We start from the raw sequence: 144179 nt of genomic DNA, 5'->3' as shown, positions 1-144179 counted from the left end.
TTGATACTCCGTGTAGTTGGATACATACACACCTCATTGCAAATCACATATGTGGGCTGGTGTGCGGAACAGTGTGCCATGCCCATCGACACACAGACACATGTTGGCAGCAGCAACTGCTGACGCATTGAACCACACACCTACAGCAAAATCATGGAAAGACATGCCACACACATGACATGGTTGCAGCGTGCAACGCAGCCATACACGTGTCATGTGTAATATTCCGTGTACCTGGCATCAGGGGACAGGTGCGGGTGTCCGTGACTGGGACATGCAAGTGACTCATGGCTCCACTAGTGTGTACGACATGCACACATGTCAAAGGAGTGCAGGGGATGTGTGGTACAATGCGCACCATCACACACGACATGTGTACACAGCTCATCGTACATGTGCTTTGCCCACACCTCAGGGGTAAAGTGCCACATCACATCCTGACACACCTGTGTCACACACAGGTGGTATTGCACAGACAATGCATTGGTGTCCACCCTTGGCAATACCTGTCCGCTCCATTCCTGTCTGTGTGCCGCCTGTCACCACTGACAGTTGTTATACGCACCGTACATACGCTCGGAGCGCGTGTATAGGGTCCCTGGGCCAATATTGCCGCTGGCGTATGCGTACGCCACAGTAGTACGGACTGTACACGCGCTTGTGCGGTCCGGATCACAATAAGGGCGCTGGCGTATGCGTACGCCACAGTAGTACGGACTGTACACGCGCTTGTACGGTCCGTACTACTGTGGCGTACGCATACGCCAGCGCCCATATTGTGATCCGGACCGCACAAGCGCGTGTACAGTCCGTACTACTGTGGCGTACGCATACGCCAGCGCCCTTATTGTGATCCGGACCGCACAAGCGCGTGTACAGTCCGTACTACTGTGGCGTACGCATACGCCAGCGCCCTTATTGTGATCCGGACCGCACAAGCGCGTGTACAGTCCGTACTACTGTGGCGTACGCATACGCCAGCGCCCATATTGTGATCCGGACCGTACAAGCGCATGTACGGTCGGTATCACTGCTTGTGGGGTGCCCTAGGGCGTGGAACGCACCGTACCTGTGTGTAAATGTATGAAAACACATAGGGGACACATGAGGGACAAGTATAAGGGCCTAAATGCCTGATGGTTGCCATGGAGACTGAGTTAAATTTTTGAATTTGAGCACCAGGTGCACAGCAGAAGTCAGTTTGAAAGAATCTACATTGTTGCAATGTGGATGTTGACTTGACATCATTATCAAAACTGAAACCATGCAAAGCCACACACTGGGGTAGGTTTGAAGGGATTGGATGAAACGTAGGATGCTAATGTGACTGACCAATCAATCTGTACTCCTATACATGAACAGGCCAGCCAGGCATATATAAGGCAGCCAGGTCCCATGAGAGAGCACTTGCCTGCACATCCATTCATCCATGACCACTGCTGCTGATAGTGATTCCTCTGGCACCATGTCCAGGACTGTGGAGAGGTCACAGCCATTCACCCAGGAGGAGAACCTTGCCCTGATAGATGTGATCCTCCCACAGTTCCAGAGCCTGTATGGTCGACCAGGGGTTCAGGTGAGTGCAGACTCCACTAGCTTAGACTGTGCCCCTTTTGTGTGACAGTGACTTCTGGCATTGTGTCCATGTGTGACAGACATGCACTGTTGTTTGGAGTGGGTCCCAGGGTGTGGAAGGCCTCATGTCACCCATGCAGAGCATGCTGTGTTTCCTGTGTGCACTCCTCACTTGCATAGTGCCTACTGTGACAATGAATGCAAGGTGCATGCCACATTCTGCCTGCATACTCCTCCTGGGGATGTTGTTTCCACAGTCCTGATGTGATCCTGTGTTCCCCCCAGTGTGACAGGTGTCAGTACCCATGGATGTGTGTTTGTTCAGTGTACCTGTGCTGTGAGTGTCCAAAGTGTCCAAAGGCCGTGTTCGTCCCCTGCACATTGGTGTGTGTGTTAGTCCCCTGTCATGTGGGTGAGTGCATATGGGGAGTGTTGCACACAAGCAGCATGAGGGATGGATATGGCCTGGCCATCGGATGTGAGCAGGGAGCAGTGCTGTGTGCATGCCGTGCTGAGCCAGCCCCACACCTGTGACACCCACGTCTACTGGCACATGGGCAGAGTGAGGTGTGTACCCGCAGTTGGCAATGCCATGTGATTGTCCTGTACCTGTGTGTGTCTGTGTACTCTGCTGAGGTAGCATCAGTGTGCTGGGGCAGGTGACTGCTGTGAGGTGCTGTACATAATCCTGGTGTAGCCTGTGAGGCACAGTGTGATCCCTGGTCAGTGAGTGTGTGGTACCCCTCATGCCACCCGTGTGCTTCCACTGGCACGTAGTGCATTTGGCCTTCCACAGTGGATAATGTCCCTATGACAAAGGTGCAATTAGTTGCATGCATACCATGGCCTGTTCATAATGAGGATTGTTCTATATGTGTGTCTCTGTGTCTTTGCTCATGTGGATTAATGTATTCTCTCTTTTGCATCCTCACAGGTAGGCGCCATTGCCAAGGGGGAGATCTGGAGGGAAGCCGTCAGTGCCGTGAGGGGTACAGAGGGTCGGAGGCGGAGCCTGTCTCAGGTGAGGAAACGCTGGCAGGACATCCGGTGCTGGACAAGGAGGATTGCACGGCTCCTGCTGGGGGACTCACCTGAGAGCCGTAAGAACCGTGGCCGCCGTCGTCTGACCCACATCCAGAAGCGTGTGCTGGCGGTGGTCTTCCCCGATATGGACAGGCGCCTACAGGAGAGGCAGCAGCAGGAAGGGGGTAGGTACATGTGTGTCAGTTGTGTGTCCCCAGCCAATGTAAGTGTGCAGTTGCATGGATACACTGCCAGGGTTTGATTGTGCAGTGCGTCAACTTCTCCACAAAGTAGCACAGTGCTGTTCTCACTCCCTCCCTTCCCCTCCTTGCAATGTGTTCCCTGGTCTGTCGCCACTCTTGCACAAGGTTATTTAGGCAGGCAGTTCATGCAGGTGCCCTATGCTATCAGCATCATGTGTGGGGGTGATGTGCCACAGGTATGGGGACCTTGCGTGTGCCATGGCCAATTTCAGTCATTGTGGTGTCCATGTCACTTGGCACTGATTGTGAATCACGACATAGGGGTGTGTCTCCAAAATGTACAGCCTTCCAGCATGCATGTCCAATTGTGTGCCCTCTGACATGATGTGCCTGAGTGGGAGGCCTGCTAAGTGCAGGGACGGTTGCTTAATTTGCAGTCATGTCCATCCTGGACCATGGAGGAGTGTGGGCACTACTGTGCCCTGGGGCACCTCTTCCTAGGTATCATGTGCGTCATCCAACAATATGGCCATTCACTGTGTCTTTGCCATGGGTTGCGTAGGGTGGCATTGTTAGGACCTACAGGTTGCTACATGTGTCCACTGTACAGGGGGACCCATTTTGCTTGTGCATACTCACAGTGGGCATTACCTGTGTGTGTTGTTGAGACAATCTGATGATGTTTGCCTGTCAATGATGTGTGGACATGGCCACCAGGGGCTGTGTGTGTACAGTCATGAATTAGTGGAGGCCATGTGTTTCCATCCCAGAGTAAGAGGTGTACATACTTTCTCCGTCTCAATGAGATTGTCTCAGGTGTGGGTGGTTTGTGCGTACAAGGCCTACATGTCAGAAGCTTCATCCTCCTTGCTGGGTTTAGCCTGTGTGTGATGTTTGACTGGACATACGCTCAAGGTGCAGTGACCCTGTCATGTGTGGCCTGGTTTCATGTATTGCCTTTGCAGCATGCGGCAAGAGTAAATGGATATGATTCATGCTCATCCCTTTTTGACGACGCAGTGTGGTGCAGGTGCTGTGCACATTTGTCCCCAGAGGCTGACTCCTCTCTAAAATTTCAGGTGCAGTGATTTGCTGTTGTGTCATGATCTCCATTGTGTCTCAGTGGCATGGTGGGTAGAAAAACTGTGTGTTCCATGGCCTACATGTGTACATTGTTTTGTAGGTGTTACTCCTGTTGCTTTTCAGGCTATGCAATGTGACCTATGTATATTTGACTCATGTGACATAAGTGTACAGGTGTCTGATTTTCTCCTGTCTCTTCACCTTGCCCACAGCATCGCCGGGGGACACGGAAGGAGACACTAGCACGGACCGGGAGGAGAGATTGAGCACCAGTGCCAGCAGTGCTGTCCTGTCTGGCACATGGAGTGGCACGGAGGCCGAAGGGAGTGAGGCGGAGGACCTGTTGACTGCCAACACAGACTATGACGCAGACGGGTCCGAGGCTGAGCTCCCAGAGGTGGCGGAGTCTGCCCCCCCAGCTGATGGCAGCCCTCCACATCCCCCCGCCACCTCAGGTTCCATCACCGGCCTCCCACATGCTCGTGGCCCTTCCCTCCGTGCTCGGTCCCCACATGTCTCCTTCCTGCCAGGCACCGCACCCCCTGCCCCTGTCACCACTGCTGCGGTGAGTGCGGAGTCTGTGGACATCCTGAGGCAGTTGCAGGTTGGTCAGACTGCGATGCTAAATGTCCTCCATGCCCACACCCAGGTGCTGACCCAGATGGAGGCATACATGGAGGGCATGTCGGCTGCGCAGTCTGACCAACGGCAGTTGCTGAGGTCCATAGACTCCACACTGACTGCAGCACTGGATCTCCTGCAGCGCTGCGTAACACCCCCTACCCCTGCCCCATCCACAATTCCCACTCCCGTGCCTGTCCCACGCACATCCAGACGTCAGCGTGCACGCACCCCAACAGACACAGGCACCACACCACCAGGGAAGTCGAAGCGCACACCTCCTGTCACGCACACACAGGGTGAGGAAGGCACACCCACTGGGTCGGGGGGGAAACGTAGAACACGCAGCCACAGTGGGAGTCCGCATTCCACACAACCCACTCCCTCCAAATCCACTCCCCTTAGCTCTCCTGGCCAACAGTCAGTGACAGCATCATCCACTGCGAGTGTGCCCCCCAGCCCCAGGATGACACCACCCCGCAAGCGGTGGAGGCGGGACCCGGCCAGGGGAGTTGAGTCCCCCACCCTGTCCACACCCTCCCCCAGTGGCGCTGCGACCCATCCCTTTGCCCCCCCCCCCTCCTTGGGGCCTGTGGTTGGATTGGGTGCGGGGGAGTCGCTGGGGGAACTTGCCGACGTGTGCAGCGCCATTCTGTCCTCCACCTTTGGCGCTGGCACCCCCCCTGTGGCAGATTCATCCCTCCCTGCACCCACAACACCTACCCTTTCCCCTCCTGTCCCTGCGGTGCCTGTTTCCACCCTCCCCCCTGATGCCCCCTCTTCTGTGGATGAAATGGACTTGTGAACTGTGCAGGCAAGCTAGGGGACACACGTCCCGATGTGTACCCCCCCCCCGGACATTGCTGCTGGGCTGGCCCATGGCCCTTGTACATAGTGGACATTTTCTCTGATATATTTTCCTGCTGAATAAAGCCTTTTCTTTTTGTTTTGCACACTGATGCTTTCCTGGACTTGCTGTTGGTGCTGGTGCTCCCTGCGTTGGGGTGGTGATAATGTGTTAAGGGTCTGTGAAATGTTGGATTGTGCTGCTCATGGGGTGTACCCTGCCATCTGCGTGCCATCACAAAGGTCTCTGCAAATGGTATTTGGTCATGTTTGCTCTCACTGTATGGTGACATTGTCCCAAGGTGTGTTCCATCCTCTGTGGCCCAGGCCATTTTTCCTGCAGGGTGTCTCCCAAATGCTGTGCTGTGCTGTGTCTACATTTCCTGGATGTGTGAGGGTTGCCGTTCAATATAGCCATGCTGGCTCAGCGATGGCTCCGCCTGCATCTGGGGTATCACCCTTGTAGGTCACTGAACTTGTTGATGGGGTATATTGTCCGATGTCTGGGCACTGCTGGGAGTGATAGGTACACACCCCTCCTGTGTCTGGGCACTGCTGGGAGTGATAGGCACACACCCCTCCTGTGTCTGGGCACTGCTGGGAGGACCCTGCACCCACCCCTCCTGTGTCTGGGCACTGCTGGGGGTGTTTTGCACACCCCATTCTTATAGCAGGTTCGGTGCGTACATGCACGGGTGGGGGTTGGGTGCATACATACACGGGTGGGGGTTCGGTCCGTACATACACGGGTGGGGGTTCGGGGCGTACATACTCTGCTGGGGTGGGGGTTCGGTGCGTACATACACGGGTGGTGGTTCGGTGCGTACATACACGGCTGGGGTGGGGGTTTGGTGCGTACATACACGGCTGGTGTGGTGGTTTGGTGCGTACATACATGGCTGGGGTGGGGGTTTGGTGCGTACATACACGGCTGGTGTGGTGGTTTGGTGCGTACATACACGGGTGGGGGTTTGGTGCGTACATACACGGCTGGTGGTTCGGTGCGTACATACACGGCTGGGGGGGTTCGGGGGCGTACATACACGGGTGGGTGTTTGGTGCGTACATACACGGCTGGTGGTTCGGTGCGTACATACACGGCTGGGGGGGGGTTCGGGGGCGTACATACACGGGTGGGTGTTTGGTGCGTACATACACGGGTGGTGGTTCGGGGCGTACATACTCTGCTGGGGTGGGTGTTAGGTGCGTACATACACGGGTGGTGGTTCGGTGCGTACATACACGGCTGGGGTGGGGGTTGGGTGCGTACATACACGGGTGGGGGTTCGGTCCGTACATACACGGGTGGGGGTTCGGGGCGTACATACTCTGCTGGGGTGGGGGTTCGGTCCGTACATACACGGGTGGGGGTTCGGGGCGTACATACTCTGCTGGGGTGGGGGTTCGGTGCGTACATACACGGGTGGTGGTTCGGTGCGTACATACACGGCTGGGGTGGGGGTTTGGTGCGTACATACACGGCTGGTGTGGTGGTTTGGTGCGTACATACACGGGTGGGGGTTTGGTGCGTACATACACGGCTGGTGGTTCGGTGCGTACATACACGGCTGGGGGGGGTTCGGGGGCGTACATACACGGGTGGGTGTTTGGTGCGTACATACACGGCTGGTGGTTCGGGGCGTACATACACGGCTGGGGGGGGTTCGGGGGCGTACATACACGGGTGGGTGTTTGGTGCGTACATACACGGGTGGTGGTTCGGGGCGTACATACTCTGCTGGGGTGGGTGTTAAGTGCGTACATACACGGGTGGTGGTTTGGTGCGTACATACACGGCTGGGGTGGGGGTTCGGTCCGTACATACACGGGTGGGGGTTCGGGGCGTACATACTCTGCTGGGGTGGGGGTTCGGTGCGTACATACACGGGTGGTGGTTCGGTGCGTACATACACGGCTGGGGTGGGGGTTTGGTGCGTACATACACGGCTGGTGTGGTGGTTTGGTGCGTACATACACGGGTGGGGGTTTGGTGCGTACATACACGGCTGGGGGTTCGGGGCGTACATACCAGGGTGGGGTGGGGGTTCGGGGCGTACATGCACGGGTGGCGCTTGGGTGCGTACATACACGGGTGGTGGTTCGGTGCGTACATACACGGCTGGGGTGGGGGTTGGGTGCGTACATACACGGGTGGGGGTTCGGTCCGTACATACACGGGTGGGGGTTCGGTGCGTACATACACGGCTGGGGTGGGGGTTTGGTGCGTACATACACGGCTGGTGTGGTGGTTTGGTGCGTACATACACGGGTGGGGGTTTGGTGCGTACATACACGGCTGGGGGTTCGGGGCGTACATACCAGGGTGGGGTGGGGGTTCGGGGCGTACATGCACGGGTGGCGCTTGGGTGCGTACATACACGGGTGGGGGTTCGGGGCGTACATACCAGGGTGGGGTGGGGGTTCGGGGCGTACATACACGGGTGGCGCTTGGGTGCGTACATACACGGGTGGGGGTTCGGGGCGTACATACACGGGTGGGGGTTCGGGGCGTACATACACGAGTGGGGGTTCGGGGCGTACATGCACGGGTGGGGGTACGGGCCGTACTTCCACGGGTGGGGGTACGGTCCGTACATACCCCTGCCCACGCTCTGCGTGCCTGGGTACGGGCCGTACCCATGCCTTTGGTGGGTGGGTACGGTGCGTCCCACCATTGTTGCGGGGCCGTGGGGTCCGCACCGTACACAGGCCTTGGGGGCGTGGCTACGGGTCGTATCACGCGTACCCCTACATGACCCCAGCAATGCTGGTACGAGCTGTACCAAGGCCTTTATGACGTGGGTACGGGCCGTACCGCTATTGTTGGAGTGACGTAGGGGGACGCGTGGTACGTTCCGTACCCACGCTCTTGCGGCCTGGGTAGGGTACGTACCGGTTCGCGTGACCATCCACTTCCGTTGTGGCGGACGCTTGCGTTGCTGGCCTCGCCCCCACCCCCTGGAAGTGACCAGGCCCTGATGGTCAGGTATGTCCAGGCCATGTGTGATTTGGTACCATGTGTTGGTGTTGTGTGTCCTGCCCCTGCCCCCCCCTTTGCCCCTGGTTGTTGTGCTGACCTTCTGCGGCGTCTGCGTCGGTTCCTGTACGCCAGGTGGACTGCTAGGAGGGCAGGGATGGCACGTAGGTTCGGGTCCATGTCTGTTCGTCGCGCCCAGCTGCTCCTTGCGTGTGTCGTCCTGATTTCCCGGCAGTTTTTGGCAGCCGGTAAATATTTTCCGTGCGGGATGACGTCGGTTCGAATCGTACTTCCTGGTTCGTGAAACGTAGGCTGGATGCGTACCGACGTCACGTCGGCTCCTTTCAGGATCAGAATTGTGTTTAGTTTCTGTTCGGTGTTTTGTTCGATTCGTACGGAAATGGTGTTTCCGTATGAATCGTACTTGCATTTTCGGATGGATTTCGCACCGGGTACGAGTCGGACGGAGAAAAGGCTCCGTCCGACGGTTCGTACCCGGTTTTTACCGCATCGGAATTGGCACCTATATCTTCATTTTCCATTTTTTTGGGTAATTCGTAGTGTATGGACTATTTTTTCATCCAATGCATTTCGGGTTTTTCAAATACCCTTCGTCAGGGATCAGTCCTAGGACAGATGTCATATAATATCATGAGGAATATTCTTGCGTTTGATTGGGTGTGTTAAACATGCTTGACAAGTTGTTGATGGTCGAGATTAATGTGGAATTTATACGTGCATACATGGGCTTGGTAGTACGAACAATTGTGCCTTGTGTTTGTTTGGCATGTGTGGTTTTAAATAAAGTGTTAAGCGTGTGATGTGTATTGTATCATTAGATTACATGCGGATGCAGATATGGATGAACATGTGGGTCAGCAAATAATTACGTGAGGAATCCTAAAGTGGTGTTGTTGAATGGTTCCAAAATAAAATATATGAGAATACACCAACTCTTACTTCCGTGATTTACGGGGAAGTTAAGATGAAGAAGTCAAACGAAATGGTTGTGCTCACGTTTTAGGTAGCGGTGAAAGTGGGAAGCAATTGTTACAAGCAAAGTCAAACGAAATGGTTGTGCTCGTGTTTTAGGTAGCGGTGAAAGTGGGAAACAATTGTTACAAACAAAGTACTTTTGATAACATAATTCTTGTACCTCACTAGGTAACGGTCATCTTGTGTGCTGCTTCGCCGATCTGTATTAGCTGTGCAGCGTTTCCGATGTGGTTAGGATCTATATGCTAATGGTGGTGATAGAAATAGGACTGAGGTTGTGTGGGAAAATAAAGAAGGGACAGTGGGTGAAAAGTGAAGGTAGCCATCTTGTGGTGTGTTCGAAAAAACGATAATGGGCTAGAAAAACTATAAACATGCTGAAACATTTCACTTGAAGTTGCACAACAGTAAAGCAAATATATATTATAAATAACATGTTAATTCGATGCGTTCATTCATCCCAAACGGATGTATGCTTTCGAGTCTTTTTATCCAATAATTCTAACAATGAAGTAGATGTTTTTTGTTGCCTCGGTCTTCTTGTTTTGATACCACTTCTAGGATTAAGAACTTAAGTTGGCTTATATGATGGTTGTTTAGTGAAAAATGGTTGGCCACTGTGGACTTAGGGTTCTTTGTACGAATGTTCGATTTATGCTCATTGATTCTCGTTTTTATTTTTCTCTCAGTTTTTCCCACATACACAATGCCACATGGGCATTTTAACATGTAAACCACGTTCATGGTATCACATGTGGCTGTGACTCTGAGTTTGATGTTGTGACCTTTTCAGGGGTGTGTTATGCTGGCTCCATTGATGATATTATTGCAGTTATTGCAATTATGGCACGCAATGGTTCCTTTAAATCTTTGTGTGTCTTTCATCGTTTTTTGTTTTAACATTTCCCCCAGTTTTTTGTTCCTGATGTACGCAAAAGTTGGTAAATTTTTAAATAGGTTTTTGAAGTCTGGTTCTAAGGTTAGTATCAGCCAGTGGCGATTGATGATCCGTTTTACAATAGGGGTGGGCGTGGAAAATTTCGACACCATTGTAATGTGATTTTCTTTAGTGACTGTTGATCTTTGTAATAAATCTTGTCTAGTATTTTGTTGACATCTTTTTTCAGCGTCTTCTGGTACTTTTTTTGGCTAACCCCTTTGTTCAATCGTTCCTTTATTTTGTTCAGTCTGATGGTGGTTGTTTGTGGATTAGACACAATTTGTTTAGCTCGTAGCATCTGTGAATAGTGTAAATGTTGTTTTAATGATTCTTGATGGAAACTTGCGTAATGTAGTGTATTGTTTTGGTCCGTAGGTTTCCTATAGATGTCAGTTGCAAGGGTATTGTTGGTCAAGGTTATTTGTACATCCAAAAATGTTTAATTTGTCTCTTTTGTACGTCATACATGAATTGTATTCTATCGTTAATGAGGTTCAGGTGGTTTAACGCATCAGTTAGTGTGGTCTCCGGACCATTCCATATGACAAATATGTCGTCGATGTACCTCAAAAATAGTTTACTGTATTTATTCCATGGACTCTTGATTAAGATGTGTTCTAAGATGTGTTCTTGCTCAAATTTATCCATGAACAAATTCGGGTACGCCGGTGCGGCGCAATTGCCCATGGAAGTGCCTGTTGTTTGTAAAAACCATTGGTTTTTTTTCCAGGTGAAATAGCTTTGGAACAGGGTGAAGTGTAGCAGTTCCATTAAAAAGACTTGCATTTCTAGATTTATTTCCGAGTGTAATAGTGCCTTTTCAACAGCTTCTATCCCCAATTTGTGCGGCATCGAGGTGTTCAACGACTTCACGTCTATGGTACACAGGAGTATCACTTTGTCTTCATCAATGTTGATGTTGTGGAGTTTGTTTAGGAAATCCGTTGTATCTTTCACAAATGTTTGCATTTTGAACACCAAAGGTTGTAAATATCGGTCTATAAATTGTCTGACTGGTTTGTGCTGAAAAAAGATGCCAACAAAAAACTAGACAAGATTTATTAAAAAGATCAACAGTCACTAAAGAAAATCGATGGTGTCTAAATTTTCCACGGCCAGCCCTATTGTAAAACGGATCATCAAACGCCACTGGCCGATACTAATCTTACAACCGGACTTCAAAAACGTATTTATAAAATGTACCAACTTTTGCGTACACCAGGAACAAAAATCTGGGGGAAATGATAAAACAAAAACGATAAAAGACACACAAAGATTAAAGGAACTATTGCGTGCCATAATTGCAATAACTGCAATATTATCATCACTGGAGCCAGCATAACACACCCCAGAAAAGGTCACAACATCAAACTCAGAGTCACAGCCACATGTGACACCATGAACGTGGTTTACCTGTTAAAATGCCCTTGTGGCATTGTGTACGTGGAAAAAACTGAGAGAAAAATAAAAACGAGAATCAATGAGCATAAATCGAACATTCGAACAAAGAACCTTAAGTCCACAGTGGCCAACCATTTTTCACTAAACAACCATCATATAAGCCAACTTAAGTTCTTAATCCTAGAAGGCTGAGACAACAAAAAACATCTACTTCAACGTCAGAATTATTGGCTAAAAATCCTCGAAAGCATACATCCGCTTGGGATGAATGAACGCATCGAATTAACATGTTATTTATAATATATATTTGCTTTACTGTTATGCAATTGCAAGTGAAATGTGTCAGCATGTTTATCGTTTTTCTAGCCCATTATCATTTTTTCGAACACACCACAAGATGGCCACCTTCACTTTTCCCCCACTGTCCTTTCTTTATTTTCCCACACAACCTCAGTCCTATTTCTATCACCACCATTAGCATGTAGATCCTAACCACATTGGAAATGCTGCACAACTAATGCAGATTAGCGAAGCAGCATGCAAGATGACCGTAACCAATTGTTTCCCACTTTCACCGCTACCTAAAACACGAGCACAACCATTTCGTTTGACTTCGTTTGTAACAATTGCTTCCCACTTTCACCGCTACCTAAAATGTGAGCACAACCATTTCGTTTAACTTCTTCGTCTTAACTTCCCCATAAATCACGCAAGTAAGAGTCAGTGTATTCTCGTATATTTTATTTTGGAACCGTTCACCAACATCCGTACTAACCACTTTAGGATTCCTCACGTAATTATTTACTGACCCGCATGTTTATCAATATCTGCATCCGCATGTAATCTAATGATACAATACACCTCACACGCTTAAAACTTTATTTAAAACCACACATGCCAAACAAACACAAGACACAATCGTTCGTACTACCAAGCCCACGTATGCATGTATAAATTCCACATTAATCTCGACCATCAACAACTTTTCAAGCATATTTAGCACGCTCAATCAAACGCAAGAATATTCCTCATGATATTATTTGACATCTGTCCTAGGACTGATCCCTGACGAAGGGTATTTGAAAAACCCGAAATGCATTGGATGAAAAAATAGTCCATACACTACGAATTACCCAAAAAAATAGAAAATGAAGATATAATGTATGAAGATTAAAATACGTGAATAGATATTCATTCAGTCAAATTCGTTTTTTCCTTCATTATAAACCAAGAGCCTATACTCCATAGGATCATAGCAGTGCCCAAGGGGAAACACAACCCATCTAGGAAGTGCTTATCAAAACTTGTCTCACTGACGTCAGAATGAGACGCCACCCCTGGTGCACACATAAGGACTTACAACCCAAGAAGGACTCTTTACAAACCAGCGTTGTAGCGCGTATTTTAACCTCATTATTAAACATTCATATCTTACCATTATGTGCTTTCTATATTTCATCTGGAAGAACTTTCTGGGTGGATGTAAAACTTAAAGATCAATTTTATCCCCACCTAATTCTTAAAAAGTATTAAAGACCTTCAGAGAGTTATCAAAATCTTGGGTTGCAAAAATATCACATCACATAAAGCTTGTTGGGTTAAAAAAAAGTAGAAAAAAAAGTAGATAGGGACATTCCTGTGATATTCTGAATTACTTTAGCCTGGGTGCCCTTATACACAGTACTAAGCACCCTCATGTGCCAGGATGGAAAGCCAAATGCTTCTAAATCGCTTTTTTTGCTCGCAAGGTCAAATTTATTTTCCATGATGAGTAGCTTTGAAACTGTTTGGATTCTTTATGAGCAGAAATATCTAAATATTCAACTTAATAAACAGCATTGGAGTACAACCTATTACATGCAATAAAACCACGTTGATCAAATAGTCTGCTACTTTACAAATGTTTTCAGTTAATAATTTGGATATAATTTTGTATTTGGCTTTCAGTACTCGATCAATATGAATTAGGATTCTCAGTGTAACCTAGTTTTTAAAAAACTGACAACTCTGCCTGTGTCAAGAGAGTGAGACTTGCTTTAATGTGCTTTGCCTGCTTGGTCAAATGATTATTTAGAATCAACATGAAAGTCTTATAAAATTCAATGAGGCATCTCTCAATACCATTCACTTTTTAGTTTTATCATACCCTGAATTACCATCCAACATGTCATGTTTAAATGGAGTACTAAATTACGATTCTACCTGAGGATGGCATCTTGGAATAGATAATGATTTGTGAGAAGAGACTCTGGTAGGTCCAAATCATCAACCTGGTGGGTATTAGGATTTTGTTTTGTAGAAAGGTTGGAAATTGGATTATTAGCAGTGATAAATAGTGACCTACCCCTAGTAAAAAGGCCACCAACACAACACAAGAGCCAGTCAAGGTCTCAGTAATTCCGCAGTATTCCCTTACTCAACCCCTGATAGCTGGCAATGAGCAAACAGGTGTGATTTAGGAGTCAGGTGTATAAATCATTTAAAAACACCCCTATATTAAATAGGTAAGACACAACACAAATTAGAAATCCAACTCCAGTTATACAAATTGCTAATTTTTATATGAATATATAGGCACCAAAATGACAAACATCCAAAGTAGGGAAATGGAGATATGGATTTATAAAGAATAATCACTTTCTAGTGCCTAAAAACATAAAGAGCCATTTTTGGACATGTGGTCACGCTTGACCGGGGCAAAGTCAAAGTTTGAGGCCAATCGGGATGGAACCCTCAATAGATACACTAAATGGGAGGCCTCAGTAAAATTTTACCTTCGCTCTTAGTCGTTTTACTAGATCTTTTTCTCTCGACATCGAGCAAGGCTCCTCTTCAGGACGGATTTGCATCAATGTTGTTAGCTTGGTTTTCTGCTAGAGCTGAATCAAATACTGGAAGTCTGGAGCTACAGAGCTTTCAGTGGAACAAACCTGAAAACCAGGAGGGCATCGCTGTTGAAGATAGCCGGCTTGACTCTCAATATGTTTCGATCACCTTATGGAGCTTTTTCCAAAAAGTTTAATAAACGCCTCCAAACTTCTGGATATTCTTAGGCGTAATCGCCTGAGGCTTGAGCCGGGAGACAGTCGCTGTAGCGTTTAGCGTGTTACGTGAGGGGCTGGAGCAAAACCAGTACTGTTTTAAGGTAGCTTTTCAATCCTGAAGTTTATTTTACTCCTTGACGATCTTGATGATTTTAAATAAGTATTTTTAAACATTGGCATTTTTAACCGGTACTCACCTTTTGTGGCACTTCAATACCTCGCTTCCCAGGTACATTGAATACTCCATTTCACGCCCGGCCGCTATCTTGGAAGTAGCGCGGGGAGCAGTCTAGCGTCTGCTCCCCACACGCTACAAAGAGGGGCATGGTGCAAGCGTGCAGTGGCGTAATCTCCTGAGGCTTGAGCCGGGAGACAGTCGCTGTAGCGTTTTGTGTTTTGCGTGTTGCGTGAGGGGCTGGAGCGATACCAGTACTGTTTTTAAGGTAGCTTTTAAATCCTGAAGTTTATATTACTCTTTGACGATCTTGATGATTTTAAATAAGTATTTTTAAACATTGTCATTTTTAACCGGTTCGCACCTTTTGTGGCACTTCAATACCTCGCTTCCCAGGTACATTGAATACTCCATTTCACGCCCTGCTGCCATCTTGGAAGTAGCACGGGGAGCAGTCTAGCATCTGCTCCCCACACGCTACAAAGAGGGGCATGGTGCAAGCGCGCAGCGGGCGCGCCGGTGGCGTGCCGGCGGCGCGCCAAAGGCAAGTCCGTCTGTGCCCGTCCGCGGCCGACCGGGGCACGGGGCCAGGATCCCTGCTCCGCTGTCCCCCAATATACGGAGGTACAGTTCCCAGGCCCTCTTTCTACTTAGAGGGAAGGTCTCTCCTCTGTGTGTCCCTTCCTGCAATCCTATAGATCAAGGAGTAACCTGTTCACACTGCGGCTTTCAACTCCTTAGTGATCCTACGGTTAAAACTACTTTAGTTCGTATGTACTTATTGAACTGTAGGTCACTCCCTAAACACTGCACTGAAATCTCATTGTTCCTAGAGGAAAACAAACCAGATGCCGTATTTTTAACGGAAACCTGGCTCCACTCTGAGTCGGTCCCTGATATTATCAATGCACTGCCCAAGGGTTATTTGATCTTATGGGTAGATCGCCCCACCAGAAGAGGAGGCGGACTGGCCATTATTTATAAGGACTGTTATAATTGTCGGAGCCTGCCCAACTCTCTTGCTGATTGCGATAGTTTAACCTTCGCTCTTGATCTCTCTGCCACTAACACCTTCTTAGGGACACTCATATACCGCCCACCGGGACCTATAGGGCAATTTCTCCACGCCCTCTCCCCTTCATTAGCCGATTCGGTATGTAGCTCGGCAAATTGCACTCTGTTAGGAGATTTCAACATTCATTTTGATAACTCTAATGATCATAATGCCCTAGATCTGTCCGAGAACCTTGCCGCATTACAACTTCTACAGCTAGCAACGAAACCCACTCACTGCAAGGGTCATTTGTTGGATCCTATCTTCAGTAATTGCTCTGATCTTCTGGTGGAAAACCCTGTCCCACTACCCTGGACAGATCACCTTCTGATTCCTTTTAAGTTATCTATTGTGGGAAAGGAAGTTGGCGGAAATGTTTCTGCCCTTGAGAGCACCTCCGCCCACTCCCGGCTGATGGCCGCCACCCAACGGCTCCCGCTCACCTCCGCTGCTAACCGAAGAGATCACAGAGAGGAATGCCACGGAAGAATAGGGAGAGTCATTTTGGAAAAGAATCGCAAATGAACAGACTTTCTGCCTCACTGATGCAGTTCCTTGGATATCCCAGCCGCTAACCGCCGCCGATGTGCCGGGTAAATGAGATCAGCTGCGCGGTGTTTGGGATCCGCGCAGCAAACTGGTTCGCATTTGGGACGCCGCGAGAGGCTCTCCTGATATTTTCTCCCCGACGACCCTTCGTTTTGTTGGACGGAGGTGCGTGTGGCCGTGAGGAGATTTCTGGCTTTTACAGGGGCTCGCCTGGCAGTTTGGGAGCTGGGTGCGGGCAGTGGTCAGCAGTGGCGCCCCCAGGAGCGACCCGCCGAGGACGGGCGGGGCTCTCAGCGAAGACATTAACGGCTCAACCCAGCCCGGCAGGAGGAGCAGGAGTAGCAGAGGCGGTCAGGTCAGTTCATTCAAGTCCTGGGGGAGCATTAGAAGCGACTTGCAACATCAATGGGGTACAAGGGGACACTGCATCTCTTAACCCCCAGTTGGGGAAGCCTATGCTAAAGCTGCTTCGATCTGGCAAGGTATCCGCGCTGCTGCGCTCCTGTGGGTCGGATTCGATCGCTTCTACTAATCAAATGGCTGACGTACTTAATGCTGCAGTAAATGAGGGCTGGGGTGAAGTGGAGGAGTTAGCTGAAACATTTATTCCTTCTGAGGGGAACGTCAATGGATGTAGTAACCACCCCGCTCTCTGTAAGGAAACCTCTTCTCTGGCTGTCACGGTCCTTCAGATTCAATCAAGGGAGCCACTTAATGAAGTTCAAGATATCAGTCGAGAATATATAGTATCATCCCCTTCTAACGTAATTTGTGGAGGCTCGTCTATCTCTTCTTCACCGGAACAGTCTAGTGCCGCTCTCGCCCAGCTTGGCTCTGACCCCGTCCCTAGTTTTGTGAGCCCGGGGCCTCCACTTGATGAGGACTTAACTGAGATCAGTGGCAGACCCACTATTGGAAAGGAGAAGGTTAATGAATGCTCCACAAGGCAGCCGACGACGCCCCCTAGCCCTAATCTATGTATGGATACTGAAGAGCCAGGCCGTGGTATTACTAACTGTACTACTGAGAGTTGGAGGATTCAGAAAGGGAAACCCCACAAACAACGCAGGATGGGAAAAGGCAGCAGAGGACGGGAGGGTGGGAGTGGGGCTAACACCAAGGTCCATCTATCAGAGACACTCGAGCGGTTGAAAGGGACAGGTAGCAATACAAAATCAAGTCTGGAGCTGAGCCCTCTTCGGAAATGGGTATCTACAAAGGGGGAAGTCAGATCAATCGTCTCAAGGCTATCTAACTCAGGAATTCCTGTCCCTCTCCCTGCCATAACCAAAACCACTCCGACTCTAAAAGATCAAACGGACCACGCCTCAGTTGGCCTTTTCTCTGTTACACCAAAGAGTTTGTCTGCAACGGAGCCAGCTGGTCCACTCTCTGATAGTTTGGCAATAGTGGACAGTCTTCAGGACGGATCTCAGATCCCGTACCGAGACCTGGGAGCTGAAGCTGAAACTGCAACAGAGAAACTTCTTTCAGAATGCCCTCAGGATAGAACTTCTGATGAGGAACCATCTCTATCTAGGATTATACTAGCACTCAAGACCCAAAAATTTGAAGCCCAGCAATACTACCAATAAGTCAGGGCTGATAACTCTGAAATCAAAAAGTCACTGGCCGAGGTTATTAGTAAAGTATCTCACTTAACTGTAGAGGTTTCTGATCTTCAAGATAGGGTGACTGCTGTGGAGGAGGAAAATTCTCTTACTATGAAACAGTTTGGCATACATGAGTCGCAGCTGACTAGTGTTCAATTAAAGCTGGAAGACCTTGAGAACCGCCAGAGGCGCATGAACTTGAGAATTTTTGGAATTCCGGAAGGCAGCGAAGGGACTTACCCACGAGCATTTATTGTCGGTCTTTTCCAAAAAGCATTTCCAGACTTAGAGGATTGGGACATGGATACTCAAATCCAAAGAGCACAGAGGTTACCACTTTTTCTTTCACGAGATACTCAATCCAAAAGAAATTTTGCTAGGCCTATCCTAGTTTTTTTGGGTAATTTTTTGTTACGGCCGGCCACATTTTTTAAGGCTCGTCCAACAGTGCCTGTCAAAGTGGGTTCTTTTTCAATATTTGTACGCTCTGATCTTTCAAAACCTACTATGGATAGGTGGTGGCTTTTACGCCAACTTATGACCCCCTTAAAGCTATTTGTTCTCAGGTCATACTACAGGAACCTGCTCGCCTGAAAGTTATTAAAGACCGCCCTACTCATTTTTTCTTTACGGAGCAGGAGGCAAAAAAAGCTCTCCATACATGGCAAACTGTAGTAACGGCCTGAGATATGTTCTTTGGTTTTCTCACTTTCCCTGGACAATGTCTGTTTGGTTGTATTTTATCTCACTTATATCCGCTAAGGTTTAAGAGATATCTTTCTTCTATGGATAAAAAGGGGGGGGGGGAAGGGAAACATTTTTCTTTTTTTGTTGTTGTTGTTTTTGGTCTGGCTAGGGGGTTGGCGGGAGTGGGGGGGTCTCGGTTGGGAGGTGGGCGCTTGGTGTTCTCTTCTTGCTGTCAATTAGGACAGCTTAGTTTAAGGGTCGATTCCTTTCTATGGATATGGGGTGGAAGCTGCATTTGGGTGGGGTGGGCAGGGAGAAGGGGGGGTTAAATAGTCACAGTACACTAAGTAAAATAATTAAAGTTTGGTTGCAAATTCATTATGCTAGTTTGTTTACAGATGGATTTAGTAATTGTGGAATCAAGATGAATTTATTTTATGTCAAGTAGTAAATTTAAAATTATGAGTTGGAATGTATGTGGACTGAACCAAGCTAATAAAAGAAGACTGGTTGCGGAAGAGTTGAAGGTTTTCAAACCAGACATAATTGGCCTTGTGGAAACACATGTGGCTTATAAAGACAAAAACTATTTTAAACAACTTGGTTATGAATTAATCATCTGCACATCACAGGCAGTGTCTATTCGTGGGGTAGCATTAATGAAAGCCAAGCATTCTTCGTTCAAAATTTTACGGACCTTGGCTGATCCTAATGGGAGATGGGTGATAGCTCAGATATCTGTTTCTAACCGTAAAATGACAATTTGTACAATATACGGCCCGAATAATGATTCTCCTGATATTTTTACTCTTCTTAGCTCGGAATTATTAGACTGGTCTGGGGACCTGGTGGTGATGGGCGATTTAAACTGTATAATGGATAAGAAAGTCGACACTACAAACACTAAAATTAGGAGTAGAATGAGTCGAGTGAGGTCAGCAATTCAAGACTTGCTTTACTTACACCAACTAGAGGATGCTTGGAGAGTGCTATATTCTATACAGCCAGGCTTTACCTATTTTTCATATCCGCATAAACATTACTCACGGATAGATATGATATTTGTTAAATACAAGCTGTTGGAGAATGCTAGTATGGTTGTATGTCCTAAGATCACCTCGGATCATAACCCTATAATGCTTATATTAGCTTTGGGCAAGGTCGAGGGTGCTAAGATTAGAGACTTCTCATTTCCAAAGCATCTGCTTAACAACTCTGACTATATAATATTTATGCAAAATGCTCTTAAGGAATACCTTGCTAACAACTTACACTCCACATCTCTGGCAGTTGTTTGGGACTGTCTGAAGGCATATGTAAGGGGTCCACACTACAATATATAGTTAAACAAAATCGATCTCATTTTAATCTAATGGATAGTGATTACAGGAAATATACGGAGCTAGAACAGCAGCACGCCCAATCTATTATTCTAAAAAAAGTTGAGGAACATCAAATATATTTACAGGTTATGGACTTGAGAACAAAGCTTGGTAGAAGGCTTAAAGATAAAGTGGGTACTGACTTTATTAAGTTTAAAACACGGCAGTACGAGTACGGCTACGGGTGGGACGGGTACTGGCAAACCAGTTAGCAGACCAAAAAGCTAAGGTCTATATAAATAAAGTTATGGGGCTTAATGGCAACATTTTCTCAAAACCGCAGGAGATTGTGGAACAATTTTGCTTATTCTATACTGAATTGTATAGAGAGGAAACAAGTCCTAATACACAGTTAGCTATTACTTACATACAGGAGAGTGATTTGCCTTTATTGGACTCATCTCAGATTTTAAGTCTAGAGAGAAACGCTGATCTTGCAGAGCTCAATCTTGCAATTGGGGCGTTGCCCGCAGGTAAAGCAGTTGGGGAAGATACTTTACCACTCGAATTTTATAAAGTATTCAGGGATCTTTTAGCTCCAATTCTGCTAACTTTGATTAATGGGATACTTATGGGTGGGGACTCCCCCCCTTCCTGGAATAAGACTAATATTGTTGTATTTCTTAAAAAAGACAAGCCGCCCGATAACCTTGGTTCATATAGACCTATTTCTTTAATTAATTCAGACGCTAAAATATTCTCTGAACTTTTAGCATCTCGCCTTGCCCCTTTGATGCATAATTTAGTGTCTGAGGAACAACACGGCTTTATTCCTGGTAGGGACACTACTGCGCACATTAACACGGCTATAGTCGCATTTGACGTTGCAAATCAGCTGGATCAACAGATTGGGATGATCATGTTGGATGCCGAGAAGGCCTTCGACCGGGTGGCCTGGGGCCCCTTGTGGAGCACGATGGGCTCTTTCGACCTCGGTCGGAGGTTTATCTCGGCTATTCAGAAACTTTATTTTAAACCTACTGCCACGATCAAGAATAGCGGTCTTGCTTCGTCTGTGTTTAGTATCTCCTGTGGCACACGGCAAGGGTGTCTGCTTTCACCTTTATTATTTGCACTATAAATTGAGCCTTTTATTAAACACTTACTCCACAATACGTTTATAACACCAGTTGCTCTCAATGGTACTTTTCTGAAAGTTACCGCATACGCTGACGATATTGCTGTTTTCACCACAAACCCAGTAGAAACTATCTCTGAACTAACACAAGAAGCACAGCGATTTGGGTCCTTTTCTGGATACAAACTGAACTTGAACAAGACACAGTCTATCCTAAATTTTACGTTGCCATATGCCCCATCTACATTAGGTATTACAACTTCGGCCAAATATCTGGGGGTATGCCTTAGTGCCTGTACTGATGATATCTTGACTTAAACTATACACCGCTCCTGAAATAGGTCAATTATGATTTACGTAGGTGGCAAAAGCTCCCGCTGACTATTGTTGGGAGGTGTAATATAATAAAGATGAATATACTGCCTAAATTTCTTTAACTCTTTCGCGCCATTCCTTTAAGTATTCCGGTCTCTTTTTTTAAGCGTTTAGATAGTGCCGTCGGTAGTTTTATTTGGAACTATCGGAGAGCAAGACGGGCGCTCAGATATATCAAGCTCTCCTTTAAGCAGGGAGGTTTTAAACTTCCAGACTTTAGAACTTATTTCTGGGCTGCCTTCATTAGTCGAATTCAATCTTTAATTAAGGGACCGGATGTGAGGAAACCTTGGTTGCCCTATCAGTTGGCAACTGGCTCAAATACGGGCTTCTTGCTTCAGTTTATGTCTGATCCCAACTATTATAAAAGAGTCCGATTTAAGACTATCCGACATACCTTTCATATTTGGCAAGACATTTGTAAAAAGTTTAATCTCCCAGATTTGCATGAATTTACTTATCTCTGGGATAATCCTAAACTTCCCGATATTTTCTCGGACTCAGTTACGCAAGTCTGGCAACAACAGGGAATTACAATGATGGGGCAGCTTTATGATGAAAAAGGTTTCAAGTCATTTCAGTCATTACTAATGGAATATGGGCTTACGTATAATTCTTTTTTTAAATATCTACAAATTAGGAACTTCTTTATGCAAGGTAAAGGATTGCTGGCTCTTCCTCCTATAACAGAAGTTCTTCATGTAATTTTCAAGAATGGTAATCGTGGTCTTATAGGGAGAGCTTACGGCTGTTTTATTGATGAATTTGAAGATGATTTGCCTCAGGTTACAACTAAATTAAATACCTTGTTTGGTATAGAGGTGACTTCTGATGAGGTCTCAGATTCACTTGTTAGAATTAACTCTTCTGTCACTTCAATCAATTTAAAACTACAACAGCACCGCATTTTATTTATGCTGTATTATACCCCAAAAGTGATTTCTAAATGGTCTACCTCAAGCAATTCTATTAAATCTTATTGCCCTAAGTGTAACGAATTTGCTGCAGACTTACGGCATATGTTCGTTTCATGTCCCAAGCTTGCTGATTTTTGATGTAGGATTGCCCAGGAACTGAGTAAGCTAACTGGTAAAACAACGGTATTATCAGAGAAGGAAATCTTACTGGGGTTATTATTGGATACAGGCAATGTCTCAAATTTTTTTGTGGCAATTTTTATGGCTTGTGCTCGGCTGACTATTGCTAGAGTATGGATAGAAAAATTTAGCCCCACTATTAACGAATTTTGGTTGCTATTGAGGGGGTCTACGAAATGGAAATGGCATTGTCAAAAGCAAGGGGCCCGAGATCTTTGGTCAAATTTGGACGGCTATGGTCCAGTCTACAGTGGGATTAAAAAGTATTTTTCTCTTTCTTTTGTAATTATTGTTGAAACCTGATTTGGTCATGATCTGATATGTTAATTCTTTTGCATATATCCATCTGTACTTACTTATTCATTGTAATTGTATTTAATGTAATTTAAAAATGCCTTTTCTTCTCGCTTGTAGAAGATAAAATGGTATTTTCTTTTTTCTTATGTGACTGTGACTAATAAAGTTAAATATGAATAAAAAAAAATAAGTTATCTATTGTGCACAGTCCTCCTCCCCCACCTACAGCTACTCGGAAAGAACGGAATTGGTCTAAACTTTCTCGAGCGGACTGGGCTCTGGCTCTCGAGTCATCAAGACCGTCTTTTACTTCTGACCCCACCCTGGCCAATCTTAATTTTAACAACTGGATCCTGAATTCTTTAGATGCTACACTCCCTTTAGAAGGAAGCAAACCTAAACGTGGCACTAAAACTGCCCCTTGGTACTCCCAAGATCTGCGAGAAAGTAAGCGCTATTGTAAAAAATTAGAGAGGAAATGGCGTCTAGATTTCTCATCCTCCCGGAAAATGGCTTATAGAGCTGCCATAAAATCCTACAAGAAAAAAATTATAACAGCACAAGCTGCTTTTTTCGAAAATAAAATTAATGCAGCTGCCTCCAAGCCCAAAGAAATTTACAACATTGCAAAAACTCTTCTTAAACTCCCAGAAAAAATTCCCTACTCTGCTGATGCTCAACTTCGTTGCAACGATCTGGCAGAGTTCTTCCATGGAAAAATCCAAGCTATTTACACTACCGTCCCTACTGCCCAGACTCTCACAATGCCTGCTGAAGATGCTGGGACAGAGGTGTCGCCTCGTGCAACACTGGAAAAACTCCCTCCTCTAAGTCAGCCCATCTTACAGTCCTTGATGCTCCAGATCAAGTCTGGCTCCCCCAATGACCCCGCACCCCCGCGATCTCTGATTTCGGTCAGCCCACTTATCCTGCCGACTATCATGGATTTGCTTAATGCTTCCCTAACCAACGGCATAGTCCCGCTCCCTTGGAAACAGGCTATGGTAAAAGCCCTGCTAAAAAAACACTAACTTAGATAGTAACAATCCAGCAAACTATCGACCAATCTCTCTCTTACCTTGGCTCAGTAAGATTTTAGAGAAACATATCAATAAGTCACTGACGGAGTTTCTCGAGACCCATCATCTGTTAGATCCTTCCCAGACTGGGTTTCGGCCTCTGCATGGGACTGAGACTGCTCTGGTTGCAGTGACGGAAGAGGCTAGGAGGATTATTGATCAAGGATGTACCGTCGCTATCCTTCTCCTTGATCTTAGCGCTGCTTTTGACACTGTGAACCACAGCATCCTTCTCCAGAGACTCTCCAATCTGGGAGTCTCCACTCATGTTCTCAACTGGTTTAATTCTTTCCTGTCCAATCGCTCCTTCCAGGTTTTCAAAAGTAATGCCATCTCCTCTCGTAAACACTTAGGGTGTGGAGTACCGCAGGGCTCTTCATTAGTTCCAACACTTTTCAATATTTATATGACCCCGCTGGCTGCGATCGTCTGCCCTTTCGGAATAAAAATTATAACCTACGCGGACAATACGCAGTTAGTAGTCGCTCTAAATCAAACTCGGACACAGACTAACTATAACCTGAGGGACTGCCTAGAAGCAGTTGCTTCTTGGATGACCTCCTCCTGTCTTAAATTAAATGGAGATAAGACAGAGATGATGCTCTTGGGCAACTCATCGAACACCATCAATAACTTGCTCTGGCCATCCTGCCTTGGTCCTACTACTATTCCCAAGGACTCAATTAAGAGTTTGGGTGTCTGGCTGGACAAGTCTCTTAACTTCTCTCACAAGGCAGCTAAGCTTTCAGCCACTTGTGTCGGTATGCTCAGGGTCATCAGAAAAATCCTTTCCCGACTCCCCTTTAAAGCCAGACAAATTATGACCCAAGGCTTGATACTCTCTCGTTTGGACTACGGAAACGCCCTCTATCTGGGGGCCCCCCAGTCCACCATCAATAAGCTTCAGGTCATTCAGAACTGTGCAGCACGAATACTCCTGCAAGCTCCCCGCTACGTTTCAATAAAATCTGGTCTAAAGAAACTGCATTGGCTCCCAATCAGGGAAAGAATCTCCTTTAAAAGTTTATGCATTGCCCTTTGCGCTTTATGGAAAACTGGCGCCACCATAAACCACTCCCTGATCTCCCCCCACCTTCCAACCAGACATCTCAGGTCAGCGTCTTTGTTCCTGACCACAGTGCCAAAAATTAAGAGAACCAGAGCTTGCGGACGTCTGTTCTCTTATAATTCTTCAAAACTCTGGAACTCTCTCCCCCTCCATCTACGCTCTGAATCTAACCATCTTTCTTTTCGAAAGGGTCTAAAAACGCTGCTGTTTACCATCACAGACTAGGTCCCTCCATCCATTCACCATACGCAGGTCTTTTTAGCGCTGGGACGCCTCAGGGTAGCCATCGCGCTTTATAAAAACTCCTTTCATTCATTCATCTTCTTCCAGAAGGTCTCCTTGAGGGTTCAAAGTGTCCATAACAATAATTCAAGGGTATAGAATCTCTGTGATGACCCTTGGGATGTTGAACCTACAATTCCCCACAGTGCATCTGGCCATTGGTCGCACTCCAGGATGGGTACTTCTTGATGGAGATGATGCAGGTAGACTCTATTTAACTGCAGAATGCAGGGAGTCTACTCCTTAATCCTTAGGGCTGTAGTTCCCATTGTGCAGCAGGTGCAGTCCTTCAGAATGCAATCCTTTGGGGTACAGACCCGGGTTCTAGCAGGGCAGTCCTTCTTCCCCTTGGAGTTTCAGGCAGCAGATCTGAGAAGCTATGCAGCTCTCCCATATTTATTCACAGTTTCTGGGCATCAAACGGGGGGGGGGGGCATTCCTGACCAATGGGATGCAGATCACCACCTGGGAATATGATTACTTCCTCCAAAGTATGGCATATTCTTAGCCCAGAAAGCACCATTCTCTGAAAATCCAACATGGAGAAAGTCTCTTCTTTGGGGTTAGATCTGGCTAATCTAACACACTTGTGTAGCTATGTTTCACCAACACACACCTTCCAAACACCTGACTAATCTAAATACTAAGGCTCCTGTGTGACCAGGGGTGCTGGATGTTGGGGTCAGTCTGTGCTGGTCCCAAACTATCATTCTTCCTTTGAAGAACAGTTGTGCTCTCCCACAATTTTCCTGCCCTTTGGTTTCTCCAGCTAAAGTTTTACACCTCAGGTAAATCCATTGTCTACTCTGACAGGACACTTCACACCTCATCAAGCAGCTCTGGCTCAGCCTGGGAAAGGCTGTCCCATCAGGAAAGGGCCGCTGGAAATCTGGATTTTGGCTCACAAATTTAAAGTTTAATAACTTGTTTTCTGTAATAGTTATTATAAATCCAACAATGGCAAGTTGTTGGATTTATCTTAACTGTAAATTAGATACCTTGAAGTATATTTTTACGTGGCTCCTATCAATATTTATGCTTAAATAATATATCTAAATGTTAGCCTATAGAGCCATTCACTACAATGGGTAAAAATAGAGTTGGCAGTTTTTTCCTTCACCAGGACTTGCAAAGCATATTTATAATGTCCCTGCTTATAGTTACCGGGATACCCCACCCCTGGGTCACTTGGGGAGACCTTAGTGGTGACTTATATGTAAACATAAGGTAGTTTGAGACTTTGGAAGTAGCTTTAAATCCAAAGTCCACATTGCATATATGTTTAAGGTAAAGGCAGCCTCAAAGTCAGGGCTGCCTTTAAATCAACAGCAGGTACCAGAGATGTGCACACTTGAGTGCATTAGGTCTACTGGGCCTCTAAACGTACATGCTCTATTATACACTAGGGACTTACAGCTAGGCCGTCAGCACCAATTATAATTACACAGCATTTGCATATTCGTATAATCAGAGCACTGGCTCTGGGCCTGGAAAACAGAGCCCAGGGCGCAGATAGAGTCAGTTACGGCAGCATGGGGATCCATTCAGTAGGTCTACCATACCTATAACATGACCTCTTCTTAAGAGACCTTTCCTCCAATCCATTAGCTCTAATGAGCCTTATATTAGGCTCACCCTCTGACCCGGGCCCTGCTAACCTCCTATTCAGTGGTGCACAGGGCATCAACTCTCTTGTAAACCATATTTTTAATATATCTCCCTCTCATCGGCTACTGTTCCCAAAACATGGAAGAAGGCTAACATTGTGCCGCTTCTAAAATGACCCCACAGAACCGGCTAATTATAGACCCATCTCTCTACTTCTGGCTCTCTCAAAGGTCCTCAAAAACCGTGTAAACCAGCAGCTTTCCTCATATCTTGAAATCAAACAACCTGCTACACACTAGACAATCTGGATTTTGGCCCAACTACAGCAATGACACAGCATTACTAGAAGTGGTCGATTTCATCAGACTTAGCCTTAATGCAGGAGGCAGGGCGCTGCTGGTCATGTTGGATTTATCGGCTGGGTTCGATATGATCCCTCATTACAGCCTACTGGCATGCCTTAGGCCCATTAGAATTAAAAGACAGACCTGGAATTGGCTATTATTCTTACTCAATGAGAGTAGACAAGAGGTATGGTGCCCCCCTTCTCGGCTGAACCCTGAAAGTTGAAGGTGGTAGTGCCACAAGGCTCTGCCTTGAGTCCTACACTTTTTAATGTGTATCTTACTCCACTGGCAGGCCTGGCCAGATCACTGGGGGCAAAGGTTGTGTCATACGCTGACGACACCCAGTTACTGTTTTCCTGGAAGAATAATGAACCATTCCCAGGTGTGAAAAATAGAAACTGCCTTACCAAATTTTTCCATTGGCTCTCCTCAAACTTACTGTAATGTAATGGAGGGAACACTGATCTCCTCATCTTTGGAATAGGAGCGGAGAAAACATGGCAGACTTTTTGGCCAATAGATGGCCCTCTCCCACTTGCCAACAAGTCAATACAGAGGTAGGAACTTGTTTTGCCTTACTACTATGTATAATAAGAAAATTCCTGTATCTCCTGTCTCTGACAGCAAGACAACACGTGGTCCAGGCTCTGATTACATCAAGACTCGATTATGGCAATGCATTATATCTGGACCTGCCCGACTACCTTATCAATAAGCTGCAGTTGGTCTTGAATGCAGCCGCTTGAACAATATTCTGTCTGCCTTGTAATTCTCACATATCTTGACTTCTTATTGATCTTCATTGGCTTACGATCAGGAAGAGGATCATTTTCAAGATCCTGTTCCTCATCCATAAAGCCTTACACAGGACTGGCACTGGTTACCTACGAGTGAGAATTCGGTTCTTTGCTCCCCCTAGAAATCTGCACTCAGCAAACTTCTGTCTTGCCAAAATGCCACTGATCAATAAGACAATGACCAGAGGCAGGTCATTTTCCTTTCTAGGCCCCTCTCTATGGAATAAACTTCTCCTGGAACTCAGATGCATCAAAGCTATCCTTCTATTCTTGAAAAAAGTTGAAAACTTGGCTTTTCCACAAAAACTGACATCATGTCCCTATCCCCTTTTTAGCCCTTTCTCTGCATTAGCGCCAGGACACTCCTTGGAGTAACAGTTTGTGCTCTAGAAATACTTCCACATTCACATTACCCCAGTACCAAGAAATAAATGGGGATGATCATGGCAGAATGATGACTTTCCTACAAGGGATCTAAAAATATTTTGTTTATTTCATTAAAATTAATGGTTCTTCTCTTGATATGAGGGCATCATTGATTTTATGTCATCACGTTTTACTTTCTCACAAACGATTTGCCAGAAGATTCATCTTCTTCACACCCTTTTTGATCATACATTTTATCATTAATATATGTTTCCTTATAATAATATTCATAAAAAGTCTTCTCTCTTTTCTCAAACTGCCCTATTTTATAGGAAATTATGGGAAACATATGTAGTATACTAATGGCGAATCTGTGAAAATCCTTTTTTTAATCTCGTATATGTTTTTTGTTACCTGCCTCATCAGTTTCTTCACTTTTGACAAAATACTCTTTGATGAAACTAATTCTCTTGTGGGGCAGTTTTCGTCCTCCAACAAAAACATATTATAGATCTACCTTTAAAGCAGTCAAGGTTTCTATGTAATGCTATGGAAGAATGGTATAAAAAGCCATGAGAATAAAACTTTGTTGTTTAAGGTCTAAAGAGGTTGAAACCTTACATGTGACTAACTCATGACATCACTGTTTGTCTTTCGGAATACCAAGTCTGACATGTGGGAGGCTCTTCCATAGTTCTACTGCCTCTAGAAGCAAAGACCTGACCTGTGTCTGAATCATTTTTAACTCTATACCCCTTTGTGAGACACATGTCAGATATGTACCTTACTCTTATTATTCCCACCTGGCCTTTCACAAATCGCACTATTGACATTAGGGACATAATTTACAAACATGTTTTATCAGTCACAAACAATCAGATTTGGTGAAGGTGAAGGTCTGTGACATCTAACACACTTTTTGTAATTTACTAAACCCAATTAACGATTCAGAAAAGGTTTTCCAAATCCTTAAATGGGTTAAGTAAACATTAAGGAATCACTGATTGGAAGGGGCGTGTCAGGATTGTCCCTCCAAAAACAGATTCCTTAAGAGATATATGAAGATTTTGTGACCGAAATTCATTTACAAAACATTAGTATTTTTACCACTGTTGGACCTGTCAGCCTTAGGGTAGTCTCCCCATCTATTTTTGATCGTGCCTCATTTTTTCCACCCTAATTTTTGATGTTGGACTTAGGTCTCCGGGCGCCTTTTCATTGCCAACCAGTGTTAAGGTGCAGGTGCTCCCTTCTCCCAAGATGGCTGCCTCAGACCCCTGCTACTGCATAGTGGTCTTTCATAGTAGCACCCTAGCTGCCAGGAGCTGGTTGGAACCCCACAACAATGTTGCAACACCAGCCCGCATTTTTTGTCCCATAGGTAGAATGGGAAAGCTCCTGGAATGTGCTGGAACCTTCTAGAAGGGAGGTGTGGTTTTTACTTTTGCCGCCTTGGCTAGAGGTCACCTGACCTAGGGATACATAAGTGAGGGAGGGAACTTTTTTTAGTTAGTTGGCCAGTTGGGGTGAAGCAGAGCTGGAGAATTCACGCAGGAGTGTAGGCGGTAGGGCCTATCCAGGGACTTATGCCTCTGAGAGTGACAGGGCTTAGGTGCTGCTTCTTAAGTGAGTGAGGGATCCTGTGAAACCCACTGATCTTGCCCAGCAGTAGGAGGACCCAGGGAACCTCTGCCCAGCCTGACTAGGAAGGACCTACTCGCCAACTCATCCCCTACCCCCCAAGGAACAGAACCCCAAGGGCGCCAGTATAATCTGCGCCACAAAGACTGAATATTGAAACTGCAGAAGTGACATCCTGAAACTTCCTGCCAAGCTGAATATTGTAACTTCATGAAACAACTGATTGCCTGACTGCTGGGGATCGACCAGGTACTGGCGCTGTGTTTCCTGCGCTGCCAGACCTGACCTGTGACCCCCTGTGCAGATCCGCTGTCGAGCGCGGAGCTGGCCGAGCTCCCGCTTAATTTGTGAACCCCCCGGGTGCCAGGACCCGCAACGCAATCACCGCCGCGGCCCGAAGGCCTCAGCGAAGTGTCAGTGCCAAGTCGGAGCCTGCGGAGAAGCCAGGGGCCCCGCCGCTGCCGTCGCAGTGTCAGACGGAAGAGCGAGTGTCCGGGAGTGTCCCGCGCTGTTGCGCGCATTGGAAGGAGGACCCGGAGCGGAACCGAGCGACGAGACCAAGGTAACCCCCGGGGGCTGGGAGGTAGTGCGGCCGTGTGGCGGCCTGAGACTCGCCCCCCCTGCTCCCCGGGAGTCGTGGGAAGGCCCGGTGCGCCCCCTGCCAAGCGGGAACGACACCGCATGCAGTGACTGTGACTTTCCCCCCTCCGTGGGATTTCCCGCCGTAATTGTGAGTCTCCCCTCCGTGGGATTACCCTCTCCTGGGGACTGCCGTTCGCAGGACTCAACCGTGCTCAATGCGTTCTGAGTCCCAGTAACGCCGATCATTCCATTGTATTTTCCAGTGCTCAATGCGTTCTAGGTTGGAGTAGCGCTGATCGTTCAATTGTATTTAACAGTGCTCAATGTGTTCTATGACCCCGTAGCGCTGATTATTCCATTGTATTTACCAGTGCTCAATGTGTTCTATGTTGGAGTAGCGCTGATCGTTCAATTGTAATTACCAGTGCTCAATGCGTTCTAGGTGGGAGTAGCGCTGATCGTTCCATTGTATTCAACAGTGCTCAATGTGTGCTATGACCCAGTAGCGCTGATTATTCCATTGTATTTACCCATGCTCAATGCGTTCTATGTCGCAGTAGCGCTAATCATTCCTGTGTATTCACCAGCCCTCAATGCGCTCTAAGTCTAAGGAGCGCTGACCCCATGTGTTGCATCCACAAGCGCTCCTCTCGCCAGTGAAGGTCCCAAGTGCAAGGCGCTTACTGTACCCACAACGCTTATGCTCAGGGTGCTAGGCAGGCATTATACGACCGCAAGTTATGCTCATGTGCCTTTGTTTCTTCGTAGACACCAGTAGCTCCACGTGTGCAGGCCACGGCCCGCAGCAATAGGGAAGTTCATACTGCAGGGATTGCTGAGGTAACTGTACTGAGATGCTGTAATACACATGTTAAAGTGTACAGGTAATGAGAAACTGTAATGCAAATGTGAATGTGTATACGCTAAGATACACTGCCCTCCAAGATCACTGTGTGTGCTCCTTTGATTAGATAAAACCTGATTAATTTGCATTCACCTTATTGTGTGGCGTCCATTATTGTGTGCGTTTACTGCTTCAGAGGATGCGTGTGTTGTATGGTCGCTTAACACACAGGCCTTTGGGTGCCCAGCCGCTCGTGTCATGTTACCCCCTTAGGGCATGGAGATCCCAGGTCTTACAACCACCAAGTCCAAATTGGTAGTGACTCATTTGTAAACGGGGACGGGTGCCCAGTGAACTTTCTGGGGACCCTAGTAATCCCTTTCCCCTTGAGAATGTGACAAAAAATATAGGAGTAGACACTGGTCCCTGGAAACACTGCCTTCACCTAAAAAAAAGTCTTGTTTAACTTTTTATTTTGTTACATGTATTCTATTTGCATTAAATAAAGGTTTGCTTTATCTGAAAGCGATCACAGGCATGGTGATCTGCTGACCACCATGTCTGTGACCCTAATCATTCATATTGATTTGCAATTTGCAACCTGACTAATGCATAATAAAGAGTTAGGTTGAATTGCAACCCATTTTGAATCTAAATTGTGTGACCTGCCCTATTAGTACATAGGTCAGTTCACAAAATGCCTTTCCATTCATAAAAGTAAAAAAAAAAAATGTCATGGAAAATTCGTAACTCAGGGGATTGATTCCAAGCTTGGCATGTAACTGATTGTGCCCTATCCGCGGCTCTGCATCAGCATTGCCAGAGTGCGAATCGTACAGTATCTCAACTTGGCAACAGTCCCTATTGAATTTTCAAAGGTTTGAATCTGAAAACATCCTTATGCCCTATCCCAAACACCTGTCTAGCATTTGACATTCTCATAATGTGTCAGTCCGGCCTATCAACAGCAGTCTTATAGTTGATTGGCTGCACAAGAACCAGTGACCCTTTAAAAGGCAAATCTCTGACTTTTCATTGAGTCTTTTCCAGCACTACTGATCTTTTGGGTGATAGGTGATGGTTTCTACTACAGTGTACCTGATTTCCAGAGGCTTTAGGATAAGATGTGACATACTTTGGTTTAGCTCTTCAGGACTTTCAGAGGCAGAACACTGAGATACAGCTTATTTAATCCCACTCCTATAACTATTGTCGGGATCAATCAAAGTCTATCATGTGATAAATCTTACCCCAGCATCACTGGCCTAAGAGACACATAATCCTCACACCTATGGTCCTCAAAGAGAAGTGTTTGTTATTTGCTTCCATTATTTGTTCAAACTCCTTAATTTGTACATCATTTACTTACTAATGAGGTGTTTTTGTAAATAGGTTGGTGTCGTGTTCAATAACTTCAGAGCTAAGAGGAACAAATAATAACATGGTGGTTAGAGTACAGTAGAATGAGGTGAGAACACCTATCCCACATTCTACTATGACTGGCCAAGGAGAGCTACTTCAGTCAAATTATTTCCAGACTACTTCAGTTTTAGGGAGTTTAGTAAATCAGAAATTGTTTGGTTCTCTCCTGCACCTTGCGATCCTGGCCATGCAGACATTAAGGCTCATGCAATTGCGCAGAACGGCTGCCATTTTTCTTTCATGGAAGGTGCACTGAAGTTACAGTGAGTAAATGACAGTAAATTAATTTAAGACCTTTACTTCCGGTAGCTGTTTGTCTAAAGTGTGCCTTGAAATTGTCACTATTGATTGTTTTAATGATGCGCTAAATCTGCAATTGTGGATTCATTCAATGAAATATATATCTTGTTCACTTGCTTGCTTAGGTGAGGTGAACCTATTGTCCCATAGCATGAACCTCCATCTTCAAGGAGCAGATATCACACCAGTTTTCCCTTAGAAACACGGTGCACATGGCTCACAGTTTAGCAAAGTGTCCTTCTCTTACCTCTCAAAGCAGTGGCGTAACAAAACTTGAGGGGGCCTCCCTGCAAAGCACAATCAGCCCCCCCCCCCCCCCCCCCCCCCAGCGGCCCGGCCCACCACCTAAAGCCATATTTACAGCACTTATCTGTACATACTTTTAACAGCAAATATAAATTGAATGCACTTTAATTGTCTTCTGGGGCAGCCTGAATGATGAGAACCATGACTGATAATTAAAGGGAACATAGACAGAAAAGTCACATTATAAATGAATACATACTTTTTTATTTATCACCCTATTTAGTGCCAAGACGAGGTCTTGCCAGGCTCTTTAAACACATGGCTGGCATTTTTCTTTTGGCAACCCTACTTTATATTCCTTTTCATGAAATGCATTCTCATACTACAGCAGTAAATGTACAATTCATGAAGTAGGACTGTTATGAGGCAACTCACTGGTGCAACTAACACCGGCGAGAAAGTGTAGTGCTGCCTGTGTGCGCTGCAGCGCTGATGGGGCCCCTGAAGGCTGGAAAACAGGGCCTGCTGGGGGCATAGCTGCCAAGGTTTCAGATTGCAATGTGTGACATTTTCATAATTTCAGTGTCAATTATGAGTGACATTTCAACGACTATGAGTGACACTTTCTTGCGAGTAAAATTAAGCAATGAAGATGATCAACACATATCAGAAATAACACCACAAAGACCGTTCCGGTAGAAACACATCAGTCGTTTGAATAAACTTTTGAATAAACTACTAAGGCAACTATATCTCTGAATGCGAGCTTTCCTCTGTGTGTGACCACGACGCAGGGCTATTTGCATTTTTAGGTCTCGCCTGAGCCAGCGCTTTAGCGCTGCTCTGGCGAGAGCTATAGAAAACGGGGATTTGGAAGTGTAAACGAGTGCTTTTCATGCCCCCAACTACAGTGCATGTGCGCCGGGTGCGCGCACCATTTGGCAGCCTGCGTGTACATTTCGTGGGCGCTTTGATGTTCTCAGTGAGCCGCGCGGCCACTGCGAACTTCAAAGCGCCTGCGAAATGATTACTTTCACTTTAACGTTCACACCTACTTGTTGTGACACAGCGATTGTATCAGTCATTGTATCAGTCATTGTATCAGTCATTGCCGGCCCATGAAAATGTTTTGCTTATTGCTCGTTAACCTTGTCCCTGTACAACTATTTAGTGTTAAATGTATTAACGTTTAATATTTGTTAAAGATATTTGTTAAAATATGCACTGATATAAATTAAATGCTCCATTTCCTAGAACACACACATATATATCCTAGAATAGGTTGGGCAATGTTATGCAGTTGCAGGCGTTCCTTGTTCCACCATTACACTAGTGTAAACTTAACTTTACTCTGTGCGAGATTTTATGAGCAGAGAGCGATGTTCCTTTGAGGCTGAGCCATATCCGATTCACCCATTCAAGTCAGTTGCCTTGATATATTGTATTTTATCATGTGTGCTGTAACCCTACTACTGTAGTCCCTGCAGTATGTTGGGCTCTTTCTCGAATAGTTTTTCTGTTCGGGAGCCAGTGAATGCGTTTGTAAAAATATTTTTAGACAATAGCTGTATGTAACTGTGACTGAGCTCCTGGGTTAAACAACCTAGCACGTAAAATGAAACGAATCCTGAGCTTACTCCGGGTAACAAGTAGCAAGGCCTTTCTCCGAGAAAATTGTGACACACATGAACAGCGCCAACAAAACAAAATTGCACGTAAAGCATTAACATGCTAAAGATCCAATCCCTTTAAATAAAAGAAGAAAAAAAAGTGAATTTGAATATTAAAATGCCACACAAATGCTGGAAATCTGATGTAAGACTCAGGCGTGATTTTTTTAAATATTTTTAAATGGGATGCTTTCTGCTTTTAAAGCAGTCTGTGGAAGTGAAAAATTCAACACACCAGAGGTTGTGCTTCCGTTTAAAAGCCACTAGAGTTTGGGCGTCATTTAGGGGTCACTGGAGGTCACAACTGCGTCGCCTGGCTACCCTCCTGCGATCCCTGACCTCAGAGGTGGTAAGGGTAGTGTCAGAAACAAAAGTTAAACAAGGCTGTAGTGCGTCTTTTTAACTTAGCCCCTCGGCTGTATATTGTAGGGAACCCAATTCAAGTGCCCCGGGGTGCGTACTGCAGCCGCTCAGCATATAAAGCGAGCAAGAAATGCAGGGGAGAGAGCGTGAATGGGGGAGTATGGGAAGTACTATGAAGGGACCATAATGAAAGGAAGATGACAACACTGAGAGACGGCGAGAGATAGAGACAACGACGGGCAGAGGTGGGTGGGTGAAATGGAGGTTGAGAGATTAATCAACGCCAATGCACTAAAGGCAGCAAGCAGTGTTTTCGTTTTTAGATCTGAAACAAAGCAGTGCTCCCCAGTTTTAGAAAATGTTTCTTGGAAAAAAAAATTCGTCTGAAACAGTTTCACCAACATGCAGTACATTTCCATGTTCATGGAACAGCTGTGCAAACGTCCAGACTTTCCAAACATTTTGTAAACATTATACATCTTATGTGATATTGATCTATTTGGACCTAAGTAACCTGACAATTTGGGCTTACTCTTTTGATAAACACTAGCTCATTGTAAGTGCAGCTCAGACATCCAGTTAAAGGGCAGCAGGTTAAAGGTGCTGTGTGTTTGGACCTATTCGGGGCTACAAAGGAAAACAAACAAGCATTGGCATAGCCAATAAGTCTCGCCTTTGGGACCGTATAAGGGGCTCATTTATGAGCCCCTGCGTCACTTTTGCGCCGCCGGTGCGTCACTTTTTGTGACGCACCAGTGGCAGAAAACATGCGCCATGTTGCGCCATATTTACAGAGTGACGCATCTAGGTAGATGCGTCACTTTGTAAACCCCTGCGCCACATTATACCTGCGCCAGGGATAATGTATGCAAGGGGGGCGTTTTGACGCAACAAAGGGTCGTAGAAGTGACGCAGTGAAATCTACGAGATTTCACTGCGCCACTTCTAGTGTGCAAATGCGTCAATTTCTTGCGCCTGCCTCACAGCAGGCGTAAGACTGACGCAGGCCCTTTCACATGGGGCTTGCCCCATGTGAAAGGACACATTGCTGGAGTTGCGTCACTTTTGTGACACACTCCAGCGATGCGTCACTTTTGCGCCTACAGATACGTCAGAAATACTGACGTATCTGTGACTCCTTGCGACATGATGCGTCATACTGTAAATATGACGCATCACTGGAGTCGCAGGGAGGGCGCAGTGAAAAGTGGCGCATCACTGTTTTCACGCAGTGATGCGTCACTTTTCATAAATGAGGCCCTAAGTGTTTAGCCATGCAACACTTGATGTTGTTGCACCAAGGATATTGTAATGCATAACGAAATACTTATAAGGTCCCAAAGGCGAGACCTATTGGCTATGCCAATGCTTGTTATAGTGGGACATGCTCCCACTGCTGTGCACCATCCCTGACAGGTGGATGCGATCGGAAGACTGTAGTCTTTTCATATATACATATTTATAGCCTTTCTTTCATGCCTCCATCAATCATTCTATCCATGGATCAATCTACACATTATTTAAACTATTCATCCTTCACTCTTCCCAATCTATCTATTTTACTTCACCCTTCAATTAATTCCCCCTTGAAACAATTGATCTTTCACTCTTCCATCCATCATTTCAACACTCCCTCTATCAATTCTTCCACTACTCTATTCATTAATTCTTTCATCATTCCTTTCACCCTTCCATCCTGCCTTTTGTCCCTTATTTCCATTCATGTTTCTTTCCTTCCAGTGTTTCTTTATATACCCATCTGCTATTTCACATCCATATTTTTTCTTTCGCTCATAATCTTTTTTCTATTTGTCACTTTATCAAGGTGTTTCCCCTAATTTCTCTTTCTCTATTTCCTTGCTCCATGTCAGCCCACCACCTACACCCCTCTCTCATGATATTGCCTAACAGTATTATTCATGAGCACCTTGTATGCAGGGCTGAGAGAAGAGGCCTAGAAACACAGGAGTAGATTGTTAGTCAGAGGGGGTGTAGGGCGGGGCAGGAATGCTGGCACAAAGGGATTTTAGGGTTTGAAAAAGTATAACATTTTCAGAATGACAGCCATAGTGAAATTGCTAACTGGACCCCTAGTTTATAAGATTAACTAAAATGTACAAGTCACTTTTATTTGCCAGTTACATACAGGCTGGAAAACAAATGGCAAGAAGCAAAGTTGCGCTGAGTTACAGCAATGGCGTAATAGTTGTCGGGTGACAGACCAGTGTGTGAGTTATACACACAGGCATTTTTATGCACTAAAGTGTTTTACGCTGTTACACGTACGATTCCCGAACCCATAAATTAGATTTAAGTGCATTGACTTGCTAAAAGCACAACATCCCGAAATCATCCATTCATCTGAATCTTGCCACATTTTTTTCAAACTTTAACTGCTAATAGCTAATCCTTGACATCTGCCCCGTTGCTCCCTCCTTGCCGTACGCCATATCTTTATTCGTGTGCAGAAAGTGAGAGCCCATGGTGTTTTCAGTTATGACCCTCCCTCCCCCCAGTGATTGCTTTTGTGTAGTGAAGAAGCCTCTAGTGTATGATTATGTGCAGTGTGTAAAGCCCTATTTTCTCTTGAAGGTGGTGTTTAGGGATAGCTGGCCTCTGTATGTACCATAAGCGTGTGAAGGAATAGACCTTCGCATTCGAACAGATATACTGCTAAAGGAAAATATCCATTCGACGCTACCTATAGCGCTATAAACAAAGGTCTACATTTTGGCATGCACGTTACTGGCGGACAGGGTATTTAGTATCTATTTAGGGGCAGCTTTTCGTATATACAGTGTTTGCAGAGATGTTCTTTGTGTTTTCCGGTGCTCATGTAAAGCGCTCTGATAACTTTGGGTCGAGTTTGCACTATATAAAACCAAAAAAAAAAGCCTTTTCGGTTATTGCAGACGTGCTTCTCTATTGTGCATCTGTTTTGTTGGTGTTTACATTGCGCTTACTGCCTGTGTGTATACGTGTTATTTGCGAAGCACCTCTTGATAGTTTATATACGATGTTAGATCATTTGAGTTGCATCAACAAAAAGATCGAAAGCTTCTGGTGCATTTCTGATTCTGTTACTAGTAGAAGCAATTAGTTTGAACAGCATCTCGTTCAAATCAAAAGTTTGATGCAAATAGTTCGCAAACGTCCTTGTGTGCCGATTTGAGCAGTAGTTTGAATCATTTGGTACAGATTTTCTTTTTCTGCTTTTCCAACCCTGCCTGAACCTTGACCCTAATTCTATCTCTGACTCTAATATGTAAACTGACCCTGATCATAATCGAATCCTCACCTTCACACTAACGTGTATTTGACTACAGACCCAATTCTCACCTTCATGCTAATCTGTAGCCCCCACCCTGAATACCGCGGAGACATCTCCGCGCCGCGCATGAAGAGGCCTGGCTCCGCTGAGTGAGGGGTTCCCTGGAGCGCGCCCCACTCCCCCGCAACGCGAGGGCCTGTGTTATGCCCTGGGCCTACTATATAATATTAGGTTATACTTTTATTCCCACTCACACTGCAAAGAACTTGAACTGTTAGTATGAAGCGTAGGACACAGTCTGCGCAGCCCCCCCACTTCGATTCTGGAGAGTTTCTGTTCCCCAGGAAAGTACAACAAAGGATTCTATACCTGGGCGGGCTGAGCGGACTACCTTACAGTTTGGCATGATGACTTTGCTTTGCATGTCCAACGTGGGTGACAGTCGAGATCTAGGGCAGATTTGACACGAATGCCTTGTTTTGTAAGAGTCGATGACTTCACACCAATTTCATTTTCAAGTGACTTTGCCACAGGGGGCTGCATGTGAGCGCCTAGAAGTTACAAATCTCATTGAACTACTAGAGCAGGCTTCAACACGCTTGCAAGGCCGGACAGGGCTGGCCGATGCATGACCCTGCGCAGGTGCAGAGGATCACTGGTGCAGCATCTTTGCACTCACCACCACTGGGTCACTGCTGTGACCCGACGGGGGTATCAGCACAGTGCCAGTCCTGGGAGTCTCCATCACTGCTGCATAGCTGCCAAGGTTTCAGATTGCTATGTGTGACATTTTCATAATTATAGATTAATTATAAGTGACATTTCAACAACTATGAGTGACACTTTCTCCCGAGCAAAATCAAACAATACAGACAAGGAACATATAAATATCAGAAATTGCATCCATTCGAGAAAAGGGAAGCTCTAAGAAGATCTTAAAACATCTGCAAAGCATCAGAAATGAAAGGACACTACCCTAGTGCCTTGTAATGGGTGTGAGGGGGGTAAAGTGTTTTCTACTTATTCACTGTGTCTCGCCTTGGTCTGTTTTTTTTTTTTCTTTTTTGCATTTTGGCACGAATAATGACAAACATCACAATGCAAAGAAAATTCAAAGCCAATGTGAAACACTCATACCCGACAATGAATATATAGCGGTCTCTTGTGCACCGTTTCTCCCACAACAGACATTCGATGAAGTAAGTATATTTTATTGGAGAGCTACTCATAACTTCTGGGTACCATTGTTAACTTTATAAACTGATGTTTTAATTAAAACAGGCATGTAAAACGTTCATTGCAAACTAAAAAGACCCCCGGGCCTGCAAATGTGCAGGTATCCCTACATATGTAGCACAAACAGATCCTCATTAGTCTCTAGCCAAACTACCCTACCTCATATAGCTTTTTACGAGTTCCATACATTACAAAATTCAATTTTTCTTTACCCATCACTTTTTAAATTTGTACATTTCGAAACTCACTGCCGGCAGCGTCTGGTGTGCCATCACTATGCACTAACCCTGCGTGCACTCACACCAGCATGGATTGCCATCCTGCATGCATGCATGGCCTAGACCTTGCCTGTCACACTTCCAAATCCCGGACTGGATCTCTGTCCTCCTGTACTATCCCAGTCTGGGCGACCTTCATGTGCCCACCCTGGTATGGGCATACCTCCTCCTCTTGGGCAATGCTCAGTCTGCCTCTCCTCGGCTGCCACCCTCCTTCCAATCTGTGTAGGTGCCACCAAGGGTGGGAAGCCCCACTGCTGATCCACTAATTGTAGCTGCCATCACTTTGTTGTGTTCACCCCCTCTCACTCTCTATTCACCCATCCCTGGCACCCCGAGAGCCCATCCTTCATATTTGGCCCTCCTTCACCTTGGAAAGTTTTTCCGAGTCAGTGAAGAACTGTGTACAGTGCCCTATCTTTCTAAAGCCCTGTCGGTGCAGGTTCTGTTCTGTGGGGAGTTGCGGTGTACATAGGATGCACCTTCTGTAGTAGAGGTGACCTGGCTGTAGAGAGGCGCTGTGCACAGACGGTGGGACACCTGTGAATAAGGGCTTTGTACGCAGCATGCTTATATGCAGATGACTGCAATGTCGAAGGTGCCCATCTGGAAATACGATTTTTACAATGTGTGCCCACCTATGAATAACAAAAGATCCCCAGGAGCTCGTTAGCAAGAGGATGCGCCCCACTCTCCCCTTACAGAGGGTGCTGCGGACACACAGTGTCCATAAACAAAAGAGCGTTCTCTATACACAAGGTGTCAATCTGAAAAAAACATGTATATAGAGGTGATGTGTGCAGAGCTCAGCTGCTCACCTCCAAAGGAGTGATGTGTGCACACGCACCCCCTTTGGATACATATTGCCCACCTTCAGATAAGTGCATGTTCATAAGATGCGTACAGCTCACCCCTACCTGGAAATAAGGCTGTATACTCAATGCGCCATCTGCAGAGAACCTCAGTAGGTGTCTGCTTGCAATCAAAAGCAACCCAGTCTGGCACGGGTAATCACCAGAACCACTATAGTGGTCAAGTAAAGCTCAGGTGCAACACAGACAGTGACACAATGTCAACAGCAGACATCGATGTGGGCGAAAGTGCGTGAAACCCCGATGCCACAGCAGCACAGTCACATACCACTGGTTCTACCAGACACAGCCCTCACTACTGGTGAAGATGACCATTCTGCAACTGTTGCTACAAATACAGCAACAGCCTTTCACCGTTTGTGGCACTGATGTGCCCTTACTGGAAAATGCACCCCTTTCCTATTACCTGATTACTCCTCCCAATATCCCTCGAAGCATAGTTCCTCGAAGCCAAAATCACAATCCTTTCGGTTTGTGTTGTTCTTCTTCTGCCCCCAGGATTACTGAGCTGGCGTGACTCTTCAGCGGTGAGGACCGGCCCTCTCACCGAACCGCTGTCTCCTGACTGCATGATGCAGCAGGGCCTTCTCCCTCACCCAGTGCCCTCGAGTCGGCCGGCCCAGCTGCTCCGAAATAAAATACATAGCTGCCAAGGTTTTAGATTGCCTATGTGTGACATTTTCATAATTTCAGTGTAATTATGAGTGACATTCAATGACTATGAGTGACACTTTCTTGCAAGTAAAATCAAGCATTTAAGACGGGGGAAACATATAAATAGCAGAAATTACACTAATTTGTGCAACGAGAAACTCTAAACAAACCTTCAAACTGCGGCAAAGCACCAGAAATTGAAGGGCACTTAACTAGTGTGCTTATTTGGGGGGCGGACTGGAGGCTGTGTGTTGCTGTAGCCAGGCCCCAGGTTCAGGGGTTGTGATAGAAGGAGGAGGTGTGAGAAAGCTACATACATGGGCGTGCTGCTTGGAGACTGTGTGTCGCTGAAGTTAGGCCCCAGATTAAGGTGTTTTGAGTGAAGCAGAGGGGTGTGGGAAAGCTTTATTGCTGCCACTGGTTTTGTGCCACTGAATACACGCCCCATGAGACCCTTGAAAGGTCTGAAGGATCCAATGGAATGCAATCATACGGAGAACAAACAGCTTCCAAAAAGTCTTAACAACTGAGCAGCTCAAAGTATCTGGGCATATGAAGTTGTACAGTGCAGCTATATGTATGGGCAAGCAAAGTTCTGGCCATGAAATATTTAACATGACTAACATTGTAGTTACCAGCAATATGGCATTAATAGATGTGCGTGTGATTTTCAATTAATGCACAATAGAAGAATTAAACAATTCACAACATAGCAGGGGATTCAGAACCGTAATATGGTGGTGCCATGTAAACATCCCCAGAAAGTACACCATAGCACCACTTGCTGCCTCGGCAAAAAAACTGCCATTACGTCAACTTTTCACAAACCCAGCAATAAAGCCTAAACCAAGCACCGAGCAAATAAGAGACACACTTTGCCCACAACAAAAACGCCGCTCCTCCCTTCCCCCTGCCACGGGCAGCAAAGCAGAGTCTGAACCCATGCCCCCTCACCCCTCTGTTGACATCGGCCACACCTGTACGGAGTCCCCAACAGACGGCAACCAGCAAGCCTCCAGGTATATGTCTTGGCTTCTGTGTCTAGGTGAAATCTGTCTCCATACCAAAGGCCAGAATGAAGGGCCCTGTCCTTCAGTGTTTGAAGGACTCAATAATGTAGAGGGCCCGGAAGATAGCATGGATAGATGATGAAAGGTGGCCCAGAAGTCTGGCTAGCTCCCTTAATGTTACAAGATCTAGTTTCAGAACATGACGAATCTCTTTCCGAATCTTGGATATCTTCTTTGAGGGAAGTAAGAGCATAGGCTTCGCAGTATCTACTGTGAAGCTCTGGAACTCTAGAGACCTCGAGGCGGTCATGATGGATTTCTCCCTGTTTGTAATAAAACCTGTACTCTCTATTAAATCCAGAGTAGTGTTCAAGTCTTTCAGAATTTGATAATGGTCTTGAGACATGATAAGTATGTTGTCTGAGTAGATTATGAGGCGGACACCGTTCTCTCTCAAAACCGTGGTAATGGCCTTCATTACTTTGGTGAAGCACCAAGGGGCCGAAGATTAGCCAAAGGGAAGAGCTTGGAACTGATAAAGGTGGTTGTTCCATGCAAATTGAAGGAAGGATTGAGACTCCTCTGTCCTTGGAATCGTGAAGTAGGCGTCTTTTAAGTCCAGTTTCACTAACCAGTCTTTTTCTAAGAGCATGTCCCTGTGGAGATGGATGCCCTCCATCTTAAAGTGATTGTAGGTGAGATATTTGTTCAATTCTCTTAGGTTTATTACTGGTCACCACCCTTTGTCCTTTTTTTCCACTAGAAAAATATTGCTCAAGAAGTTCTTGCATTCCCAAGGAACTTATACGATTGTGCCCTTCAATAACATCAAATTTACCTCTTCTGCCACAAGAGATTGTTGCTCTAGTATCAAGTTTAACACTTGGGGAGTTTAAACTTGAACGGATGTTTCCATTAAATCTATTCTGAAACCCTGGACATATTTTAAAATTCAAGAATCGTGTGTAATTTGTTTCCAAATGTGTAGGAAATGTTTTAGGTGACCCCCCTACTCTCTGTGTTAAAGAGGAAGGATGAGGAGGAAAGGTACTTACTTGAGGTGTTGGAGGGGTTGGTGCCTCTAACCCTAAAGCCTCTTGAGCGGGAGGATATAATGAAGGCTTAGGCTGGAATGGACGATCAAAACCTCTTTGCCTTGAAAAAGGCCTCTGGAAGAGGTGGCCGGCAGAACGACCTCTTCTGCCGGCCCTGCCAAAAATGCTTGGTTTGAAGACTCAGCGGATGTTAGCTTGCGCTTTGTCCATAGCCATAAAGGTTGCCACGTACTTTCCCAAACCTTTAATCATCATCTTCCCCAAAGAGGAAGCAAATAGGGTTTGATGAGAATTCCTTTTCTGCCATGTTGTAGAGCTTGGGATCAATTTTGGACAAAATCACTTTCCTTCTCTCAGTATTTAGTGAAGCATTAGCATTACCTAGGAGTATTAGTGTTCTCTGGCTCCATCCTTGTAAGAGGTCAGTGTTGGGTTGCGAACCATTAATATAGCTCTCCTCAATTAAATCAATCATACAGCCTAATGGCCCAAGCATGTCAAGCATGTGATCCTGACAGTTTTTGAGGGAGTGTAAGTAAGTAAGTACATTTTTTATTGTTTGATTAATTAAAACCTTAACAACATGAAAGACATTTAGGTAGGAGGTAGGAGTGGGTAAAAGATCGGAGGGCCTCTGCTGGTAATAGACCATGAGGCCCAGACTGAAGAGGAGTGGGGAAACGCTTGAGTGTTACATAATGGTATGGAGGGCAGCCAAATGAAATGCTGAAGCTGTCCCGTGAGAGGCACAGATCACGGGACGGAACATAATGCACATAGGGCCTGAGTGAGGTCACACATTAACATGGCAATTTGGAAAGTGGGTAAAAAGGTAAGAAAATGGCCACCAAAATCATGGAAAACATTGACAACAGGCAAAGACACAAAGGCAAAAAGCAGTCACATGGGAATAATACAAGTAAGGTAGCGGATAAAACGGAAAACAACAGAACAATGACAGAGCATAGGAAGAAAACAACTTATCTGTGTTGAAGCCGCATTTAAAAGAGGCAGATCTATGTGTTGCTGTTGTGAACGTTACATTTGTACATACTAGAGCTTTGCTTTATGATGTAACTTTAGAATGGTTGTGCTTGAAGTTGCATTAAAAGAATAATGCGTAATGGTAGCCTCTGGTCTTGTAAGGAAATTCATAATGTCATCTCATTAAAATTCATTATATACTTCACATATCTCTCATGTGACAGAACATTGGCAAAAGATGTTTCTTTACGGGCAGAGTAAGATAAAAAATGACTAATTTTTTTCTTTCAAAGTTTGTTTATTGGATATGATTAATGTTTCCCGTCAAAATCAGTGTTCGTGATTAATTTCAGTATTGTCTTTGAATCCAGAATTTTCTTTTCAATAGGGTACCATCCTTAATCATTTAGTTTAGGATTGCTAAACTCTCGGTCGATTTGTAATTCAACTGAACTTTAAATATATACGTTTTGTGTTATTAGTCCTTTATTTGGGCTATTCCTTTTAAATTATCTTTTAAAATGTTTACCCCTCTGCAGACAAGTGGAAGTGAGATTCCTCCCAGCCAAGATGTTACCGCTGGCATGCAGGTGCGGATTTTCAATACAGTGAAAATTGTTTTCAACATTTTTTTCCTTTCTAATCCAAACTTTGGGCACACACAGAAAATACACACTAAAGACTTTTTTATATTTACACAGCCGACATTCTTGATTTTGAAACTGATATTTTCAATTGGGAGCGAGATCTTTGATTTCCCACATGCCGAAGCGGAATTGCATGAACTGTTGTTTTATGTTCAGTGAGAAATGAGCTGAGAGGTTTTCCTGCAGCTGCAACTTTTTGTAGTAATTGATCACTGTCCAGGCGTGGCATCTTCGTGTGAGAATATTCTTGTCAGTTGTATGTTGTATGGGACAAAAATTTTAGCTGTGGCTTTAATTGCTTGATAAAAGGCTGCTTTTCCAATAATCACCGTCCAAACTTTGTGCAGGCCTTAATTAACACCTCTTAACACTATGGGGCCAATTCACAACGACAACCAGAGACAAAAGTACTTTACAACTTTTGGTATTCACAGAGATCATTTATGTGTCTTATCTTTACGTCCGCAGTAAGGCCGGAATCTCCGCACCAGGACCGTATTCTCCGGCACGACTGGATTAAGTGTAATTAATGGGCCAGAATGCAATTTAAAATAAGCATTGGCATAGCCAATAGGTCTCGCCTTTGGGACCTTATAGGTATTTAGTTATGCAGCACAATATCCTTGGTGCAACAACATCAACTGTTGCATGGCTAAACACTTATAAGGTCCCAAAGGCGAGACCTATTGGCTATGCCAATGCTTGTTTACGTATTATTTTGATCTAGATGTTGCCAGACAGTAGAAGCTGTCAGGCGAGACAGCACAGAATAAGCCAGGACGTTCCCAGCAAAGTATTAGATTTTAAAACGTTTTGTACTTACCAAAAACAGATTGATTTAAAAAAAAAATAATCCTTGCCCCATCTTTGTTGCTGCCTGTGCCGTATTTCTAAGTAATATGTGCAGGCCTCTCCGCTAACGTGTTAGTAACTAATTATATTTAAAAAAGTAAAATGTAAGCCATGTAGGAGCTGAATGGCTCGTCTCCTCTCTCTTTTGTTAGGAAACGATGCTTTAAATCACATCTAAGAAACGTTCACTGAAGGATTTTGCAATACTTCTAAAAATCATAATTACAAAAATATATAATTTGTACCATGAAGTAGAATGACTGATATCATTGAGGCAGCATGCTATACAAGGATACAAATCTATGGTAGTGCACCGTGGCATAGAATGTCATGGTGTGCCCTACACATACACGGCATGATGTACGGTGGTACAAAGATATTATACAATGCAAATATGGAATAACAGGCGCAGCATGGCTTGGCATGGCAAAGCAAGACCCACGTAGCTATGCATTAAAAGGAGACCGTGGTATGGCGTAGAGAATATAATTAACATATTATATTATAAAAGTGTCCGGAAACGACTTAGAAATTAGAAATACGGTCAATACCATACAAAAAAAAACATGTGATGATAACCACAAATCATAAAATAGGACACACATATTTTACAAGTGTGCAGTATACCGCCTTGAAAGCTCGACATACCAACACCAAATACGTCGTAAAATATCATGACACAAACGTATTACGTGATAAAAGGCAAAACATGACACAATTGCGCCGTGAGATTTAAATGTGCTGCAGCATGGCATGACTTTTACATGGCATTCATATGCGTTAACACAAGATTATACATACGTCGTATGATTAAAATAGCAAACAAATGCACGAAGACTGAACAGTATTAACATAGACGAATGACGATAACCGAATAACTATATATATACACATTTGCTCAAATACATGACATAACTTTATTGTATTGTTGCAAAAATACTCCATGATAAAAAAATGGGTACGACTTAAATAGTGTACCAGTTCAAACGGGGCAGTGGTAAAATAGACAAGGGCCCTGTGGTGTCTCCTGGGGGGCACTGGATCTCAGCTCACTCGAGTAGACCACCAAAGGCTGGCATGCATAAACATTCCAAGGCTAGAACATTCCGGCTTGGCTTAAAGATTAATCTTTCGACAGCAAATGAAGGAATTGGTCAGGATGTACGTATTCGTTCCCAGCCCGTGTGCCTTATACAAAAGCCAAATATAATATATCCTTACAAACGCTTGGTAAAATGTTTCCTATACAAACGTAATAACAATACAACTCAAACGCGACTGCTGCTGTTTCTGTCCCAAAACATCCCACTTGGGTGTGGTTAGCAAATGAGTGTCTAAAGCAGTCCTGGCTTTCCTTTTGCAAATCTATACTATCTAGTTAGAAAACACAAGAACACGACTTCCAGAATTCCCTATGACATAAAGCCAAATGCCGGGTATGTTTGCGTCCAGGAGAAAGGGTGGTCACTCTACTCATGGGTATTTCATGGCGTTAAGCAGCAGGGTGATGCTAATCTCACCTGGTTTCTAACACCATGTTGGGCGGTTGCCATGAATCTGGTTGGATACCCGCCATAGATCCGCAAGGAGCAGAAAACCACCGCCGGGAACTCTATGGTTGGTGCTAAAACTGCGGGAGAAACACGTACAGGGCACACTAACAGCTTCTGTACGTTCAGTGACGCCTCTCTTGCGTGCCAAGCCTCGGTTTGAAATAATTCAAAGAGTCGAAACAATGTTTAAACGGTATGCACAAGTAAAATGCTTCCGGATGTGTGTGGCTAAAAGAACAAGCATTGAAAGCGTGCCTCATCGCGATCGCTCTGAAAGCGAAAGTGATCGCGATGACGCACGAGTTTTCAAAGTGCTGCTGAAGGCTAGCGGTAAGCGCGTGCACGGTCGCGTGAACGCAAGCGCTACGCCAGCCAGCAGCACTTTGAAAACTCACATACAAAATGTCTCTCCGAGCCAGCGCATGCGCTGGTCTCAGCGAAACCTAAAAAGGGAACATTAGGAACATGTGATAAATAGTAGAGGTGGTCATGAAAAACTGTTTGGGCAGGGAAAATGGGGTGGCCATCATATCCCAGAAAGGTTTATATCTTTTAAAAACATTTTCTGTCACTATATTTGACATATAAATAAGAGAAAATCCAACTGGCCCAAATTGTAATTAAGGGCAAGCAGAGAACTCTGCTCCACCAGCGGAGTGTGCAGAGTTTTGCCCTATTCTGCACTCGGCTGCGAACAAAGAGTTTAGACAAAACTCCGTCTTCACAGTGGAGTGGAATTGCCAGCCTCTCCCTTCTAAAAATAGGCTCCCCGCCTCCACCTCCCTAATAGAAACTATTTTAAAAATGATTATTAAAGAAAAAAACACACACACCTCTACTGTGGCATCTCCGGGCTGTCCTCCTTGTCTCCGTCTCTCTCCTGCAACCCCCTATGTCAGACATATGACTTGCAAGACTTTTTATTATGGGGTGGAGGTGGGGAGCGGAGCTGAGCGGAGTTCCGTGGAGCGGAGTGGAGTTCCACTGAGTTTTTTCCCCACTCCGTGGAACTCCGCATAGTCGCACTATGCCAGCTCCACCCAGGGTTAATTGTAATGAACTGTGAGCTCAACTCACATCTTCTCAAAAATTACTCTTCCATTGTTTTCTCATTTTTCACTCTTCTTATGAGTGGGGGAATGAGAGCCATTCCTCTACTCTGGACACTCTATGTATTGCTGTAACTCTTTACCTGCTAGTGAGCAAACAAATGCAGATTGAGACTTTTAAAAAAGATTCCTTTTTTCCTCAAGAATACCTCTAGAACCCTTATTTTGGCCTTGAAACGTGGCCATCTTCTAAATTATTGTCCCTACTGAAAGGCTTACAACCATTTCAGAAATGTTGATTTTACGCACACAAGGGCTCTGCCAAAATAACTAATATAGTTAGCCCAATCTTTCAAGATTAGACATACAGCAAATAACAAGAAGATTCCCAAACGAACATAGAGTGAATACATTTATTTTATCTTTTGGGATGCATAAACAGAGAAACAATGATTGTGGGACATTCAGACAAGACAAGATAAAGATAAAAGAATTGGTTTCTATAGGTCAAATATTGTTAATAAACATTCTGTAGAGAAGATTTTTCTTGATTTAAATGTGGATAAGTATAGTGAGTTTTGCCAGGATTAGGAGCAAAGGAGTCCTTGCATCAGAGCCTTCTTGCCAAAATGTCTTCAAGCAGCTTTGCTGATTTCCAGAGTCACAATGTCTTGCACTTTGAATGAAAGAATCTCAGGGTAGTCTTTTGTGCTCTTTGCACTGGTGCAGCCACGGTATGCACCAAACAAGGTGGGAGGTGTCCCTGTGGAGAAAAGATGTTAATTTCACAACCATGCATTTAAATTTGCAATTATATAGCACTAACTACCCAGACAAGCTGTTGAAGCATGTGCACAATTCGAGTACTGAGTTGGACATGAGACACCCATAAACAGATTCCATGGGTCCTCGTGTCCCACATTTTACTGCTGGCATTGCAGGAAGGTGGAGTAGCTATTGCAATTCTGGTTCCCCAACATGCCTACGCAACAATTTGTGGATGATGCAGACAAGATCACCACTAGATCTCTCAGAAAGAAGGAAACCACAGAACTATTGGCAGAGACATGCCCTTCCTCACATCCAACACACAGCCTCTTATAGAGACATAGCCTTCTCTAAAGGAAGTTATATGTTTACCATCTCCAGCTGGGAGGGAAGAGTTGCCTCTGACCAGTTGGGTGGTTTGTATCTTTATGATGCAGGACCTCAGATTCTCTCTATGGTAATGTGTGTATGTGAGGGAGAGTTGTGTTTCACCAAAGTCATCAAAGTGTCTGTTGATCACCTCCTCAGATGGTTTTAGCAGTGATAATCCTATTTATTTGAATCCTTGTCCACTCCTGTAGTCGATGACACTCTCTGTATTCGGAAGGTGTGTTATTAAGGACAGTAAGTCTTGGAAATTACTATCTTCTGCATCTAGTACTCCCAGCTGTTTGCCTGAACTGTCTTTGTTGACCATAAAACTCCTGCTACAAGTAGTAAAGTGCTTATGCCCCCCTCTTATCATGTTGAAATGTGTATATACCTGATTCACATATTAATCTTATCTATATGTCCCTAGCATATGGTACAGAGTGTGCCTTGGGCATGTGAATTAAATACTACCAGTAGGCCTGCAGCACCAATGTACCATGACCAAGCAACTTTGTCTCCAGTCCTACCATTGTAGCATGGCAGTGCAGTTTAAAACTGAAAATTCTGCCATCAACAATAAACTCTCTAGACAAGTTAAAAATATCCTTTTTATATATTAATAATTCACTCCTAAGTAGGCCTGAATGCCTATAAGGCAAGGTTCATGGCATTTAAGGTACGACATGTAAATGTTTAAAGTTCCACATGTCCTTACAGCAAAAGCAATTTTCACTAAAGCAAGGTTGGCTGCTCCATTAGATAAGAGTGGCTTACATTATCACATATATATTAATGCTAATTTAGGTTTCAAACCAGCTCAAAAAAAAAAAAAACTCTTTTTAGTTAATCAAAAAACAATTTTATGGTGAAATTGACTTTTATATAATTATTAAGGAAAAAGCCCTTGGGTATGGGCAAGTGTTGTTGTGCCCTTGACAAGATGGTTTTGGGCTGCACCCAGGAACTTGAATAACTTCAAAGAGGCCTACCCTGTCACAAGCAGATGTAGCTAGCACATAGGCCTTCACCCTTCCTTTTCCCAGTAACCAGGCCGGCTCCAATCACATTGGGCTTCTTATTGATATCACAGTGTCAAATCGGTCTGGAGTGTTAAGACCTGCTTGACAGGGTTGCTGGGGTTTTCTATATCAAACTTGGGAGTGTACTTTAAAGGGCGAGCGCCAGATGAGAAAACACTTCTTGTGTATCCATTGCTTGGCAGATTTTGAACCCTGCTTTCTACTACTAGACTTCTGTCTTTTGGTTTCATTAGAGTTCATTGACAGCCTAAAACTGCTTTTGCTGTTAGATGTGGGGGACACTACCATGATACACTCCACACATACTCCATCCCTCAGAACCCAAATTAAGTGTGGCTGGAGACTGCTGCCATCTTGAACATGTCTAGAGTTGGAAAGGATAGTTCTAAAAACCTTTATCCGGTTGATTAGTGAACGGCCTGGGGTCATTTTCACCCGCTAGCTCATGCTAGGCAGAAATGTGGCTTCTCCAAGCAGACTCTTCAGAACACCCATGGACCTGAGGAAGATCAGAAGATTACTGATCCTGCTGTCTACATACTGAGAAGAACCTGGATGACAGGAGGACCTGTTCTCTCTTTCTTACCCAGGACAAAGAAGTGGACTCCAAGGGTCCGAAGTGCATAAGGTAGATCTCCAGCTACAGGATTCAACAAACTACAAGCAGCAGTTTTGCAGCTTTACAGCTGATCAGTGACAACTGGATCTTGACTGTCTTGAAACCCAGTGAGTTTCTAAGTGCCAACCCTAAGGTTATGGGGGGCTTTAGTGTACTCCTGTGTTAGCTTGGGACTTAAAGGACCAACGTCAGAGGGAATAATCTTTGACCATGGCAAACCTGGTTTGTGTATCTGACCTGTGCTCCAATGCGGTGAACATCACATTTTCCCTAGGAACTGTTCTGCCATAACCATTGACTATCATTGGCACTTTGTACTTTTTTGCGCTATTTCTATTTAAATTTGTAAAAGTGTATATCTCCGGGTCCCCTTATTGGATTTTTGTAATTTTTATGTTATCATATTCTTACATTTTAATCTATCTTTCTAGTTTGATTTGGGAATTTTCTTGTTTTACATTTTGACTTTATTACTGTTTTTGAAACTGCATAATCAGTTTGGTTCCAGGGGGGTTGAGCACAGGTTTATTTAGAGAATTTAGTTGAGGTGGTACTTACCTCACTCAACAAACCTTTATGACATAGCCACAAGTGTATGTGGCTTAATATGGGTTTAGGTTAGGCTGTATGCCAGATAGTTCATGTAGAATCACATATTCTTGTTTATGTTTAGAGTTAGAGATTGGAACCAACATTGAGCCAACTCCACTCTCCTGCCACACATATGCATAGAATCTGTATCCCCACTTATTTACAGGCGTATTTCAACACCTGATATAATATATATACCACCATTACAAATAGTAAAGTCATTAAACAAGTTGTACATTATTTTAAACCAGCAACCCTGAAAGACCAGTTCCCTGTTTCATAGGATCAATGAAGCACAACATTCTTTTGTTAAATGTTTTGTTTTCACCGAATTGGATGGAATGATCCTCAGCTAACCTGGAAATGTTTATTTTGTGTGAGTTTCCATCAAAAAGTATTTGATTTTAGGAGCACTGAGTATTTCTATGTTTTCGACCTAGTCTTCTGGAACCCCTGGGATCGTTCAATGCCAGTACTAAGGAAGCATGTGTTCATACGTATTTGTGGGAAAATTGTTTAAGCATATACCCAAGCCTGTGTCTGGGACTCTGTGATCAGCTGTGCTGTAGAGTGCAGCATTAGAAATAGAAGAAGATCTAGAATGGAGAATTTCCATGAATTCTATAGTCACATTGGAATAGCACCCACAGCTGGAAGAAGGCTCCGACATCAAACATGCAATACACAAGTTAATTGATGATGGTGAAAATATAATGATTTGCCTATCTGTGGCACATTTTATGGTGAAGGATTCACCTAGATAATTGTTTTTTCACTGTAGTTGTTTGCTTTATTAGCACTGATCAGTTTCATTGCTTCTTAAGAGCACCTCTTATTGTGTACAAAAATCTTTGCTGTATGCTGCTCTGCTCCTGAGAGAGGATCTCTAACGTTTGGCCAGGGAAATCAGGAATGCCGCTGATGAAGCAACTTTTTTAACTGCAGCAGTTGCCCTTTAGGCAGACATCTTCTTATAAGGAATCATTGTTTTAGCATTTGAAAAAGGATAACACATTTAGATGCAACATGTCGGCCATATTGGATTAGTACAAGGATGATACGTCATGCACAATGACATACCACATTGTTCACCCAGTTTGATATTTACATAGCAGCCATATTATGTTATTGTTGCGCAATTCCAAGGTGGCCGACCCATTACACCTAAATGTGGCATCCATCTTCGTTCTTTAAGTAATCATACATTTTGTACAATCCTATTCTTGTATGACTGCTCACTGTTATCTTTAAATTGTTACTAATTTCCTATTCCAAACATTTGCACAATGCCTATAGTTTTTTTTCTACTTTTAGTCTCTTAATTTATTGTATTTTATAAATGCTTGTCAAGTGTGTGTGTGTGTTTGGGTTTGTGTGTGTGCGTGTGTGTGTGCGTGCGTTTGTGTGTTTTATTTCAGTTGGTTGAGGGGATGCATTATGAGTTACTGGGTGCCTAATCTCACCAATGATCATACAGGTAATATAAGGTTGTCAAATTGTTAGCAACTGATTCTATTACATAATCACGCATGCATTTACCACGCATGCCTTTACAATACAGTCACTACTCTCACTGCGATGTTACCACATGTTCCATTACCACGCAATTTGTTACGACTTGCTTTAGGAGAGCACTGGACTTTGAAATAGTATAAATTACAAATTTAGCATGCTACAACACATGCTTTTACATCGCGTTCCATAAAAAGCGCGTTCTTTTCAACAACCCTTTGTTACAACGCGATGCCATTAAATCGCAAGTCATTAGATTGACTTGCACTAGATGGCGCTCCAACATTAGGAATAGTATAACTTACTATTACAACTCCACCCTGCTCAACAGTAGGGAAGGTGTGCGAATAGTAAATCATACTATTCCTTAGGTTGGAGCGCCATCTAGAGCAAGTCTATCTAATGACTTGCGATGTAATGGCATCGCGTTGTAACAACATATAGTTGTAACAACCGCATTGTTATGGAACGCAATGTAACAACCGCGTTGTAAAGGTTGTTTCCCATAAATTACTATTCCAACTCCAGTGGGTCTCTGAGTAGGGAAAGTGTTGGACTTTCAATCCAACAATAGTCCAACACTGCATTCTCTAAAGCACGTCATTGTAATGACTAGCATGGAAAAGGAATGCATGGTAACAACGCAGTGGTGGTAGTGACTGCGTTGTGAAGGCAGGTCATGTTCTGCCTTCGTGATCCCTTAGCAACCTGATATTTTTACCTCACCAGCTTTAGAAAATATATAAACTACATTAGAGTTGAGTGGCTGTATGAAATATCATATTTAATCTTCAAAGCATCCGCTCTTTTAGGGTTATTTCAGGATTTCTTAGCTCATGTTTTATATGGTCCTTATTGGCAACTGTTGCTCCTGAAGGTTGGTCTTTCAGGGAACACAGATGCTGCTTGTCTGCTTCTAGCAAAATGTATACCATCTGTTCTACTTTGTATTTTCTGCTGAGTTCAGGGTTTGTCGATTGATGAGCTTCTTAGGAGAAGTATTTCTAGATTACATTTTCTGAGCCTTAAGAAGTCAATTATGTGAGACCTTCAAGTTAAATGTCCTAATTCCAAGGATCTGGTCTGACCTCTTTGACCATTTCAGTTAGGCATCTGTGGATTTTCATTAGATAGCTGAGATGTTTATTGTTCAGTCTTTGAGGAGAAAGGTTGCAGACTTTGCCATGTATCCTTGTGTCATCAAAGACAAACAATAAACAATTGGTGGGAAAGTCCCCCACCTGCCATAATCAAGAGGTCGTCATTCAGCCTTTCGGCTCATTGAATGATAACGCTGGCAAGAATAACACATTAAAGTGAGGGTGAGGCCTTAATAGGTGTTGTAAGTTAACTCTCTCCATAAACACTATGCAATATTGAGTTACCAATGTATCTAATCATGTAAGTCAGCCTCAGTTCCATTGTGAAAGGCAGATGCCTAAGATGACAACACGTTTTCATCTGCAGTAACATTAAAAAGTGTAGAGTTGAAGGTTTGCAGTCTTGCTGATGGTCAGCATTCTTGAGGCATTAAGATATAAAATATTTCATGTGCACATCAGCACCTTGACAGACAAAGCTCCCAAGCCTAAATTTCAGACAAAATATGCAAAAGGCTGCCCCTGGCGTGGAAACACCTTCACGGTTTGAGTGATAAACAGAAACTACCCATAACCGGTACTTCTCACTCTTTCAAGTGGCCTTTAATAACATCTTGGAAGGTTACGGTTAGGTGTCCTCACCCTGAAGACCAAAGCATTAGGTGCCACTGTGAAAAAAAGGTGATGACTATGTGAATATTGATCGTGTGGATTTGTACATATATCGCTACTGTGCAGTCAATTATTCTCGGCACATTGAGATCAAGAGGTAAAGAATATAAAAATCACCTCTATTTTGAGGCACCTACCAGAGCGATGAAATGTTGCTGCCATGTAGATACAGTTGGTCATCTCCCCAACACATTCAACAACTCCATCGGCCTCACAGGTCATGGCACCAGGCGCATTACAGTTGGGGCACTTCACTCCATTCAGTTTTTTGTTTTTGGGTGGAACTGTACAACGCATAGAGGAAAAGCAAATCTCTGTTGATTCTGCAGTTTTCCATACACATGTCTCAATATGCAATATAGATATTTCATAGAGCAGCATTTCCAAACTGTGGTTCATGAGGCATTTTTAGGTGAGTCACAATAGTCCTGGTATATATCACATTTAAAGCTTGTGCTTGATTTGTACCTCGCTCCTCCTCCGCAGTCCTAATAGTCAAGACAATGTGTTTACAAAGAAAATGCAACATGACACCAGCTGATAGGTATGCTCGATTTGCCAGTGCTATGTGTGTTCACAGCATTGTCCTATTTAAATCATGTTACAACAGCTTAATCACTGAAATGGTTCAAAGTGTTCCCATCTCCCCATCTTCAATGAGGTTAGAAATGGGCAAGTATTTTTAACATTAGGACTGGGGGAGTGAGTTGCAAATTTAACACTTAAAGCTTTCAGGCCTGGCCTGCAAGTAATTAAATTAAATGTCCTGCATAGCTAGGGTCTGATCTGGCCCTGAGCAGAGGTGTGTGTGGTTGATAAGACAAATACATTGCAGGCTGCAGCCCTGAACTGAGGCCGAGGCAAATGATATGCAAAAACAACAGAAAAGCAAATCCTGCAAATTTGTCAAGGTTAAGAGTAAAGCGAAACACCTATCAAAGGAGCTTGATTTTATCTTCTCTCCCAGCAGGAATCACAAACAAACTATACCCTCATTTTATTGTCTGTAATACAAGCTGAAAAAGTCCATGAGGCTAAAAAAACTGATTATATTCTATCAGATTGTGCATGATCATGCCATAGCTCAACTCCTTGACAATGCCCATGGCATCCCCATGCACCAGCCAGCAGGAGTTGTTACTGCAGGCAGCAGATTCCTTTCTTAACAGCAAAAATCACCCCTGACTCATATCCACTAGAGCTAGGTGGGTTGCAAATGTTTGTTGTTCTAAAAATAGGGTTGTGATTTTAAATTGTTTAGGAAGTACTGCCGGAGAGGAATGAAAGTGAGCTCTAAATGAGCTGTGCAAAGACTGGAATATTATTATTATTATTATTAATATCATTAAGCAGGATTTTTAGTGCGCACAGCTACTCAGAGGGTTCTCCCGGCGCAGGAAGAGACAACAGAAGAGAGCCGCAGCGAACAGTTAGAAAAGTCATGTCTCCAGATTCTTACGGAAAGTAAGTAAGGAGTGAAAGTTCCTTAGAGAGACTGGAAGAGAGTCTTAGAGTTTTGGGCCCAGATAGGCAAACAAGCGTCCCTTCATCCGAACAAGATGATACCTGGGCTTTGCGAACAGCTGAGGGGTTGGATGATCTCAACTGTACCTTGAATATATAAGGGGTCAAACCATGTCGGGCCCTGAACATGTTGCACAAGTCCTTGAGTTTGATACACTTCTCAATCATAAGCCTGTGCAGTTCATGTGGCAGAGGAGTGGTTGAGTCATATCTAGGCAGTCGGAAGAGGAGGCGAGCTGCTGCATTCTGTAACCGTCGAAACAAAGATTCATCAGCACCTAAGTACGGTATATTGCCATAATCCAATCTAGATCTCCCCAGAGCTTGGATCACGGTTCTTTGGGTGGCCAGAGGAATTAGCCAAAGGATCTTCGTGAGCCACTTGACCTTGGACACAATGGTTTCTGGTAGAGCTTGTTGTCAATAAGAAAGCCGAGATTCTTGACCTTAGTTGTCGGTGTCAGCCCAAGTGAATCCGGCCAATGATTGCCTCCCCACAACTCAGGGTATTTTCCCAGAACCAGGACCTCAGTTTTATCACTGTTAAGCTTCAGTGCATTTTTATTAATCCAGAGGGAAACATTCCTCAGACCCAGATGGAGTAAGGAGGTCTCTTGATGTTGAGCAGTTGATAACAAAAAGACAATCTGCGTGTTTTCAGTGAATGAAAAGAGAGGGAGCCAATATTTCTCAATAACATCTGCCAAAGGATGAACATGAATTTTGAAGAGCAGTGGGCCCTGAATGGATCCCTGTGGAACACCAGAGGATAAAGCCGATGTCTTAGATCTTACATTGGCTGAGTAGACCTGGAAGGTGCAATCTTTTAAGATGAAGGCCACCCACCTCAAGGCCGAGCTTTCTATGCCCAAGGCCTCAAGTCTAACTGCCAGAATGGATTACGACACTGTGTCAAACACTGCACTTAAGTCAAGGAGAATGTGAGCAGCTGTACTGCCAGAATTGAGCTGTTGCCTAAGAGATTCAGTGAACCCAAGGAGAGTGGATTCAGTACCGTATGCAGTCCTAAAACCAGACTGTGACGGGTGGAGCATCTGTTGAGACTCAACAAATGAAGACAGTTGCGTATTAGCATGCTTTTCTAAAATCTTAGCAAAGACAGAAAGAATGGAAATAGGCTGGAAATTGGACAAACGGGTGGGGTCCAGATCAGCTGTTTTAGCAATGGGAGAACAAGGGCATGTTTCCAGTTCTGAGGGACGTATACTTCACTCAAAGAAGTTTTGAGGACTTTTAGAATAACTGTTAGGGCAGAATCATCTAAAAGCCTGAGTTTTGCAGAAGGAAGGGGACCTAACAGGGAGCCAGACTTTAGAGATTCTACTACAGTTTTTAATGTTGCCATGTCTAAAGAGGACCATGCCCTAATTCAAGAGGACTCCTCAGGCTTATTAGGTAAAAGTTCCACTTCCTGGGACCTTCCAACTGGGCAGCAGAATGCGTAAGGATCTCTATGTTAGCTGCTTCTGCAGCTAGCTGATAACGAATTGTATATTAACGCAAAGAGACATCACAATACTGGCATGCCTAGGACATACTTACTGCATCACCTCTACCTTTTAGACAATGGAAGCATTGGTGTTGGAGCTTGGTTGGTGCAGCTATTGATACTAAAAAAATCTAGGAAGATCTGCAACACACAATCAAGAACCAGATACACTATTGAAAGGAGTCTGAAGACACATCCCCTCACTAGTATATTTCAGATGGAAAGAATAACTCACCCAGGTTCTCTACCTGTGTCAGTATCAACAAGAGAACTACTGATGAAGATTATAACTGCTATTAAATTGGGGTGGACAGAACTTGCAGTATTTCACTCCATGGAATTCCACAGAGTTACATGAAAACTCTGCGAGATTCAGCTGAGTTCTTCGATCGGGCAGAAATCTGCAGGCCACGCTGCTTGCACTAAATTGTATGCAGAGTAACATGTTCCTTGCTGAAAAATCAGCGCAAATGGCATCATGTGGCATGCCAGAGGGTGCTGCACCTTGAGTTGTTCTGCTGTCTCTCAAATAGATTTTCCACTCGAGCGGCTGCTTTCTCACCGTGATCAGTTCCGACCGCTCGTGTTGGGAATACTCACTGGATGCCCTCCTAGCGCCCAAAAATTATATTAAGGGATGACAATTCTTGCTTTCCAATGCACAATTGGTGAGCAACACAAGAAAAAATCTTTGGGCAGGATTTGAACTGTACTCTGCATTGCATCCGTAACATGGAGTGGCCAAAACTCCATCAACTCCTCCGGAATGGCAGAAATTATCACCCACCCCTACCATTAAACTAATACACACCAAACTACATAGATAGAATAATAGATTCCAACCACAAAGAAAAGTATTAAGGAGCTCCCAAAGAAGGTAGCTAAACAAACAGACAACAACACCAAGATGCCAATTATAAGGACTAGGGAGAATACCACACAACCACACACATATGGACAAGGAGGTAATACGAGGAATGCAAGAACACTGGATACAAAACAGCTGCAAACTGCACCATCTAATGACATGCATATCAGTCTATCATCACAAAAAGAAAACAGATGATCTCAACTACAACTAAAAACCTAACAGAGCACAAACAAGAGTGCGTAGATTGTCTCAATCCATTGGAGTTAACTGGCAGTCATCCTATAGCTAAAGCAAGTGACAGAGTTAGTTTCTCTTCCTTGAATGAGTAAGCTGCTATTTCAAAAGAACAGCTGTGAAAGGAGTAAAGCAGGTTAGAATGGCATCACTTGCTGTCACTAATTGTGAAAAACTGAAACTCACAAGGACTGTAATTGTTCATCTTCATGAACAAAATACAGAAAAGATTTTGGTGAACTGATAAGTGTACACAACCTCATCAATTATACCTCCTCGAACATGGCACCACCTCTCAACAAACACTAGTGGCAGAAGTGGACTCTTTCTTTTACATCTCACAAACTGGCCCTCGGAGGACAATCAGAGGCACCTACACTTTACAATTAGCTAACTGCAAATTTAACATCCTGAAAAGTAGACCAAAGTCATGGATGGATAATCATTTCTAAGCTGTTACAAGCACGAGAATCGGGCATTTATCTGTGAGCATTTACATCCCACTGGACGACTCCCCCTTTATTATCAAGGAAAGCTACCAACACTAAATGATTTACAAATTGAGGCTGAGACCTTTCTCACAGCACCTATCCCTAAAATGGGATATTGTGTCAAGAAGTGTTGCTCTGATCTGTAGAACCTCCTAATCCCCCATATGAGGATGTGAATCCCCTAATTACAAAATTATCAGCACACACTACCTATTATTTTACAAAGATGATTGTACATTTCCAAAGAACTTAAATCAAATAATGCACAGACTCCATTCAAATTTGTTTAGACAGACATCTTTCTTCACAGGTCTTTATTCAATTTTTCTTTTGTCATATGTTATCCATCGCATGCAGCCAACGCATTTTGTCTCTTCCTACAGACTTCTCCAGGGCTACAAAATATAGACAATATGTATATCATTTAAAATCATTTTACTTACAAAAACCCTCTAAAAATAATTATATTATTTTAATGAAATCCACCTTTAGAATGTAATATTAATATAAAAGAACTAAAAGAACGTCAATCCGTTCCAGATCCAATAATAAAACCAATAAACATAATTTAATTAGAAAATTGTTTCAAGGAAATCCACCAGGTGATACCATATTAAATATACAAACATTGTGCAAATTCAAAACCTTTCCAAATCTATTAACAAGACCATGCAGCAACATTTCAATAGTGTCATCCAGTTTAATATACCACTTGCAACACTTATAGGCCATTATCAGCTCCTTTTAAAGCATCATAGTCTTTGCTACATGAACATTACAAGCTCGATTCCAGGGCCTACATGCATAAAATTAATCAATGACATTTTCTGATCTTATTATTCCCTTTATATCATCAAGTGTTTAACATGCCTTCAACCAGAAAATGGAAGAAAAGAGGACAGGAATTAATATAAAACAGTTAAATGTAAGAAAAAGCTATAAAGATTGAAAGGATAATCATCTATGTAATAGAGGGGAAATGGGAAGAGAGAAATGACTGGAAGATGAGAGGGGAAGTGGATCCCTTTACTATTTTCTTTTTACCTATTAATACCGTGTTACATTTTTTTTTTAACATAGTTCTTTTCTTATTCTCTTTTCTTATGAGAAAAAATAAAACTATCTGCTTCAAATAGTTTACCTTTTTTCAACAATGTCACCCCGTACCGAGTATCCTTGGATCAGGTTTTTTTATGTCAGAGATAAGATTAGTTGATACAGTTGTGAGCTACAAGTGAAGTGACAAGTCACACAATACAACCATGCTATGTCTAACAGTTTTTTTAAATTCACTAGTTATATGAAATTATCGCATCACACCTTAGTTTGTGAAGTTGGAATCCAATTATATGTATAGTGACATCTATCTTCCTCATATCCGTTTTGTGCCCAAGTTGGCAACGGAATCTAGGTCAAATTATAGTAGCCATCTGTTCGGTAGTGTACAGACCAGTATTGTATCTTTGCCCAGATAAGGCTCAAAGGTGGATAATATTGCCATGATGTTTATGATTTTACTATAATCCATTGCCAACTTTGGCCAAAAGAAGAGATACTGTGCCACATCATAGTACAGAGCCATCATCAGTAAAAAGTAAAATGTAAAAAGCAGTGAAAACCAGGTCAATTAAAAAAAAACAAATGCAACAAAGACCAAGTGCAAGAAATTGAACCGTTACTCACGGGCAAAAAAAAAGTTGACGATCTATGATCCCAGATCGGGTGTGATGACTTAAGTGCAAATACGCTGCCAGTGCTTGCAGGAGTTACAGGTCCAAATGAATTGCAGCAGTTGTCTGAACAGCAAATACTCTCAACGTGAACAGAAAAGAGTGCAAAGTAGGATACAGCTGTGTTCCTGAAACCACAATCACCATTTGACACCACCAAAATGCTGAACATTGAGTGCATGGATTGAAATAGCCTATGACTGCACAGATATCCTTAAAGAAGTAGATGATAAGAACATCATTAAGTACTTAAAGAATCTTGCTGGTGATGGAGTAAAAGAAGTGGTTAAGAAGATCTTACAGACTGAGGCAATATTGTACCATCGGATCAAAGAAGTATTTTTTTTTGTGGAGTTTTATATAGTGCAAACTAGACCTGAAGGTATCAGAGCGCTTTACATGAGCACCAGTTACGTTACAGACAGACACATTCATTTTTGTTATGCACGGGGAGATTAAGTGATTTGCCCAGAATCAAAGAATGTTGAGCGTTCCTGCCAAGACTTGAACCCGGTTCCCTGGCTCTGAGATTGACCATCCTAGCTGTTAGGCCACATTCTCTTCCTATCTTCCCAATAGTATTGGGTACCAAGTTCAATCCAAAGCTGACAGTCGACTATAAAAGGTACGTTTTCGAAAAAGCAAGACAAGAAGCTTGTGAAACAATGGATGAGTTTGTTGAAATACTTGTTGTGCTTATCAAACACTGTAAGTTCAGTGCATTTAATGAGGAAGAAGCTGTACGCTTCAAAGCCATTAATGGCTGTCTTTCAGACTCTTTCAGAAGATGCATGTGAGAGAGATACTCAGTTTAGAGATGGCTGCAAGGGTCAATGCAAGTGCACATCGACAAGCTGCTGATATGGAAGCTGAAACAGAAAAAAATGATTCAGTTTTGGTCATGAAAAGTAAGCACAAAGAGCTGTTAGATACATGTGAATCAAAGAAGAAAAGGTTGTGTTTCCTATGTGGGTTTTAATTTCCCCATGAATGCAAATTTACAACTGTAGGACAGGTGTGCAAAGGTTGTGGCAAATAAAAACACTCCATAAAGGTTTGCAAAGTAACCGTATGCATCACAGTGAGAAAAGAAAATGGATGCCAGGATGATCCACAGCCATTCTTGCCATTCCCACAATGGCAAATGGCAACATCAGTCACTACAAGTAGAAACCAGAAAAAGTTGATCATCGTCAAGTTCATCTTACAAAGGCTTGTCAACGTCATTGTCAAGCACAGAAGATAGATGTGCGATGATGGTATTGACCAAGGAATAACAAGAACATGTAGGTTTAGGCTCTTGCAAGGAGGAACAAAAGACAAAGGCAAGCCACCAAATAAAACAACAGAATTCATTTGGACAATGTCCCAAGATGACAATAAAGGTCAACTGTTGCCCCAAACCCTTTATCATACAGTGGTCGATTAACATCATGCCAGCTGAAAAGTTCAACAGCCTACCTTCTGTGCTACACCTCAACCCACAAAGTATGAAGGGATACCAGTGATCTGCTTCTAAACTGTTGCAGATGCAAGGGTCATTCACAACGCTGATTCAAGTTCTTCAAGGAACTTTGTTCAGTGCATGCCTACTTAGTTTTGTCACTGCTAGGGACATGGGACTGGTGTGTCTCAATTACAACCTCCTCACTCAATCTAAAATTGTGAGTCAGTTTCCGCTGTTGCTTCATGGCCTAGGCAGGCTCAAAACAATGAAGGTGCAAATTCACATTAATAAGGACATTTTCCCTGTTGCCCAGCGGAAGCGCAGGGTCGCTTTTCACTTGCAAAAAGCCCTTGAGGAGAACTAGAAACAGTGTTGAAGTACACCACCAGTCCTACACCGTTGCTTTCACTCATAGTGGTTATGCCAAAAAAGGACAGTGGAGATGAAGTGCATATCTGTGCTGCAATGTGCAAAGCTAACAAAGCAATTGATAGAGAAAGACATCCTTGTCCACACATAGCTGGCATGATCATTGCAACTCAACAGTGCCTAAAGTGTTCTTCCGTCTTGACCTGAACAAGGGATACCATGAACTCAAGTTGGTAGAGAACTATAGGTACATCACAAATTTTTCAACTCATGTTGGTTGTTCAGATACAAAAGGTTGAGTTTTGGAGTGTATTCAGCCGCAAAAATATTTCAGGATGTTATACGTCAAATAATTCAACCTATTTCGCATGGTTTTATTTACAGTGATGACATACTGGTATTTTGAGCAGTGCAAAATGAGCATGACAAGGCTCTTACACAATTCTGACAGGTACTTGATGATACAGGTCTCACACTGAATGAAGAAACCTTTGAGGTCCACAAGACCATACTTAAATACTTTGGACACATATTCTTTGATGGAGAAATGACTCCTGACCCAGATGATGTGCAAGCACTGTCAACTATTGGCACCCTACAAGATTCCACCATGCTGCAATACTTCTCAGGAATGGGCAGTTATTGCTCAAGCGACATTTGTGACTTTGTTGCTATGAGTGCTCTATTGAGAAACGAGACAAAACAAAATGTACCTTTACAGTAGTCTGCTGAATGTGATCAATGCTTCCACAGAATAAAACATGTAATTGAGAATGCAACAGAGAATTGCCTATTTTTACCCAAAGTTACATACTGCAATCACAGTAGATGTGAGCCCGGTGGGACTAGGGGCAATACCTGCTGAATCTACTGATTATTTGAATGCTCAGAGATATATTGTGGCCTATGCCAGTCAAAGCCAGTCTGAGGCAGAATGTGACTTTTCTCAGCCACAGACGGAGAGTCAGGCTGTAGTGTGGGCCTGCGAACATTTTAATGTGTTTCTATGTTGGAAACGTTTCATTATCATCACAGACCACCAAGCTCTGTTCACTATTTTTGGATGCCCTTGTTATGTTTGAAAACCCCATTCCTGCTATGCACTCGTGTCATGGTATTTTAGGTTAGCAGTGTGTGGCTAAATAGACACCATGTGCATTCACATTGTGATACCCACTGAGTTAACCCCGCAATGTGCAAAGCTTTCTGTTAGCGAGTGTGACTCCATTTTGTATTTCGTAATCCCTATTAGGCTGCTCAGGCTGTGTCTGAACTAGGCCTCATTACTCGTATTGCGTGCCTCAGCAGAACACTGTATTTCATTATTACTTTCTCTTCTGTTCAAGGCTGATTGCAGACTTACTAATGAATAGGCCATTCTGCCCTCGCATACCTATCCCTATGTGTAGTTCTACTCCCATGATAGAAGACACTGAGACTCAGAGCGGTAACCTTGATTTGCAGATAGCATGTACCCATCTGGCAGTTGGTAGCCCATCTTCCTGTGCCTCCTTTGTTCATGTTCGGCCCAGGCCGGTAACTTTCCACTGTGGGCGTGGTTGGAGGCTCTTGGGAAGAATCATTACGTGTTGCAGACTGTTGAGGGGTCAGTTCCTCGGCAGACATCTTAGGGTGCCGGTCAGACTGGACTCCTCTGCAGAGTATTGCTAATAAAAGCTTATTTGTATTCTCTACTGTCTGACCAACTCTTCATTACTTGGGAAGGCATAGCAGGTGGTTGCATGTAACTCCGGTGGCCCTGATGGCTACTTCCTTCGCCCTAAAGAAAAGATGTGGGGGTTGCCACTGCAATAGTATGACTGCCAATTGTTCACAAGCTGGGTAAAGATCAGAAACCTGCTGATTGCCTTTCACGAGTACCACTACATTGTCACAATTACACATCCAAAAATGGCTGAGGAGTACATTAACTTCATTGTGACGTCTATCACACCTGCAGCCCTATCCATAATTTCAACTGAATTGTGGAAAAGAGGGCTTGATCTCTTGCTGATAATGTTGGATTTCAAAACAATTTAAATGTAGAGGATGAACTGTGCGTGACCAATGAAGGTATGAGATGCTCTAGAATAGTCATACCTAATACAGTACGTCATTGAACTAGCCCATGAAGGACATTTTGGCATGTAGCCATCAAAAGAGTCCTAAGAGACCGAGTGTGGTTCCGGCGTCTAGACGAGTGAGTTGAGAGGGAACTAAAAGAGTCTCATCTTCACAACTGCCTTTGCCCCAAAGTGATGCAGCATCCATTGATAATATCTGACCTTTCTGCAGGCTTAGGGAGGAAGTGCAGTTGGTTTATTTGGGCCTTTCAGAAAATTACATCATTTGATGGTAGTGATTGATAGGTATTCATGGTTTCCTTTAGTAGAGGAGTTATCATCAACAACCCATGGCAAGGTTATTGAGTGGCTGGATGAGATATTTACAGCATGAGGTATTCCCATCCTTCTCAAATTTGACAATAGTCCTCCTTTCAACAGCAAAGTATTCAAGGAGTTTCAAGTCAGACTAAAAGTCAAGCATCCAAAGAGTACACCTCCGTGGCCCTAAGCCAAAGCTGTTGTGGAATGATTTATGGGCACCCTCAAAAGGGTAATTTAATTAAGCCTGGGCGAAGCACTACGCTACGCTCGCGTAGTTTGCGAAGTTCGCGCTACTTCGCACTACGCGAACTGCACGTAGCACAGTGCGAACACGCGTAGCGTAGTGTTGCGTAGTGCTGCGGTCATTTTTTGCTTGCTCGCGGTCCTCAACGCCAAGTTGGTGACTGCGAGCAAGAAAAATGACATCCCGGCGAGACTTTTTCCTTGTTCGCGATCAGCAACATCAAGTTGGCAATCGCGAGCATGGAAAATAAACCTCCCGGCGAGATTCCCAACGCGAGGAGGTCAGGTTTCTCATTGCGAGGGGTCGCATATGCTCGCGACCGCTCGTGATGAGAAACTACCAGTTCGCGTTGAGAAAGCTGCCGCTCGATTAAAAATCTACTCGAGCAGCAGAAAACTACAGCTCACACTGTGCAAGATGCCATTTTCAATGATTGCACAGTGCCGGTTGCTTGTCTGCACTGTGCAATCATTGAAAACAACATCTTGCACAGTGCGAACATGTTACTACGCAGTTCGCGAAGTGCTACGCGTAGCTCGCGTAGAGCGAACTTCACTTTGCGTAGCTTCGCGAAGTGCTACTTCGCGAACTACGCCCATCCTTAAATTTAATGAGCATTGATGAAGATTGAGTCAAACCAAGACCTGTGTTAAGCCCTCTGTGCTTATTATTCAACTCTTCACTCCAAAACTGATCAGAGTCCTGCAAACTTGCTCTTTAGGAGAGCCATCGGAATCAAACTGCCACAGTGGAGAGTGGACTGATCCTTTCGTTTTTTATTATTTTTATTTAAACAGCAAAGGCAAACAACCACCAATCAGCGAATCAATACACATTTATGATATTGCATGTTGCACAGTGCTTGTATTAGCAGACTTATACAAGTTACGACACCAACGGTTACATCCTAAACCCGCCCATATCAGGCCATTGCTATCTGATTTCTTTGATTTAATGGTGGTACTGGTGCACATATCATGCCTAGATATTCATTCCACCTCTCCCAAACCTTTGTCCATTTGTCTGGGCATCCTCTGCTTTGGTACACATTTTTCTGCACCATGCAGCAATCTATATCACTTTCAAAATCAATTAACCTAGGAGCCAATGGGGAACTCCACAATCTGGCTATGTTATGCTTTGCCACTATAATCCCCAGTGTCACCCAGAGGCGTTCTTTACTTCTAAGGTCAGTTTCATTCCAAATATTGAGGAGACAACACTTTGCTGTCTTCTGTGTTGGTAGCGAATGAAACCCTTGCATACAGAAATCTACTCCCTCCCAATATGTCTGTAGATCTGGACATTCCCATAAAGTGTGGAGGAATGTACCTTCCTGCCCACACCCCCAGGCACAGCATGGGGACTCAAGCCTACCCATTTTTATTAGCGTTGTGTGGGCAATATATGATTTGTGGAGTATATTTATCTGCACTAGTTTGAATTGTGATCGAATTGCCACCTCTTTGGGTGAAGTCAGGGCCTCCATCCATTCCTCGTTTTCTAACTGTTCTAGGTTTGTTTCCAGCGGGCACGGAGGGCCAGCAAGGGATCTGGAGGATTATTCATAAGTTTGCGGTAAATCAAAGATATCGCCTTCTGCTCAAGACGGTCATCCAAAAATCTGTCTTCCAATGGTGAGGAATCTGTAAGTTCCTCTCCCTTTTGCAGTACTGCTCTTAGTGCATGCCAAACCTGAAGGTACCTAAAAGTTTTTGATGGTGACTGTTGGTATTCTTGTTGGAAGGGTACAAATGAATTACCATCTCCCTTAGCCCACAGGTTTCCCCAGCGTTTAAATGCCAATCAAGTCTCACCTCTAAAACCCGCCTTGGTGTCCCATGAGTCCGAAGCCAGCCGAATCCCACAATGGTGTCATCTGTGTGAATCTTCCCTTCTATCCAAGGGCTGTGAGTGCCTCGATCCACACATGTATTGTAGTGGAGGTTGGCTCAAGAAAGGATCAAAGCATGTTGCCCCCATAGATATACCTCAAGTATCCTCCTGGTTGCTTAAAATACCAGTCCATTTTATATGCCGGGTCATCTTGTCAGCTTGTACGCCTCGGTCCGACTCGGTGATAGCAGCCGTTGAGCGGAGGACATACAGGCAGACCCAGCTACTTCCGCTTTACGAGCGGTTAGCGCTCTAGCGCAGTGTTTCCCAAACTGGGGTCCGAGGACCCCCAGGGGTCCGTGGCACATTCCCAGGGGGTCCGCAGGCAGCAGTTTTAAAAGCACTGCAAAGTTCCTTGTAAAATTAGCAGTTTTCAAGCAACTATAAAAGTGTCAAGAAAATGCCAGTGATTAATGTACCTGCTGGAGAGAGATGAGAGTTTTGTCTAGTGGCAGCTTTGACTTATCTAATGTGACACAGAGGGTTACTATGCCTACTGCAAAGAACGTGTGCAATGCATTTTAAAAAACAGTATTTTATGTGCATAGGTCAGTGGGCTACTTATTTTGTCACAGAGATTCTTTTGTCACAGTGCAATTCATAAGGGACAATCGTAATCTAGCACAGTGTCCTATAAACTGTCAAAGAACTGCTTGCAAACTGCATGGTAAAAGTTTGCAACATATGTTTATTCCCAGTCTATCATTATCCTGATGCTGCTATGTTCCCACTTCCTACACATGAACAATTTTGTAATGCCTTTTTGTCACTTCCATAATGCAGCACACATGGAAGTTACAAAACGAAATTTTTATTAAAGATTGTTTATGTGCAGGAAGGGTCACCATCCAGAACATAAACAATCAAAGGTGTTTTGCTTTTTCTGTTGGAAAAAGCAAAAACGAGGAGAAATAAGGCATTTCTCCTCATTTCGCCAAGTTAAGACCAGGTTTTTTATGGTCTTAATTCTGGTGCTGTCTCCTATTTAAGTTGACCTCTTAAATAGAGGGCAGCGTCAAAATCAATGGGTGTTGGAGTGAAACGCCCACTGCAACTCCCACTGCCCACCTTTTTCACGCTAAGCATTGCGTGAAAGGGGTCCTTATTTACAAGGCAGCGTTAAGCCACAATAAGTGGCTTAACACTGCCTTGTAAATAAGGCAAAGCCCCTATTGCCACAGGAACATCGCAAAAAGTGACGTTCCCATGGCGATAGGGACTTGTAAATATGCCCCTAAAATCCTTAGTAATTTGAGTATTTGTTTTGTGTGCACACGTTTGTTTATTTTTTTCGAATTACTGTTTTAATGTTTGAAATTTAAATCCTACAAATTGCTTGGGGGTCCCCGGCTCCCAGTGGTGACTCAATGGGGGGCCTCAGGAGTCAAAAGTTTGGGAACCACTGCTCTAGCGTATTGAGCTGAGAGGACTACAAAGGCTGCTCGTCACTCTGAGCGCGCAGCGGTCGCACGCAGGGGTGTGCCTAAGAACGCGCCTAAGACAAGCCAAAGAGAAGCCCGTCTGCGCCCGTCCGCGACTGGACGAGGCTAGGGGCTAGAGGATATGGCCCTCATATCTGCCCTTCCCGTTGACCAGACCAAATCCCAGTTAAGATACTCATCACTTGAGCTACTACGTATTTGGAAGCCACCGCTTCAGGGTTGCTCAGGAGGAGGAGGAATACCTCCTGAGGGACCATTTGCGTGCCGCAAATGTCAATATCAAACCCCGCATTGTCATCGGTCATGTATTCCTTATGAAATCACCACCCGAAAAGTACAAGTAATCTCACAGGGTCTGGTAAAAAGCAGAAACCTGTTGTGCAACATCAGATCACTGTCTAAATATTACAGTGAAGTATGGGACATGATTGCCTCGGTGCAACCAGAACTCTGTTACCTGACCGAAACGTGGCTAAAACCCCATTCGGTCCCAGCTATTACTCTAGGGATCCCAGAAGGCTATAAAATAGTCAGGTTAGATTGTCCAGTTAAGACCGGGGGAGGTATTGCGATTGTATATAAAAACAACCTATCGATCGCCATTTTGGAAGAAATGAGTACTCCAGAGCTAGAAATTCTGTTTTTTAAAATCTGCATTTCTAGTAAAATCAGCTATAAGGGGGCACTTGTATATCGTCCCCCAGGTCCTTGTGCCGGCTTTAACATCCTATTGCTGGAAATATTAGCTAGACACATTGACTCTGAGAATGAATTCATACTCCTAGGAGACTTCAATGTGCACAGCGACCTGAAGGAAAATGAAGATGCTCAGTCCCTATTGACCGATCTTTCCTTATTTGGACTAACTCAAATGAACACTGGTCCCACACATATAGCAGGCCATACTTTGGACCTCATTTTTACAAATAAATCTACCACCATGATATGTGTCCCTCCAACACAAGTAAACTGGACAGATTATTTTGTTCTGGAATTTCACACCTCCCATCCAGGTAAAGCCCCTCCGCAGGTGCTAACCTTTCCTACTACACGTAGGCAATGGCATAAGGTCTCCCCCGAAGCATTCCAGGAGCAATTTATTGTTCCTATCATTGGCTCTGCAGATGATGTTGATATGGTCTTAGCCAATTATAATCAGGCCATTCTTAAAGCAGTTGATTGCATTGCCCCCATGAAAACGTTTAGACCACGCCTGGCTCGTAAACAAGAAGCATGGTTTTCGGAGCATTTAAAATCTCTTAAACAACTGGCTAGAAAGCTTGAAAGGGTGTGGAGAACGACACATGATGAAACTGATAGGAATCGTTATTGGGTAGCTCTCACCACCTATCACAAAGAAATTCAATGCGCCCGAAAAACCCATATAGAGTCTCTTCTCTCAGCCGCCGGAAATACCAGTCGTTTGTGAAACCAGCCGCTTGCGAAACTTCTGAATTAACATCTCAACAACTATGCAACGAAGTCGCTCAGTTTTTCACTAACAAAATAAATAGGATACATGATGGCATTACGAGATCCAATCTATCCATCATTGGAGATACGCCCTTATTCTGGGAAGAAGGAAAAGAATTAGGTTTGATGGCCTTGGATTCCTTTCCCCCCATCTCCCTGGTAGAGATTGAATGTTATCTAGGCCAAATTAAGAGTGGGAGTCCCTCAGATATCATCCCGGCCAGAATTTTGCCGAAAGTAGGTAAGATTCTTAGCCCACAGATTCAATGTCTCGTAAATCTTTCATTGATGGAGGGTCAAGTTCCCAGGGAATGGAAGAAAGCATTAGTAAGACCTATCAGGAAAAACCCTTCCATTCCCTGGACTGGTATGTCTAACCTTAGGCCTATTTCCTTACTTCCTTTTTTGGGGAAACTTATAGAGAAACATGTCAATAAACATGTATCAGATTATGTTGAACAGACTGGTAGGCTAGACTGCTCTCAGTTTGGTTTTAGACCAAAACATAGTGCCGAATCTGCCCTGTTATCAGTGACAGATGATCTTCATATGTACCAGGACAGAGGATATTCTGTTATCCTGGTACTATTAGATTTATCGGCAGCGTTCGATACGATATCCCATAAAATCTTAATCGAACGCTTGACTAAGTTTGGTATTGAGGGCACTGCACTAGCCTGGTTAAAGAGTTTTTTATCTAACCGTACGCAAGCTGTCAACATGGGCCTATTTCGGTCAATTGAGACCTGCATTACGAAGGGGGTGCCGCAGGGCTCCTGTTTGAGCCCGACTCTTTTTAACATCTATGTGGCACCCCTGGCCAGAATTCTGAGAGACTTTGGGTTCATCCCCGTCTCCTACGCGGATGATACCCAGATCCTATTCCCTTTTAAAAAGCTCACATATGAAGTGAGGATGGCCTTTTCCGAAGGCATGAAGGCTGTGGCAAATTTGATGACATCGAATTATCTCCAATGCAATGTAAATAAAACCGAAGTTGTGCTTTTTGGGGAGGTAAGAACGTTGTGGACACCGGACTGGTGGCCATGTGAGCTTGGCCAAGTGCCAGTACGTAAACAGGTAGTAAAAAACCTAGGAGTTCGTCTTGATCGAGAGCTCACGCTCAAACAACATGGCAACTGGGTGGTTGGCCAATGTTTCCACGTTATTGGACTCCTACGAAAAGTTTTTCCAATCCTACCGGACTCCATCAGAAAAACCTTGGTACAGGCACTAGTGTTGAGCCGCCTGGATTATTGCAATGGACTCGTGTTATCAGCTAATGAGAGTGTCCTTGCAAAACTCCAGGTAATACAAAATACTGCAGCGAGGCTTGTGCTGAATGCCCCTCCAAGAACGCTATCAAAACCCCTTTTGGATAAATTGCATTGGCTTTCAGTCCGTAAGAGAATCAATTTTAAAATCTGTTGTCTGATTCATAAGAGCTTACATGGATGTGGACCTTCCCACTGGAAAGATAAATTCATCCCATACAATCCCACACGTTCCCTCAGGTCAAGCAGCCAACTTTTGCTGAAAATTCCAACCACAAAGAAGGTCAGACAGGGTGGTAAAGCTTTTTCGGTTGTCGGACCAACTCTGTGGAATAATCTCCCTCTTGAGCTCAGGCAATGTCCAGAACTTCTTAATTTTAGAAAAAAACTCAAAACATTTTTATTTTAACTGAACTGTACTGTATTCTAACTGTTGCTGCTGGTTTCTTTCTTTCTCTCTCTTCTCTATCTTCTGTGCGCAGAGATACTCTGTATAGAGTCGATTCTAGCGCGTTACAAACCATGAATAAATAAATAAATGCACCCAGTGGTTTACCACCGTTAGTTGGGCCGCCCAGGGGAATAGCTGCCCCATCATACTGCCCTCTTGTTGACTTCTGAAGAGAAATTCTTGGGGAGCTGCCGTCCTACAACAGTAGTTGCCCATAGTTCCCGAGCTTCATCTATCATGAGTGTACGTGAGGACTCACAGACCTTCCTGTAGTATGACGTGAACTCCTCCGCAATATCTTCCCCCGCCTTCCCATTGTACCATCTCTGCGCTTGATTTTACTTACCCACCGCATTGCTTTTTCCCTGCTGTCCAACCATGCCAACAGCTTCCCTGCCTTGTCTTCAACTTCACCGAGGTATTGTTGTACTGCACGGTATCTATCTCTGGCCACGTCTTCTGCGTTATCTCGGAATTCCCTTTGTTTATGTTCAAGATGATGCTCTACTAAGGCATTACCACCTAGTATCAGTTTCTTTTCTAAGTCGGTCTAGGTTTTCTAATTTGGCCCTTTTCTCCGTCTTGTGGCCGGCCACTAGGGAAATCCCTTCCCCTCTAATCCCTGTCTCATATGCTTCCCATAATGTGTTGGCGGAGAATACCATGCCATCATTTTCTGCTATTTAGTTATCAGTGGCCTCCTGTAGTTTAGTGTGGATTTGTGGTACTTTGAGATACCATGGGCTCAACTCGATGCGTGTGATTAATGGATCCAAGATCATAACAGGATCATACTGAGCAGCGGTCAGAAATCCCACGTGCCAAGTGGTGTGTGTCACGAAAACATGGGAGCAGATGAGCCAGTGTGAATATATAATCAATACGGGAAAGGGAACCGTGCGCCCATGAATGATGAGTATACTGTCCAGTGGTGGGGTTTCACGCTCTCCAAATGTCTATAAGTCCTAAGGCTGACAAGAAATCCTTTAAATTAGTACACAGTTGTTCTTGTAACTGCGCTGGCCACCGGTCTATTTCATAGGAAATGCCTGTATTACAGCCCCCTCCCATGATCAGGTTACCCGTTGGGAGGTCTAACAATAGGGCACCCAGTTCTGACAATAAATGTGCCTGAAGTCGCGGTGGAGCATAAAGTGAAACACTATTGAAAATCTGACCTTTCCAAGTACCTGTAGCTGCTACATATCTACCGCTGTCATCATGTATGCTCGTATAGAGTGTAAAAGGAAAAGAGGAGCGTATTAGGATGCTAACCCCGCTGGATCCTCTGGTGTATCCCGTATGCGCTATTAGTTTGTATCCCCACCTATTAAGCGCTCCATATTGTGTTCCTTGAATGACCACTTCAGGGCATACCGCTTTAAGTACTATAAAGCCACTCCTCATTTTATTTTATCTCCTAGGCCGTTAACGTTCCAAGAGAGAATTTTCAAACCTGTACGTCACTAACCTGTGATCCGAGGGAAATCTGACCACCAACTTATGTAGGCCGCGGCTAGGGGTGAGGAGGAGATGTCTATTCCTCTTTGCACATGCCATATTTCTCAACGAAGATCGTATCGCTGATTGAGTAAAAAACAGCAACAATCCGGAATAATCCTGACTAAAACATTGCCCAATCCCACCTTCCCACCTCCCTGCATGACAGATTAGATAGAAACAGACCGCACCCCTCGGAGAACATTAACCTATTTAGGGGGGAACCACAATCCAATCCTATTGATGTCGCCGCTACCTCGCCCCAACAATAGTACATTATTCCCACACAAAATCTATAGCAATTAAACAGGACTTATCGGTGAGACACCATCTGCTTGAGAGATACAGCTGCCACATTTTCAGGAGTCTCAGATCTTCCTATATCGGTAGGAGAATCGCTGGAGACCATACCCAAGGTGTGCAATCATTACCAAATGTCATTATGAGTCTTCTGCAGAGTCCAGCGGGCCTCTGTTGCATGTGGCAGGGGATCGCGAACATCCTTTCCCTTGGTAAACCCTCCTTTAGATATTTTGAGTCTGGGAGTTCTCTACCTATCCAGCCAATCCCACCTCTACTCCGGTGTAGTGAAAAACAAGGTTTTACCCTCTGTGAACACTCAGAGTTTGGCCAGAAAGAACATGGCATATTCTAGTTCCTTTTCTCTAAGGCCTTTTTTAACTTCCAAGAATAAACGTCTTTGCTTCCTGAGCCTTGTTGAAAAATCTAGAAATATAAAAACTGTAGATTTGTCCCAGCGCACTGGAGGTGACCCACATGAGGATTGCAGGATCAAATCATGGTCCCTGATTTTAAAGATGTGTTCTATGATGCGTCTTGGTGGGGCCCAGAATTCGGCAAGGTCCCTGGAACTCAGTGAGACTGCTCCACAGAAAAATATTTTGAGAGTCCTCGGGGTTTCAGGCATTTCAGGATAAGATCTTCAACAAAGAGATCTACTGTGGTGCCTTTGGCCTTTTCCAGCACTCCTATCATTCTCAAATTGTTCCAGCGTGACCGGCCCACCGCGTCCTCCATTCTGGCTTCAAGCACTTTAACCGACTCTCACAAGTGCCCCACTTGGGCTTGCAGTGTTTTGGTTTCAGTCTTGAGCGAGGTAATAGTTTGTCCAGCCTCTTTAACATGGGCACTGATGTTTCAGTGTTACCCCAGAAGTTACTTAGTCAATTTTGACTTCAAGCAAGGTCTTGATATCTTTAACCACTGCCATAATATCCTGTAAGGTCGGAGGCTCAGTAGAAACTGTATCCTGATTGGCGTCTTGAGATTGTTGTTGTTACAACACCTGGGGGGCAGGGGGCACCATTCTAAGGTGTGCAAATTTTCCATCTTGGTTTGCGACATCATGTGCGGACCCCTGGTTCCCGACATCTCAGTCAGACCCACTGCAAGCCAAGACTACTCAGGCCCACAGGACCCTCAGATCTGTGAAGGGGACGGGAGGCACTGAGGGGTCCTTCCCTGCCGCCTACCTGTGAAGGCAAAAGGCTCTCCCAGTCGCCTGTTGGTTAGTGACTGTCCCGATCCAGCACTCCCCCCACCGCCGAGTATCACTTCAGACTCCTGGTTTATTCCGGATGGCCTGGTTAGCCCAATCCATCTCCTCCTTTGGGCTATTGCAAGGGGTATTGAGCCTGTGTCCTGATGGGGGCCCGCTCAGGTTCACCTGTGATTCAAAGAGGGGGGCCCGCCTCACCAGTGTTCCAACCCCAGGAACCAAGAAGGGGAGAAAGACCATGCTGCTCCCCTCTCTGCGGTCTTTATTGCACTTTCAATCTGTGTAGTAAAGTCAGCCAGTCAATTGCCTCTTTGGTCCACATTGGGGTGTCTGCCCAAGTTAACAGCTCACCTGACACATCACCTCACAACCACACCAGGGCAGTGTTGTTTCCGGGGGCTATTCCTGCATCTCAGCCCCCTCCACCCCAACCTGCTGTCAATGCACACACTTACTAATTTGATTGGTCTCAGCACAATGGTACTCCACGCAGTGCGGTAGCCTCACTCTTCATTTTCTCACTGCACCGCTTGAAAGAGACAGGGCTCGATTTATATCAGGAGTATCTGCGAGGCATGGCACGTTGCTATTCTGAATCAGGGTGCCCCCTTCAATATTGTCATCTGCAACAGGTCCGGGAGGCCTAGTCAGGCCCCGGGTGGAGTCTCACCCCTCCCCGAGGCTCGCAGATCATCTCCTCTGCCTCCGTGAAAGTCGCACTGCAACTCGGGCAGATGTCTTGTTCCAGGTCCCCTTTTCTTCAGCGCCGCTGTCTCACTAGAACCTCAGTTACCCCTGCGAGGTGTCTCCATTTGCCAACAGAGCAGGTCTTGGGGTCACCACAGCGTGCGTTGGCTGATCCCAGCCAGCGCAGCTGCCACCTCCGCAGCACTGGGATCACCAGCCAAAGTGCACACGGGGAACTCCTCCGTCAACTCTCGGCCACACTAGCAGGTCAGTCCCTATTCGCTCCGGGCATCTTCCTGCTCCATGCCGTCCTAGTGTTAGTTTGGGTCACCGGGATCCCAGCTATCACTGCAGGACTCCACCGCCTACTGGTGGAGCAGGTCCCGGGGTCTCTGCCGCATAAGCAGGCCGCTCTCAAGGGCCGCAGTCGCTATCGCTTGCCTCACCGATTTGACCATCCACAACAGTCACGGGGAACTCAAACGAGCCTCCCCCTCTTGGGATACTAACTTTATGCAGGATAATGACAGATTTGGGAGGTTTTAATGCAGCGCCGTCGGAGCTTCAAAAAGCTGCAGCCATCTTGGTTGGCTGCAGGCCACACCCCCATGTAGATGGATCCTTGAATTCCCTTAAGATTTTGGTCACAGACACTTCTTGAAAGTGCTAAATGAAAACATACGCTGATCGGTGTCGATGAGCCCAGGAAACAGTTTGGTCAAGCAGAAAGGAAGCAGAAAAAAAACACTCTGTTTTCTGTTGATCTCCTAAGGGTTTTCACGTGCAAAGGACACATGGTGATTGTACATGGTCTTTCACTTTAAGCACCAACCTCAATGACTGTCAGCTCCTACAATTATGAATGAGGCAATCCCACCTAACAGTCCGAATATGACTCGTTACAACGCGAGCCATTACTCCGCCTGCCGTTACAACTTGGCTGCTACAACGACCGCATTGCTCCCACGCAAAGCTATTACTACGCAAGACATTATATCGACTTGCAGTAGATGTCACATTGACATTAGAAATGTATAATTTACTATTCCAACTCCAGCCTACGTAACAGTAGAGAAGGTGTCGGAATAGTAAACTATACTATTTCTAATGTTAGCATGCCATCTACTGCAAGTCGATGTAAGAACTTGCATAGTAAAGGCATTGCTTGGTAACAGCGTGGTTGTTGTAACAACCACGTTGTAATGGCATTGTGATGTGATGTCCATGTTATTAGGGTTGTTTCTCAAAAGTCCAGATCAATCATCACAACATGTTCCATCGGTGCATGATCAGACTGCCCCTCAACCATCTCATACCACTTGACCTGGCGAACTAGTCCGAGCACCTCAACAACTTATTGAAAAAATATAATGTGCTGTTGTTTTTACTTTTTATTTAAGAAAGTGGGTGATGTGCTGTTGTAAGACTATGTGCTATGGGACCCTTGCTGCTCAGGGCAGACTCAACAAAGGAATTGCGAAACTTACTGGGAGGTGGTAAGGTGTGGTCAATAACGGTTATAATGTAATCAAAGTGCAGTGTGTGATCGTATGCTGAAGAATAAAGACATCTGTTACAGAGCTCTGTGTGTGTCGCCCCCAACTCCGCTCTACTGCGTGACATTTGAGCCTCATTGAGTCCTCATCTAGGAAAAGAGACTCCATCTGATTGGCGCCCCTGATTCCCTTGTAGACCCAGCTAACTGAACAGAGCGACCAGTTGCTAGGCAACCAGCTAGCCACCATTCATCTCAACCTATGACACTAGTGCATAGCAGGCATGGCCGGACTGGGAACAGTGATCAGCCCTGGCAGATTACTGCTCGACCAGCCCCAGGAGCGGGTGGTGTGCTTGTGAGAAGCACCACTCCTGCTTCTGTTACAGGGGCAAAATAGGCACCCACGGGTTCAAAACCAGCCCCAACCCCTCTGACCAACCAGGGAAATGCCTGTGTCCGCTGCGCCAGTCTGTGCCCCAACCATGCCCAGTGCCAGAATCTCTACCCACTGACCCTCCAATGTAACTCCAGGTTCAGTCTCCGAGGAATGGACCCAGGATGCCGCAGCACTCACTGCTGCACCCGCTCACCCAAAGAAATCAAAGGAGATTCCAACTGCCTCCATAGCAACTTCACCTGGACATGGGCCCCTACAAAGACCACCGACCACCGGACCAAACTATAATGCAGGCTGCTCAACATCCGCTCCCTGACCAAGCACGCCATTTACTTTGGGACACCATCACCACCAAAGCACTGACGTAGTGTTCCTTGCAGAGACCTGGCTCAAGGACTCCTCAGCCCCTGACATAGCTACTGCCACTCCAACTGGCAACCAAAGACTCACAGGGACTGTCCAGGCAGACCCGGAGGCGGAATTGCCCTCATCCATAAGGACAACATCTGGTTCGCCACTTGTTCTGATGACCCCCTCTCATTTGACATGGAGTACCTCCACTTCTACCTCCACACCAACGCCAATTCAACCGGCAGAGGTATCCTCGCCTACAGACCACCAGATCCTGACCTCCCTTCTGCAACACCGGGTCCAAAATCATCGCACCCCTCGCCTTGGAATCCAGACATTACCTCATCTTTGGCCAACTCAAATTCCACCTCAAAGACCTCTAAGACACTAACTCAGCCACCATGCTAGACTCCATAGACAACCTGTGCCTCAAACAGATTGTCACCAACCCTACACACATCGCCGGCCATACCATCGACCTTATCTTCACTTCCAGTGACAAGATGCGGTTAAACCACACAACCAAGCTCATATGGATGGATCACAGCATTGTCCATTTCACCATCGCTGTCACCCGACATGCCACCGTCACCCCTTCCCCACCTGCCACCAAAGCTGGAACAACAATACTAAATCCCAATGGGTGACCACCTTCAACCCCACCACCCTCCACACATCCAATGACATCAGTCAAGCCACCGCCTGCCTATCTGAGTGGATCACCACTAGCACCGACTCCATTACACTCATTCAAACCCTCAACAACAGAAGAACCAACAAGCATGCCAACTGGTTCACCCTGAACTCAATGCAGAACAATGCAACTGCAAACCTCTGGAGAGACACTGGCACCCCAGCAAAGAGCCAGGTGACCATATAGCTTTCAAGACAGCCCTCAAGACCTACCACCATGCCATCAGAAAATCTGCATTTGCCACCAACCACCACTCCACAAACCACACCAAGGAACTATTCAACATTTTCAGAGAACTCTCCTTCCCATAAGCCATCAAAAGTACCATCCAGCCTTCCCAGCCCCTCTGCAACTCACTAGCCGACTTCTTAAACTCAAAAATCGCCAATATCTACAAAAACTTCAAACCCCAACCATTGCAGCCGGATCTTCCCGCTCCTCTCACCAACTTCCTACACGACATCCTGACCGACTGGACATCGCTCTTCACCGAAATCACAGCATCCATCCTAACCTCCTTCCACTCCAGAGCTCTGACCGGCTCCTTCCTCCACATCTTCAACCTCGGAAAAAAATAAATCGGACACCCACTCTGCAGCATCATCCACTTGGTGTTCAGCTCATCCACTTTCCAAGAAACCTGGAAGCACGCCAATGTCAAACTCCTTCTGAAGAATCTCCCAGCAGACCCATCCAACCTCAAGAACTACTGCCCCATATTGTGCATCTCCTTCCCAGCAAAGCTACTGGAGAAAGATGTCAATTGCCAGCTCACAGACTACCTGGATTCCAACCACCAGCTTGACCCCTCCAAATACAGCTTCTGCTTGAAGCACAGCACAGAAACCACCGTTATAGCCACCAGTGATGACATCAGAGCCATCCTTTGCCATGGCGAATCACCAGCCTTGATCCTCCTTGAACTGTTAGTAGCCTTTGACACAGTCTCCCACCACCTCTTTATCCAAAGTCTTGACCACATCGACATCTATGGCAAGGCCCTCAAGCTGCCATCCTCTTGTCTCACCAGATGCACTCAGAGAATCTGTCTCCACTGTACACCTCTGACCCCAAAACATCATCTGCTGCATACCCCAGGTTTCCTCACTCAGCACCCCACTGTTCTACATGACTCCGCTGGCACCCACCGCTCGCAACCACGGTCTCAACATCATCCCCAAAGTTCACGACACACTCCCCCTCACCGAAGACATGGACACTACCAGAGTAAACTTCTAGAATGTCATGACTGACATCGCCACCGGATGAGAACCAACTGCCTCAAGCTCAACACCGACAAAAAGCAAAGTTCTCCTCTTCTGAAGACCTCACCGTGGGATGGCTCATCACGGCCCTCCACCATCAGACCAGCACCTACTTCCACCACACACATTGGCAACCTCAGAACCACCCTCATCCTCGAGCTCTCCATGAGACACAAGTCAGCGGGGTTGCCTTCACCTGCTTAAGAACCTTCAAAATGCTCCCAACCAACACCAGAAGTACAATCACTCAAGCCCTCAACACCAGTCGACTAGACTACAGGAATGCCCTCTATGCTGGAACCACCACCCTCCTACTCCAGCACATCCAAACAATCCAGAACGCAGCAGCAAGAATTATCCTGGACTTGCCCAGATGATCTCACATCACCCACACCTCCATAGCCTGCACTGGCACCCCATCAAGAAGAGATGCCACTTCTAGCTGCATACCAAAGGGGGTGAGTGTTTGATTTGCTCAAACGCTCCGTCCATCATTCCCTTTGGTATCGCTTCAAGCTGCGTACACACACCAACAAAGACCTCCACAACACACTACCAGAATACCTGAACAGCCGCCTGACCTTACACCAGTCCACCAGAAACCTGCAGCCTGCCTCCCTGGCCTTGAACGCCATTCCCTGCATCCATCGATGTTTACGTGGACGTGCCTTCTCCCACCTCGCAGCCAATGCCTAGAACTTCCCCTTCCATCTCCAAACCTCTGCCTCCCTCGCCTCAATCAGGTTTGGACTCAAAACCTGGCTGTTCGAGGTCCTCCACATCACGCAGCACCTGGATATCCCTTGGGGTGATTACAACATGTTACAAGTACTGATTGATTCATTCATTCCCATGCTCTCTGGCTAGAGAGGATGCTACAGATGAAAAGCAGAGCAAAGCCAATTTGTCAGCAAAGAGATCGAGGCCTAAGGAACTAGGGGGAGTTTTCATACAAGATCTGTTTCCTTCTCAAAAGAAACCTTCTCACAGACGACAGTACAAAAAGTGCAGCAGAATACCTGTCTGCTGTGACAATCGAAGATTACCAAAGCCTTATATAAAAGCCATAAAGCAGCAGCTATGAAATTGCAATGCTTTGGCAATAAAGCAAGACAATCAAGCGTTACTGAATTCAACTGATCTGGTTTAAATTGGAAAAAGAAAAAGAGAACATAAGAGAGTTAAAGATGGCAAAGATAGTAGGAACTAGAGATTGTTGGAAGATCGCTTGCTGACATAGACTTTGAAGCTGACTAATAAGTAACATGCAACATGCGATCGTAGACAGGAGCCAGAAAAAGAAGTTGAAAATTTAGGGCAGAGATGAAGGAAAGGGAAAGAGAGAGATGTAAAATTACATTTTAGACCAGAGAGTGTCATAAAGATGAAAGACTCACATTGGAGAGGCTTTTTGTTGCAGGCGTTATTTTGGCATACTTCAACTCTCAGCTGATATGAGCCTTTTGTTACTGCACTCCTGATCATAACGTTCTTGGTTTTCAAAGCTGAGCAATTCTTCAGGGCACTATAAATTGGGTCCGAACCCTCTGGATATGAAAAGAAGAACACAAATAGCATTTGTATGCAATTCAAACTGACCAAAGCAACCTCAGGGCATCAACTGCCATGGCCATCACAACAGGCTTGTCCTGATATTGACACACAAACCTCAAGAGGAGACAAAACATGATAGCAAATTTGTGACTGGCAGAGACTTTCCTTTTTAGTATGCCCCATCATCTTTCAGGGTGAAAAGCCCTGTTCAGAGTTCTGCTCAATCGAAAATGACATTGCTCATTCAAAATACCCAAATGTATAGTTTTTGTGACTGTATTTTGGAAACAGACATAATCTGTTGCATTATATTTTATGTGATGCATGACACCTTTCTTTCTATTCACATTGGTTACCTTCTTTTATTTTATTTTCTTCTTTGAGCTACGAGGTTATCACACATCGGAGCCCCTTTGTGGAAAGTTGAAAGACACCTCAAATGTAAAACTGAACACTAGGGACTCAAAGTGACTTTCTTTGCCAACCTGCTCTGTAGCTGTTGTAATCAACATTAGTATGTTTTTACAACGTCCCATTGATGAGATTGTCTGCCGATAGCTATTGGGCTACATACTGCACAGTCCAAACAACCAGAGACCGCTGCCAGTGGCTTTCATGCCTGTCTGACAGAGATTATGAGCTGGATGAGTCGAAACTTCCTCAAGATAAACACCGATAAGATGGAGGTACTGGAGTTCGGTAAAGGCCATTCCCTGTGGTATCAAACCTGGTGGCCAACAGAGGCAGGTGAATGCCCCTGCCCTACTACTAAGGTCAAGAACCTAGGAGTGATCTTTGATGATCAGCTCAACTTCGCGGCCCAGGTCAATCGTCTGACTTCCTCTTGCTTCTTCTTCTTGAACAGCTTACAGAAGATTTTTCCTTTCATCCCGCAGGAGCTTAGGAAAACTTTAGTAGTAGCACTTTTTTTTCACAATTAGACTACTGCAATGTTCTTTTTATTGGCATCGTCACAGAGGATGAAATTACAATCACTGCAAAATGCGGCAGCACGATTGTTACTAAATATTCCCAAAGGCCATTCCACCTTGGCAGCCACAAGGTCACTTCATTGGCTCCCGATCCAGCAATGAGTGAAATTTAAGGCCCTCTGTCTGGTGCATAAGGCCCTTTATGGAGGTGGTTCAGTGGAGATGCAGAAAGTGTTCTCATGGTACACCCCCACCAGAATTCTTAGATCTACAAACACAGGCCTTATCCATGCTCCTAAAATTTAGAGAGCAAGATGGGGGCGGTCAGAGTCTATCATACTGTGCAGCCAAGTTATGGAACCAATTGCCTTCTACCATGAGACTTCAACCTAACCGGCAGCTTTTTAGGAAAATGCTGAAATCTTGGCTGTTTCCCTCAAATTAAATCATCGGTGTTACTGCCCAGTCTCCCTCCGTACACTCTGAGTGCCAAGAAGCCGCGGCATTCAAGCGCTTTAAAAATGACTATCCTATCCCATCTTATCCATCTCACAAGTAAGGTGAATATGATCTCCAGCAGATGTCCCTGATAGGATGGCTGCCACAAATAGCAGACAGGGAACACAGGTGAAAAAAAACAGCAAAAACCTCCATTTAGTAAATGTTTTGACACAAATTTCTACCCACTCTTATAAATATTTTAAAAATCAAACATAATTGAAAAAAAGCATATTTAGAAATCACAAGTAAATGCACTTCCAATTGTGTACTATAAACTAGATGTAGTGCTTTGTTCTCTAGATTTCTATCCAGAGCTTTGGAGAAAGTAGACAAAATAGATCCAAAATACTGCCCTAGAATCAATTCTGCTTGCTCTAATTGGATATGGAATAAAAAGATGACAATATATCATCCACGTACCGTGATGTCCAGATGTCACTCTTGTGAAAAAATAGATTTCATTCAAAAATAGTGTTTTACATTGGTTAGTTCAGTTATTGTATCCTGTACAAGGCCACATTTTGAAAAGTGCATGTTTAAATGTTGTGCACGACAATTTGTTTTCATTTAGTTTTCAGAAAATCAATGAAATTCAGCTCCAGCCACAGTTTGCCTCTGTACTTGAAGTAACAACTGATGATTACAAGAATATGACCTAAACATCAGTTTCACAGTGCATTGTACTAAGTTGCATCTCCCATGTTTCTGTCAAGTGAATATTGTTTTCTAACAGATGTTTTGAGTTAGCAGCTATATTGGTTTAATGAATGAGTAACATTTTTGCGGTACCTTACTACATAAAACATGCTATGAGATTATGTTTGTTCTTTGTCATCAACATTATAAAAGATGTGCTAATTGTGAAGGTTTTAATCGGGCTGTGATTACTTAATTTCTTTAATATACATTGCTTTATTGCATTTATTAATTAATTTGGATTCTAATTTGAACTAAATTTTTTGATTCCTGTAGTGATAAAGTTGACATTTGAATGAATGTAATTAGAAAGGATTGAAGGCAGAAATCAGTACCTCAATGATTATAGGCACAATGCAGCAGCCACGTTGTAATGTGGAGACTAGTGATGTTTCTCAGTAAAAAAATGTTGTCGGAAAAGAGGAATCCCTCTTTTCATCTGTGAATCTCCAAAAAGGTCCTGAGGTTCCAAAAATACCTTTTATGTGATTTGACTTTAAAAAAGCAGAGAGATTATCCTTTTCTGAAGCATCTATATATTGTGCAGCAGATAGCTACACTGTACACTACCACAGGACACCTCCAGACCGTCTAATGATACTTGCTGATGGTTGCAGAAATTCTTTGTTGGAACATGCTTTACACATGTAAAAAATCTTAATGCACCATACGTCAGAATAGAAGCTTTGAGTAACTATATTGATGGCCACTGTACTGGCAGCTATATGCATACATTGGTTATGCAACAGTACTTCTCCGTTCATTGACTTTCTGCATAACCCGGTTCATCCTGAATTGTGACGCTCCAACACATTGATGGTCAGCTGCACTATACTTCTCAAGACTACCATCAGCTGGTCAACCTTGTGAGAAACTTTCATCACATTTTACCTTAGTAGAGATTGGATGACCCCTTTTCCATAAAACTGCCTACATGAACTCCTATCAATCTGCTCCAATTTGTATGTTTTATTCCTTTGACTAGTATGCTTTTTTGTAAGCTCTGATTCTTCTGTGTCTTCCTCCAAGATCCTGCAAACTGTGCGCTGATTAACTAAATTAAGGGCTTTCTGTCTTTCATGCATACACTCTGGATGGCCAGAAAGGGCTCCAGAGAGGACCTCATAATGAGACCCAGTTTTAGCTGAACTAAAATACAAATCTGAATAGACCTTCCCCAGAATGAGAAATCAGGAATTTGACATGAACCTATAACAGTAGACCTGTCACTTACTACAAGCCTCAGAGAAGTAGTCGGTCTCAAAACACTTTTCACATCCAGAGGCGAATAGACCTTTTCTAACTTAAATAGTTGTATTAAGAGCAAGATGAAAGGCAGGTCCCTTCTCACTGCACAATTGAAAAGAAAAAGGAAAATTAGTCCACAATTCACTGATGATGATTTCAAAACTCATCTCACAGACTATGCTAACATTTCAAAAATATTTGCTTCCTTTTTTGAGTTGCCTCTCTAATTCTGACCTGAGGAGGCTCCTGCAGCTGAAGAGGCTTTCCAAATCAATCACAAACTACCAACTGGTTAAGTAATGCTTAACTATTATTGAGACTTCAAAATTATGGTTGAGGAAATTTAGAAGGCATCAATGATATGCTTTCTGGCAAAGCCTCTGCAGAAGATGACACCCCGAATTCAATAAAACAACTAAGGTTCAACACACTCCACTACTGTACAATTTGGTTTTAAAGATATGAACAATACTGGTTCACTTGAACCTTAGCAGAATTCAACAAAGCCTTTATTTCTCTTCAACCCAACCCTGGGAAAGATCCCATGCTCTGCACCAATGTCCATCAAACTCATCTTATTAAAATGAATGCTAAATCATTAGGCAAGACTCTGGTAAACAGGCATAACCAGTGCCTTGTCCATGAATCACGCATAGGTTTTGTACCTGGTGTGTACTTCATGGATCCCTTTATGTACTCTCTCCAGTTGTTTGTGACACAAGGCGCCTGACCCAGGGATAGGTGTGGCACTGTCACTAAATGCTGAGAAAGTCTTCTATGAGTCGTAAGAGACTACTTATTTAGAAGTCTGGAAAAAAGTGTAAATGGGCCAGGAATTTGCCTGAAAACCAAAATGGCTGCATAATTATAAGAAGAATTCTTATGTACATTTTTGAGATTCAAAAAGTTGCATATTGCGACGTATGTGGTAGTATTTTAATCTAGAGTATTGGTTACATTACACTAGATACATTATTGAACCTGAACTTGGAGGCAAGGTAAGAGTGAAAAATGGTGAGCCGTTGATTTGAAGTCAGTAAATGTCACAAGTTTAAGGTGGAAGTGAAGAACCCGATTGCAAATAAATGACTACCTAAAAATACTATTTAAAATGCAGCTGAGAACAGCTAGGCATTCTAGATAAAACACAGCTATCCTCACAGACTGATCCATATTATGCAATAGGTAGAAACAGATATTTTCACAACAGGCCTGTGGCTCAGAGAGACTGGGTTTAGTATTGACGGGGTGCAGTTGAGTGATCCCCACCTAGAGCTTAGCAATAAGGGAGGCTGACATGGTGTAGCAATAGGCTGACATGGGACTGACTCTGCCCCAGCCCTACAATTCTTGCAGCAGCCCTGGTATGTAGTACAAACTCCCCATTCCTACTCATTACCTGTTCACCTCTGATTAGTCACCTGGTCATTTGTCCAAGAGCTAACTGTACGTGCATAGGCCACATTTCTGATACTAAACAAGCTCCATCTTGTATTCATCATGTGAGCGCATTGCTGCAGCATTAACACATGCATAGGCTTCATCTTGACCAACAACTAAAATGGCATTTTGCGGAGCCCATCTACTGACAGCATGGAAGGCAAGGGACAGAGATATGGTGCTTTCCTTGGCAGTGTTCCTCAAGGTTGCTCCTGGGCTGGGAAGCATATGCTGTTTTCCTAATGGTATTGATTGTACCAGGATGGAGTTTTTATGCTTTGAGTGAATGCACAACTGTCTTCCTTGCTGAAGAACCAAGCTGTTGGGCAATTTTCCACTGTGGGATAAGGCTGTATCTATCTGTTCATAGAGTGTATGTGTCAGACATTGCGTGAGCATCAGCTCGGTGTGCGTCATTCAGCTGAATGAATTTCGCTCTCAAAGAACATTCCTGCTAATGAAGTTTACTTAAGGAATGACATTATACCATGAGGATCTCTTTAACTGTCCAGCACCTACCACGGTTGTACTCAAGAATAGCAGTCTCACAGCCTTCCACAGTCGGGCCGCAGGTCATCAGCTCACCAGAGCAGTCCTTACTTTGTAGGCTCAAGCAGACTTCACACTTGATAGCATTTCCTAAAGAAAAATTATAATAAAAACAACATACAATAATAATAATTACGATAATAATAATAATAATAATAATTTACTACTAATAGTAACAATATTAACAATAACAATGATAATAATAATAATTAGACACAAAATGCACTTTGACAAAAGGTTTCCATCAAGTATCCCAGTGTTTGAGTCATATATTAAAAAGGATTTATAACCTCTCAGGACTCTTTGTCAGTTGGACCAGGATTTAAAGGTACTGCCTGTGCACAATCCCATCTGGTCTTTCACTTTAACCACTGTCTTCTTTATATTTTGTTTCATGGGGTGGGAGAGAGAGAAACTCTCCATTGGAAGGTGTCTGTGTGGACTGTTATATTGTGTGGCTGAGGTATGTGAGAGACACAATAGTGCAACAAGACCTGGGGAGGGCAGAATGTGAGATATGGTAAAAGAGGGCAAACTCTCCACCACACTCCTAGCCTGCTTACTGTCCTGCATACCTCTTTACCACAACAGGTTCTGCCCCCCCCCAGAGCTATGATATCCAGTGGTGTTACAAAGTACTGATACGCAAGGCAGTGCTCAGATAGGAGGTGCTGCATGAAGAAAGAAGACTTTTCTGGAGCTTTTTTATTTAGCAATTAGGGTTCAACTTAGTGTACATCCTATGAAAGAGAACATGTGATCCACTCCCTATGTTGTGATGGTAGGAGACAAAGAACAGATAGTTCAGTTTCTATGGATGTAGTGGTGTTTCTTCTGCTACTTGGGGGAGAGGAGCAGAACCTTGCACATCTCTTGTGACCTGCACCAGGCATTGCTTTCCCACTGCTGTGTTAGCACCACTTCCTATAGGGGAGATTGGCCACCAGGAGCACATTTTAAAGAACAAAGGGCTGCATCAGACACCACTTCACTGGGGTGTGTGAATGCTGAATGGACACTACCAAGGCCACTACATGGTACGTATATTTAACTTCTTAGGGCCCAGGGCTTCACTTCATGGGAAAGGGAGGAGGAGGGCGGGTTGCATGGCATTGTGATGGGCTTAGATACGATCATTAGGTGAAAACAAACTCTTTTAAGGACATTATAAAACATAACAGTACAGAATGCCTCTGTTCTTTCGAACAGTCACGTAACAGGCGTATTTAAAAAGCACATGTCCACCCCTTGGAGGGCTTTGGTGCTGAGTAACAAGTGTTTATTATTACCTGACTTGATGACACTCATTTATAGACCTCAGAAGAATGAATTTGAGTCTCTAGTGCCCTCTAATTAGTTTCTTACCACTTTAAAACATTATAAAACACACATATTTAGCATATGACGCAAACAAGAGAAAATGTTATTATCACCTTCTTTCCAAAGCTCCCAGGTCTAGAGCCTCCATAACTGTCCAGCACCCTCCAGTCCCCAAAGCTCCCCACACCTGCCGCAACATGTCTCTAGAGGTCATGAAACCTCTCCACTGCCCTTCAGTGCCCACAGTCACACCCCCCAAGAGCAAATGTATACTTGTAAAACTATGCATCCATCCTGCAAGTGGTGTTTCCACTGGAGATAGTGGAACTCACAGACATAGAGTAGCAATGTCCTGGACCTCGATTACCCAGGAATCAGACTCCCACTGCTGAGTCAGAAGTCTGAAGTTGCTGCAGATCGGAGGCGGGGGGGTGGAGCATGGAGCACAGAACAGAGAGTGGATAGCATGACCCCAAATTGCTGTCTACGCTAAGGCCCGCAACCTACATCGGCCATGCTGGGGCTAGCTAGGCCGTCTGACTGAACACCGCCATCGGTACTGGCATGCATCTCCATTTTCTACCACACATCCTGACCATACTGCCCTTTCTCCTGCACAACACATGCCACCTGATGCTAATGCCTATTCCTTGCAGCTACATGCAGTGCAGAATCCAATTGCCTGTGATGGCCTCTGAGGCAGCTGAAGCTGAAACTCCCATGTCCCTTCCCCTGCAACACCCTGCCCCAGTCTCGCTTGCCACAACCAACAAGGACAGAGTGGAGCAAAATAGGTACGGGATCTAAGGCTCGAAAGGTGAGAGGCAGACACCGAAGCACCAGAAGCAGGCCCCATTTCAGTTTAGCTCTCACAGGCCTTCTGGTCCCGAATTAGACCTGCATCAGTCTTTCAGTCTTCAGGGAAATGAGGTTGTAGCACAGGCCACAGAGAGACAGTAAGGAGTAGTGAGGGCTAGCAGTCAATCTGTGGCCAAAGCCACCCAGCAGGGTGAGCAGACCTAGAAACCTGCAACTTGGTTGAGCCCTAAGTGTGTGGAAGTGGCCTGATTAGGATTGGGCTTAGTTTGTAACCTGGGTGAGCTTCCATCCACTTGCATCACGCTGGCCCAGCCTTCAATTATTCATAGACACATCTTCTGAGACTATAGGCCTGATTTAGAACTTGGCGTACAGGTTACTCATCACATCATTGAAAGGCACCCCATCCTCCAAAATGTAAATCCTATTAAGTCTCTATGGGATCTATATTTTGGCGGGCAGGATATCTATCACCGAAATGACTGGGTAACCCATCTCCCGAGTTCTAAGTAAGGCTCTATGTTTGCAAAGCGCACTAAAGATGGCCTTGACATGGGTAATGTGTTCCTCCTAGAAATTTAAATAGATCCGGATGTCTTCTATATAGACAACTGCGCATTGATCAATCATTTTCCGTAGGGCCTCGTTGATAAAACAGAGGAAGGCTTTGAATGCGTTCCAGAGTCCGATAGAAAAGGCATGATGAGATATTCGTACAAACCAAATTTGGTACAGGAAGCTGTCTTCCACTCATCACCCTCTCGGACTCTTACAAGATGGTAAGTACCCCACAGATCCAGCTTGGTGTAAATATGTGCATTCTTGACTTGATAAATGAGTGTGGAGATTAGGGGAAGAGGGTACCTGTTCTTAATAATGATTTTATTCAGGTCCCTCTAACCTAAGTAGGTTCTGAGCTTGGTTCTTTCTTTGGGATTAAAAACAGTGGAGAGGATGACGGACACTGTGAGGGCTGTATAAAATCTATTTGCAACATTTTGTCAAGGTACTGCCACACATGGGTGTTTTCCTTCTCTATTAGGGTATAATTAGGGCTACACAGAATTTGTGAGTCAGGCTGAAGATGTATCCTGCAATCGATCGGATGATGTGGTGGAAGAGTTGTGGCTTTCTCTTTATCAAATACATCTGCAAAGTCCTGGTATTGTTAAATGAGTTCAAAATAGCTTAAAGAACAGAAGACAAGAGGCATTTGGAAAACAGGAACAGTTTATTTAATTAAACATTACAGCTGGAAGAACAGTTACAGGCACAAGATCTGAGGACTGTCTCAATTTACAATCTGTATGTGTCCTTCTTTTAAACATAACATTATGGGTTATAAAAGTTTATGGCATACCATATATTGTGAGGAATGTTAGTTGCTGCCTTTGGAGTCATTAATTAATTGTCTAATGGTGAGTCCTGGCCTCAGGTGGACACAATGTGGCCAGTGGATAACATGTGCAGATGACCGGCATGGGGAGAGGGTGAACACTGGTGTGCTAGGTTCTGATTGGCTTTGTGTTCCAAACTCAGGTGGCATCTGACTTTTTATGGTGTTTTAGGAGCATGCATACCCCCTCCGACCATGTGTTTTTTATCGGGGTAATTTCCCTTAACCCTTTTAATGTCACTGCACCTATCCATGGGATTTATGAAGAGTTTCCTGCCTGATCATTTGCCTGCCAGCTAGGCATCCTCCCACCCAGGAATGTACTTTGAGAGCGAAGTTCATTGACGTCTCAGGAACCAGTGCTCTCTAATTCCCCAACGACTGCTACATCAATCTGACTTTATAGAGGTTTTGCTCAACAATTGTTTATGCAAAACTGTGACTGCAAAGAAACCTCCTAGGTAACCCTGGCTACGATGGGGTTGTGTTTCTGGAGCCATGGAATGCCTAGTATCGCCTTGAGTGTTGGTGCATGGATTAAATAAACTAGATCTTTGTGGTTTTAGTAAGTGGGCCTGCAGCAATGCACTGCTATCAATAGTTTTAACCAATTCGAACTAGCAGTGGAGTGAGTGAACCCAGGAGACTGAAGGGCTGGATTGAACCTGGTTCCAAAAGGCACGTTAGAAGTTGGTTTGGGAGGTGGAACCTGCCAATGTAGCTTGGAAATCATTCAAGTATTTTGACAAGATTTGCATTTCAAACAGTAGGTTGCCTAACATATTGGCCAAATCAGAAAAGGAAATTTCCTGGAAATCCATTGTATCCGGGTGGGAATTTAAATGTGAGCTTGCTGTGCTGTCAAGCACTGACCTGTTTAGCCCACGAAGACACAACAGCAACTCAGGTTGCTATTTGCCAACTCCACCTGGTCATCTGATACCTATCCACAAACTCTACGTGGCTAGCGCAAGGATGCACCCGGGGAAAGAGATTTATATGAGAAAGAAAGAGAGAGAGATGTTGATTGTGCACTGGCTGTACTACGGGTGGCCACTAAGGCATTTGCTGGGATGTTGATGAGGACTGGATACCTTCTGTAAGAAGAGTGGTTGTTATGAAACTACTTCTAGCAATGTGTGTACATTCTAAGGGTAGATGGTTACATCAACGGGTACCTGCGGTAATCGCTTTTCCTGCTTTTGCTGCTCCCTCTCACCCTAGAAGGTCACAGGATTGCACTAAGCTGGACCCTGCAGCAGAGGGAGTCGTTACCGAGCTCGGGTCCCACAATACACAACCCATCCTCCCACTCTGAGGCTGGCACCTACCGATGTTGGGAGAAGATGGTGGCATTCTTGGCATTCTAAATGCTTGGGTGGTTAGTTCAGGAAGGGCTCATACGACACTACAAATTACAATATACACATAGGAGCTTATTTACAAGCCCAGTGCGCCGCCGGTACGTCACTTTTCCCATATTAAAATTGATGCACCGGTGACGCACGGGGCTTGTAAATGAGCCCCAGAGTACACAACATTAGCATACAGTGTTAGGAACTCCAGTGTTAATTAAGCACACCGGGGTTTGTGTAGGCTCTCAGTATTATACCATCAATATCTTGTCAGATCCACCATCTACCCTCTGCACCTCACTCCCTGGATTTTTCATTTATTTTTGATCATGAATCATTTATGAATAGATCTTTTTTGTTAGGATGTCTTGCTGATATCCCAGTCCTTCAATTGATCCGAAGCAATGACCTTGCTCTGGTTCAGGTTCAAAAGTATAATAATCCTAGGGGAGCTAGAGTAACATTCACATCTAAAGCTATGTCACCATTTAAAAATGTTGCATAGCGATACATTTTGTTGTTGTGGCATTGATTTTCTTATTCCTGAAGTAGAGTTAACTTTAAAAAAAGTGGTTTTTAATCTGCAATCTAATTCATATTCCGAAGTCTCTAACAGGGGCCTTTCCCATATGAAGAGAGAAAGCATTTTGCAGGTTTCCTTAGGTAAAGGAGGCAGGAGGGTCTCGCTTCTTGTAGAGGAAAAGACTCCGTATGATCCCCCTATAAATGAGGAAGATAAGAAATGGAGTTGGGTGGCAGGCGCTCAGAATAAAAATAAATCCCTAGATTTAAATTGTGGGAATTCCTCCTGGCAGGGATATCTCCATAATATCGTGGAACGCAGCCGGCCTAAACTCCAATAAAAATAAATTCTTATTATTGAAGGATCTGAACGTGGATATAATCGGTTTACAAGAGACCTGGATCACAATGGATTGGTCCATTGAAAATTATATAGTGCTGAGCCGGCCTGCGCTCCAAGTGAATAGAGGACATGCTAAAGGAGGTATCGCCATTATGCTTAGTACAAATTTTAGCTGGTCCTATAAAGAATTCTCCCATAATTCTAACTTGATTCAGGCAAATAAGTTACATCTTAAGGATCCCCAGGATCATTTAACCCTTTCAATGCGCATGACTGAGCGGTTCCGTCATGCGTGTCGGTTGCGCTGTGCGCATGACGGAACCGCTCCGTCATGGCCCCGCCCGTGCACAGAACCTTCAGCACAGCGCGGAAATCCGCGCCGCGCTGAAGGGGTTAAACACTCTGTTAATTGTAAACGTATACCTACCTCCAGATGCATCTCATGCCCACCTATTAAAAGATCTATTTGTTTTTATTTCCTCTATTCTGGAAAGGGAAGATTGTAAGTCTCTAATGCTAGTAGGTGATATGAATGCTAAAGTTTCCTCACTTAGGGCCTTATGTAGGTAGCCTAACATTTGCCACTTCATAAATACCGAATTTTACCGATTCGGTATTTATGAAGTGGTAAATGCTATGTAGGTGATCAGTCGGTAAAAATTACCGATTCGGAATTGGTCGGTAATTAAGAATCGGTATTTACCGATTCGGTAATGGTAACTGGCTTCCCATTGATTCCTATGGGCCAGGAGGCCCATAGGAATCAATGGGAAGCCAGTTACCATTACCGAATCGGTAAATACCGATTTGGTAATGGGGGAGCACAATCAAGGGTGGCAGGGTGTCACAGTGACACCCTGTTGCACCCCTTATTCCTGCATGTGTGCACATGTGGCACACATACATGCCCTAAGGGCATGTATGTCTGCCACATTGCACACTTTTAAGGGCCAAAAAATGCTTTTTCTAAGACATTCGTCATTTAACACCAACTTGTAGTTGGTGGTAAATAACGAATCCACACAACACCCACACACTCCCCCTACATCTCATATCAGGATTCGGTAATTACCGAATCGGTAAAATTACCGAATCGGTAATTTTACCGATTCGGTAAATTACCGAATCCTGAAATGTCCCCCCTACATACCAAAAGCCTAAATACCGGTCGGTAACGGTATATTTACCGAAAATCGGCCGTTACCGAGTGGTATTAGGCTACCTACATATGGCCCATAGTATCAGGGTATTTTCCAACACTGAAAAAAATGAAGCCCTAAAAAATAAAAATCCCTACGGCCCAATTTCTGAATAAGAACAGGACAGATAAAAGGGGTGCCTTATTACTTGAAGGTCTGAGAAGCTTAGATCTTATAATTGCTAATGGGAGGTTATAAAATGATATTCCTGCAAACTATACTCATAAGGCCCCAACAGGGAATTCTATTGTAGATTATCTAATTGTTTCCTCCGACTTTTTCTGTAATCTCATAAGCATGGAAGTATTGGGATCTGATTTTAGTGATCACATGTTGATCTGTTTTAAATTTAATTATACTTGTGCTAAGGTAGGCCTGTGGAACTTTAGAGGCAGCAATGTAGGGTTTCATGTAAATAATGGTAGAATTCATTGGAACATTCAAGCGGCAGTCAAAGTAAAAGCAAATTTAACAGCTCTGAAAAAAGGTCAGCTCTACTTAGGTATGCCCGAATATGATTCGTTTCAAATTGATATTTTGGAAGTTTTTTCCCATAATATTGGTTCTTTGGCTGCATCAAGTAAATCATCGCGTGTTCCAATTAAACAGAAATCTTATTTTAATCCATTGCTTATTCTAAATAGCGAAATCAATAAATTGGTGAGGGCAAAGTACCTGAACTTTTCGAATGAACATAGTAATTTAATCAACTTATTGAAGAGGAAAAGGCTGAGGAAGAAACACTCTCTGAAGCAATTAAAGGAAGATGGTGCATGGGTCCAGTTAAAAGAGGCAGCCTCCAAAAACAACTCCCAAAAATTATGGAAAGTAATTGCTGACTGCTACGGTACAAGAGTAAAATCTTTCCCCATTCCTGTTAAAGAAGAGAATTGGAAAATCCACTTGGTAGAACTCCACGCAGCAAATACTAACTCTCCTAGTTTCCTCCTCGCTGCCCCTGACCCTTTGGAAACTCATATACCAAACTGTGTACACTCAGTGAGTGACATAGTTGGTTTTATAAAATAAATGAGATCCTCAGGAGCAATGGGTCCAGATGAAATACCGATGACGGTAATTAAAAAGGAACAACTTTTGTGGGCTATGTTTTTAGCCCCTCTGTTTCACTTTTGTTTTTCTCAGGGGAAGACGCTGCCGTCGTGGCCCGAAAGTATTTTAATCCCCCTACAAAAAAAGGGCCCTAGAACTTATCCAGGTAATTACAGGCAAATAGCTTTATTAGATGCAGTGGGAAAACTATTTGCACTCAGTATTCTCGATCAGCTCATGGAATGTGTCATGGAGAATAAGGTCCTCCCTATAGCAGGTTTCAGGAAAAATCATTCCACCCAGGATAATAGTACCATGTTGAAATTAATTGAGGAGAAATATACGCTATCTCGCAGATCAAATGTTTACATGGCCTTCATAGATTTTGCTACTGCCTTTGATAAGGTAGATCGGCCGCTTCTTTGGAGGAAACTACAAAGTATGGGTTTGGGTTTGCCTGCTCCCCTGTTGTCCTTAATCATCGCATTACATTCTCAAACCTGGTGTCTGGTATTAATGGGAGGAAACCAAGGATTAACATCTGTAATTCCAATAGAAAATGGTTTGAAACAAGGTTGTTTATTAGCCCCGCTACTTATTTTCTTATGTTTAGCAGATTTACCCTGTCTTTCTAAGTGAGAGGGCGATGCTCCAAAGATAGGTAGCTGTCCTTTTGCATGTCTCCTTTATGCAGACGATATAGTAGTGATGGATCTTACTCCTATAGGGCTAAACAAAAAGTTGTCATCATTACAAAAGTATACAACAGCTCATTTTTTGAAGATCAATGTTTCCAAAAGTAAAATTTTAATTATGAAAAGTGACAGAAGCAAAAAATTAAGTAAATGTAATTGGCATATTGGTCTTGAAAAGTTGGAGGTGGTTGATTCATATTTATATCTAGGGTAATTAATCGCGAGCAATACGAAGAATAAACTTCATATTGAACACAGCTCCAGTAAAGCTATGTCCCACGCAACCGGTCTGCGCATTTTTTACAATAAAATCGGTAGAAGGCATTTTCTACATCTACTGACGGTGTTGAAAGCAAAAATTCCATCAACCTTACTTTATGCTATTGAATCAATCCCTGTAAAGGAGTTGAGTTTTTTAGAGAAGATAGAAGGCCAGATTTTACGAAATGTGTGTAATTTTAATACATTAGTTTCGTCAGCTGCTGTTAGATTGGAATTTGGACTGATAAGCACCTATATTCAAGGCATTGCCAGAGTTTTACGCTGGGGATACCAGTTAAAAAATAGTGAATTTTATTCACTAAGAGGTTTCATGAGTAAGGAAATTGGTGGTATGGGGGAGAAATACTCTTTAAATCGAGATTTCTCTCTGGCTCTAAAATTGTTGTGTGTTCAGGAGGAATCTGTGATTTCTCTACCGCTATGAGAATTCAAATCCTTTGAAAACAACTTAAGTGGTAAGATCAGCTCTAATAGATATATTGAGTTCTGTAATACTAAAGAGAGACTAAAGATAATAGCAAGGACTACTTCCCCGAAACTTCTTCAGAAATATTTAACTTGGAACTTAGATCATGGAACAAGATGCTGGTTCTCCTTATTTAGATGAAATCTCCTACCTCTAAATGATTTAACAGCACACTGGTCTCAGAATCCCAAAAATAGATTTTTTAAAAATTTTTGTGAACTGAGCATCCAGAACTTGGATCATGTTGTGTTCGTTTGTCCGGCACTGGCCTTTCATCGCCGTCGCTGGCTTAGACCGATGTTTTTACAAAATGGTGTTAAGGATGTAGCTTCAGCTCGCAACTTTCTTTTTAATCCCAAAAATAAAGCAGTGTGCGTAAAATTGTTCAACTTTTTAAAGGAATTTATGTACATATTTTAACTGTATATTTTCCAAGTGGGATATCATTTTTGAATTGTTGACTTCCTTGCAGTCGTTTTATCCTCTCTTAATTACAAATGTATTTCGCATTGTTCTGTCTTCCATTCTAAAGGCTTTATGCTCATCTAATTTTTAACCTTAATTTGTAAATTTGCACATGATTCGGTTGCATTCTACTTGTTATTTGCACATTTCAGGACATGCCCGGTTCTCTCACTGTTGGCTGCAAATTTCAAACTTTGATCCATGAAGGTGCTCTATGTTGTCCCGGCTGCTCTCTAATTGCTACTTGCACAACTCAGGATATGCTCTGTTTCCTCATTGTTGGCTGCCAAATTCTACATTTTATCCCTTGATACTGCTATATGTTGAAAAATAATAATAATTATTCGGACTGCCTTGTCATTCTGTATTCTTTCAAGTGGACATCATTGGAGTTCCAAAACTTTAATAAACTGAATTGAATTGAATACCATCAATATCACATAACTGAGCTGGGTGCAGGGTTACACACTTGCAGTGTTATCTGTATTGCTGGTTTGATCAATCTTTATACATCAAACGATATAGGCAGAATGCGCTATAAGTCTAAAACACTTTGCACACACAAGCGCTATGGACTTGCGCTAGACAAATCACTGTTATACTGCCAGTACAGATATCACTGCAATGCTCACGTTACATAATTCACTGTTATGTTCACAGTGCATACACAGAATGCGGGTAACACGGAGTGCACCAAGTATATAACATTAGTGTATCACACAAGCAAAATGTGGTCTAAGGAGTGATGCAGCACTTAAAAGTGGTCTCAACTTGATCGTCAAGATGACATGCAAGAATTAAATCAGCGTCCCTGTGTGTGCAGGGTGTTATCGCTACTCGACGGGCTAACGCTGATCTGGTTTTCTTTCCACTCTGCTTTTCTCCAAATGTGTTGTGGTTGAGCTGAGAGGTGTCAAAAGAGAGGCCTGACACTGCAGTTCAGAACGGGAAACCGACTCTGTAAAGTCACAGGACCTGGAACCTGTACGCTGCTGAGATCGCGATATTCGTCAGACAGCACGCGTGCCAAAACAGGCATGGCTTATATAGATGTAGCTGCCTGCCATGCCCTCAGAGACCTTGCCCAAACCTGTACAGCAAGTATAAGCAAAGTTAAGGCCCTACAGTAAAGACAATCTGGACAATGTAATATACATATGTTTGGGGCATAAACAAACCTTGGGCTACACGAATTAAGATTGGGCACTGCGCAGGAGGGAACAGCAACTGTAGGTACTGGAAGCTTTTAGTGGGGGCACTAATCTTGTGCACACATGTGCATCATGCGCATCGTGGAGCGTTAGTTGGTTCGCAGGCTCAACAAACGCATGTGCAACTACAAACAGTACCACTGCTAATTGTAATCAGAATGAGAACTATGGACCAATCCAGCAGCAGCACAGCCAGAGCTTCTAACTTGGAAAAGGGTGCCAAAGGCACCAAGAGCCTCACTCACTCCTTTCAGTTGAAAATAAATTCTAAATTCAACTTCTTGAAGGATCCAGGTTCTTCCCTTTCTCAGGCAATGGCAATCTCCTGGACTTACAGTCACCTCTGCAACCTTAGACAACAGCCAGCACCGAAAGTGAGGTCTCTGGCCTGTCACTCAGCCACTCTCTCACTGAAAACCGGACACTTTGCTGAGAGCCGGGCCGGGCTTTACTACATCCATTGATTAATCAGGGTTTTTATATGGTGTGGCTACTCACCCGTTAGGCTCTGGGGGTTCTACAACTTCAGTTGAAGAGCCAGGTTGAGGCACTGATGATGATTGCCTGAGCTGTAGAGGTAGAGAGTTTCAAGTCTGTGCAGTGATGCAGGAGAAGGGTATTCCTCAAGCTGAGGTGTTGCGGATCGGTGGGAAAGTATCCCGAGATGTCTGGTGGCTGCGTAGGACAGGCAGTGGTTGAGGTATGCACGTCTGGTGTTGTGGATGGCCTTGTAGCCTGCATGAGGAGCTTGAAGATCATTCTTTTGTTGGTCTCTCGGGTGACCCGAGGGCCGAGATGTGACTGCAGCGGGGATGTCCAGGATAAGTCTGGCGGAGGTGTTTTGGATGCTCTGCAATTTCATTTGGTGCTCTTGGGTGCTGTCAGCATACAGTGCATTGCCATATTCGAGCTTACTGCTGAAGAGCACCTGGGTGACAGTTCTCCTTGACTCGTTGGGGATCCACTTGAAAATCTTCTGAAGCAGGCAGACAGTGTGGAAGAAGGTGGTTGAGACAGCATTGATTTGACTGTTCATTTAGAGCAAGGAGTTGAGGATCATGCCTAGGTTGTATTGTGATTGGTGGGTATAAGGGGGTTCCAAGCACTGCGGGCCACCAGGAGTCATCCCAATCAGAGGGAGTGGCATCCAGGATATCCGGAACATCGGCTGATAACACGCTCATCCTAGAAACAAGGAAATTTGGGCCAATAATCCTGTGATGACCAGGAGCAGGTATCAGGTTCATCTTGCAAGAATCCCATTTCCCTCTCAACAGCGCTAAGAGGAAGAGTACCCTACAGCCGTGTCGGTCCAAGCATTGGCATAGGTAGGCAGAATGGTCAAGATAGTGGGAATCAGAATGAGAAGCCTCTCTACCTCCAACTAAGTGAGCCGTCAACCGATTCCTAAGATGAACTGCAATGTCTGATCCAAAATCAGGCAGCTCTGAAGGTCTGCAGATCTTGCCATCTCAATACTTCTCACAGCTGATCTGTGACAAATAAAGGGGCATATTATCAAGTACGGCGTTAAACTTATCTCCGCTTTAGCGGCAGAAAACTGCCGCTAAAGTGGCGATAATGGGCTTGATAATATGTAACAGAGAATTCCAATAGAAGCCCATGTTGACACAAGAACATGGGCTTCTATGGGAATTCTCAAGGGCATATTATCAAGCCCATTATCGCCGCTTTAGCGGCAGTTTTCTGCCGCTAAAGCGATGATAATTTTAACGCCGTTTCTTGATAATATGCCCCTTAGTCATTTCTTAAAGGAGAAACAGGAGAGAGTCCAACGGATGCTCTCGTACATTGGTACACCGGAATGGGAGGAGATGCTGTCATCATATTTACAAGGCCCACCTCAAAGAAAAACTCCGGTAGCTGGCTTTTATGGTTGTGAGGCTGGTCTGGTCCCTAGCCCCAGGGCATGAGTAGACCGTGGCGAGAACAAAGCAGCAACTATGGGCTGTGTATAGAGCTCCCTCTTGAACACGGTGCAGCTGTCATTAGAGGCACTCCCGCATTAATGAAATAAAATGGATATTCAGCTGTCATTGCTAAACACCTTGGTTGTATTTGTAGCCAGCATTGACAAGAAGCTAGGGGACCTAAATTTGCTAATCAAATGGGCAACTTATGTGATGCAAGCAAGTTGAACAACCTGCCCAGGTTGTGGGCAGACTGTCTTCCTTCCCCTTCAAGCTTAGCGACTCCCAGAATTCAAACAAGAGCCCAAGATTCTTTGGAGCTCACCCCAATTGGAGTGAAGCAATAATGCTGAGCCACATGGTATGCTAGTCACTTTAGGAAGCAGCTCTTCGCAAAATCCTAGCTTATCAATGGTGGGAGCGCTGGCCCTACATGTACTGGATTAACTGACAACAACCACCAAGGAGGGCATCAAACCAGTGAGCATCCTAGAACCTAAATCCAACTCAATACAAATGGATCCAAAGGTGAAAAAAGGCCAGAACAAAACAAGGCCATAACTAAGAAACGTGGCATTTACCCCCTCTTCGGACCAGCAACTAGACAAACAGAGTATATAACTCTAGATTTGGCCAACCAACCAATGGACCCATCAGCGCATGTCACTCAATACATCTCAGGGCCCAGCACAGGGCTCAGAATAGATTATGCCATGAGAAGGAAGCTAGGCCCCGAACTTGTGGCTCTATAAATGACCAAAGAATGACCATTGGAAAGGGGAGAATCTCCCCTTTCCAATGGTACCCCAGTGGATCCCTGCTTGGGGATCACCCCAGGAGGGCAATCCCCAAGCAGGGATCCACCCACTAGACACCAGGGAGGGGGAAGCGGCCCCTTGGGCAAGGGCTTTTGCTCCCCCCAAATGTTTTGCGAGTGATTTTGTCTTTTTGCCCCCCTGGGAGGCAGAAGGGGGCAGCAGCCCCCAATCTGCCCCCCCGGGGGGGCATAAAGCCCACTAGACACCAGGGACATTTACTTTTGCCCATATAATTTGTTAGGGTGGGGGCTGCCCATAAAGGGCATGTCCATGCCCCAACCCGCAAAATGTACAGCCTTTCTGCCCCCCCTCGGGGGCAGTTGGGGGCAGTAGCCCCTAATCTGCTCCCCCGGGGTGCAGAAAGCCCACTATACACCACTGATTTTTTAAAATTATAATTTGTGGTGGGGGCTGCCCAATATGGGCATGCCTATGACCCCACCCACCCCCGCAAAAATAACAGCCTTCCAGCCCCCTGAGGGGCAGATGGGGCAGTAGCCCCCAATCTGTCTCCCCGTAGGGCAAAAAGCCCACTAGAGGCCAGGAATTTTTAGTTTTTTGGGCATTGGCCACCAATCTGCCCTGCCGGGGGGGGCAAAAAGCCCACTAGACGCCAGGGATTATTTTGGGGCAAATTGGAATTAGGGTGGGGGTTGCCCAAAACGGACATGCCCATGCCCCTACCCCCTCCCTGCAAAAATTACAGCTTTCCTGCCCCCGTGGGGGACAGATGGGGCAAGAGCCCCCAATCTGCCCCTCCGGGGAGCAAAGAGCCTACTAGACGCCAGGGATTATTTTGGGGCAAATTTGAATTAGGGTGGGGGTTGCCCAAAACGGACATGCCCATGCCCCTACCCCCTCCCTGCAAAAATTACAGCCTTCCTGCCCCCATGGGGGACAGATGGGGCAAGAGTCCCCAATCTGCCCCTCCGGGGAGCAAAAAGCCTACTAGACGCCAGGGATTTTTTTAGGCAAATTTTAATTAGGATGGGGGCATTGGCATGCTCGTTTTGGGCAGCCCCCACCCTAATTAAAATTTTCACATAAAACTCCCTGGCCTCTAGTGGACTTTCTGCCCACCCAGGGGGCAGATAGGGGCAGTAGCCCTCGATCTGCCCCCCTGGGGGGGCAAAAATCCCACTAGACGCCAAAGATTACAAGGCTTTTTTTATGCGTGGGGGTGGGGACTGCCCAGTATGGGCATACCAATGCCCCCACCCCTCAACAAAATAGCCACAAAGTTTCAGCCCCCCTTGGGGGCATATCGGGGCAACCCCTTCCCCCCGATACCCCCCCGGGTGGCAGGAAGCCAACTAGGCACAGAGTTGTTTTTAGCAATATGCCTACCTGTGGATTTTGGGCCCTAGCACAGCCGACACATAGGGAAACCTACCAAACCCACACATTTCTGAAAACCAGACACCTGGGGGAGTCCAGCAAGGTATGGCTTGCGTGGGGCCCCTAACGTTTTCCTACCCACAACCCCCTGCAAACCTCAAATTTAGCTGGAAAATTCACTTTTTTCTCAAAGTTCTGTGAGGGAAAGTTCTGGAATGTACGTGGATCCACAAATTTCCTCACACCCAGCGTTTCCCCAGGTCTCCCGATAAAAAATTATACTTCACTTGCGTGGGTGGGTCAAGGACCCACAACAGGCAAGGGCCAAAAACATATTGAGGCGACATCAAACCAACCTGGTTTTGCATGGAGGGTCCCAAAAGATTTTGACCCGGGGCTCGGCAGCTATCTAGGGAAGCCTACCAAACCCACACATTTATGAAAACTAGACACCTGGGGGCTTCCAGGGAGGTATGGCTTGTGTGGATCCCCCAAAGTTTCCTTACCCAGAATCCCCTGCAAACCTCAATTTTAGTTGAAAAAATCACTTTTTTCACACATTTTTGTGTGGGAAAGTTGTGGCATCACCGGGCTCACACAAATTTCCCACCACCCAGTGTTCCCCCAGGTCTCCCTATAAAAATGGTGCCCCACTTGTGTGGGAGGCCAAAGTAGCCGCGACAGGCAAGGGCCCAAAATGTAGTGAGGCGACATCAACATTGCCTATCAAAAAATGTTTTGGGCCCTTGCCTGTCGCGGGTACTTAAACGACATATTGATCAGTGGGTGCTGGTTCAAAGAGATGGGCTCGGTGTATGAATTAATGCAATAAAGGATGAGCCTGCACACCAAATTGAGAGGAAATGATCAAGCTGTGTAGTTAAGTTGTTAAGTGGTAAGATGTCTGTGAAGCGTGCTGTCATGTACTGGGTTTTAGCCCTAACCCCTTTGTAAACAATGATCAAGGGAAGAGGAATGGGGTGACCCAAACCTGCATGATGCACTGCTGGGAACTATGAAAGTTTCAAAAGTAATTAAATATTCATCTAAATTGTTTGAACACAAAAATGCATAAAAAATTAACTTTTCCTGTTATTAAGAATAAATACCAATATAACGATTGGTTAAACAAGAACATATAGAATTGAAGATTTTACAAAAACATTCTCTCCTTAAAGTCCTGTTAATGCACAAGCGACATGTGTGAGACTGAGCAATATGATCTTCATTGCAAAGAAAAGTCCCAATGCATTTCGGGTTTTTAAACCCTTCTTCAGGGGTAACATATGATCGGAGGGAAGTCAATTTCCAAAAGGTCCACCGTAATGAAAGCTACAACAGAACAGAAAGTCACATTGTATTTGTGTGTTTGTTACATTGAAAGATTCTAAGTAGGATTTGCACTCTGAGATGAAATTCACTGGGTAGGTGAATAGAAGATAGACTAGGTGAATTCTAGAAGTGAGATACATGCTCTCGCTACCGTGATCGTCAAGTGCAGTACATAGCATGATGCATGTGAAGTGATTAGACAGGATTTGAGGAGTAAGTGCCCCGATACTGTGTGAATGATGAAGGAGACGTGCTAATTAATCAGAGCTCAGCGATACCAAGTGAGAAGCAGGGAGACACGTGACGTAAAAGAGAGTGAACGCGAGCTGCAAAGCAAAAGAATGGGCATGTAAACAAAGTTATACTCACAACGGAGTTTATCGCAATGCTTAGAATAGCGAGAAGAAAACAAACAGCCTTCCGATGAAGTCTGGCATCTGCATATGTGAGAAAAGGGAGTGAATGTACTACCCAGATTTTGGCGACAAAATTGGTTGACCCCTTGTATAAACACCCATGTGTTCTATGTAAAATCTTACCCGGGAGACTCAAGATATAACCCGCATGTTGGGTAGAGTAAGCTAAAAAGTAAAAAGGGAAAAAAGATTATGCACAAATCCCGGGAGCACCAGGGAAGATTCCAAGTTCATCAGGGCATGAAGTTTACGAGCGCTTACCGGCAAGTCGGAGAGAGTTTCACGGTTGTGCGTGTTCCATCAAGAGTAGAAAGCGTGCGTGTTGACGTATGCGTTCTCATTACGTTTTTAAAGGGGCCGAGATGTCAGTAAAGCAGTGGTGATTGAAAAGCATTATTGAAAGCGTCTAAGAATGCCAGAAAAAAGTTACAGATTGGCATTGGGTGAAACAACACCATTAACATGAAGGGGGATGGATGGTAGATGAGAAAGATATGAAAAGCAGTCTGGCGACATAATGATAAGAAACAGAAATGAAATGAAAAGAGTGCAAATCCTTTACAGGAGGCAAGCGTGTGACTACTGACATGAGCATGCCCTGTGCAAAGCTATTTATACAAGGCATTATTGGTGAAGAACATCATTTATAGAAAACAAAACAGTTCCACATGGTCATTGAGCCCGCCTGGAATCAGCGTGCCAAGCTTTTTATCCAGAAAGTCTCTTTACGTGATAGAATAGTGTTAAAGTCTGTGCCTGTGGTTGATTGAATTTTTTCAAAAATGGTGAAATGTAATTGGGGTATGGTATGCGAGGTGTTAATCCAGTGTGTTGCTAAGCATGATTTGAGATTTTTGTTGCGTATAGTGCTTTTATGTTCCACTATTCTCGTTTTGATTTTTCTGGAAGTTCTATCTACATAGACTAATCCACAGGGGCATTGAATCGCATAAACAACTCCCTCTTTGTTACAATCTGAGGAATGTCTCAATGTGATTTTTTGACCCGACTGGGGATGTGAGAATGTGTTTCCAAGAATAATGTTGCCACATTGACCACAATTATGGCATTTACGCATTCCTTTGTAGGTTGGTCTGGTGGAAAGGTGTTTTGGTTTAAGTAGTTCTCTGATGTTCGTGGATCTAGTATGTGCGAATAAAGGTGGACCTCTATACACATCAATAAAGTCGGTTTCTTGTGCAATGATCTCCCAACGTTCATGAATAACTTTCTTGATTTGTGAAGCTTGTGTTGAATATTTTAAAACAAATACCACAGGTTGATCTGTTTGTTTGCGTGATGGGAGTAAGAGATCTTCACGTTTTTTAAGGGCCACTGTCCTTTCAGCTTCTAAGAGCACATCCTCAGGGTATCCTCGTTACATGTATCTCATTTTTTGTTCTTCTATGAGTTTAATACATTGAGTTTTGTCTGATGTGATCCTATTGATCTGAATGGACTGAGACACAGGTAGATGTTTTTTGAGAGAATACGGATGTGCGCTGTTAAAGTGCAGCGCATTATTAACATCAGTATGTGTTTTATAGACTGCTGTTTGGAGACCAGTATGCGTTTTTAGAATTTCAATATCTAAAAAGTGAATTTTGTGAGTTTGAATGTTAAAGGTGAACTGAATCCTGGGATTGCACAGGTTAAGAGCATGGATACAGGATTCCAATGTGTGTCGTGAACCTTTCCAGATAACAAGAATGTCGTCTATGTACCGTAGAAAAAGAATTATATGCTCTTGCCATATGGGGTTGTGAAGAATATGTAGGTGTTCAAAGTATGCCATAAAGGTATTGGCATATTCTGGTGCCCCGGGAAATCCCATGGACGTTCCTGTTTTTTGTAGATAGAAGTGCTCTTTCCAGTGAAAGTAACTGTGATAGAGTGAAAAATGTAAAAGCTCCAATAGGAACACGCTCATGTCTGGTTCAAAGAAAGATTCTAAAAGTCGCCATTCCACCGCTTCGAGACCTTCATTATGAGCTATGGATGTGTATAGAGCCACCACATCTATAGTGCAAAGTGAAATGTCCTTCTCAAAATGGTGTTGTATGGTTTCCAGTTTCAGTAATCAATCAGTAGTCTCTTTATCATAGGTCTCCCATGATTGTACCAAAGGTTGTAAATGAAAGTCTAAGAATTGTCCAATTGGTTCGTGTATTGATCCACATCCTGATACAATTGGATGAAAAGGTGAATTAGTAACACTCTTGTGCACTTTAGGAAGCAGTGAGGTGTTTTGGGAGTGTCAACAAGTAGAAATTTCCTACTGTTCTCAGTGATCAAGCCGTTATCCATGGCTTTTTTTAGTAAGGAACCTAACAGGTCTTTAAATTCTCTAGTGGGGTCACTGTCCAGATGGATGTAAGTGTCTTCATCATTAACATGCGTGCCAACACTATGTTCATAAAATTCCGTGTCGAGAATGACTAAGGCACCTCCTTTGTCTGCCGGTTGAAAGGTTATATCCGTGTCTTGGTGAAGTGCATTGAGTATCCTTAGTTCCTTCTTGGATAGGTTAGCACGTTGGGGTTTGGAATATTTGATGTGTTCCAAATCTTTTTTCACCAAAAGTTCAAAATTGTCTAAGGTTTTATGTGAGAATGGAGCCATGAATTTACTCTTTGGCCGGAAACGTTCTTGTGGTCTCTCTTTTTCCTCTAGAACGTTATTGGAAAAGAACCATCTCAGTCTGAGCTTTCGCATTAATTTAACCCCTTCAGCGCTCATGACGGAGCCACTCCGTCATGAGCCACGGGTGCCGTGTGCTCATGACGGAGTGGTTCCGTCATGCTGCGGCCATTGGCCGCCGCTCCTCCCACGCTGCGCTGATTCCCCGCCTGTGCGGGCGATTAGCGCAGTGGGCGGAGTCATGACGGAGCCACTCCGTCATGACCACAGCTCAACCGTGGCTCATGACGGAGTGGCTCTGTCATGAGCACAGCGCCACCGCGCTGCCTCCAAACCCCCCCCAGCGCTGCGGCGGAATTCCTGCCGCAGCCAAGGGGTTAAAGAGGGATATTTCCGTCTCCAGTGGATTAGATGTATAGGTGGGAACAAAAGATGTTCCTTTATGGAGTACCCTTAATTGTTCTATACTCAAGCTCTTTTTGGAAATGTTCATCACGAGAGAGTTGTTTTTTTCAAATTTCTCTGTGGTCTGCCCGTTTCGATTGTTTTTTTTGTTGTTGTTTTGTCCCCTGCGGATGTGGTGTCTGGTAGTTGAATGTTTCTGTCTGGAGGTAGATTGGATGAATGCCCCTCGGCTAAAAAAGACGGCTTCAACCCAGATGTAGAAGTTGTTTCCTTATTCAATATGTCCGTCTGTTCGGTGCTCTGTTTTGCCGGTGGTCTTCGTGCAGATAATTCATGATCATCAACTACACTCTCTTCCGACGAGGTGTTGCCTGGTTTCCGAAAGAAACGTTTTTGAGCATAAGTTGCAGCCCACATGTACAGTTCATCTAATTTATAGTCGTTTGTGTCCCGTCTGAATTTTCAAATCTTACGTTCATGAACTTCTCTAGCGTAAATATCCAATCTAACATTGATCTCTTCTAGAACCTTAGACCATTTTTCTTGTTCCATCTGTTCTTGAATCTCATCTTTGAGTTTATTGATATCTTGCGCAAGTTCGGTGAGTATAGCTGATATCTCTTCTATAATTAATAAAATGAGGTCCAACGAACATTTGTTCAATATGGCGTACCATCTTGCCATGAATGTTTTATTAAATATGAACAGCATCGGTTTCAAAGCAATCCTCAACCCCCTAGAAATTCGTTTAACTTTGTGGTACTCGATGAGAGTGCTGGCATGGAGACGTTGGTTAATTTCTTTCTTCATAGTATATTCCAATTGCTAAAGTAGTTGAGTTGTAGTTCCAGCAGTGGTGCTGAAGGTACGTGCTTCATGTATCAAGGAGTAGATTGATTCTGCTTCATCCGTAGAATAAGCTTTAGTATCAGCCTGATTAGTGGTGAGATCTGCTATATCTTTAAACGACATATTGATCAGTGGGTGCTGGTTCAAAGAGATGGGCTCGGTGTATGAATTAATGCAATAAAGGATGAGCCTGCACACCAAATTGAGAGGAAATGATCAAGCTGTGTAGTTAAGTTGTTAAGTGGTAAGATGTCTGTGAAGGGTGCTGTCATGTACTGGGGTTTTAGCCCTAACCCCTTTGTAAACAATGATCAAGTGAAGAGGAATGGGGTGACCCAAACCTGCATGACGCACTGCTGGGAACTATGAAAGTTTCAAAAGTAATTTAATATTCATCTAAATTGTTTGAACACAAAATTGCATAACAAATTAAGTTTTCCTGTTATTAAGAATAAATACCCATATAACGATTGGTTAAACAAGAACATATAGAATTCAGATTTTACAAAATCATTCTCTCCTTAAAGTCTTGTTAATGCACAAGCGACATGTGTGAGACTGAACAATATAATCTTCATTGCAAAGAAAAGTGCCAATGCATTTCGGGTTTTTAAACCCTTCTTCAGGGGTAACACATGATCGGAGGGAAGTCAATTTCCAAAACGTCCACCGTAATGAAAGCTACAACAGAACAGAAAATCACATTGTATACGTGTGTTTGTTACATTGAAAGATTCTAAGTAGGATTTGCACTCTGAGATGAAATTCAGTGAGTAGGTGAATAGAAGATAGACTAGGTGAATTCTAAAAGTGAGATACATGCTCTCTCTACCGTGATCGTCAAGTGCAGTTCATAGCGTGATGCATGTGAAGTGATCAGACAAGGATTTGAGGAGTAAGTGCCCCGATACTGTGTGAATGATGAAGGAGACGTGCTAATTAATCAGAGCTCAGCGATGCCAAGTGAGAAGCAGGAAGACACGTGATGTAAAAGAGAGTGAACGCGAGCTGCAAAGCGAAAGAATGGGCATGTAAACAAAGTTATACTCACAACGGAGTTTATCGCAATGCTTAGAATAGCGAGAAGAAAACAAACAGCTTTCCGATGAAGTCTGGCATCTACATAGGCGAAAAAAGGGAGTGAATGTACTACCCAGATTTTGGTGACAAAATTGGTTGACCCCTTGTATAAGCACCCATGTGTTCTATGTAAAATCTTACCCGAGAGACTCAAGATAAAACCCGCACGTTGGGTAGAGTAAGCTAAAAAGTAAAAAGGGAAAAAAGTTTATGCACAAATCCCGGGAGGACCAGAGAGGATTCCAAGTTTATCAGGGCATGAAGTTAAGGAGCACTTACCGGCAAGTCAGAGAGAGTTTCGGCATTGTGCGTGTTCCATCAAGAGTAGAAAGCGTGCGTGTTGACGTATGTGTTCTCATTACGTTTTTAAAGGGGCCGAGATGTCAGTAAAGCAGTGGTGATTGAAAAGCTTTATTGAAAGCATCTAAGAATGCCAGAAAAAAGTTACAGATTGGCATTGGGTGAAACGACACCGTTAACGTGAAGGGTGATGAATGGTAGATGAGAAAGATATGAAAAGCAGTCTGGCGAAACAATGATAAGAAACAGAAATGAAATGAAAATAGTGCAAATCCTTTACAGGAGGCGAGCGTGTGACTACTGACATGAGCATGCCCGGTGCAAAGCTATTTATACAAGTCATTATTGGTGAAGAACGTCATTTATAGAAAACACAACAGTTCCACATGGTCATTGAGCCTGCCTGGAGTCAGCGTGCCAAGCTTTTTTATCCAGAATGTCTCTTTACGTGCTAGAATAGTGTTAAAGTCTGTGCCTGTGGTTGTTTTAATTTTTTCCAAAATAGTGAAACGTGATTGGGGTATGGTATGCTAGGTGTTAATCCAATGTGTTGCTAAGCATGATTTGAGATTTTTGTTGCTTATAGTGCTTTTATGTTCCACTATTCTCGTTTTGATTTTTCTGGAAGTTCTACCTACATAGACTAATCCACAGGGGCATTGAATCGCATAAACAACTCCCTCTGTGTTACAATCTGAGGAATTTCTCAATGTGATTTTTTGACCTGACTGGGGATGTGAGAATGTGTTTCCAAGTATAATGTTGCAACATTGACCACAGTTATGGCATTTACGCATTCCTTTGTAGGTTGGTCTGGTGGAAAGGTGTTTTGGTTTAAGTAGTTCTCTGATGTTCATGGATCTAGTATGTGCGAATAGAGGTGGACCTCTATACAAATCAATAAAGTCGGTTTCTTGTGCAATGATCTCCCAACGTTCATGAATAACTTTCTTGATTTGTGAAGCTTGTGTTGAATATTTTAAAACAAATACCACACGTTGATCCGTTTGTTTGCGTGATGGGAGTAAGAGATCTTCACGTTTTGTAAGGGCCACTGTCAACCAATTTTGTCACCAAAATCTGGATAGTACATTCACTCCCTTTTTTCGCTTATGTAGATGCCAGACTTCATCAGAAAGCGGTTTGTTTTCTTCTCGCTATTCTAAGCACTGCGATAAACTCCGTTGTGAGTATAACTTTGTTTACATGCCCATTGTTTTGCTTTGCAGCTCGCGTTCACTCTCTTTTACGTCACATGTCTCCCTGCTTCTCACTTGGTATCGCTGAGCTCTGATTAATTAGCACGTCTCCTTCATCATTCACACAGTATCGGGGCACTTACTCCTCAAATCCTTGTCTAATCACTTCACATGCATCACGCTATGTACTGCAATTGATGATCACGGTAGCGAGAGCATGTATCTCACTTTTAGAATTCACCTAGTCTATCTTCTATTCACCTACTCACTGAATTTCATCTCAGAGTGCAAATCCTACTTAGAATCTTTCAATGTAACAAACACACGCATACAATGTGATTTTCTGTTCTGTTGTAGCTTTCATTACGGTGGACCTTTTGGAAATTGACTTCCCTCCGATCATTTGTATTCCCTGAAGAAGGGTTTAAAAACCCGAAATGCATTGGGACTTTTCTTTGCAATGAAGATTATATTGTTCAGTCTCACACATGTTGCTTGTGCATTAACAGGACTTTAAGGAGAGAATATTTTTGTAAAATCTCAATTCTTTATGTTCTTGTTTAACCAATCGTTATATTGGTATTTATTCTTAATACCAGGAAAAGTTAATTTGTTATGCAATTTTGTGTTCAAACAATTTAGATGAATATTAAATCACTTTTGAAACTTTCATAGTTCCCAGCAGTGCGTCATGCAGGTTTGGGTCACCCCATTCCTCTTCACTTGATCATTGTTTAAAAGGGGTTAGGGCTAAAACCCCTGTACCTGACAGCACGCTTCACAGACATCTTACCACTGAACAACTTAACCACACAGCTTGATAATTTCCTCTCAATTTCGTGTGCAGGCTCATCCTTTATTGCATTAATTCATACACCGATGCCACAACTTTCCCACACAAAAATGTGTGAAAAAAGTGATTTTTTCAGCTAGTATTTAGGTTTGCAGGGGATTCTGGGTAAGGAAACGTTGGGGGATCCACGCAAGCCATACCTTCCTGAAAGCCCCCTGGTGTCTAGTTTTCATAAATGTGTGGGTTTGGTAGGTTTCCAAAGGTGCTGGCAGAGCTAGGGTTCACAAACTACAGCTAGGCACTATGCCAAAAAAGGGTCATTTTTCACTGCGAAATTGAGGTGTGACCACATTGCGCTTTGCACTGTTTCCTGTCGCGGGCACTAGGCCAACCCACACAAGTGAGGTACCACTTTTCTCGTAAGACTTTGGGGAACGTGGGGTGGGTGGAAATTTGTGGATCCACGCGGATTCCAATACTTTCCACCATAGAAATGTGGGGAAAATGTGGTTTTTTTGACAATTGTTTAGGTTTGCAAGGGATTCTGTGTAACAGACCCTGGTGGGAGGCAGTCAATTCACCCCATCCTGGATTCCCCTGGGTGTCTAGTTTTCAAAAATGTATAGGTTTGCTAGGTTTCCCTAGGTGCTGGCAGAGCTAGGGTTCACAAACTACAGCTAGGCACTTTGCCACAAAAGGGTCATTTTTCATAGCGAAATTGAGGTGTGACCACATTGCGTTTTGCGCCGTTTCCTGTCACGGGCACTAGGCCAACCCACACAAGTGAGGTACCATTTTTCTCGTAACACTTTGGGGAACGCGGGTGGTTGGAAATTTGTGGATCCACGCAGATTCCAATACTTTCCACCACAGAAATGTAGGGAAAATGTGTTTTTTTGGACAATTTTTTAGGTTTGCAAGGGATTCTGGGTAACAGACCCTGGTGGGAGGCAGTCAAGTCACCCCATCCTGGATTCCCCTGGGTGTCTAGTTTTAAAAAATTTATAGGTTTGGTAGGATTCCCTAGGCACCGGCAGAGCTAGGGTTAAAAAACTACAGCTAAGCACCTTGCCAAAAAAGGGTCATTTTTCACTGCGAAATTGGGGTGTGTCCACGTTGCGTTTTGCGCCGTTTCCTGTCACGGACACTAGGCTGATCCACACAAGTGAGGTGCCATTTTTCTCGTAAGACTTTGGGGAACGCGGGGTGGATGGAAATTTGTGGATCCACGCAGTTTCCAGAACTTTCTATCACAGAAATGTGGGGGAAATTTGTTTTTCTTGACAATTATTTAGGTTTGCAAGGGATTCTGGGTAACAGATCCTGGTGGGAGGCAGTCAAGTCACCCCATCCTGGATTTCCTTGGGTGTCTAGTTTTCAAAAATTTATAGGTTTGCTAGGTTTCCCTAGGTGCCGGCAGAGCTAGTGTTCAAAAACTACAGCTAGACACTTCGCAAAAAAAGGGTACATTTTCATTGTGAAAATGTGGTGTGTTCACGTTTGGTTTTGAGCCGTTTTCTGTCGTGGGCACTATGCCTACCCACACAAGTGAGATACCATTTTTATCAAGAGACTTAGGGTAATTCAGATTTGTAAAGCAACTGTTATTACCTATTGATGTTTGATGTATTTCTACATTCCAAATGAAAGACATTGTGTAAAAAAAAAGTCATTTTGAAAATGAACGATAATTCTCATGCTAATAAGAGTATTCCCAATTTCGAAAATGTGCAAATATGTACTGTTTCTAAACCTTATACTTTGTTCCCATTTCAGAAATACATATATACATTTTTACACAATAATTGCTATAGACCCAGAAGATAATAAAAAACCATTGCAAATTGCTGCTCAGTTTTTCACTCTGGGTTTGTCGGGTTCTTGGTGAACCTACAAGTCCTATATATCCCCACAACCAGGAAGGTCCATTGGATCTAACGGTATATTGCTTTCAAAGAGCTGTCATAATCAGAAGAAGTTACAGGTGAAAACGTTGACACAAAAGGCTGTTTTTTTCAACTCATTTTTAATTTTTCCTATATTTAACTGTTAGTTTCTATAAAGAAACCTTGATGGATCTACACAAATGACCCCTTGCTGAATTTAGAATGTTGTCTACTTCTCTAAAATGTATAGTTTTCCAGGATCCATTATTGCTTTCAGACCCATTTCTACCATTAACTGGAAGGAGGTTCAAAGCACAAAAAATAGCAAAAATAGGCAATGTCCCAGAGAAATTCCAAAACTGTGTAAAAAATGTTGGTTTTCTGTCAAAAGTCTGTCATTCCCTAAAAGCTGGGAAAATTGTAATTTCAGCCCCATTCATACCATTTGGAGAGAAAAACCCAGATGCTTTCATTTGCAGGGGAATCCACAAACCCTGGGTACCTTTAGAATCCCCATGATGTTGGAAGAAAAGGATGCAAATTTGGCGTGGTTACCTTATGTGGTCAAAAAGTTACAGAAGCCTAAGCGCGCACTAGCCCAAAAACCCCAAAAAAGGCTTAGCAAAGGGGGGGAAAGAGTAGAAATCTTTATTGCACAGTTAGTTAAGACCATTGCAATTATTAACATATAAAAACCGTAAATTAAATACAATTGGTGTTTAAAAAAAAGAAAATAACAAATATATATATATATATACAGCAAGATTGGCTTCGAATGATAAAAAAGGAGTAATTATAATGATTGCAGAAAAAAGGACTATCTGTTTATTTTGCGCCTTGATGTTGGCCAAGCTGTGGTATTTATTACTGGGTCTGCTGGGTCGTGACAGTCCCCTGCAGTGTTATTGTGGCCTATTTTACCATTCGTATCAGGCCGTTACCCATATCAAGTGAGATGATTCCTTATCAATTTTGGGTTTCGCTTCGTTAGTTGGTGTCAGCCAGTTTTTCGCCCTCTGTCATTCTTGTTTCTTTACTGCTTTGTCCAAGAATTTGACAACGTGGCTTGCTAATTGAATGTTCGTTCCGTCCAAGCAGGCCTTTACTGCCTGCCGGCGAGTTCTTATGCCCATCCTGTTGAAGTGCTTTTTTAGAAGTGATCTGCGCTCTGCGTCCAGGCCTTTGCAGGTACATAATAGATGCAGGATGTCTTCCTTTGGGTTCCCACAGATTCGACAATTGATGGTTTCTTTAGGTCTTGTCCATGGGGGGAGATGGTTTTGCACTGGAAGTTGGCCCAGCCGTAGACGTAGGAACTTCTCCTTTGTGCGCCTAGTAAACCCGACTCCTAGGTAGCTTTGGCAGAGGCTGGTTGTATAGCTTTGAATAACTGTCCAGCCATGGGCCCGGGTTGCTAGGCTTGCTTTGTCCTCGATTAACGGCATGGTTCTGACTGATTTATTGACTGATTGTTTGAAGGTGTTATGAGATCCGCTGCTCATCCGGGCTTCTTGAAGACTCAAGGAATTTAAGGAGTGGTTAAGATATAGCGCAGCCGCGCTCTTACTCTTACTTTCCATCTCTTTCCATAAATGATGATTTAGGCTTGTGAGTTCCCCTCTCTGTATCTTATGCCAACTTTTGGCATAGGCACCCATTCGCTCTAGAGTTTGGTTTCTCAGGCCAAATTCCAGCCTGATTTGTGCCTGAGAGGTGTGGTTGGGCCGACTGAAAATTATTCTCATGGCCTTCGCTATTGTGGTATTCAGTTGCTGGGCGTTCCTTCCTCGGAGGCATTCGCTTCCGTAGGTCAGGGCCGGTGTTAGTTTTGCCTGTAGCACTTGAAGCAGAGGTGTAAAGCTTCGGCCGACTGCTTTTGTTTTAAGGTTCCTTAGTGCAATCCCTGCGCTAGTGCCCCTCCGTTTTATTGCTTCCTTTTGCTGGTTGAATGAGCCCTTTCTATCAAAGATTACCCCCAGGTACCTATACTCCTCTACTGTCTCCAGTGTAGATCCTCCCATGTGGCAATGAAATCCTGCTGGTGGTCTTTTTGCATTGATCCTCATTGTTTTGGTTTTCGAAAGATTGATGATAAGGTTATTGTCTGTCGAGTACTTAAACGTGGTGCTGATCAGATGTTGTAGCCCTATCGGTGTTCTGCTTATTAGGGCAATGTCGTCAGCATACATTAAGTTGGAAATAGTAAGGCCGCCTAGGCTAGGGGCATGAGAGTTGGTTTCGTCCAGCAGCTGTACCAGGTCGGACATAAAAATGTTAAAGAGTGTTGGAGCCAGGACACAGCCTTGTTTTAAGCCTTTCGAGGTCGTTATTTTTCTTGAAAGAAAATCTCCTGGCCCTAGCTTGACTTGGACCCATGTGTCCGTGTGAAGTAGAATCAGCTGTGTGAGAAGGCCTGATGGGATGTTCCTTTTTTCCAGTTTTGACCATAGTAGGTTTCTATTGACAGTGGCAAACGCTGAGGTAAAGTCAATGAAGCATACATACAAGGGGAGGGTGGCTGCCTTTGTGGCGTCAATGAGGAGCGAGAAAGCTAGCATGTTTGTTGTTGTGCCCACTTGTTTGCGGAATCCTGTCTGGGTAATAGGAATTACTGCGTTTTCTTCTGTCCAGTCCTGAAGCTCCTCTAATAGGAGACCAGGGTAATATTTGGCTTCGTTGTCGATTAGGGCTATTAATCTGTAGTTTTTTGGGTCCTTTACGTTACCCTTCTTGTGTATTGGTGCTATTATAGAGCCTTTCCATGACGCTGGGATTGTTGCAGTGTCTGTTATCTGCTTGAAGAGTGGCACTAGGACTGCTGCCCAGTAATCCGGGTTTTGTTTATACAATATTGGGGGAATCCCATTGGGGCCTGGCGCCCCCTCCGCTTTCCCCTTCGCGATCCTGCTTATTATTTGTTTTTCCGTAGGGACAAAAGCGTTCATGCCCAATTATAATGTCCGTGATGGGCTTTTTTTGGCCTTGTCCAGTCGCCTAGTAAGTATAGGCTGTGGCGCTGTGTTGAAATGTTCCTGAAGATGATTGGCCCAGGCTTCCTCGGATACATAAGAGTCAATGATCGGAGTCCTGGTGTTCTGGAGTCAGTTAACTGTTTTCCAGAATCTTCCGCTTGTGTTGGTTCCTTTAGCATCGTGTAGAAGTCTTGCCCACATTCCATCCTCTTCTTCCCTTTTTCCATGCCAGATTATTCTCTATTTTTCCTGTTTTAAGTTATGCATCTCCTGTTGGATTATTGGGTCCGGTCCGTCACGATGTAGTTTGCGCAGCAGTTTATTGATGTTACTTTTCAGGTGCTTTATCTTGATGTTTTGATTTAAGGCCTTGTCGCAGTTGCCAGTTGAGTCAGTTCTCTTACCTTGACTTTTGTAGCTTTGGTGACGAGTCTTAGGTTTCCTTGTGTGGGCCTGTGCCAGGCTCCTCGTGAAGTGTTCCCAAGCGTTCAGGTACTCAGTGTCGTTTGTGATGCACTTTTCCCACCGGCTTTTTGCGTCAGTTGTAAGGCCTTCCAGATTTGACGTGTTACATTTGATTCTTTTTTGTGCCACCTGCAGTGAGCAATCCATGTTTATCGCTGGTCTGGCTTGCACCACCCCCTGGAGTTTAAGGCCAAATTCTTGGGGCTGATGGTCGCTAGCTGACATTGTGCCAATTCGAAAGTCCGTGATTTTCGCGAAGAGATGCAAGGATACAAATGTGAAGTCTATGGAAGAGCTGGCTGTTGAATTGTGAAATGTAGCTGATGGGGGGCTGTCGTTTGCAAAGCGGCCATTTAGTGCTACCAGATTAAGGTGTTCTAGATCCTTAATACCTGATCTTGACAACCAGTTTTGGTTGCCCCATTTGCTTGTTGCTTGTTGTGGGATTTCCCATGCGAGGAATAGTTCTTCTAACAATGTGTCCCTTATTTGAGGCCCTCCCAGAAACATATTGAAGTCCCCTGTAACTATGAGGCTTGTATTCGCTGTCTCAGGCAGTGTTTTTGAGATCTCTTCTAACAGGAGGGTCATTCCTGATTTTTTTTCCCGGGGATGAAGGTATACATTCATCAGCCTTAGGTTTTGTATTGAATCTTTTCCACTTACTTCTAGTTCTATTGTGAGGGTGCAATTGTTACCTGACTGTTTCGCACTTATGTACTTTGATTCGTTAAAAGTCTTTATAGCGGTGTATGTTGTAAGGCCACCCTTTGGATGGCCATATTTAGTAGTTCTAGTCGCTGGGTGGTGATGTGTGTTGAAGCCTTGAATGTGATATGGTTGTTCTAGCCAGGTCTCCTGTAGGGCTATTATGTCAAATGTTTGAAGGTAGGAAAGTAGCTGAAGGTCATCTCTTTTATTTCCTAAGCCGTTAATATTCCAAGAACATGTTCTTAGTTGTTGCTGGATGGCTGGATTTTGTTGAGTATTTTGTCAAGACCTTTCGGACCTTGTGTTTATTGTCCTCGCTATCCAGTTCCAGTCGGTTAGATCAGTTGGACGTTGCTCTTGCCTGTTTGTCCTGGACGCTGAGTGGCTTCTGTCCCCCTTTAGGACACTTTCAGTTTTTCCTCGTAGTAGCTTGCTTGTTGACTCGTGGATTTGTCTCTCTTTATGTGCCTGGCATAGTGGTTCCGGGTAACCTGTTTTTTCCATTCTTTTTAAGCGTATCCTGCAAGATAGAAAGGTTGACTCAAATTCCATAATTCTCTTCGCAGTTTCATTCCTTAACCATGTTGTTTTTGTAACCTCCAAATTTGACAAGTGGTAACTGTGGATAAATTCCACTGCCGCTAGATCTTTTGTGCTGATGTCAGTCAGACTGCTAATAGTAGATAGTAGGAGTAAGATGTTGCCTCGATTGAGGATGTCCCCGCTCCCTCTTGAGTTATAATCTGGAATGAACAGTATTATGCTGCTATCGGTGTCCGCCTGGATGGGCTCCCATTGATTGACGTCTTTTGTGCCCTTATCCCTATATGGGATTTTGTTTGTTATGACAGGTTTTAGATCCTCCCTCTGCCCTTCCCTGATTGACATGTGTGCCTTGACTCTGGAGTCTTCTTTTGGGGGTGGGCCTTTACTTCTATCTGCCGTTAGTCCCTCCCTTGAGATTATAAGGGTGGGGTTTTTAATTTGTGGTGGCTCTTCCAACTTCCTGACCGGTGGGATTGTTATGATTGTAGACGGATCTGCTGTGTCTCCTGCTGCTTCTTCTTCTGATGATTCTGCTGCTGCAGCTTCTGGGATGGAGGGAGCCCTGAGGAAAAAAGTTTGTATGTTGGCCGTCTTATTTCTTCCTTTCCTTTTTTGTTTTTTTCGTAGTCTTTTATTTGCTGCCTTGGGTTCTTCCTTACTTGCCTTTCCTGTTGCGACGTTGAGGGCAGTTGTCGCTGTGTTAGATTCATGCCCTTGCGTGTGTTCAAGTTGTGTATTTGTTTGTGGCAGGGCTTCGCTCCTTTGATTGACAGGAAACTGCCTTAGGGATTTCCCTAGAGTCTCCGCATAGGTGTCATTGGTTGGTTTATTAACTTCTAGGCCGGTTCGGCTGTTTGGCTCAGTTTGTCCTTTTTGGCTATTTGGTGTTATTGATGGGTTCTGTGTGTTTGTGGTAACTGAATGTTCTCTGGATGGTATAAGTTGTTGAATTTGACCCTCTTTCCCAGTTCCTGGGTAGCTGTAAGTTGTATTTTCCGTTTTTTGTTTTAGGTCTGCTAGGATATCTCCCAGGAGTTGAGGGAAGGTAGTGAGTTTGTCTACTATTGTATAGCATGCACAGCTCGGCTGCTCTATCTTTGTTTCCGCTTGCACCCTCTTAATCATGCAGTTCATGTCTGCCAGCTTGTTGTCAATTTTGGCTACGTGAATGGCCAGAAAATTCAAGAGGGATAATTGGATGTCTATTTTTTCTGAGTGATACTGCATAGCTTTTATGGATAGTTGGAGCTTGTTTAGCAAAGATGACCATAGTGCATCTACGCTTTTTGGGAGGTCATCAATTAACGGCGTCTTCTCCGAGTCATCAGTTGGTGGACTCTTCTCGGGATCTTGCTTTCTCTCTAGAGTACTGACGTCAACCTGCGTGGCAGATGGTGAGTATGATGCTACCAGCCTCTCCCATTCTTCTGTTGTCAGCTGTGCATACTCTTCCATATTAGAGGATATAGTTTGGGTAAGGTCCTGGCTTGTGTCAGTACTTTTGTTTTTTCCCGAAGGATCGATTGCTTCTATTGGCTCCCTTGCCTGTGTTTTCTCTAACTTACTTGCCCGCCCCGCCCCAGGGGTTAAGGTTTTTGCCGTGTCCTCGGTTACTTCAGTTTCTTCAACTTCCAGCTTTGATTCGGTCTCTCTGTTCCACCCTAAGTCGGTGTAGTCTCTGTCTGACTGGATCACCAGATTGTAATGCTGATCCCGAACTGTAGCCTGTGCAGACCTCGTGGTACTGCTACTGGTCCCTATGTTGGATTCTGCTTTTTTTTTTGTCTCAGTCTTATTAGGGGGCTCTGGATGTGGCTCGGTGAGAGTTTTCAGCTTGGTGGATCCTAATGAATCTATTTTCCTTACGAAGTTTTGCTCATCACCGTTGTCCGCGTTCCCTGTTGCTGGATCTTGGAGCTGTGCGGTCACCTGGATTACGATGTTTGGCTCCAAGGGAAGACCCCTTTTGATGGTGGCATCGTTGATTGTGGTCTTATCCCCACTATTGTGGTGGATCTTTGTGTTTTCAAATTGTGCGCTGCTAACCTCGGGTGTGTGAGGAACCCACATTTTTATCCCGTTCTTCTCTTCGGTACCTTCATCATGGTTGGTTTGCATGCCCCCTTGTGGTACCATTGGCGAGGGCAGCCCCCTCAGGTTGCTGTTTGTGGAGCTTAGATAGGAGCCGGGCTCTTTCAGAAATGAGAAAAAAGAGTGAATTTTGAGTTGAGCGCTCTTTCTCTCCGCTTTGCTGTTGTAGGGGGCTGTTCTATCTGTAGTTTCTGGCGTTAGATCTAGTAACACAGCATTTTCTTGATCTATTAGCACATTGTCTGTGTCTGTGTCTGTATTGATGTTAGGTTTCCGCTTGTTGGCCCTGAGTCGTTTGGCAGGCACGTTGTCATTTTCGATTGTTTTCCAAGTTTTGCCTGACCTCATGGCGAGCTTAATTTGGCGCAAATTCCTGAGGGGTTTTTATTTATTTATTTATTAATATTTTTTTTGGGTGTGTTTTTTTTTGGGCTTCTGTGTGCCACCAACTAACACAGGATTCCTGTTTTCCTTTAATATAGAGAATTGTTGATGGATTGGCAGAAACTTTGTGTTATGTCAAGGATTCCTTTTAGCTAGCTTTTTGTTGTTTGTTAATTGTATTGCTATTGCTTTCAGTGACTTCCTGACCTGGAGGGGTTGTTTGGTCGATAAATTCTTGAATTTTTTTTTTTTTATTTTTTTTTAGAGAGAAGCTAAGAGTAGAACTGCAGCTCGAACTGAAATTGAAATAGTGGAAATAGTGGAAGTTGTTTTGCTCGAGTTATGCTTGATTTCCTCCTTGATTAGCTGGTTGAGCCCTTTGCTGTTAGTTGTTAACTGTTGAGTTTTTTTTTTTTTTGTTATCATTGCTGAATGCGAAAATGCTGTAGATAGTTTGCTTTTCTTATGTGGCTGCTGTTTTGCTGCTTGGCTACTCTCTAGTGTGCCGTCTCACTCTATGCCGCTCCTGGGGCACTACGGCAGGCACAGTGGGAGCAAGACGCCCAGGACAGACTCCAAGTGCCAGACCCAGCCGACAACTTGACGAGGGGCGTGAGGCAAGAACGGAGCAAGAGCGGGGCAAGAGCAGGGGCCACTACACCAGACAGCAGGCAGCAGGCTGCAGGCAAGGCAAGGCGAGGATCACAGCGGACTCACCTGCCTGCGACGCGATGATCGTTGGGAAGTTAACAGCTCCTGCTGTGCTGAGCTCCCCGAGCTGTAATTAAACCGGGAACAGCGCCGCCGGCTGCAGCGACCCTACGGGCCACAGGGGCAAGACTTGGCTGTGAGAGAGGGACGGACTAGGTGTTTCCTCCTTCTCCCCCTGACTTGTCCACATCTTGCTCCCAGCTCCTTGTCTCCACTCCGACCTGCCCGGCTCAGCTCGCCGCCACCGCTCGTCACCGTCCGCACGACTTTCGGAAGCAGCGCCCTCTACGGTCAACCGCAACAGCGATCTGTAATGTCCCTGTGTCCTCCCGTCCAAGGGGGGGAAAGGGCCTAGCAGCGAAGGGCTTAATAAAACAGAAACCTCACCTACCCTTGATAAAACAATAAGTAACTGAATCTTTACATGCAAAAATGCATATAGTCATCTCACAAAAGTGAAAATGAACATACAGCAAGCAGTGAAGGATGGGATGATTTGGGTGTCCTCCCTAACCTAGGGAGAGTACCAAGTAGATGCCTTAGACACAAAGAGCACATCATGCTGAACAATGCGGCGGTGGTCCCATCCTCCTAGGACTACCCCAAGCACAGTTATGGGCAACAATGTAATCCCAACCAAAGGCCCTGCAAATCATCACCTCTCTCATTGCCTGGTATTTTTTAGAGTTCACTTTTGTGAATTGGTTATATGCTTTATGGCACGTAAAATGTAAAGTGGTTTTATCAAACAGTTGGGGGTGCAGTACCTAACTCTGCTACGTGGCGTAGTCGGAAGTATTGCATGAATTTCGTGATTTTAATGTAATGCGTAGTTTACAAATCTCCGCAGGCTCCGCCAGCGGAGCGGAGTTAATTGCCCACGGTTACTTTTTGAACAAAGAATGGCTGATACTAGAAGCTGCCAATGTTTGCCATTTCTAGCCTATCTGCTTTTACTGAATCACAGTTTTTTGTATTACTGGTATGCTCGGATTTGCCGTGACGGTCTTTTCTGCTTATCTCCATAGAATTCGCATTGGATACATTGTATCCACAAGTGGCCGGCCGTGGACGCTGAGCCTATTAGCTGCAATTGTCTCAGGCAAAATTATCGGAGGACCGCAAGCAGGATTCTGCAGAACGTCGTCAATGCCGCATAAGGGTGTAAGAGGGAAATCCCAGCTCCCGGACGACGCTTCTGGTGCCGCAGGATAGACCGTGGAGACTCCAAGCGGTAAGAAAGCCCCTAAACTTAATGGCAAAACTACTAAGGGTGAGAGCGGTGTTAGCGCTAGTGCTATGATCAGCCCTGCTAAACGTACTATCCCGCAACTTTTTTTGCAAGGGAGAGGCAGAGAAAAAGATGCTCAGATTTCCCAGACTCCTCAAATGGATACACTTTCAGGGTAACTGGGTTTTGAGGCTGTTGCGGAATCTACGGGGCACCAGGAAGCTGGTTTGGAAGAGGATAACCCTATGCATTGCAGTAATATTGTTATGGCTAATGGTACCGGATTAAAGGTTGGACTCGATTGCAAACGAGTGAACAATAGTGAACGGAAGCCCGCAGAGCCAGTAAGCTATGACATCGATATAGCTGTACCTCAGAAATCTAGTAATGGTACTGACATTGACGAAAGAAGTGATGCTGGTTTGGCAGGAGCTCTTAATGGTTCAGAGACTCTTAGGGCCTTATGTAGGTGGCCTGGCATTTACCACTTCATAAATACCGAATCATACCGATTCGGTATTTATGAAGTGGTAAATGCTATGTAGGTATTCATTCGGTAAAAATTACCGAATCGTAGAAATTCGGTAATTACTGAATCGGTATTTACCGATTCGGTAATGAGGCATACTTTCCCATTGATTGAATCAATGGGAAGGTATGCCTCATTACCGAATCAGTAAATACCGATTCGGTAATGGGGGGAGCACAATCAAGGGTGGCAGGGTGTCACATTGACACCCTGTTGCACCCCTGATTCCTGCATGTGTGCACATGTGGCACACATACATGCCCTAAGGGCATGTATGTCTGCCACATTGCACACTTCTAAGCGCTTGAAAATGCATTTACAGAGCCATTCTTCATTTACCACCAACTATTAGTTGGTGGTAAATACCGACTCCACACGACACCCACACACTCCCCCTACATATCATTACAGGATTCGGTATTTACCGAATCGGTAAAATTACCGATTCGGTAATTTTACCGATTCGGTAAATTACCGAATCCTGTAATGTGCCACCTACATTGCAAAAGCCTGAATACCAGTCGGTAACGGTATAATTACCGAAAATCGGCCGTTACCGACCGGTATTGGGCTACCTACATGAGGCCCTAAGTGTTGAATCGCTAACAAAATAGGCAGAGCTGGTGGATCTTGTAGAATTTATTTTTTCATTATCCGATCATTCGGATGTGTCTAGTGAGGAGGGGGCGAGAAATGGGAAGATCTTTATGGCTCACCAAGTGGACGAGTTGAGCGAGAATAGCAGTACACCCCCTGAGGATATGGGAAGGGACTGATCGAGGGTAACCCTCAGACATTGCGTAAGAAAAGGGCTTTGACAGAGAACTCCTGCTACCTTGGCAATTCCCCTTCACCAGTGCAAAAGACAGGGGTCAGACCCCCTGAAGAGACAGATAAGTTAGATTCTATGGCACAGAGAGCAGTAGAACCAACAGAAGATTTATCCCTGACTCTGATATATCAGACGATAATGATGCATTGGGAGGAAATACGACTAGAGAGCCAGAGGACACAAAACGTCTGTCGTAAATTACTAAATTCAGTATGACGTATTGCCAAAACATGTACAGAGTTTACCGCAAGAATCACCGAGGCAGAAGTGCGCATTTCTTGTCTGTAGGATGAACTGGCACTGCAAAAAATTATGAATGAGACCCTATGTGCAGGGAAGGACAATATGCTATGGAAACTCACTGATCTTGAGAATAGAGCCCAGCGGAACAAACAGTCCTTCAAATTCTAGAGGGGCTAGAAGGACAGGATACACGTAAATCTATTATTGAATTGTTTACTAAGGCATTCCCCGAATTAACCCAATGGGATTGGCAGACAGAGGTGCAGAGGGCTCATCGCTTCCCCTTCTCTATTCGGGTTCAGCCTGGCCACACAGCAGAAGCAGTGTCTAAACCAAGGGCCATATTGATCTTGTTTGACAACTTTTTGGCACGAGAAGCTGTTTCTGATCTGGCCCGACCCGATAGAAAAAGAGCTGGCAAGGGGGTTGAATTATTTTTGAGGTCTGATTACTGCCATCAGACGGTAGAAAAACGCTGGCAACTGCACCAACTTATTCTACCATTTAAAGCTAAGGGGGTCCAAGCTTTTTTATTGCAACCAGCCAAACTGAAAATTGTGTATAAAGAAAACACCAGGTTTTTTACATCTGAAATCCTTGCGAAAGAATTTCTGCAAACCCTTAAAGATAGATAAGGAGGGACTTGGCATAAAAAGATTATTGGGCTTTAGAGTCTCTTTGGAGCTCTTATGTTTAACTTCTTTTATATCTTTCTGCTTATGAAGTATTATACCCCTAGTCGTTGTATTATGTTATATATATTTAGGGGGGAAGAAAATAAGTATGGAATACTGTTTTTTGTTTATTGACTTGCAGGTTCTTTTCCATGTTTTCCTTGTTTCTTCTTTTGCTCTCTTTTAGATTGGTTAATATTGGTGGGGCATTACACGGGTGTGGGAGGCACTTTTGGGTGGTGGGAGCATGTCATCGCCAGGACTAGTAGTCCTAAAGCCTCGACATAGGGGGGTGGGGTGTGCTGGTGGGGTGGGTCAGGGAGGGAAGGGTGGTGGAGGGGGGAGGGTGGGAGGGGGAAAAGAAAAAGAAAAATGAAGATGCATAGCAGCAAAGAAAGGTGTAAAGGTATAAGAATATTTGTGTATGGTCCAGAAGGAATATTAATTTGGAATATATGGCAAATTTAGGCCTTCGAATATGCACATTGAATGTGTGCGGTTTAAACAATTATAATAAAAGGCAGAGGGTGGCTAGAGAGCTTCGGGTGATTCAGCCTGATGTAGTGTGTCTACAGAAGACGCATATCCCGTGGTCAAAACGTAAGATTTTGACAGAATTAGGATATACAGTATTGGTATCTTCAAGGCAGTCAAGTATGATAAGAGAGGTAGCGATTTTAGCAAACCTTCTATTCAAACTACTGGGCGTATACTAGCTGATTTGTGTGGGTGGTTGGCTACTGTGGAATGTAGGACAGGGGGAGCAATAATTACCCTCTGCACAATATACGGCTCTAATTTTGATGAAGCTCCGATATTGGAATATCTAAATGGGGAGCTTGCTACATGGCCCACTATGCTATTTTTCTGTGGGGATTTTAATATAAATTTGACTCATGAAGACTTTCAAAATTGTGGGCGGAACTACAAAGGTAGGAAACCCAGGGTATGCAAGGCTCTTTTTCAACTGCTAACCGACCATGGGTTATTGGATGTTTGGAGCAACCTGCATAGGCAAGACCCAGGATATATACATTTTACTCACATCCCCACAATAGGCTTGTACGCCTTGATTATTGTTTCTTATCTACATTATTATTTACTGGGCTTAAAATTTGTGTGCACCCAAGGGTGACTTCAGATCATGCACCAGTGCTAGTGGAAATTCCGGCTCTTGGGCGGTGTGCAGTCCAGAGAACTTTTACATTTGATAGGAAAGACCTGATGGATGATAAGTTTGAGCATATGCAGGTGTGGATAAAGGAATTTTTTCAGATTAATCGACATTCGGCGTCTTGGGGAATTGTAAGGGATATATTTAAATCTGGGTTGAGAGGGCAAACATGTAGTTTCGGGTTTTTAAAATTAGCTAAGCAGGCATTGCAGGCCTTATATAATGAGCTTAGGATCGCCGAACAGGAATTGGCTAATGGATTAGCAGCAGGATATAACACTGCAGCACTACAGAATGATTTAGCTAGATGTAAGTCTAAAATAAATTTAGAATGGAGTAAAGAGAGTGCTATGAAATATCAAACTTATAGAAAAGAGTGTCATGAATACAACAAGGCCACAGGACGATGTTTAGCCCAGAAATTCCGTATAAGAGAGGCCGAACAAAGAATAGCGGGGATTAAAAATGCTGCTGGGGTCATTGTGTCTGATCCCTTGGAAATTCTTAAAGTCTTTTATGATTTCTATTCAGAATTATATACTGGACATGATACTGGGGGCTCTCTGATGGATGTGGGACTATCAGCCTCATTGTGGGGCCAATTGTCCCAGGCGGACGCTGAAATGCTTGATGAGCCTATTACGCTGTGGAACTAGAACAGGCGATAAACTCTCTTGCAGTAGGGAAAGCTGCAGGACCAGATAGACTCCCCCTGGATATCTTTAAGACCTTTTTCCAAGATATTAAAATTGATATGCTTAATGTGTTTCAAATGGCACAAAAAGGGGAGATACCGCGAACCTGGGCCGAGGCCAATATCTGTAACTTTAAGAAAAAGGGGAAATCATCTGAGCAACCTGGGTCTTACCGTCCAATCTCTCTTCTTAATGCTGACGTTAAAATCTACGCTAAAATATTGGCCACACGGCTGGCAAAAATTATAACACCAATAGCATTGCTAAAACAACATGCCTTTATACCTGGAAGAGGGACGGTAGACTATGTGAGCAGAGTAGTTACTCTCCTCGACATTGCACAGGTAGAAGCTCGAGAATAAGGTTTAATTTTACTTGATGCCGAAAAGTCATTCAATCGGGTGTTTTGGAATTTTCTGTGGAAGGGATTACAACAAATGGATTTTGGGCAGTGATATATCCAAGCTTTACAGGCCCTATACCATCTCCCTTCAACGAAAATATGTTCAATGTGACATTACTCGGAGACCATCTTTATTTCTAGAGGCCACAACAAGGGTGTCCATGTTCGCCACTTTTATTTGCATTGTCTATGAACCCCTTTATTATTTTGTTAGAACAGAGTAAAAAGATTATGCCTTTTATGGTACAACAAGATCGGTTCTGTGTAATGGCATATGCTGATGATATTGCGATTGTAACCTCCAACCCGTGCCTCACAATACTCAAAATAGAATCTTTAGAGCAGAATTTTGGGGCGGCGTCTGGGTATAAACTAAATACATCCAAAACCCAAATCATATGTACAAGCCAAACAATGTATAGGGTTGTTAGGTTGGTTAGGGAAGCTACTTATCTGGGTATTAAGATCTGCACCTCTGTAAAAGAGATTGTTGAGGTTAATTGGGGCGATATTATTTGGGGAGTAAAACGGTCGATCTTAATTTGTCATTAGTTGGCAGAGCTAATGTTTTGAAGATGAATGTTTATCCTCGGGTTATGTATTTTTTAGTATAATTAATCAACAAGAACTGGTCCCCAGATAACAGGGAAAGGTATGTGTACGTAAATACTGATTAGTTCAGTGAAAAACCATTAAGTTTTTTAGGAAAGGCCTCACCCACCAACCTAGTTGGTGGCATGCTTCATCATCGGCCCCCACCTGAGGCATCTAGTGTACCCCAGGTGTGCTGCGACGTCTGAACGACAGCGGAGCGGGTTTTTTTGTAAGGTGAGTGTACAGTGCATGTGTAACTTAAAAACAGCTGTCCCAATGGTCCCAGATATCAAGTAAATTAGTTTAATGATGGGCCATGGGCAGTATTAAAAGGAAGGTGAAGGATGGTTCAGCAGGTATCAATGCCCACCACCATCCTGTGGGGTCAACATGTTTCAGCCAGTGCCTAGATACTGGTGCTGGCTTTCATCAGGACCAAAGTGCAAGAAGTGAAAAAGACAGAGTCTAGCAGAGTGTTTAGAACCGTCTATGTGTGGCACGCGCTAAGGTGCCCTAACTGGCAAAGGGGGTGTCCCTCTTAAATCCAATCTCCATAAATTAATGGGACCGGCTCCATGAGTCTGGAGTGCGGTGGTCTGTCAAAATACCATCAGCAGTTGACAGAACTCCTACCAGAGACCTCCGTAGGGAGAGTGGCCACGGAGGTCTCTGGTAGGATTGGATGGCAGCTACTTTAAAAGAACTCATTTTAAGGTGATAAATGCCGTTTTTAAAGTTTTGGAAGATTGTACAGAAAAGCTTTAAGATCCCTGCACTCACTCTGTATACTCCTACTAATGCCACTGGAGTTTTGCCTTTGATATTTTGGGACCAGGTGGCTACAGTCTGGAGAAGGAAGGGTATTATCTGACTTGGCGATATATATCAGGCCAATGGGAGCTTATATTTATATGCGGAGCAGGCAGAGAAATACCAACTACCCTCAACCCAATTTTTTAAATATTTGTAAGTAAGGGACTTCTTGGGAAAACATACTATTTGTACCATAAAGTCTAAAATTGTAGAAAATATTAGACGACAGGGGAATATCGGGGTAATTTATAAAATATTGCTAGAGGGGAGAACTGATGATTTAGAGAAGTATAGCATTAAATGGAGAACCTGGCTGGGAAATTCTGAAATTTTATTGGAGAAATCTATTGACCTGTCTGGGAGGATTTTTATGGCAGCTAATTTAAAAAGTCAGCATTATAAAATGTTATTCAACTTGCACCACACCCCCGTTAAGATGATGAAGAGGGGGGGTCAGCATGATGGGAAATGTTTTCGCTGTGGAGTAGACAGTGCAGATATTTTGCATGTGTGTTTTGCGTGTACTGCATTGGACTCTCTGATAGGATCTACAGAGAGGTTTTTAACAGAAATTACGGGGGTTCCTGTTAAAATCTCTCAATCTATGATGTTGCTTGGAATTGGTGAAGAACTCCACCAGGGGAAGCTATTGTATAAATATTGTTATTTAATTTTTATGGCTACAGCGGTGGATCGATTAGCAATAGCGTCACTTTGGTTACATCAAGAGGTCTTTCGAGATGTGGCGTGCTAAGTTCCTTAATGTTTACAATATGGAATACAGTCTATATGCTGTCAAAGGATATAGAAAAAGGAAATTGGGGTTACTGATTTGGGGGGTTTTGAGTGACTATATGGCAGGTTAATGAACTTTGTCCAGGTATGAGTCAGTTTACAAGCTATTTTTTTATGTCAGGGGACACTGCTCAGGACCATGGTCCACTTCCTGTTTTGGTTTATTATAATTAATGATTGATGTTTTGATGTATGTTTTCAATTATGTATTATACATTTCGCTGCTAAGGATCCCAAATAAAAATTTAAAATAAATAAATAAATAAGTATTTCATTGCAATGGTTTTAGTAACTATGAAAATAATTAATACTTGACCTTGAACATGGGAGACTATTTTTAAATTGCAGATGAAATCAATGTCAAGTAGATTAAATTAGAGAGTGTGTACCCTCAACTTTTTCAGACGGATACTGGTGGTAACAAACTGAGTCTGACTAACCAGTCCTAGAGCCAGTGCTATGTTAAAAGACACTCAGAATATAGTGAAAACATCTACATACACTAAGGAACACTATGCGTTGGGGTCCCCCTGTGATCAGCATGACCTCCTCTGTAAGCCCCTAGTATATAATAGGGCAGGGGATTAAACCAATCTTAAAACGCGCCACAGGGCTTGTTTGCACACGTCACCTCAGGCCCCATCCCCTCACTTCCCCACTGTGTAAACATGCCCTGTGGCCGTTTTAAGTTGGGAGATTAAGTCCCCTTGAATCCTGAGGGTCCCTAGGGTCCAACTAGACCACTAGGTACCTCCAGTAAGCGCCACAGAGCTGCGTTGCAGAGAGATGTAAAAAGGGGCACGGCCTGCACCACCTCTCTGCAACGCAGAGCAGTGGCGCTTACTGGAAGCACCTGGTGGGCTAGTTAGCACCAAGGGGCCCTCAGGATTGAAGGGGAATTTTTTCCCTAACTTAAAATGCGCCATAGGGCGTGTTTGCACACGTCACCTCAGGCCTGGTCCCCTCCCTTCCCCACTGTGTAAACACGCCCTATGGCCGTTTTTTAAGTTGGGAGATTAAGTCCCCTTGAATCCTGAGGATCCCTAGGGGCAAAATAGCCCACTAGGTACGTCCAGTAAGCGCCATTGCAGAGAGGTGTAAAAAGGGGCACGGCCTGCACCACCTCTCTGCAACGCAGAGTAGTGGCGCTTACTGAAAGCACCTGGTGGGCTAGTTGGCCCCCAGGGTCCCTCAGGATTGAAAGGGAATTATTTCCTCAACTTAAAACGCGCCACAGGGCGTGTTTGCACACGTCACCTCAGGTCCGTCCCCTCCCTTCACCACTGTGTAAACATGCACTGTGGCCGATTTTTAAGTTTGGAGATTAAGTTCATTTGAATCCTGAAGGTCCCAAGGGTCCAACTAGCCCACTAGGTACCTCCAGTAAGCGCCACAGAGCTGCGTTGCAGAGAGGTGTAAAAAGTGGCATGGCCTGGACCACCTCTCTGGAACGCAGCTCAGTGGCGCTTACTGGAAGCACCTGGTGGGCTAGTTAGCCCCAAGGGGCCCTCAGGATTGAAGGGGAATTATTTCCCCAACTTAAAATGCTCCATAGGGTGTGTTTGCACACGTCACCTCAGGCCCAGTCCCCTCCCTTCCCCACTGTGTAAACACGCCCTGTGGCCGTTTTTTAAGTTGGGAGATTAAGTTCATTTGAATCCTGAGGGTCCCAAGGGTCCAACTACCCCACTAGGTACCTCCAGTAAGCGCCACAGTGCTGCGTTGCAGAGAGGTGTAAAAAGTGGCACGGCCTGGACCACCTCTCTGCAACGCAGCTCAGTGGCGCTTACTGTAAGCACCTGGTGGGCTAGTTAGCACCAAGGGGCCCTCAGGATTGAAGGGGAATTATTTCCCTAACCTAAAATGCGCCATAGGGCGTGTTTGCACACGTCACCTCAGGCCCGGTCCCCTCCATTCCCCACTTTGTAAACACACCCTATGGCCGTTTTTTAAGTTGGGAGATTCAGTCCCCTTGAATCCTGAGGATCCCTAGGGGCAAAATAGCCCACTAGGTACGTCCAGTAAGCGCCATTGCAGAGAGGTGTAAAAAGGAACACGGCCTGCACCACCTCTCTGCAACGCAGAGTAGTGGCGCTTACTGAAAGCACCTGGTGGGCTAGTTGGCCCCCAGGGTCCCTCAGTATTGAAAGGGAATTATTTCCTCAACTTAAAACGCGCCACAGGGAGTGTTTGCACACGTCACCTCAGGCCCCGTCCCCTCCCTTCACCACTGTGTAAACGCACCCTGAGGCCGTTCTAAGTTGAGAGATTAAGCCCCCTTGAATCCTAAGGGTCCCTAGGGTCAAACTAGCCCACTAGGTACCTCCAGTAAGCGCCACAGAGTTGCGTTGCATAGAGGTGTAAAAAGGGGTGTGGCCTCAGAACACCTGTCTGCAACGCAGCTCCCTGGCGCATACTGGAGATAGCTGTTGGGCTAGTTGGCCCTCAGGGACCCTCAGTATTGAAGGGGAATTAATTCCCCAACTTACAACTGGCCAGGGGGCGCGTTTGCAGAGTGCTGCAAGGAGGGGGCGTGGCCTCCGGCACGATGCAGGTCTTTTATTTATTTAATATTTTTAAGAAGGAGGGCTGTGTGGCCCCCCTTCTTTTTCTAATTTACTGGCCCTGGGGACCCCATCCCCCAGGGCCTGCACCCTACTTTCTTTTGTTGAAAAAAATTAATTTGGCCCTCCCAAGGCCTTAATCGGCCCCGGGGACACCAACCCCCAGGTCATGGCCTTTTTTTTTTTTCTCTTTAGGAGGGGGCTGCGTTGCCCCCCTCCTCAGGCCACTTATGGCCCCAGGGAACCCATCCCCCGGGGCCGGCCTTTGTTTTTTATTATTTAAAAAAAAAATATATTTATAGAAAAACCTAGGACATGCTGGACAAACCGTATGTACCTGTTATCCATGACGATTTGCGTGATATTCATTAAAAGGCGACTATGCATAGAATGAATCCACATGGAATGTATTTACACCGCTAGTGAAGCTCTGACGTGTCTGACGCCATACCGTGCCTAATCCCGGCGCCCCCGCCGGTGGGTACTCTCTAAGTAGACACCCTTGTTGCTTATTTATACAAACATGTGTAGCTATTAACGGGCACAGTTAATATACACGCACACCAAGCCATTCAAAGGGGATTCGACAAAAATTCGACCAAACTATGCAAGAAACCCCCCTCACGGTTAAGAAAACACACATCCACCGCCGGATGTGTAATACTTTTTATTTTACTCTCTGGAAAGGAGACAAACCTCACTTGAGAGTCACAGAGTACTCCTGGCTGAGCCCAATGCTGTGTTACACCCACCAGTGCCCGCCGAGTGCCTCACACCTCTGTGTTGTATTCCACCTGCTAGTGCGTAAGCTATGACACTCTCTAGCCCATGTGCACTGTAATACCACCCCGTGAATATGTCATGCCTACGCCGCCGACACCCAGCTGATCCTCTCCCTCACCACCAACCCAGCCACCGCCAGAACCAACCTACATGAAGGGATGAAAGACATAGACGAGTGGATGATGAACAGCCACCTGAAACTGAACTCAGACAAGACGGAAGTCCTCATCCTTGGATCATCACCCTCTGCCTGGAACAACTTCTGGTGGCCCCCGGCCCTGGGCAACGCACCCAAACCAACGGACCACGCACGCAACCTGGGCTTCATCCTGGACTCCTCCCTCTCGATGACCAGACAAGTCAATGCCGTCTCATCATCATGTTTCAACATACTTCGCATGCTCCGAAAGATCTTCCGATGGATCCCCACCGAAACCAGGAAGACGGTCACCCAGGCACTCGTCACCAGCCGACTGGACTACGGAAACACCCTCTACACCGGAACCACAGCCAAACTACAGAAAAGACTGCAACACATCCAGAACGCCTCTGCACGACTCATCCTGGACATCCCCCGTCACAGCCACATCTCCGGACACCTGAGAGACCTGCACTGGCTCCCCGTCAACAAGAGAATCACATTCCGACTCCTCACCCATGCACACAAGGCTCTCCACGACCTGGGCCCCAGGTACCTCAACGACCGCCTGACATTCTACACTCCCATCCGCCAGCTACGATCGACCAGCCACGCCCTTGCCGCCGTTCCGCGCATCCGAAGAGCCACCATGAGAGGAAGATCCTTCTCCTACCGGGCAGCCAAGACGTGGAACTCCCTCCCCATCCACCTCACTCAGACCCAAGACCACTTCTCCTTCAGGAAGCAACTCAAGACCTGGCTTTTCGAGCAGTAGCAGACCCCCCTCCCCCAAGCGCCTTGAGACCCTCCGGGTGAGTACCACGCTATACAAATTTCGGGATTGATTGATTGATGCCACACTTGCCTTCGCACGGTTATATTGCCCCATCTAACGTGCCTTCCTCGATGCCTATGTTATAATGCACAGCGCTATGCCATACATATTACAATCTGGGATCCATATCTTTGTCACAGTGCATATGCAACGTTATACTCCCCAGCACATATTTTATATTACAACTTTAGAGACTAGTTAGGTTACACAACACTGCCCTGTGCATATTACACTCCAAGGCGCATATCGCATAGCACGCGCTAGTGCCTGTGCTATCTTGCACTCTCCAATGAATCTGTCATTGCGCACAATGTATTGCATATTATATTTCATGCCCCGGTACATCTTATATCACACTTTTTGGTGCATAGTTTATACCATATACTATATCTAGTTTTCATTTTCAATTGTGCTCTCAGGACTATGCTCTATATAACACTGCGTCCACCTACCCTTTTCACGGGCATTACATTTTGCGATGGGGGTGGAGGGTCAGGGGGTGTTTCTGCCAAGTGAGCCCGGAGTCACAGTCACAAACGTCCTCTTCTTCCAGAATAAAAGTGAGATTATGCTGCATACTTGTTCATATTTTAAGTAGTTCGCACAGACACACATTTTAAAAACAATAATGTTCCTAATACCCACCTTCTCTGAACAGTTGTTTGTTTACGGCTTTTTCGATGACCTTTGCTGGGAACGGGAGCAGGGAGATGGGTCGGAAGTTCTTGAGGTCCTTGGGGTCCGCCTTGGGTGTCTTGAGCAAGGCGTTGATCTCTGCGTGCTTCCAGCTCTCCAGGAAGGTCACTGTCTCGAAGGAGATGTTGATGGTATTCCGGAGATGGGGTGCGATGGTGCTGCTGGCTTTGTTGAAGATGTGGTGTGAGCAGGGGTCGTCCGGGGATCCGGAGTGGATGGTGTTCATGATCTTGATGGTGTCGTCGTTGTTGAGGTTGGTCCAGGTGAGCAGGAGGTTGGTGCGGGTGGTGGTCGTGGTAGCGGGGGTCACAGCGGTTGCCGGGGTGGTGACGGCGTCAAAGCTGTCGTGGTGATGGCGATCTTGCGGTGGAAGAAGGTGCCCAGCGAGTCGCACAGGTCTTGTGACGGTGGGATGTCGTTGGTGTTGGAGCTGGGGTTGGAGAGTTCCTTCACGATGCTGAAGAGTTCTTTGCTGTTGTGTGCGCTGTTGTCTAGGCGGTCTTTGAAGGAGGTCTTTTTGGCGGATCCGATGAGGTGGTGGTGTCTGCAGGTGGTGTTCTTGTGGGCTGTGTAGCTTTCCAGTGTTCATTCGCGGATCCAGTTTTTTTCGAGTTTTCAGCAGGTTCTCTTGGAGGCCTGGAGGTCTTTGGTGAACCAGCTGGCTCTCTTACTGGTGTGGGTGTTGGAGGGCTTCTTGAGCGGGGCGAGGGTGTTGGCGCAGTCATCGATCTATTGTCTGAGGCTTTGGCGTCGGGGTCGGTTGGGTCTTCGGGTGGGCTCTGGGCAAGGGCGGTGGTGAGCTGGTCCTCGGTGATCTTCTTCCAGAGGCGACGAGGCATCCGCTGGGTGCGGTGGTGTGTGGTGGGTTTCCGGAAGGTGAAGTGGATGCAGCAGTGGTAAGTCCAGTGGAGTTCAGTGGTGTGGTTGAAGAAGAAGTGGGAGCTTACTGAGAAGATGGGGTCAAGCGTGTGGCCGGCGGAGTGGGTGGGTGTTGTGACGAGTTGTCTGAGTCCGAGGTTGGCGAGGTTGTCAATCAGGGTGGAAGAGTTGGGGTCGTTGTTGTTCTCGAGGTGGAAGTTCAGGTCCCCAAGGAGGATGTAGTCCGTCAAGGTGAGGGAGAAGTCCGCTCTTACCTGTCCTTGCAGCGTCCTTTTATTTACAACACTCATCAGAAGAAAGCAAAGTTGAATGCTCTAGATCTTCTAACACTTCATATACATTATTAATGTCCCAATCATCAGAAATGGTGCTAGGGGTGATGGATCAAACCCAGATCTGTTGACTGGGTGTGAGTGTTTGATTGGTTCTGATGCTCCGTCCATCACCACCCCCTTTTGAACCGCTTTGTTCGCCATAGGTTGGCAGGGTATGCTCAGACGTGAGTCCCTTGCTCACTTTGCCACTGGATTCAAGCAAGCCTGGCTGAAGACGGCTGAAATGCCAGAAACCGGTCCTAGGAAGCTTGTTTCCGGTCCAGGGAAGGCATGGCTTGGCAGTTCGGGCTGGACTGTTCCCATGAGGCACAGGGTCAGACTGATTTGCATATGGCCATGTCTGAACTGGGGTGGCAGAGTGGGCTAAAGAACGGTGATGGATCACACCCAGATCTTTTGACTGGGTGTGAGTGTTTGATTGGTTCTGATGCTCCGTTCAACACCACCCCCTTTTGTACCGCTTTGATCGCCATAAGTTGGCAGGGTATGCTCAGACGTGAGTCCCTTGCTCACTTTGCCACTGGATTCAAGCAAGCCTGGCTGAAGACGGCTGAAATGCCAGAAACCGGTCCTAGGAAGCTTGTTTCTGGTCCAGGGAAGGCATGGCTTGGCAGTTCGTGCTGGACTGTTCCCATGAGGCACAGGGTCAGACTGATTTGTATATGGCCATGTCTGAACTGGGGTGGCAGAGTGGGCTAAAGAACGGTGAAGGATCAAACCCAGATCTGTTGACTGGGTGTGAGTGTTTGATTGGTTCTGATGCTCCGTCCATCACCACCCCCTTTTGTACCGCTAGGGGTGCTAATGTCAGTTAAGGACATTTTAAACAAATGTGGATTTTGTAACAGTTCAGTGCGACCATACATATCAAATGATACCTTGTCCAATATAATGCCATCTGGAACTGGAACAGCTAAAATGTTCATGAGGGACACGTCTCTTTGTTCACCGTGTGATGATGCATGTGGTTTCAGAACCAAGTACACTGTGTGCACTGCAGAGCATAGCATATCGGGACAAAGTGTCTGTTCAGAAGAAAGAGGAACACAGTCAAAAAACCAATCCAGATGATTCGTTAAAGCAAGGCAAATGTAAACCTAAGTTGTAACCATGGAGAAATAAAGTATTTTTTTTATCCAACGATAGAAGACAGTGGGTGTGAAGGAACCTCTGATGAGTCGGAGAAGTCATCAAAATCAATGAAGTATCCAGACACCATTCAGTCTATCCTGGCCAGCTCAGCAGGCTGGGTCAAGTGAGGCAAAGACTTGCCCTGTTTATTTCTTGATTTCAAATTGAAATTTTTGTTTCTGTACTTGTTGTTGTTTGTTTTTGAAACAGGTAGAATGCATACTTCATTGTTGTTCATTGTTGTTTCATGTTGAAGAGAACAGGCTTCATTTCCAATTAAAGCTTCCATCTGAACCTCCAGTGTGGCAGCAAGAGGAGATTGGTAGCTGCCCAGGAGTTCACATAGCTTATTTTTGAGAATCGGCCACATGGTGTAGCTTTGATCAGATTAATAGAGACAAACCTTTTGTCTCGGCATCCAGCAAGGGGCAGAAGAAGAACGGGTTATGTACCTTCAACAGTCAGGGCAGGCCCAGGCACTCTGAAAGATGCCCCAAACTCCCTTTTGTCCACAATCATTTCTACGAACACATCCTCAACCTTCAGAATCTAGCTGGTTCTTGTCTGAACAATCTTTAGTTCTCCAGTGGCTGTGCATTTTACTTGGATGTTGCTTTATCCATCTTGAAAATCATTCAATTCCCAATTCCGGTAAATCAGCCAAATGTTCTTTGATGTCAAGGGGTATTTCAAGGGGTAGACTATTGAGGTCTGGGACCCACATCTTAACCCCACACAGGAGTCGACCACCTGGGGACTTTCTTGGCATGTTATTCAAAGCACTCTGGACCCCATATATGTGATGAATCAAACTGCGACCAGAGCCTAATAAGATTGCTGTTAAAGACTGCTTTAAGCCCCAGAATTTACTCTCCCCAACCGTGTTATGGAGCTGAGAAACACAGAGTCACACCCAAACTTTCCATGGCCTCTTTGTAAGCCCGAGAGCTAAAAGCAGGACACAGATCAGTATGAAATGTGACAACTGTGCATGTCCTGATAAAGACTCACAGATCCTTAATAACATTTGGGCCTCAGATGATCACTTTGGCCATACCCGCAGGAATTGAGAGCAGGAATCCAATGCCACCAAAATGTACTTGAAAGCCCCATCAAATGATTAGGGGGCTGCAGTGGTCCAAATATACACAGGCCAAAGGCTTGTTAGAAATAAACCGATGTGTCTGGGTTAGGCGCACTACTGTGGAACCTTTCATTAGCTGACAGATGTCAGATCTCAGGAGTGAGTCCATGGTCTGTTTGTAAAGACCCAGCAACCAGTAGCATTGCTGTAATAGAGAAATCATAGCAGCCACCCCTGCATGTGCAGAAATCACACCCTCATGTGCAGGCAGTATTAGTCCTAGTCTGCTATCACTATGTGTACCCCACTCCTGAAATCTGAGCATTCGGTATGTTTTTTATATCAAACTAGTAGGAGGACTTGCGTGGAAAGCCTTTCAGCAAGTGTGTGCCATTGCACACAGCATTGATTGCCACCATGATGTCTGTCTATTTTCAAACTGCAACGAGTTAACACAGCAACTATGGTGGTGCAAACCATCACATTTGCGGCCTCATCGACCATTGAATTCTCTGCAACATTCACACACACACATTGATGACTCAATGTGTGAATGCCATGAGCCTGTGGCAAGCATTCTGTCAGCTTTTTCAGCCGTTCACAAAGCAACTTGTGCTTCACTGTGCCGCCTTTTGAATCCCTGAATCTCTTCTGACTCCAGTAATAAAGATACTCATTATATGACTGCACACACTAATATGAACTGCACATAATCAGTGAGGGAAATCCAGATTCCATATTCTGTATTGCAAGTGCTAAGGTCTTATGTTCTGCAAGCTGTACTGTGCAGTCACTTATTAAATGTGTGTATATTTTTTCAGGCTGGAAGGTTGCATCATGCATATGGTCTTTTATGAATGCTTATGTGGCTGAAAATTGCTGTTTTGTCCCTAGGGCAAGTTGTGTAGAAACATCAGTGTAAATGATGTAGTCATAGTGATCTATAGGCATTATTTCATTAGTTAGAGGACATTCTTGCTTGTGATGAAGAAAAGCTTGTGTTTGTAATGTAGCTTCAAATCTGTAGTCCATGTCTGTTGAAGTCAGGGAGTTTGTTCATTGGATCCATCTCAGATGTAGAGCTTTAACATTCAGAACGCTAGCTCTTGTAATCTCCTCTGAAGTCGATACTGGGGTCATGAAAATAACTTGTTTCTCTTGCACGCTCTCTCACTACTGAAGTCTGGATTGCTGTCAGAATTGTTTCTGTCAGTGTAAAGTGTATTTCAACATTTGTATATTGATGCACTTTATGTGCAGTTGGTACTGTGTCACCTTCATTGAATGTGACATATGTGTAGCCTGATGCCCCCAGTAAGACATGGATCACCAAGTTTGTTATGTATACATGTGTGTGTAAATGTTTGGAAGCTATCATATCAGCTTAGATGGAACGTAAAGTTTCGGTTTGTTCTCCTGTCCAAATTGTGTGTGAAAAGTCTAGTAGACTTAAGTCATGAAAGGTTTTACCTGTTTTGAGTAACCAGGATTGTATGTCCTGTTAAAATCTAGGAAGCTAATGTGGATTGTAAACTTTTTAAAGTGGTTGGTTGTTAGAGCAACACACATTAAAAAAAAAAAAAATGGGTTGCCAGGCTCTTGCCTTCACTTGACAGCTTGTGTGCCACGAAATAAGACACTGAGGTGGACATTTATTGATTTTTTTAAATCGTTTATTAAATATAAGTTATAGACATATGACAATGCCTGATCATCAAAGTTCTCAAGTAATTCTGTAACTCTGGATGAAAACAGCCCGGGCTATTTTTATACCCCTATATTAAATGGCAGAATTGTTTCTGAGAGCCTAGAGCCAAGAAGGCAGTCAAATACCTGCGTCCAGCGCTATATTTTGGTGGAAAAGGCAATTTGAGTAATCTAATGTTGTCTTGTATTTCTTGCGCACAATGTTATTCCTTAGTGCGGCACTGTGTGCATTCTGTACTACGAATGTTTGAGTAGCTATGTTCAAATGTCTGTAATTCTAGTCGGAATAGTTTTGATTCCTTCCTTTGTTTCACATGCTCTTTTGATTTCCGCTCTGACCATCCTGTGATGATGTCATTCTGTTAGAGCATGCTGTAGAATTGTTATATGTCATCTGGAATGTTGACATTTGCCTAGCTGTGTCTGGGCTGTGTGGCAGTTGGAGATTGTCTTGTGTTTGGCTCAGGTGCTGGGGCGGCTCTCTTTTACTTTTACAATAAACACTTCTTGGAAAACGGCCTGCTGTATGGACATTCATCTTTTCAATTGGCGACAGAAAATGGGATACGAATCCACCCAGTGATTTCCTGCCAATCAAGATTTTTTTTTTACGAACAAAGCCAAGGTATGCCTGCACCGTAGCAAGATTGAACCCACGACTCTATTGTGAGTACATTTTCTTTTTCTTTACTTATTCAAGCGCCAAAGCGTTGCCTATCTGAGCGTTTAGGCATTATTTTTTTTTTATTCGCTTACAAGCAATCAGAGAGCCGCACCCGTTTTGTTTTTCTCTTCTTCTGCACTGTCATTACGAGCTACGTGGCATACAAGACTTTGGCAGTAAGGACATTTACCAGTAATGGGCAAAAGTTTCCGTATTTAATTTTCTCACCGTTTCTGAACTGCGCTACTTGCTCGCGCTTCGAAAGTTTCTCGTGCATTCTTCATTGTCGAACGACTGTTCTACGCACCTGGAACGCATCCTTCTGTCTTCTACGCACCTGGAACGCATCCTTCTGTCTTCCTGTACTTGGAACGCATCGCTTCTCGACGTTCACGCATGGAGCGCATCGACGTGTACGGATGAAGCGCATTAGCATATTTTTGGCTAATTCAGGCAATTCAACGTTGGAAAATCATCGCTGACACGCTCAGCATTTGCGTGTCATTTCTTCTTATCATTTGCATTATCGCTGACACGCACAGCTTATTTATTCACATTATTCTCGTTTTTATCCCACGAAAGAGAACAATGCTGCCATCTAGTGACCTGAGGAAATATTACAATGCAGTGTAATATCTTCCTATCAGTTGTTCTCAATCCCTTTTCTCTCATTTTTTTTTACTTTACTTTTCTCTTTCCTCATTCTTGATTAATTTTTTTTTTAACAGAAACTCAATATCAACATGCAAAGTGTTATTGCGCCAGCGCCCTTTTTACAAGATCCAGGAGATCCTGTTTTAGAATGGAAACTATGGTTCAGATCATTTAAAGCTTATTTAGGAGCAATTGATGGTCAGAGATACAGACCAGATAGGAAAAAGAACTTAATGTACTATCACCTGGGGGTTGAAGGACAGAATGTATTTGATCACCTACCTCCATATGTTCCACCTGAAGACGAAAATCTTGATGAATTTGAGATAGCTGTGGCACAACTGGATAAACACTTAACAAAAACAAAAAATGTTGTAGTGCACAGATACAAATTTTTTACCAGAGTACAAAGAGCAGAAGAAAGTATCGACACCTTTATCACAGCTTTAAAGGTGTTAGCTTCCAAATGTGAATTTGAAAATTTTACTTCTCAATTAATAAGGGATCAGCTGGTTGCACGTTGTCACTGCAAAAAAGTTCAACAAAGGCTTCTCACATGTAAGGATCCTACGTTAGACGAAGCGGTCGACATCGCTAAAAGTATAGAAACTTCCATTGATGATGCCAAACAGCTTGAGTCAGCTTTAGCAAATTCTTCTATTTCAGGTGCTGTCTCTACAAAGCATTCTGAATCATCTTCAGGTGCTACTTCAACCAGACACTCTGAGTCATCTTCTGTGAAGCCTTACATGTTTGCTCAAGAAAATATGTTCAGGGGTAATTCTTTTCGCAACAACACCAGAAGATTAAGTAACTTTAGAGGAGGGAGAGCATTTATGCCGAACAGACAACCGAGTTCCAGTATGTACTGTTATCGATGTGGGTCATCAGCGCATGTCTCATCTTTTAGAAATTGTCCAGCGGCAAACCAACAATGTGGGCAATGTGGGAAAATGGGACATTTTGCGAAAGTTTGTTTGAGTGGCAGAAGAAGGAATGTTAGATGTGTAATCAATGAATTTGATAATCTACATGAAGAGGATGTTATCAACCAAGAATATGTTGTAGTGGTAAAAAATTGTCATGAGAATGCGTTACAACATATTCCAGATCCTGAGGTTGACGTCACCATAGAGAACAACATAATTCAACTATTAGTTGATACAGGAGCTAGAATCACAATTGTTTCTCAAGAAAAGTATCAGAAGTTTTGGTTTAAAAACTGTTTATTGCCCCCTGATGTTTTCACAATAGCTTTTGAAGGCAGCCATATTGATTTGTTAGGATATTTTTGGGCTACCATTAATGTTTTAGGTGAGAGTATCAAAGGCAAAGTTTATGTGGCCAGGAAAAGAATTAATGTCCTTGGTCTCATTCATCAAGCTGAAATTGGCTTAACGATTAAACCTGGGTTAGAAAATCCTGTTTTTATTGAAAAACGAAAGACAGATCATAATTGTAGTCATTCCACACAGGACACGTTTTCTCTTTCTAGCACTCTATCCGTTGATAATTTGGAAATTAAATTTAGTAAAGTTTTTCAAAATAGATTAGGTAGAATTACAAATTTTCAGCATTTCATCAAACTAAAGGAAAATGCAGTTCCAATCAAACACAAATTGCGCAATGTTCCATTGAGTATTAGAAATGATCTTTCAAAACATCTTCAGACATTGTGTGAACAAGGAATTATTGAGAAAGTCGAGTCCACTCTATGGCTTTCTCCCATTGTTTTGGCGAAAAAGAGATCTGGGGACCTGAGGATGTGTGTGGACTTGAGGAGTCTCAACGAGGCTATCTGGGTCGATGGTTTTCCCCTTCCGCGTATTGAAGACCTTATCGCCAAAGTTGGGTCTTCCTCATTTTTCACTAAGTTGGATCTTAAGGCGGCTTATCATCAGGTCGAACTTCATCCTCAGTCCCGACATCTCACAGCATTTGTAACTCCTGACGGGGTTTTCCAGTTTTGTAGATTACCTTTTGGCCTAGCTTCTGCGGCTGCCGTCTTTCAGAGACTTATGACAGAAATGTTCACAGACATTTCCAATGTTGTAGTGTTTCAGGACGACATTCTTATTTTTACTAAGAATGAGGCTGAACATGATGTAGTTCTTGAACATGTTTTTAAAATACTAGAAAGTAGAGGAGTGACCCTACAAAGAAGCAAGTGTTCCTTTAAGGTAAAGGAGATCGAATATTTGGGTCACATAATTTCTGAACAAGGCATCAAGCCCAGACCAGGGTTGATCAAGAGTATCGTTGAAGCGCCTGCTCCACAGAATAAGGAACAACTTATGTCTTTCTTGGGTCTCTGTGAATTTTATGCTAAATTTATGAAGGATTTTGCAAAAACAACTGAGTGTTTTAGAGCTTTACTCAAAAAGGGGGCAACTTTCATTTGGTCAGAAGAGTGTCAGAAGGGGTTTCAGAGTATAAAGAGTCACATTGTACGAGCTCCAGCTTTGCAAGCTTTCGTAGAAGGTAGAGAAACTGTGGTTACGGTTGATGCTTGCGAGTACGGCTTGAGTGCTGTTCTTTCGCAGTTTGCTGAGGGTAGAGAGCACACAGTAGGGTTTGCCTCTAGGACTCTTCGTCCAGTTGAACGGAAGTATTCCGTGATTGAAAAAGAGTTACTAGCTTGCACTTGGAGTGTGGAAAAATTCAAGTCATATTTATGGGGAAGATCTTTTGTTCTAAGGACTGATCACCGGCCTTTAGTTGATATTCTATCAGGGAAAAATCCAAAACGCACTACTGCTCGTCTGGCTAGGTTGTCAACTAAATTGTTAGAGTT

General features: G+C 44.3%; 1 protein-coding gene across 1 annotated transcript; it reads right to left on the bottom strand.

Annotated features, from left to right (window-relative positions):
* Positions 1 to 49728: 49728 nt before the first annotated feature.
* Positions 49729 to 100100, bottom strand: LOC146808858 (uncharacterized). The gene is made up of 5 exons (XM_085614792.1): positions 99629 to 100100; positions 87912 to 88031; positions 82419 to 82568; positions 55905 to 56051; positions 49729 to 49856 (listed from the first exon to the last, which is right to left on the bottom strand). The coding sequence occupies exons 1-5, from the start codon at positions 100098 to 100100 to the stop codon at positions 49729 to 49731; spliced, it is 1017 nt and encodes a 338-aa protein (XP_085470918.1).
* Positions 100101 to 144179: the final 44079 nt, after the last annotated feature.

The sequence above is a fragment of the Triturus cristatus genome, chromosome 7 (assembly GCF_964204655.1).
Source record: "Triturus cristatus chromosome 7, aTriCri1.1, whole genome shotgun sequence".
NCBI classification, from domain to species: Eukaryota; Metazoa; Chordata; class Amphibia; order Caudata; family Salamandridae; genus Triturus; species Triturus cristatus.
The sequence above is the reverse complement of the archived record's forward strand: the minus strand, read 5'-3'. Positions and strand labels throughout refer to the sequence as shown.

Bases quoted from the DNA above. Each gene is read 5' to 3' on its own strand.
- LOC146808858 (XM_085614792.1), bottom strand. From the start codon at position 100,100: ATGAACAGTCAAATCAATGCTGTCTCAACCACCTTCTTCCACACTGTC. The intron at 82,569-87,911 runs GTAGGTGCTGGA...TTTCATATCCAG, and splicing joins TATTCTTGAGTACAACCGTG to AGGGTTCGGACCCAATTTAT. The intron at 49,857-55,904 runs GTAGGTGCCTCA...TTTTCTCCACAG, and splicing joins AGCAACATTTCATCGCTCTG to GGACACCTCCCACCTTGTTT.